The sequence below is a fragment of the Strongylocentrotus purpuratus genome, unplaced genomic scaffold (assembly GCF_000002235.5).
Source record: "Strongylocentrotus purpuratus isolate Spur 01 unplaced genomic scaffold, Spur_5.0 spur5_scaffold_6, whole genome shotgun sequence".
In the NCBI taxonomy this organism is placed as follows: domain Eukaryota; kingdom Metazoa; phylum Echinodermata; class Echinoidea; order Camarodonta; family Strongylocentrotidae; genus Strongylocentrotus; species Strongylocentrotus purpuratus.
In genome coordinates, this window is record NW_022145612.1 from 47,099,735 (window position 1) to 47,243,913 (window position 144,179).

Sequence of the window (144,179 nt, forward strand, 5' to 3'; positions counted from 1 at the left end):
TCAAACAAACAAACAAAAACGTAGGAAGGTTCCTAATCATTCAGAAAGGATGGTAAAAACGTGATAGACTCATATCATGAAGACACAGAAATGATGATGAATGATAAAACATGGGATAAAACAGAGGAATGAGAAGAAGAAAATTAAACCATAATTAGCAACTTACAGATATTATGAGCATCACCGTGCAATTATAATGGAACCTCATGGAAACAACCATGGTTCGATAAATGCTGAAATAACAACTATTTCCTTGTTTTTCTGTAATATTGATTTTATTTGACTAGGTTAAATCCTTTGGTAACCTTATGTCGAAAATGGTATTTGTATTAACGGATGAAGTACCATAGCTAGTGGCGGATCCAGGGGGCACACCAAAAGTACACAATAAATGTACCCTCGGGCCCCCCTTTTTTTCTGCTCATATATTTGTTTAACTTGCCCCCCCCCCCCTTCACAGAATGCAGGATCTGCCCCTATAAGAGTTATGCATTTGCCTATTTGCATACAGCTTCGGATGTATTCACCCAAATTTGTTTTGTAGGGTGATAACAGTAGCGTAGCCAGGAGGGGAATATTTCCCTCATTATAGCTCAATTGAATGTCGAAAAGAAAGGGTGGAATTAGGAAGATAGAAAAGGGGAGAGGGGCATCGTGAAAAGAAGAATCTATACGTACACCCGCCGCCCCCCCCCCACCCCCACCCCCACTCGAGCGCCTTGTTCCCTTGCATTTTAATTGATCAAGTTAAACCGGTGTTCCCGCCCCCAGACACCAGTTGCCCCCACTACGCCACTGGCACTAGGTGATTAAGTAAACGTGATGCGGGGGAGGGGTGTTAGGAGTCTGTATGGTTCACATGGTAGCAAACAAAATTCCGTACTTTCTGTCAATGTCTACCGGCTTCAATAACTATCATCACGTGCTGCATGAGAGATAGGTTAAAAGATCATCCCTCGTAGAATGTTTATGTCAAGATGTGGGAGTTTGTTTCCTACCACAAAGGGGGCAGTTGTACACCCCCAGCTCTGTACAATGTGTTTATAAAGCCAATCGCTGGGTCATTATATCATCATACCGACCCCTACACAAACCAGGTAAATTCCGGAGAGGAAGCAACACTCAAAACCTCCAACTAACTCGATAACAAACCGGATAAAAACCTCGAATTACTTCTTTCCCACCCGATTTCGTATAACACCGATGGTGTATTACTTTATCTGCTCACGCCTACAGATATTCTGTCGCAGCCATCACACGTCAACCACTGACTTTTATTAAAGTCGCCATTAAACCGCTGCCTTACACGTGCCTGTAGCATGTAGGATTAGCACAACATAATGGAAGAAGAACACATGTTTGATTAGGAGTGTTATTGCGCAACTTTATGGTTTAAGCTCCTACCAAACCTTAGATATTTAGCTAGCAATTGCTTATACAGTTCATTCGTGTTGGATGATACGTTGATGCGTTGATAACTGTTTCGATATTCATCTGTCGTGACCTTGTGGAGTTTGGAATATACTCTTTGGAGGTAGATCGGGGATCCTCACGTCGGAGAGGTTGCCTTGGAAACAAGATGCGGGGATTCACAAGAGGTGTCCCGTGCTGGTGTCTGATGATGATGGTATGTCTCTACGCGGCTAGGACATGTTCTGCAGGAGGGATAGGATGGAGGGCTGCCGCAGACACGCCAATGAGGCATGACTCGTCCGTGGTAAGAGATAATCGATGTGGGCCCCATCATTTATTTATAAAGGGTTGCGATTGATCCGAATTGATCGCAAGCCCTCTAATTCAATCGCAAATTATCCATCTCCCATCTCTTAAGTACAAATTGGGATTTATTTCGAAAGTGTTCAAGTTGCAATCACTTCGAAAAAAAGCAATTCTTTGTAAAAACGGGCTTGTGACATTGAGCTTATAGAAAAGCTCTAAAGTTGATTTACTAGCCGAGTTAACTATGCTGTGATCTACGCTAATTGTAAACTTAGGATCAATCGGTTAAGAGCTGTATCGCTTAAATCTGTTTAATTACGCACATTTATTATACTGCTGTACTCATATAAAAAGAAAAAAAGATTAAGTAGAAGCTAAGCAAAGAGCCTATATTACAACGACGTCAATACATGGTGCACAGCCTTTTCAATTGTATATGTTATACTAATGGATAATAGATTTTTATTTTTGTTTTTAATTACTAAATAATCCTTTTACCTTGGGTTATCTTTCATGTTACTGTTCTAGTGCTCAATCAAAAGTGAAATTAAATTCTCTCTAATTATCTGTCACGGTCACTTCCTTTCTAAACTCTTCTCTCGTCGCTTTCTCTCACTTTTCCGGTGATAATTTCTCTCTGTCAAATAATTTCAAGGGCCGACTGATAAATGTAGAGAATCGTGTCAATGCACTTTAGTTTGAATCGTCCTAGTTTTCAAAATAACTCGCAACAACAAATGGTACCCCACGTCACGTCTGAAGCATGTAAACACATGTTCATCACGACCCTTGAGGACCCTTCAAATATTCCGATGTTCCTTACCAGAATGCATTATATATGATGACTGGAATGAGAGTTGACAATGTTAGAAAATGTTCTAAAAAATCGAACGTCTAGAATGATCATAACATTCTTCGTTTTCATCTTGCTTTAGTAGACTTCTTTGAATTGTCGAAGGATCAAAAGAGCGACCACATCACTTCAATTTCCAAAGGACATGATTCAATATTTTGTTAGATCAAGAATACAATTAGGAGAGTCACGCTTGTTAAGATAGCATGGGGTATACAAAATGTGTTTGGTTGAATATTATTTTATTACATACACTGATTATGTGCTCTATAGCTGTAGTGTATATACTTTCGTTATGTCAGAATTTTACCATCGTTTTGACAAGTGTACGCTTACATGACTGTACAGACAGAATAGCTCTCTATTCCTGATTGTTAACCCGTATTAAGGTCGGATATGGTGGTTTCGTTAATTGATTTTCAAGTGTACCGGTATCAATGAATGGACGGAAACAACTCCCTATCCTCATTCAGAAGGGCAATTTGTGCTCGACAATATGTGTCAAAGGCTTAAATAGTATTACTCATTAACAATATACCATTACCCCATGTTAATGGTATTCCGATAGGTTTTATTTATAATACTTGGTTACACCAGATTTCACTCATTTCAAGGATTGTTTTATGTCATTTGTTATGCCTAGAAATATTTTATGTAATTTATATATTTGTTGATGTTTTTTTCTTCTTCTTTTATGCATATATATTTGTTATCATCTAAAAAGCTAGATGTCTCAGATATTGGTACGTTTTTGTTATTTCAATTTGTTATCTTATTCACTCAGCATTCATTCATGCATCATGAATAGGCCCGGCCAATGATGTAAGAATACTGCTTGCATATAATTGTGGATACAAATCTCAGTCACAGATTAGTGTTGCAGTCAACGTAATTCTTCCACATTATTGACTACATCCAAGTGATGGGAGTTTAAAGTGGGACAAAAAATGTTACTTGAATGTTAGAGAAAAAAAATCTTCATCTCACAACAAAATATTGCGCAAATATTACGCAAGTGGCACATGGACCAGGAGCAAGAGATGTGTATGTTTTTTCTTGTACTATATGCATTTCTTTGACAATATTTTGTTGTGAGATGGAAAAAATGGACCCTATACCACATGGTAGGACAGTTTGATTGATTCGCTAAGACACCGTGGGATGTGCCATCAAGTAAATGGTGTACCCAGTGTGTGCGTGCAGGGGTATATCGTTGGGTGATGTTTACTCAGTATGAATGATGATATTCATCTCAGGTGAGGCTATTCTTGAAAACGGCTCCCACCTGTTAATGTCATTACCAAGCAGCTTGAGTGAAAGACTTCTCTGAAAAAAGGTCGTGGAATTCAGAGGATTGGTGACATTTGAACTTGGGGAGAAGAAAAAAAAAGGATGGAACTCAATTTTGTCAAACGATACTCGACGTCGTATCCAGAATAATAAACAGTGGGTGGAGTCCTCCCTATGGGAGTGCGTGTATGTGCAGCCCCCGCGCGATGAACATTATAAACTGTATTATGTCCATTGCAGTTATGTATTTAATTTTCACCTGCTGGAGCTTCAAAGGAGGAGGGGCGTCCACCGGCTTCAGACTCTGTTAGATACGCTCCCAGATATTTAACTAGTATTTGGTATCATCAATTGAACATCTTTCTTTCTTGAATTACTTGATGGATGTATGACCACAATTATATCACTGTTTTAAAGCTTATCTGCCGTAGTTTACAGGAGGGATTAGACCGCTCTGCAAGGTCACTGGACAGGTGGTTATCTCATCAACTCAGCTCTCAGTTAACATAAGAAAAAAAGGATCACGGGGGACCAATGGTCACCGATTAGGCATTGTTTGTTATATAGAGGGCGCAAGTAGCTACTAGTAGTGCAGTGGGCCTTTAAAACTGCGGCAGGAGTATCAATTTTGAGAGACATGGAAAATTACAAATGTTCACTATTATTATTATTTTCAGACACATTTCTTGGTAATATGGGAGGGCTGAAGAGTAGACGATCGAGTGCATGGGTTGGGGGCATCAAAGTGTCACAAGTTTGCAACCCGGTTTATGGAACCACAATCATAATTATGGTCAAAGCTTTTGCCGTCTACCTTGGACGAATAATAATATTACCTCATTTCGTCGCTTTCTTATTTACTTCTGTTTAAAATCATATATCGGTAAAAAGTCCTTTCATAATTTTACGAGTAGGTTCATGACTGTTTTTTTCAATACTGTATTAATTTTTTTTCTTATCTTAGGAGAATTTCCTGAGTCGTTTCCGCAGACAAACTGTAAGTAAAATTTTGTTTTAAAGTATAAGCTTAAATGAGTTTATCGTTGAAAGGGGAAGTAAACGGTCCCATTGTATAGAAGCCTTGAGCATCCAGTTCACGTTAATTTAAATAGTTTCGTACAGCTTTATGATCAAAGCAGTTTTAAGCAATTATTTAAAGGAAAATTACTATTTAACACGTCATATGTCTAAACATAGGAAAGTTGGAATATCCATCCACGTTTTTGGGACGTGACCTAAGATAAGCGATCCATGCAAACTTGATCAAACATTATTTAGTATAAAATGAAATCTTGAGGTATATTTTCCAAAGTCATGTAGGTGGATTTATAAGATAAACCGACAAAAAGTACAGATATAAAAGAGGTTTATTTCTCTCGCCCCACCTATCAATATTATTTTCACTGGAAGAATTTATACCAAATGTATAGTTAAAGTAAATTCAAACTCTTTTTATTTGAAATATAAAACTTTAAAAATTTACCTCTGTGTATTCATTATTATTGGAGTGTTATGATTACACTTTATTGCCGAATTAGATGTTATTGCTTGAAACGAGAAGATTACATATTTCATTTCTTTTTGATACGGAATTTCCCCATAAATTTGAATATTTGTCAGAACATTATTATTTGAAAGTTCTAATAATCTTAAGATGGGTTTTTATTACAAGTTACGTACATTATTACTTGTAATATTTCTGATTTACCATAACAAATACTCATGAAAATGTATTCCATCTGAAGAATTCATCTGATGCTCTAAAATGCAATTCCTTTCCAGTCTCCCGTACGTCCTAAAGTGACGATGTTCCATGTGGAGACCAGGATCGCTGTTCGGTTTGCTAGCACCACAGTTAGGACCAACATAAGGAATGTGGCAACAACAGCCCAAGTCATGTCATTCGATCTGCTCCTCCCGTTCAAAGCATATATCTCAGACTTTGATATGTAAGTGGTTCTTGGGCGTGGGCCAGTGTCGTAGATATAGGGGCAGTGCCCCCCCCCCCACACCCTCATAAAATATGACGGCAAAATAGAAGGGAATTTAGAAAAAGAAAATGAGAGGAAATGCATCGTGAACAAACAAAGATGTTACAACTCCTCCACGCCCCTACATAATGGCACATGATGACCTTGTCTTGTATTTCATGCCCCTTGTAAGACTGCTGTCGCCCCCGACACTATTCACCCTCTCTCTTTCTTTCGCTCTCTCTCTCTCTCTTTCTCTCTCTCTCTCTCTCTCTCTCTCATTTCATTTTTAAATCACGTCATAGCTCACATGCATTATGTACTTTAGTTTCATATGGAAGCCTTATTGGCATTATTTGTGATACCGAATAACAAAGATAATTCAACGAAAATATGAATGATAACCATATATGGATACTATGCAAAATGTATAGGTGGCGATTATCTAGTATGCGCCCTATTTGAAGAAATTGATCGAAAGACTTGGTAATCTTACTTCAAATCAGATTCCCAATGTGAACAGTTGAAAGAGTACCTTATTTTATGTTTGTTTCTACTTTCAGTGTTGTTGACGGCGTTACATACACCGGCCAAGCTGTGGATAGGTGCATCCTCGAGGAGAATTTGAGATCATCCGGAGTCGCCATAGCAACTATCGATAAATACCAATATACCGCTGGGTAAGGCATTCTTTGATAAAGCAATCAAAAAGTTAAGTATCGTGCATACAACTTTTGTTAAGCTCGTCAAAAGTTATTATTATTAATTTGCTTGTTGATATACATGTATTTCCATGTTTCCCAAACAATTTGTTAAAATACCCGATACTGTGACCAAACGTTTAATGGTCTGACAATTATAGACTTAAAATCGTAGACACTATTTTTCAAGGCCGAGGGGTAGCGGCAATTGCTATTAAATAATTTTGGTATAACAATGAGTGTACAGTATGCGTCACCCATTCAATTATAAAGATAGATTGACTCCTTGTTTGGGTTTTTAATTCATCACATTTACAAATATGAATTTAATATAATTCATTTATTATTGTTAGTCTCAATGGAAGCATGCCTGTATTGCCCACTTGACTACACAGTGTGTCAACGTGAAATAATTTTTTGTTTGTATTTCAAATGGCAAGTCCAAGCTGTTTTGTCCATTTTTGTTCACCTAACAAATTTAAGATTTCACTATTATAATTTCTGATCATTGTTCAGTGAAACCTGACGATAAAGACCACCCAATGGAGAAAAGAAAAAGTGGTCTTTATAGGCAGGTAGTCTTTATGTACAGGTTTGTTTTGTAACATGTTTCAATGAAAAACAATTTACAAGGGGAAAAAAAATTGTGTTCTTTGTAGACAGATGGTCTTTCTATACAGGTGGTCACTAAAGCAGGTTTTACTGTATATTGAAAGCCCTGCTTTAGCTCATATAGAACAAACAATGATAGTGATAATACATATTCGGCGTCAATTTATGTTTAGATGTACACAAAACTTGACATTTTTGATAATGTATGAGACTCCAAATAACCAAATACATTTGCTCATTAATCATTCTATATTTTCCTTTTGAAATCAGGGGCCAGTATACACGGAATGTCTTCACGGTGAAAGTGACTGTCCCTAAGAAGAAGTCTGTCAAGATGACCGTCGTCTATCAGGAGCTTCTTGAAAGACAGTCTGGTTGGTACACACAAAGGATTAGCCTGAGACCTACTCAGGTGAGGGGTACATTCTTACTCAAAACATTTCTTTCGTAACATACCGATTAGTACATACAGGTAGATTTTTTTTAAAAATCCATCCACTGGCCGCAAACTGCTTTATGTCAGCCTATAATAGAGGCATTATTGGAGTTGAAAACACTATTGAATGAATTGAGAGAAAGAAAGTCCACCACGACAGTTTTTGAGTTATCAAGAAAAAACTATATCTCTACAAGTTTAAGAGACAATGTTCTCATCTTCATGAAACAAATTACTTATTTACATGTATTAATGACTCTGTTGAGATACAAACATTCTTTATATATATATATATATATATATATATATATATATATATATATATTTTGCGCGATGACCGATTTAAGTTCACCCATTTTTCTCTTATAATTATGATGCTCAATGACAACGACCGTCATTGTGGTGAGACAAATATATGGATGGATTTCAAACAGTACTTTAATTAATGGGCTATGAAATTTCGGACTTTCTCGTCCTTTAGAATGTTCGGAATATGAGAATCTTTGCCTCAGTGACGGAACCACAAGGTATCATTCAATCAGAGGCTGGTATCGATACAAGAACTCATGCGGCTTCACTGACGTCACTGGCGGTCGATAGTATCAGCTCTGCATCTGCTTCGAGTAAGAAAATAGAAGACATTTTAAAAAAACGTATATAGAGAAGTCATAAAGAATATAGGATCACAATTACATTAGAAATAAACATACTACCACGGATCAACTCCGATAATTGTTCATGTTTATATTCCTATTAAGATAGAAATATAATTTACGATAATAGAATCTACTTGTATCTATAGTTACGTCACATTTATTTAGAATTTATTTATTCTATTTATGATGATGATGGTGTATGGTAAGGCTAGATGTGCAATTTTGTATTTCGTTTTTACAATGTCTCATTTTCAGCCGTAAGAAGTTCAAGCGGAAGGGTGTACAATTTGATGAACTACACCCAGACAAATGCATTGGGTTCCGCGTCGTCATCGTCTTCATCAAGCTCCTCGTCATCTAGTTCCTCGTCATCGGGATCCTCGTCAGGATCGTCATCGGGATCATCATCAATTCACCGTGGGCTTATGATGACCTACGAGCCTACTGAAGGTGAACAGAACCAGACCAGGAATTATTACAACAAGGAAGGTATCTATGGCGACTTTATCATCCGGTACCAGGTAGCACCGCGAGGAGGCGTCGGATGGGTGCAGGTATGTGAGCACTTCAGTTTAGTTACAGCCTACAGCTAAAAAAGGGATATTCCCATCATTATGAATATGACGGACAAAGAAAGATGCTATTATGTAAAAATGTATAGAACAGGTGCCGCATGCATATTCACCTGTTCTACACATTTTTACAAAATAGCTATGAAGGGATGTTCCTTTGTCAACCACAGCAATTGTTGAGGGTAGAATGAGGAGCTGTATATTTTGTCCTCTTTCTCTGTCCGTCATGTTCATAGTGCATGCACCTCAGATGCGCATCCAAACTGCAAAGGAAATCAGGAATGTGTTTTTTGTGATGGAATCATCTCAAATAGTAATCTCCTGGCCCAAAATGAAATAAAGATATCAAAACGACTTCATCTTGTAACTCACATTCCCAGAGAAAGATATATATCTCATCTGGAGGTAAACGTGGGACGAGAAACACTATATAGTCTATATTGAATTATTAAAGAACAGCGCACACTCCTTTGTAGTTTTATTTTATGGAGACTTCATAACTCTTGTTCAGTGGTAGTCTATGCTCAAAACTTTAACTAAAAGTTGTCATTTGTATGATATTTTCTATTTGTTTACCGTTCGAAGTCGGATGGATCAAACTTCATCCATAGTTTCGCACCCCGTTCGTTGGCGCCAGTGAACAAGAGGGTGGTGTTCGTTCTGGACTTCAGCGCCTCCATGTACCCGAGAAAACTCCGACAGACCAAGGCGGCTATGGACGCCATCTTGGATCAGATGAGCGAGAACGACCAGTTCAACATCATGCCTTTCTCCGATGATATCTACTGGTGGAAGGAGAATGCAATGATCCCCGCTTCTCCGGATTCGATCACCGAAGCGAAGAATTATATCAAACGTTTTAATTACAAAAGAGGTATGATACATTATATTTATTGAAAGTTTTAAACAATCGCCTTGAATATTTGTAATAAGGATTGTACATATAAGATTATAGAAGATGAGCAATTAGTGGGACCCAAGAATGTTTTAAGAGGGATATTGTCATTGAAGATTAATGCTTTACCAAAGGGTACGAGCGCATCTAGCTTGTTTTCAAAAACCGGGATCTGTTGGTTACGAGACCGATGCGACGTTACACCACTGAGCCACCACGTCGCTGGTGGTGATTGAAATAAATATATGGTAATTTGTATTTTTGTTGGCAGGGACAAATCTTAATGATGCCATGCTGGAGGGATTTGGCCTCCTGGAGGCAACAGGATCAATGGACTCGAGCAGTGAGAACCCCATGGTGTGCATCCTCTTCTTGCTCACCGATGGCAAACCTTCAACGGGTACCACCGACATCAACGTCATCGAACGCAACGTTCGGGCAGCCAACAGGAAAAGGTGCTCCCTGGTCACACTCGGCTTCGGCAAGCTGGTCGATTTTAATTTCTTGGGTCGACTGGCATTGCAGAATCGAGGGATCGCTCGAAAGATTTATGAGACTTCGTCAGCTACAGTTCAACTGCAAGGTTTGATAACCTTCTTTTTTCTGCGTAAACGGAATCGGTCATCAAAGTACTTTTAGGCCTTCTCTATAGTTGAGGCGACATCACCTAATAATAAATACAATTATTATTTTAAATAAGGGGGAAGTAGCAATGATCAAAACTTTGAGGGAATTTTGAAATATGTAAAGATATTTTTGTGAAAGAATGTGCTCATTGATTGTGAATTTGTGATTGATGATTGCAATAGTCACTGACGTCGGCTAATCGGTCAAGATTCGGTCAACAGTGACTCGGGAATCACATTCACAATAGGCGATTCGTAAATCTAAGATTCATCTATCTCTAGCTATTACATTCTATTTATCAAATAGGTGTGTACAACGAGGTCGCCACCCCACTCCTCTTCGACATCGTAGTCGAATACCTCAACAATGCCGTGATCGGAACGTCCTTGTCAGCAACCAACTTCTCCAACTATTACAACGGCTCTGAGCTGGTCATCTCCGGTCTCTTCACCAACGAAGACCTACAAACACTGCCCATTAGGATCACGGCTGTCGGTTCCGATGGTCCTGTCATTATTGAGGAAGACGTCAATTTAAGGGTACGCTTAAACATGTAGAGTCAGTCAAACTTTACAAATCAAGAAGAAAAAAAAATGTAATAGCTATTGTGTAATCTAAACCGAACTGAAGGCACAATCGCAAATATTTTCCTAAAAACTGAATTTAAGGCAACTTCAATAGATTTATGCCATGTATGCGTCGCCTATTGAAATGTGCGAACAAGATTTTCTGTTACATAATCTGAACATACTTTATATAGCCTATGGGCAGGACAACAGAATGTTGAAATCGTCATTTAATTGATTTCATTAAAGTCTTTGCGATTGTATTTTGAGCAGATAAAATGTAATTTAATGAGGTATGCAAAAAGTGTTTTGGAACCATCTCACCATTGTGGAATGAGTTTGCTTAATAATATTCAAGTACTATTAAAAAACGTCGAGAATCAAAATCCCAGGGCTCTCACTACAGCCCTTTAGTCGTCTTTTAGAAACATTGTCCCTTTTCAAAGCATATGCATGGATTCAATCACAAAATCATGCTCACACCTTTTTATTTGTTTGTTTTGATTCATGCTTTATCGAATATTCTATTGGCTTGTTTGTTTTGTTTTCTGATCGCAATTTGTGATCAAAATGTGCTAATAGAGTAAAAGGAATATTTCAGTTTTTAGTGCAAGTATTTTGAAAGGTGTCATAAACTGATTAAGATGCTTGTGAAGGTGCCATAAACTCGCTTCGCAATGAGTTTTCGATAGAGAAAAAGAAACCTGTAGCCCGATCTGCACCATGGTCGTTGAGGGCGTCACTTTGAGGTCCAAGGGTGATCATCTGCCGGTATGTCATTTCATTTCAATACCTTCATGCCTCTTGCACACGAAGCTTCATTCTGCTGATGTAGGAAGGTGTCAGCGACTTGTGAGATCTTCGACATGCCATGTGAGGGTGACACCTTACAAAAACGATTGCGTTGCATTATAGGTGTGTGGACTAAATGGCTTTACAGGTTTGACTGGCGCAGGTGATGACACTATCGAAATAACGCCTCGTGCTCACCGGCCGGGCTTTGCATTCAGAATTTACCCATCACATCTGTTTTCATCCGTGGCTATGATCATCAAGATTTCGATTAATTTGCACAAACAAGAGAGAATTTGATTATGTCAAGCAAGGCTCCTTGCGAATACCATGTTCACCACGTTCACGAAGCCATTAATTAAAAATGAATAGCACATTACTTTTGCCGATTATTGTGTTTAAGAATCAACTACATTCATCGAATCATATTCGTGTGCGTCACAAATACATCAAATAGTTCTCATGTTCCTTTTCTGCACCATCAAGGTTCTTAATCCCTCGCTCTTTCATCTTTTTGCTTTAAGACATTTTAAGAATAGTTGCTAAATAGTGATGCTAATGTATATTTTTAAGTATAAACTTACTTGATGTAGCACCAAAACAAACCTCAGTCGCTATTACTTAATATTCATTTCTACCCTTTTGCCCTATAATATCTTTACAGGACCGCCAATTGCTCCGCGGTGACAATATTCCCGTGGACTTTGCGGAACGCACGTACGCATTTCTCATATTGCGCGAGCTTTTCGACAAGTTCACGTTGGCGAATGACGCCCAAGAGCGGGGAGATATCATAGCCAAGACACAGGAGATATCACAGCGGTATAACCTGCAAACTCCGATCATGTCCATGGTACTCACCCGCTCAAAGGCTCCCGCTAGCACTGCAAGGGGCGATGGCACCATCATTCTCAGCGGCGGGAACACGATCACAGAGAGTCATCCGGAGGGGTTTATGTGGGACATCTTAGGACCGTCCTACGGCAACATTGGTCAGGCAAATAGCGCTTTTGGAATAGGTGGAGCAGCATGTCCTGTGGTGACAACAACGTCGATGCCAACAACTCCTTCTCCTACCACAACCACACCACCTCCAACAACCACGACACCACCGACAACTACAACACCACCGACGACTACGCCGATACCTACCACCACAACCCAACCGACGACCACTCCAGTCCCCACTACAACTACTATGCCGACTACCACTACGCCTATGCCAACTACCACAACGCCTATGCCAACTACCACAACGCCTATGCCAACTACCACAACGCCTATGCCAACTACAACAACACCTATACCAACTACCACAACGCCAATTCCAACTACCACAACACCTGTCCCCACTACCACCACACAACCTACAACTACACCTATGCCTACCACTACTACACCTATGCCTACCACTACCACACCCATGCCTACAACTACCACACCCATACCTACTACTACTACACCCATACCTACTACTACTACACCTTTGCCAACTACTACGGAAGCACCTACCACAACAACAATGCCAACCACAACAACTGTTCAAACTACTACACCAAGCGAGACAACGACCCCTAGGCAACGTAGACCGGTAAGGGAGCTTTACATTTTCACAGTAGCAATTAGAAGTAAACTCTTTGACATCAAGTTAAGCTTATTTCTTTTCACACAGTTAAAACAAATTCCTTACTTTGTGCACAAGATTGCAAGAAATTGGTCAAACATGATTTGTTGGTAATTTTGAAATACGTGAGCTTGGCTTATAAATTTGAGCTTTATTGGGTCTGTGTTTAACAGAACTGAACTAACCATATACTAGGTTACACAAGATTGTACATACATTGAGCATAGTAAGGGAATGTGCCTCGAGTGAAGACAAAGTTATAGTGGTGATGTGACGCAACAGAAGAAGATGTTTATTCATTTTTAATCAAAGACGCTTCCACAGTAGCATTACCTTAATACCAACTTCATGACTTGAGGGTGTTGGCAGGACTTGGTCAGAAATATACTTTCCTGCTTTCATGAGCTATCCTGTCAAGATTTAGTCCTTCCTTTTAATTAGACGTTGGCTACCCATAAAAAGGTCATTACTGTCATTGATAACACATATGTCTTACGGCCTTCTTGACATAAAGGAGAAACAAAAATGAGATAAACTTAGATAAATTACTTTTTGATGCACTTCTAACCATATTTAGAAAGGACCTGTATCGCTGACTCGATACTACGTCGAATCAGATACGACTGAACGCTACGCCCGTACCTCGGTGACGGCTTCGTACATCCACGATGACCCCGAACATCAGGCCGTCGAGTTCAGTCAGCAGTTACCCAGTAACGCTTTCATATCAAACTTTTACGTGTAAGTCTTTCTTGTCTCTCCCTTTGCGAATTTTTACCCATCTTTGCCACCCGTCACACGAACGTGGCTTTTGAACTTTCCCTTGGGGTAGATCCCCCCCCCCCGCACCCCGTTTCATCGGCCCTGTTTCGACATCTTTCGTTTATAATGTGTGCATCCTAAATCTCTCCCACTGTCTTCATAACATGGCAAATTTCTCTTCTTACTCCTGTCTCTTTCTTTTTGTCTGTAAATCTTAATTTTTCTAATTTAAATTCATTTATATGATCTTATCAATCCTCTTTCCATGTCTCTATCTTTCTCCATTTCTATTCGTCTCCCTCTCCTCACCTATAATCGTAGACATAACTCTACTATTTTGTGTCTCTCTGCAATTTGCATTTTCACCATAAGCTTTGTATCTTTGACGAAACGAGTTGGGCGTCAGAAAAAAATATTTCATGCTTTTTATTTCTGCATAGAGTTTTTTTCCTTCATGTTCCATCGCATCTAAAAATCAATTTAGTTAAGAATTTCTTTTCACTTTTGCTTTTCCACTTTTCAGGGATGTGGGTGGTCGTAGATACCGAGGTGTCGTGCAGAACATCCAGGAGGATGAATGGCAAGAAGTGTTTGCCAGCAACGGTGATAGAGGTCAGGTCATCGCACTGCTGGCGCGGCGGTAAGACAAACAAATTTCTTTCAACTCGTCATGTCGTCTGGTGTCCATACGCGGATGAGTCTGTATTCCCTCTCAATGAAAACGATTGTTTCCCTTGGATGTTACGAATACACTCGAAATTTACAAAAGTACAAAAATTAACATTAAAGGTTGTCAGAAAAATTTAGAAATCTGGGGACAAATTTCTTTTATTTTATCCAATTAGAATTTATGTGATACTTTTCTTTGCCTGTTGGGAAATTAACGGCGAACCTCGAAAATATGTTATCGGATACCTTTATCATTTTTAAATTGTCTAGTGACGCACCTGGTTCAATTCCTCTCCTTTTGAGCATTAGGCCTCATTCCCCTCTTATCCTCAGTTAAGAAAGAAGGTGTTTGTTTTTTGACACAATCTGGTTCGTTTATTTTATTTTATATCCATCCTTTATTCCAAATTTGATCAAATGATGCATTAAAGACCTCCTCTCACATTAAATGTGATTTGCCACATATTTGATATCATTCTATTATGCGCCAAGGTCAAAACCGAACCGATAAAGGCATAACCAAACAAACACATTCCCTAAATGTCGAAGCATGTCGGTTATCGGTAGGTTTGGCGGTGTGAATGGGAGTATTAATTCAATTCTCATTCCTTTCCTTTGACTACAGAGATCCTGCCAAAGATGCGTTTGTCATGTCTGTCCCTGATGTACCACGTGACACTCCCGTCATCTTTGTCCTCATCTACGACCAACTCGTGAATAAGGTCAGAGGTCAATATCAGCAACGAATCAATGTTAATCCTCGGCAGGTCGTTGACAATCTGGGTGTCGACGTCCAAGTGACGGAGCCGCAGAGGATCAAGGACATCTCCGTCGCCTTCCAAGGCAAACCAGTTCCGTCATTAAGCGATGTCGATCTGTCGAGGGATTTAGTCCGAGAAAGCAACTCCCGTTATAAGTTCCGATATATGCCGACGCCGGACGAGCAAAGTGACTTCTCGGAAAAAGGCATTGACGGGGACGTCGTTCTGACGTACAACTTGATGGACGCACCAACGGGCAGTCATACACAGGTGAACTCTTCATTTAAAACGTATACGTCTTGATTTGTTTCGTCGAGGTATAATATTTTTCGTGATTTTGATGATCAATATGCAAATTATTTAACGCAGTGTAATGTACGATTCTATTAAGTTGAATAATCTGTCATATATAGATGTTCAGAGCTTTTATCACATTTCGACAAGTCTTGAGCCGAAATTTTCCTCGAGCTAAGTCCACACAGCTCTAGGAGAGCTCGGATTGTCCGCAAACCCTGTAGGACATCGTACCGACTTGTGATCATTAAACAAATATCATGGCATATAGGCAAGTTGTTTCGATTTGTTACGGGCTATCCGAAGTTACTTACAGAGCTTTATGTCCCGTCTTATAAAGAGTTGCGATTCATCCATATCAATCGCAAGTCCTCCCATCAATCACAAGCTTGCAATCACCTATATCTTATGTACATATTTGGGATTGATATTAATTGCAAATAAGTTGCGATTAATATCACCTCTTTATAAGACGGGGCCCTGGTGTAGACCGAAGACAGATCGTTGTCCCGTGTTGTCCAGTCGATTTGCTATTCCGAATGTTTTAGAGTATTCTGCAAGTTGTACCAAACTAGTTCGGAGTCCGGCACTGGGGCCGACTTATGTCCAGCCTGCAAATTTTGAGATGTACTAAATATATTTATTCTTTGAACATCCCTACAGGTGCAAAATGATTACTTTGTCCACTTTTTCTCACCGATCGGACTGGACGTCATCAGCAAACAGATCGTCTTCGTCATCGACGTCAGCGCTTCGATGTACGGCACCAAGCTGAGTCAGACCAAAGAAGCCCTGAAGACCATGTTAGACAACCTCAATCCGACTGACTACTTCAATATAATTACCTTCTCTGATGGTGTCCAGTATTGGCGCGAGAACAACCGTCTTGCTCCGGCTCAGAGGCGGTATATGGATGACGCCATGGCATACGTCGACAGTCTACGGGACGATTCAGGTAAAATGATATTGAATTCAAGTGAAGTCAATTGTGATGATGAATCCTCTTTAAGAAGAATAGACGATATTGTATGTTGAGACTCTGTGTTAGAGTACAGACGTTAACTTCTTCCTGGCTTTCCTGATCCTACACAGACGATATTAAATGATTTATATTTATAGACGATATTGTATGTTGAGACTCTGTGTTAGAGTACAGACGTTAACTTCTTCCTGGCTTTCCTGATCCTACACAGACGATATTAAATGATTTATTTGGAAAACATTAAATAACTGTATTTCAAATAAAAATGAATTTCGCAAACTTTTGTCATGAAGTAAAAGGAAACTCACACTGCTACCTGTGTCATCAAAATGAAAGATCGAACATAATCCTAATGTATGATTTTACACGATTAACAGAAACCAATCTTAATGAGGCCATTGTGAAGGCAGGTGAGCTACTGGACAGTGAAGCGCGTTACAATCGTCCTGGTGATAGCGTCTATAGCATGATGATTCTCCTGACCGATGGAAGACCTTCTGTTGGAACCACAGATCAGCAGGAGATCCTGGACAACGCACGCGAGGTCATCGCCGGCAAGCATTCCCTCAACATCCTCGGTTTCGGCCGCCTGGTCGATTTCGATCTCCTGGTCAAGCTGGCGTACGAAAACAACGGCACCGCGAAGATGATTTACGAAGGCACCACTGCTGCGGAACAACTCCGTGAGTTCTACTTCGAGCTCTACCGTCCTCTCCTCTTTGACGTCACAATGGACTACCCTGGTGGAGTAGCAGACGGGCGTACAGTGACGAAACGCTCGTTTCCTGTCTATTATGACGGCTCCGAAATGGTCGTGGCGGGAAAACTGAGTGAAGATCCACCATCGGAGATTTTGAGAGGAACGATCGATCTCACGTCAGACCAAGGACCGACCAAACAGTATCTCTCCATAGATACAACGGTAAGACTTTTATATCTGCAGTAAGATTAACTAGACGGTCGTAACTTGTTTAGGTCATTCAATAAAGTATATAAATGTGACTATTCACACCTATAAGAAGTTGACATTTAATACGTTTAAATGGTAGGAAAGCATCCCAACCCTAACCCCCATTTATATAAATTATCGGGAAATTTAATCGGTATGAGTTACATCATTGGGTATTAGTCCTATGAGACATCCCAAAGGCATTATTTGTGACCATTAAGAGGTTTAAAGTCAAACACTTACGGTAGGGATAAGACACGTATGGGAAATGATGTTTGAACCATAGACATCGAAACTAACACAGGTAAATTCCGTTCGAACATACCTTAGAACTAATCCCTAAGGAAGTAGTAAATTCAGAAAGACCCCACATTCTAGAATTGCTCTGTGCCATATTATCATTATATTACACCCAAACAGCAAACTTCGCCTGAGCTCAGTCAATCCCGAGCAGTTCCAGACGTCGTCCGCCGAATATGGGCCATGAAGACCCTACAGAACCTGATCAAGGACTTCGGAAGGAGTACCGACCCCAATGAAAGATACACCATAGCTGAACGTATCATCACCCTCTCCAAAGAAGAGAACTTTGTGACCCCTCTGACACCAATGACCATCGTAGATTCAGGAACAGGCGATTCTATAGATGGGACCGAAGGCTGGCTGCCATTGCCGGCTTACAGCAGGGCAAATACAGAGCGAAATTTGCTCGAGGAAGCAATCGGTAGGTGACATTGAATTTTGGTTTTGATGGGTTGATGGTCCCGTGTCATTTACAATCAATCTTAATAAAGCAATTGTAGAAATATCGTTTCTCACCCCGAATTAATAACCTAGGTTGGATCCGCCGATACACAGAATCTTTCCATTAGATGGCGATTTGGTATGTTTACAAGTACATTAATAGATATTTTGTAATGATTTTTTTTAAGGGAGGGGGGGGGGGGGGGGACAAATCTGTATATGTATTTCGTACAATATGGATACAAAAGTAATACCCGAAAACACAACATGTTACCTTGAGAACACATATTACTAATTTGATACCGCTTTCCAATGGATATCCCAAACAAAATTAAAGTTTATCATTTTGTACATTGGCAATAAATGTCTTGATAATCCCAAATAATCCATAATTCATATCTCAAATGTATCATTTTTTAAGCATTGTAGACTTTTCATTGTTGGTTTGGACTTCATGTGGTCATTTATTTCTATATGTATCCAAATATGAATGGATTTCAGGAAAGGATGCTACCGATGTGGCCCCGAAGATTCACGATGCTCCTTTGGCAGTAGAGAGTGACGTAAGTATTCATCATTTCATCATGTAGATGGGTCGGGGTTTAGTGGATACGTCACCGGAATATTGATCACATTGTCGGCGATTCGAGTCCCGCCGCGGCACTAATGTCCTTTGACAAGGCAGTTATCTAGATTTGCCACTCTCCACCTGGGTGATGTAGCGGGGTACCCGGTATAGGAAGGAATTCCTCGAATGCCAAATGTCAAAATCAATCCCCCTTCTTCAATACTTATAACAAATGATAATGACTTTAATTGCAATATTATATCATCGACATGATTTTCTCTGTCCAGTACTCCCGTAGAGTCTGCTTGACGTACTTACGGATATTGAGAGAGTTTAAGTGAACGAGAGAGTGGAGAAGAAAATGCATAGATATGAAAAAGAAGAATTGTTTAGGTTGAAACAATTTGTTCGAAGTCATGCTATTACCATTAAAGACCTGGCTCACGTCAACTAAATAAACCCCTCACCATTCATTCACTTACATTACTCATATCTTCAAAGGACGGCATCATCATTGGACGTTTCGATGTCGATTCCGTCATCGTTCTCCGGTACGCGACCACCACAATCGAGAGCGAGATGTTTAACGAAGCCTCAACACCAGGACAAGCCGTCTTCAAACAGAGGGTACCGTCTAATGCTTTCATCACCGGGCTTGCGCTGTAAGTAAACCATTCTTTGTTCCTCGTTTATTTTGTCGTAATGTATCTAATTATGGTGTTATGATCAGACGCGAATATGATAAGTAGACGTATTGTGTTCATTCATCGTTTTGAATTTAAATTATGTTCCATCGAAAGTGTGCTTTCGTGGTTGAGGACACTCCCTTTAAAGTGGCCGATTAACGAAGCATAGTGGTACTATTGTAGATTATTGTAGATTATTATTGTACATACTACAGTAGGCTGAATTTTCTACGTCTTTTGAAAACACAGAAAATATGTAGTAGAGCGCACAATCGACGGATTGATCCTTAACATAAAGACTCACAGGATGTCGTCAAACTTGTAATAGGGACTTTTAGATTCGCACGATGACAATGTGGATTGCTACGGTCGACGTCCTTTTAATGTACTGCCTTGAATGGACGTCACACGTACTATCAGTCCACGCAAATCTAAAAGTCCCTACTGTCCCTATTCTTGTTCCCTATTGCGTACGATGTTATGAACGTTACTCAATTTCACTTTTCTCGCAGGCGTCTCAATGGTCGGACGTACACCAGTGACGTAACTGATCCACAGGACACCGCCGGCCTCGGTTTAGGAATCTTAGAGATTGGACCGAGTGGAGGAATACTTTCACCTCTGTAAGACCAAGTCATCTTTCTTGATGATAGTATCAAAACAAATTATTCAGTACAACAAGGATCTTGTATCGTCAAGAAGTAGTTAAGAAGTTTGTGAATGATTTGTAAATGTTTTTGGAGTTGATCAATTGTCTACTCAATATGCATTCAATTATTTTTTCTAACAATGCAGCTACAAAAAGAAAAATTGCTAGAAATGTGACCTGACAAGTTACTTGAAATCTTTATCGTTTTGTCACAGTATATCAAATTCAAAATAATGATACAATTTTAAAAACTGCTATTGTTCAAGCATACTTTTCGATAGATCATCATAAATCGATTTGTCAACGAACGATATGAACGTGCATAATACTCGAATTATTCCTCTGTAAAATCTGAATTTTAAATAAATTTATTTTTGTGTGATTTTGCAGCGACCTAGAAAACAACCTTTTGGTGGTATCAGTGCCAGTTGATCCCAGCAATTCCGTTACATTTACTCTAACCTATGAAGAGATGCTAGACAAACGACTGGGCGCCATCGAGCAAAAGATCGGAGTCTTCCCCGGAGAGGTCAGTGTTAGCTCACATTCTTTCCTTCTTCTTCTTCTTTGTCCCATTTACAGCTCGGAATGTATGGATTGTCAACTTAAAAGGAACACGAGACGTTAACGTTGCATTCCCTCCGTTTTATCCTTATCTTGGAATCATGAGAAAAATGTAGACTTTCATTTCAAACCCTGATAAAATTGTATACATTAAAAAGAGGTACGATACGTTATATGGTGACCTGACATGTTCTTCGACAACTTTATTGCTCCAGGCTCCAGCCGAAGTTATATATAGGGTTAGGATCGCAATTGGGAATAGGGTTAAAATCGTGGTTAAAATAAGGGTCGTACATATCGGTTAGTACAGGAGATTGACCGCGGAGCAACTATCGCCGGATCATGTTTCTTAAAACCCTAGATATCCCCGAATATATGTTTTCATAACCATTTGATGTATGTTATAAAATTAAATGACATCTAACATCAAAATGGTTATGTCAGATGATTCTGGTCGCATCTATTCTTGTACGATTTTCAACCATGTTATCGTCAACAACATGCTTATTACAGGTCGTCGACTCTATGACGCTCCGTACAACGATCATCGAACCTCGAGGATTCGACCACAGCAAAGCCTTCTTCCTCGATCAGTCCAACCCGACGATGCCAATATCCCTGGACAACTTCGTCAGACAACCCAAGGATGAAAGGTGGGAGATGATTTACGCGCCAGGACCACGTGAGCAGACTGCAGCCAATCCAAACGGTTTCATGGGCGACTACACCGTCCAGTATGATACCAACAACCCAGAAGATGGTAGCGATATTCAGGTAATCATTGTTTGGGGGGAAATGTGAGGTCTCGTTAATATAAAATTTTCGAATTGTGCTGTAGGTTCATGATTATAAATGGATAGACCAGTTAGCTCAGTGGGTAGCGCGTCTTCCTGTTAAACCTTAGCTTGTAGGTTTGAGTCCAGCCTGGCTCGTCCCTCGGATAGGAAGTTGGTAACCCTGGTGAAGTGGTACACCTGCACTCCCTGATCAGTTAAACAAGTAGACGAGACCAGGGCCCCGTCTTACCAACATTTACGATTGAACCAAATCAATCGCAAGTCATCCAATAAATCGCAAGTGTGCAGTCTCCTATCTCTTATGTACACAGTTATATACGATTGATATCGATCTCAAATAATTTTCGATTGATATCAACTCTTTGTAAGACGGGGCCCTGGAATTTAATTATCCTGTTCTTCCCCTGCACAGTTTATGCCGAAATAATTATAATCATAGCATTTCAATATCTCAAGTGATCAATTTGTAATCTGTACAGAAATACAAATATTCACATCAAAGTATATCGCTGTTATATATTTAGATATTAGACAACCACTTCGTCCAGTTCTTCTCGCCATCCGGCCTCCCTGTTCTTCGGAAGAACGTCATCTTCATCATCGACGTCAGTGGTTCGATGGCAGGAGTTAAGCTGCGCCAGGTGAAGGACGCCCTCACCACGATCCTCAATGACATGCCTGAGACTGACAAGTTCAACATCATTCCCTTCTCGGATGACGTTAATTTCTTGGACAGGAACAAAATGCTTTTCTCGACGAGCTCAAATGTCAGAAGGGCCAAGCGCTTTGTCAAATCATTGCAAGAAAGAGACAGTAAGTTCTAAAATATTTTTGAATGTTTAGAATAATACAGGATAGCCTGCTGTCGAATTCGATTCTGATGAAGTAGTTTGTCAAAAAGAGCGTTTAAAGTTGGAGAGGGTCGTGTTATCCTATTCTTATGTTCCTGATCCCTTTTCTTTTTCTTGTCTCCTTAACTTTTCTTTCATGCCTTTTGAATGGGAAGGTGACATGTGACCCTGTTACCCCTTTCCCACTTGTATAGCTACACCATGCAGTGTCTGGTCACAATCTGACCATTTACTATAAATCCTTTAGGTCGCTCTTTCCAATGGAGATTTGTAAATCAAGATCATGGCATGAGTACGGAACACAAAGTTCTAGGAAATAACAACGCTCCTTGAAGGGATATATCCATGAGTGTTTCTATCCAAACATGTTGACCTTTCCTTGCTTCTTCTGCTTCCTCCTCGATTCACATAGACACCAATCTACACAAGGCGATTATCGCCGGGGTCAGGATGCTCCGAGACGAGAGCGACCAGAATGTCCGACCGGATGAAAACGTCGTGTCCATGCTCATCGTCCTATCCGATGGAAACCCAAACCACGGCGAGATCGACAAGGAAATCATTGAGCGGAACGTGGAGGAGGCCATTCGCGGGGATTTCTCGCTCTTCAATCTGGGATTCGGCGAGGATCTCGATTTCCCGTTCCTGGAACGCATGGCATACCAGGTTTGTAATTGTCGAACTCCAATTCAACACTAAGGAACTTAATTCGGATTTAATAAAAAGGAGTTTGGTAGTCCCTAATATCTTAAAGAAATTCATACCTTTGTTTGTTTGTTTACTTGTTTGTTATTGTTTATTTGGGCGTTATTATTGGACTTGCAGAATCACGGCGTAGCCAGGCAGATACCCGAACGCGCTGATGCAGGAAAGCTCCTAGAGAACTTCTACTTCGAGGTGGCAACGCCGCTTCTGCGTGACGTAGAGTTCCAGTACTCACGAGGAATAGAATACAACTCTCTGAGTGATAGGACATTCTCCAACTACTTCAATGGCTCCGAGCTGGTGATTGTAGGAAAACTGTTGGACAATTACCGATACAGTACACTGACTTCATACACGTATGCGAGAACATCGTCTGATGACATCACCTACAGGAGTCGAGGAAATACGCGGGTAAATATAATTATGTGATGCAATAATTTGATAGTGTTTCTGGCTTTATTTATATCATATTATTGTTTCTTTCACTTTCAAAATGATTGACTTTACATCTATCAAAATACAAATTTCACACAATTTTTTTTTTTTTTTAAATTAGTGCTTGCGAAATTGAAAAGATATTAGTTGTATGGTGTACAGTGACTCATGTTGAAGTCAAGTATCATTTAAGTTTATCTTAACATGGTCCTCTCTTAACGACATATCGTATTAAATTCAAAAGTTTGCTATTGACGCGTTTAAGAATGACCCTGATATACATTTATATTTAGTATCTTAAATAGTATCTGCAATCGCCATGTTATTATATATTACAGACTATTTTTGATAAAATTTTATCAGGTTTATTCTTTTACAGGAAAGATTGCTTGAGTAACAAACAAAATCTCTTTCTAAATAAAACAGGACCATAAGAGTGGGTTATAAAAATGATTAGATCAGTGTTTTTTTTTCCTTTACAAAAATGTGATAGCATGACGTATTGTTTTCACTATCTCGTAGGTGCCTGACAGAGCCTTGCTCGATGAAGATGTTCCGGTAGGCCTCATTGAGAGGATTTGGGCTAATCACATCATCCAGTCTCTTCAACAGAGACAGAAACTGAATGAAATAAGACCAGAATTCACCACGACAGATGATGGTGAAATAAGAGATATGTCCATTCAGTATAGGTAAGAGATCCCAAATACCTCGGGAAAAAGAAATTGTATGTATTATTTTTTTAATTTCTATATTTCGTATTCTAGACCCTTTTTTAATTTTATAGTATCAACAACAAAAATCAAACACAGGATTCTCTGTCATACGTAGTCCTGGTCATGTGTACTCGATCCCATCTATGATCAGACCTAAAATGCTCCGACAATTCTGCATCTAGACATTTTACAAACTGCAATATTTTAGATATTACGTTATTATTTTTTTTCTCTATACGTTGCCCTCCATAGGGATTTTATTGATTTTCATTTGCAACAAATTAACTAACATGATATTCAAGGTAACTAATATTTATAATATAAATAAAATTGAATACACAAGATACAAAATATTTGTTGAACTGTCGAGTTAACAGAAAACATATATAGTCCAATAATGTATTTCTGATATTCATGGGGGAAAAAGGAAAAACAATACAAAAGACACATATTATGTTATGTGTTGATTCCAAGTTCTTATTTGAATGAGAAAAAAAGAATTGGTCGTCACAATTATTCCCATAGATATCATTATTGTCGAAGTCATAATCTTTATTACAATACCATCATCATCTTCATCGTCGTCGTCATCATAATCATCATTACCATCATCATCAGCAGCGTTGTCTTTTTCAATATTCATCGTCATCATAATCAAGTCGAGAAGTTAAAATAAAATTCGCGGATATTGCATTACGGTATATTCCCCTTCCTAAAATTAAAAATGGAATACAACGAAAATAGTGAAAATCGTGTTTGTTATTATTATTTCTTACTTTCAGGTTCTTTAATCCATACACGGCGTTATTAGTGAGAGGGCAGGCGGTCTCTACCAACGATGCCTATCCATTTGCGATGAGGATCATCGCTTCACCTCTCCCCCGACCGGTCCGCGAGGCCCTCAATCAGGCGTTCGTAGTGGAAACACCATCGGGCACGTCGAGCCCAGATACGGAAGGTCAGTAGGCAAAATAGAACGGAACAAAGACTTCTTGTTGTAGGTCTCAGGCATGTCATTGAGGATCGTGGTAATGACGTTCTTCACCTGGCGCAGGCCACTTTTGATGGAGAAAGTTTGGCCAAACATGCTGTCAAGCTGGGCAAACATTAATTAATTAATTTACTATTTTGTTAATGGGGTTGTCGCATCCCAATAGCACCCTCCGACGACGACCCTATATGGTGTAGCTTCATTCACGACACTCGCAGCTGTGCTTTCGGAAGCAAAATAGCTTTGTGAAGCGTTGATGTTTATTGATATGAAGATTGATTAATTCCAGAAGAGTGTTGATGTACATTATAAATTCTAGAAGCCCTTTAGTACATAATCATAACGATCTTGTTTTTTCTTCTTTAAGGCCCGTTGTTGAATACCATCCACATACCAGAGCTGGCTCTTAAGGTATGCCTCGAGGAAGACCCTTGGAGGAACGATGAACTCACTCTCTTGGAAGACACTGTTAATGGTAAACGATAATTTCTCTTTAGGAAATTAGTTTCTATGTGAAAATGGAAAGTACTTCAGGCAATTCTCTTTTTGTAACAATTTTGACAAACTGATTGATGTTCTTTTCTTCGTACTTGCTTCAGACATAAAAGCGTGTCCAAAGTTTTTAACCAATACTAAAAACGAATGTATATTTATACAAGTGTCACTCACATGCCTCGAACCTGTTAATCTTATATCATTTGTCCTGGATGACCTTTGATGACTAGGTGTCTTTGTCGTTGGAAGAATTGGCGGCGACGAGGTCGATTTCGACGGTATCATCTCCGACCGGACCTTCATGGAGGACATCGTAGTGACGTTGGGCTCGCGATCGAACGCCGAGCACGAACTCCGCTTCACGTCCCGAGGGGTGAACGTGGATACCAACCCCCAGATTAGATGGTCGGGGGATCTGGCGTCCTCCATCGAGTTCGGCATCCACCGAGTTGAAGTGAGCGGGAAGTTGGCCGTGGTGACCCTGAATAGAGGGACTTCCTTCGAGATCACCGGAAGCAGACTAGATGCCAACCTGGAAGGGAATCGACCTCTCGGGCTATCGTTCGACTTGTTGAACCCAGTAGGTTTATCTCCGGAAGTCAACGGCGTCATAGGTAAGGAATCCAGTTTCGCCTTAATTCGTTACAATGGGTATAGACAGTGGTGTCTTCAGCTGGCTCAGCCCCCCCCCCCCTACCCCCGTTTAAAGGGTCAATTATGTAATGATCAATACTACATGCAGTTTGTATAATATGGTAACATTCTTATCTAGGTTTCGCGATACGTAACTCTCCAGTTTACCTTACATAAGGAAATTACAAAAATTATGTGATAGATATCTCATCTTTTGTTCAAACTACTGGAACTAAAGTCTAAGTATATTCCATCTTGGGTACAGAAGATTCCGCTGTTTATTGATCTTGTTTGCAGATGAAATATGAATTTACAGCCTTGCATGTCAGATTCAGATCGTATGCCTTGGTCTTGCACAAATGTTTTACATTTCATCTTTCCAACTATTCATCTTCAATATTTATATCGGCTTTATCCGCAGGTCAATATCAAAACGCTCGTGTAATCATTGAGGAACCTACGATTGGCCAACAGCAGGGAACGTCTACCACTTGTGATGTACAGGGTATTATGAGTCAGGCGGTCAGAGTCAGGCTGGTTTGGCGCCATAATTATACCCCAGAATCGGACGAAATTTGTGGACCCTGAACATTATTTTGTTTTTTAAAGAATTAAAATAATTTATCATTGGTAGATTTAACATGTACATATTATTTTATAAATACATGTTTATGGATCGACTTTTGAACTTGCGAATTACACATATGCCTAAATAACCACCTCGTACATAAAGATGCCATCGTTTTATGCAAGGTTTTTGTTACCTCAATAATTCCTTCTACAACCTACCTAACATGTCATGTTGAAACAGTTTGATGTCTTAATGGAGGTTTCAAGATATCGGTGTGGCCAGTATTAATAGTCATGAATGAAGAACTGTAACTACAAAAGAGTTGTATTGCTTATGTGTATGAAAGATTTTTTTTAAATTTTTGTATAGCGACATGCGTATAATTTGATTTTCTCCGTATACATGTGTGTGGGTCATGATGTAATATTTGAATTCAAATACTGAGTTTTTGAAGACGATGCTTATTAATTATTCTACCTTTTAAAACATATTTTACAAATACGTGTGATGCTTTCCATACTTACCAAAGCATGGCAGAGACAATTTATTTTCTGCCAAAGGTATAGGTATTAAAATATTATCATAATTATAAAAGAGTAGCTTATTGTCCTCATTTTCTTTAATGTTTCTTATTTCTTTCTCTCAATGCAAATCTCGGTCTTTATTCTGTCGCCCATCACTAATTTGTCTCTCCCTCTCTTTCATTCCCTCATTCTCTCATCCTTATTCTCCATGTTCTCTCTCTCTCTGTCTCTCTCTCTATATATATATATATATATATCTATCTCTTTCTGTATCTTTTCTTCCTCAATCGTTTTCTCTCACTTTCTTTCCATATTTCTTCTGTAACTGCTTTCTCTCTCATATTCTCTCCCTTGTACAGTTTCATTTAACACATCAAAAACATCTTGATTACAAATAAAAGCTAAACAATATCCAACTTGTTCGTTTTACAAACATTGTATTTTTCACAAATAAAATCAATAAAGAAATAAAGCATTAAAATATCGCAATCCTGGTGTGGGTTATAAGTACTTTGTGTCCAAGTAAAGCAATACACGAGTGTTAAATATTCGAATAATAATAATATTAATACATGAGATTTATATAGCGCCATTATCCATTTTAATTAATTTGCTCAAGGCGCTTCAATATATTCTAGACAATAATTATGATACATATACATGTTGTACACGTTAAATTGTATAATAATTTACGATTACTTCAATAATATTAGAATACATATTCAAAAACTCTAGTCTACAATAAATAATCCTCTCTATTTGATATCAAAGTAAGCCACGATAAACGAGAAAATTCGTCATAAACGTCTTGCTGCCTAATATAAGATATTGCTCAAAGCAAAGACAATAATTCAAAATCAACCTGGGTTTTTTTCAAGTCACATCAAAAGCTCACATTCTAATTTAGCATTCCTAATTGAATTTAAGATTTTGGAATCCTCAACATTTTTATGCATGGGATCCATTGGTGATTACAATAGAAATAGATATGGTGAATCGCCGAATTAAAACGAGTCTGCAGTCTCTTCCTTCGTCGATGATAAAGTTGCAACACCAAGCTCTGCATGTATCGATCCTGATATCCTAAGGCTCCGCCATCGTCATTTTCACTGTTATTAGAAGCAAAGAAAGAGAGAAAACTATTGAATGAGAAGGTCTTTTAGACATATTTGATATTACAGAGCCCTGTCTTATAAAGAGTTGCAATTGATCCATATTCAATCTCAGTCCCCTTTCTGTCATTTACATAGTTGATATCAATTATCAATAAGTTGCGATTAATCGTAACTGTTTATAAGACGGGGCCCAGATTGTTTTTTCAAAGTGTCGATGAAAAACTAAGTCATTATACACTTTGTGAGCAATAATTATTGATATTAAATTTTCATTTTCAACTGTCATTATCTGAAGTTTGGCCTACAGTATGTGCTGTTATTCTAAAAAAAGAAATGGAATTACGTTTTCTAATACAGCGTTGTGATAAAAATAGAGAAAATATCTGACATGGGTATCCTGACAGGTCTCCCAAGGAAAAAAAGAGTGAAAGTTTATCTTATCCTGGGAGGTGTAAAGAGAGTCAGAGGCGTAGCCTGGCTCCAGCCATTGAGGGAGCACTTGTTTATTTGGAGGGGTACTTGTCGTTGAATGAAATGCGAAATTGTATGGGGTGTGGAAAAGGCGCAATCATTTTTTAAACATGGCCTTTCCTCTCCTTTTTTTCTCTTCTCTCCTCCCATTTTCTCTTTATTTCCATTCCCTGCTTTACCATTCAATGGGGGAGGGGCGCTAATCCTCATGCTCCCTGTTGCTACGCCATTGAAGAGAGCCATGCCTTACATTTTTCAATGATGAAGTCTACTGACCTGTACCGCCTTGTTTGGCATAAGGGGCAGCTTTGAGTTCACCACACCCAGCGCCTTCAACTCCGTCTCCGCCGCAATCGCCACCTCCATCGCCATCACCACCATCACCACCACCACTACCATCACCTCCATCACCATCGCCTCCATCACCACCATCTCCATCGCCACCGTCACCACCGTCACCGCCATCACCACCACCGTCACCGCCAGCACCACCACCGTCACCACCATCCCCACCGCAATCACCACCACCACCACCATTGCAATCACCACCATCACACCCACAATCTTCCTCTGAACTGCTACTAGAGTCGTCGTCGCTGTCTGAACTCGAACTTCCGCATTCATTCGAGTCACTGCCGCAGCTGTCACTGTCACTATCACTATCACTATCGCTGTCACTATCACTGTCACTGTCACAATCACCGCTACCACTACCACAATCTCCGCTGTCGCTGTCACTACTCCCACTCCCACTCCCACTACTGCTACTACTGCTGTCACCCCCACATCCCCCTCCTCCACATCCCACACCTGTTGCTGCATAGTCGTAACCCAAACCCCAACCCCAGTCCCAACCCCCAGCATCACCACCACCATCGCCATCACCACCATCACCGCCATCACCATCACCACCATCGCCACCATCACCATCACCGCCATCACCACCATCACCGCCATCACCGCCATCACCACCACTACCATCACCACCGTCTCCACCACCATCACCATCTCCATCACCAGCGCATGCACCAACGCCTTTTACTTCCACGGCGGCATCGCAGAAATCGGAGTATGTCTGGCCATCAGAACCACAAACGGGCCCGCTCAGTCCTCTCGGACAACCAGCTGTGGTATTATAAAGAGGGGGGGGGGATCGAATGTGGTTATAATTATGCAGTGGCGTAGCTACGTTGGGCACGGGTCACTTTATTAGTATTTTCATCTTAACGATAGATAGATAGATAGTTTATTGGTTTCCACAATATCTCATTTTACAAAGAGTGTATCAACATATTGAAAATGATTATAATATTCATTTACATGGTCATACAATACCGGTACACACTATTCAGAATATTGTCATTGAGTATATCCAGCACAGATAATTCGTATATTTAGCACCCCCCCCCCCCCCCCGTTAAAGACCAATGAAGGGGAAAACTAAAAAAAGACTTGCCTTGAGCCTACTTAAACGCGTTGATTTCAAGATATATGAACCCCACCCCTGTCTTGGGATTAACTCCCACAGTCTATCAATACAATTCATTCCCGTGACATCCCTGTACCCACCCCACCCCTCCCCCCCCCCCCCCCCCCAGTTCCGACATTCCATCGATGAAGCAAGCAAAAGCATTGAAATTATCCATCATAGAATATTGCAACGTAGTTTTTTTGGTTCTCTACATGACATCATAGGGTTTTCAAAACTGTAAGAGAGTAATTGATTTAAAAAAACACACATGAATTTTAAGTAATTGCATTGCTGAATGCTTAATACGAGGAACAACTGACAAAGGTAAATGAACAACTGAGACAGGGGGTAATGGAGCAAATTGTCAATCTGAACTAAAAAATAGATATTAAAAAAATGTATATTTATGAAATGATGACACTTCCGAATACTCACCGGGAGCAGAGCTGATGCATAATGCTAGTGCAAGAATTGCGGCCAATGTTAGCCACATCTTATTCATCGTGATCTGTACAAAAATAGATGGTACAGAGTCACTTTATTGCCATTAATGATAGTTACCTTGACATCAATTAAAGACCTAATAACTCTTTTTGGGGTGGTAAATGCAGATGTGGTAATTTTATCAAGCTTTGCGATTAAATTGTTTACTTATCTTCCATGTAATTACATTAATGAAGTGACATATGTAAAATGTATTACATGTATCATATGTTAAGTCAGTGATGACAACACTTTATTTGATGCCAGCGGTATAATGAGTATATGTCCGACAGATATTATTTCCACAACGTATTATTTGATGCATTTACTACATATAAATGGAGTATCTCTCAAATGAACAGCTTGAACAAGATATACGCTAAACAATGAGGAAAGCATAGTATACTTACATCGTGGAGACTAAACAATTTGTAGTACCGTAGATCCTTCTTTTCTGTCAATGTATCTTTGATTTTATATTCTCTTCATTCACTCTCTCTCGAACTTCTCTTTCTCCTTGGGGCTTGAGCGATGGTTGGATTGTGATTTGTATTCTGCTGTATTCCAGTATTTATACTTTTTTGGTTAGGTATCAGTTGTCAAGGAAATCTTAGTACCACACCCCCTAGATATATTTTATGTTGGAGCAATTAGAGAATCGTCATTCTAAATATATTTCTTTCATTAAAGTTGTTTTATCTTCTCTTATAGGGTTACCCATGGGCCATGGTTTGAGCAGAATTAAAACGGTATCAGCAAACACACTGCAACGATCTGAGAAATATCCAAAGGATTTGCCCTCATTATGAATATGTTTATCTTTTGTTATATTGTTACCAGTTTTCATTTTGAAAATCTTACACGGAGTATTAGGAAACAAAGAATTGGTAGATTATAGTCCGAAGAAAGAATTGAATAATCCCAAGACGATAAAGAAATCCTCTAGACATTTTACACTATTATTGCAATCAGTTGCTTGACCATAACTTAAGGTTTGGCATCTAGAGCATTAATTAATTCCCGATTAGCGTATGTCCGTTTAAGTGATAAAACTCTTGCCGTTAAGCTGCATATTTTCATGACACGAGTTGGATTATAGAGTAATCCGCTATCAGGCGGGGGCGTTAAATGCGTTAATCCAGAATTGTCGAGTGGATTTTAAGGTTTGCGTGAGGAAGATTGTTGTAACTTGATATAATTCGATATAAACGTTCTGTACAGACATTCTGTACAAAGTGTTCGAACTTACTTTGCGACGAGCTAGTTTCTCTTTTGAATAAATGTTAATCTTATTCCTTCATGATTCCCTTTGTTTTCTAAACGAATGGGGAATTTCCATTCCAATTTGCATTGTACGTGTAGCTTATAATTTTATACCGTATTGTAGTTTGAGTATATAAAGTGACCTTTTTAAAATCGTGGTACAAGCGGATTTTGCGTCATTTGATTTCTATTTCTTTCTTATAATAATAATAATAATGATAATAATCAATATTATCATTATTATTAAGATTAAGAAAAAAATAAAGAAGAAGAAGAAGAAAAGGAAGAAGAAAAAGAAGAAGAAAAAGAAGAAGAAGAAGAACGAGAAGTAGGAGAAGAAGGAGAAGAAGGAGGAGAAGGAGATGAAGGAAAAGGAGAATAAAGAGAAGGAGAAGAAGAAGAAGAAGGATAAAATGAAAATAATAATCTTTATCCTGATAACAGAGATTGTGACTTAAGAGTACAAGCATATGCTTGGTTCAAAATAATGCAATTACCAGCCATGCATACTACTTTATTCGCACATACATTTTATTCATAATGGAGTATAAATGAATTTTTAAATCGAAAACAAAATTATGATATCCGATGGAAAAAATCCAGTATTTCTTAAATCAAAGAATGTTGTGTCATCTTATACACGTGCAGGAGTCAATCAGCTGTTGATTATGTCGACCGTTGAAAAGCTTTAATCCACATGATTCCGGGTAGGATGCGCGTTCATCAACGGCAGCTGGGTCGTGTGTCAGTGCGGATGCTCATAGACTCAATTTTTGTAGTGAAAATAATGTCATTTTCGTATAATCAAATATAATCAAATTTAATGCCCGAGTCTGTGTTAAGTACCTTGAAACAAATTTTTTGATTCACCTGTTACGAATTATTGTATTTTTATAGTCAGAATGCGAATTGCATACATAACGTGTTATTAGGTAATACAAGCCAGAATGTTTGTCCTGCCCTGCATCAATTAATGTATGAAATTCACCCTTTTGTGCTTGTTTTTTTCATTTCCAGGCCTAAAAGAGTTATTTTATCACTAAAAAATAAATAAGCCATCAAGGGCTTGAAATTGATATGAATTCACTAAACTTAAAACTAATCAGACTTCTGTAAAGTAGAAAATGGTACTGACATCATGAACATTTAATCAATGATAGCCCGACATGACAATGACAAATCTATGCAAGAGGAATTACCTCCATGAGGATGCTTCAAAGAAATGAATCAAAATTGTCATCTAAAGAGGAACTTCCAAACATTTGAATAAATGTTCATCATTAAAGTTTTTTAACGTGGCAATGTTCCTATTTCCTGCTATAACAATTTTGTTTCTAAAACTGTAAACAATGAAGAAAACACAATACGACTCTCCGTCTCTTCCCTCTCTCTTAATTCATCTTCCCTCTCCTTCTTTATTTCTTCTCTTTCTCTTTCTCGATTTGTACCCTCTCTATTATCTTCTCTGGAGAGCTTTGTTCTCTATCGCCTCTCTCTCTTTCTTGATTCTTCTATCCATCCCCCTCTCTCTCTGACATTATGATGAAGCCCAGATCTTTCTGTCTTCACTTATGCTTCCCATAAGACCCGGAATAAATGAAAATATCATTTTCAAAATGTAACTGAACAGGAATAGCAAATGACTCGTATTTAAATATCTATATATACAATTTATTTCACTATACAATATATCTTTGCAATTAATTATAATCTTAGTATTGAAAAGAAAAAGTCTTCAATTGATTAGAATTGTCAACAATTCAAGGTGAAAGAAGCGAATATAACACACAGATTATTTATCATACACTAATATACACTTTAAAAAAAAATTGATTGACTTATTTAGAAAGAAGTTCTGAACATACATCAAAATAAGTGAAAATCACCTAAAGTTGTGACAAATGATTCATATATCCAGCATAGATATATGAAAATTCATGCCCACTCTTGATTCCCAATCTTGAAAACTGTACTCTTTTACTGATCATCAGCTGTATGGTTAAGATGGTTGCAGGATAGGAAAATAAAAAAGATATATTTTCTACCTCTGAAAACAATTTAAGTGCCTTTAACAAAAAGAATGCCTCAATTAAAGAGGGTATTTGAATTACATGATCACACATAACATGCAAACTTGAGGCAACACTAAAACAAATTATAAAATGGCATATTTTGTAAGCATTTAGGTAAACAAGATTCATTCATACACTTTTTCTGATGTAAAAAAATCTGTGTCCGTTAGCATACATGGTCTTAAGGTGGATCTACCCCCTGATTATTGCTTACGTACTAGACCTAATTAATTTTCATTCAATATTATTCTAGAACTTGGTCTAAGCTTGTACACTGGACCTAGACTTCACCAAATTGTCAGTCCTGCCACAAATGTAGGCTTATGCATGAAATCATCTATTGTTCATAATCTTGTTCATAGTAAAAGCTCATATGTCACATCTCGATCAAACCTTATCCAAAATATCTTTGCAAAATATATCAAGCTCTTATATGAGAAGTGATCTTGGTCTAGGCCCTTGTACTAGAAATATCTATGGTCTACAATGACCTCGAAGCTGATGAACAATTTTGGTAGGCCCTCAAAAAAAAATTATGACAGATTTCTTTGATTTTAGATGATGAATAGGAAGATACCAGCACTACAATGCTGCTGTGGATCTTTTTCCTCCCCAAGTGAAATATTAAACATATGTGAGAAAGTAAATTCTTACAATGGCAGCCTGCACTACTCGTGTAAGTACTGTGTGTACTACAGTCTACACACACACATGCTGTCTCCAAGAGAAGTGCCTAGATTGATGTGCAGGGAGCCATTGGGGTGGAAGGATCCTACAGTTCACAGGAAATCATGGACAGTGAGAATACCAAACGATCTCGTACATATATTTTGTTATACAAGGAGAACAACATGAGACTATATTTAACATGTTTCTTTCAAATTTTTCTTTTTGCTACCAAAAATGTACATGAGCCTTAGAAGACAAGTTACCCTTGCCCCAAATCTACCCGATAGTTATAAGTTGTTACACGCTCCCTTGTTCTTAGTCCAAATGCTTGGACCTATTCTTCTTCAGAATCTCCTTGAAAGATAAAGCTTGTCTCAAACGTGGGATAATCTCAAACAAAATTTAGTCTTGGTCCAACGCTAAGCCCTTATACTGGACCTAGCCTTGTCTAGAATGTCCTTGAAAATCAAAGCTCGTATATGAGACCTGGTCTTGGTCCAGATCTTAAGCCCTTATACTGGACCTAGCCTTGTCTAGAATGTCCTTGAAAATCAAAGCTCCCATATGAGACCCAGTCTTGTTCCAGATCTTAAGCCCTTATACTGGACCTAGCCTTGTCTAGAATTTCCTTGAAAATCAAAGCTCCCATATGAGACCCAGTCTTGGTCCAGATCTTAAGCCTTTATACTGGACCTAGCCTTGTCTAGAATGTCCTTAGAAAATAAAAGCTCCCATATGAGACCCAGTCTTGGTCCAGATCTTAAGCCCTTATACTGGACCTAGCCTTGTCCAGAATGTCCTTGAAAATAAAAGCTCCCATATGAGACCTGGTCTTAGACCAGATATTAAGCCCTTATACTGGCCCTAGCCTTGTCTAGAATGTCCTTGCGCATCCTAGGGTAGTCCGGATGAACAGCCAGCACCTTGTGACAGATGTCAATGGCATCCACAAAGCGCTTGGCTTTCATGTAGTTGAATGCCAGCTTGTAACCTGGAAATGACAAACAGACAATATAGAAATATCAAACAGACAATACAGAAAATGACAAATAGACAATATAGAGAATGACAAACAGACAATATAGAAAATGACAAACAGACAATATAGAAAATGAAATACAGTGGGCATTGGAACAATCTTAGACATTGGAAGGGATGTAGCTATCCTTTTTTGTCTTCTTACTCCGGGTACTACTCTGAAAATAACCATATCTGGCTTTAAATTATGCACATTGCACAAGGTAACAATAGATGGGTATAACACATAGATACCGGTCTTTTGGAATGAGCAGGCTATAATTTAGTTGAAATCCTCATAAAAGGAGGTTCCTTTGGAATCGAACTCCATAAAGCAATAGAAATATCCTGTCTTCTCTTTCTGTATTTCATTGTTTTGACAATCTACTTATACAGAGGTTATTGAATGGTCCCACTGCCTTTGTAAAGCAATTTGCCTGTCATACACAGGTTTAATTGTACAGGTCATGAATTTAACTGACCACACAGAAAGGAAATAAGAGATTGGTGACCCTCGCAACAGTGGCATGTAATATTTGAAGTAAAGAGAATCTAGCATCATATGTACCTACCTATATTAGGGTTATTCTGGTTTCCAAACTTCCAAGCTTTCTCATAGCTGTTCGCTGCATCTTGGTAGGACTGCTCTTTCTCCATGATGAAACCAAGATACTCATAAGCCTTGCAGCAAGACTACATTGCATAAAAATGAGTGGAAGGATTTAGCAACATAACAATAGTAGGCATACATATCACAAATAATGATAATAAAAATGTGTATGAAGTAGTTTGAACTTACACTTTTGTTGTGGAAAGTGATTATTCAAAGATTTAAACAACATTCAAATAAAGATTGTGATTTTTAAACAATAAACTCATTATATGTGTTTATGACACTTCAGTTCATAGGTTTGTGTGAGTTTACGGTATGACTCACTCTATAATTCAATTCCTAACAAGAGGAAATGACGTGCATTCTAAACCATTTCCGCAGATAAATCAAATAAAATAGTAAACTAAAATTATCATAAGTAACCCTTCCAAGAACAAATAAGGAATTGAAAAGAGAGGCATAAGCTCAAAGACAAAGACCAGTTATGGTCATGCGGTTGCATTGTGAAAGAAACGTTGTGGAAACGATCAGAAAAGGTTGATCATCTAGCATCTAGCATCTGCAAGGTTCTGGAATCATCAAAATGATAAGAAATTTGGCCCAGTAAGATGTATATGGGACTACGCACAAGTGCGCAACACGTGCGTTTATCTCTCACAGGCCAATAGATAAACTAATTTAACAAATATATCAATTAGTAGGCCGTTTCCTGCAAATTTTTTATCATCATGTATTAGTCAAAACATATTCTTTCAAATGATTGGTAATAAGAGCTTCCATTTCATTTTTTGAAATTGGGGCGTTTCCAATACTGGTCTTTACCTTTAACGAAGGGGGGAAAGAATGTATTATAATAATAACAAGTGAATTGAAGAATGATGTTTCCATAAATTACCATGTTGTGTTTGAGGCATTTCTTGAGCAGTTCATTAGCCATGTCAAACTTGCCAGAGTTGATGTAGACATCACCGAGTAGAAGCCAGCTCTTCTCAAACTCCTCGGAATCCTGTTAAAGGTGAGGAACATAGACGGTACATAAATATCCAAACCACAAACTTTATGATTCTGAGTTTAAAAGCATCTACCTCTAATGCATATTACATATTAGAAGGAAAAAAATCAGTGGAAATCTTACATAGCCAGCGGGAGCAGTTCAGCCTTTTTTTTTATAAACATACCAATATCAACGTTTCCGTAAAAGATCGAAACCGGTGGCAGCCTCTTATGTAAAAAAGGCTCTGATTTTTAGTCGGCCCTCCTTCCCTTTCAATTTCATGTTTTTTTAATGTATTGTATTGAGCAAATAGATCGATATGTATATTAATATGTGAATATGTAAAAATGTACCATCATTTTAAATACGAAAAATTGAAAGAAGAAAAATAAATAAATTGAATCGAAAACCATGCCAAAACATGATGAAACCTCCACATATTGGTTTGTATCAACCAAGTTACAGTTCTCAAGCTATTTCCTTTATCTAGATATAATTTGTAGACCCATATATTGAATATTTGAACTCTTAATAGTCATACATCTCATGTGGGTCAGAGTAGTGTAATATTTCATGAGGCATTCACTATTTTTCAACATATCTTCCAGAAGTTATGATCAGTAAATATATCAATATTGGCCTAGACATCCATTTCGTTGATGTCGCTTTTTGAAACTTCTCATCTTAACCATTTGACTACTGAATTCAATGCTTCAAATATGCTTAAAGGTAAAGACCAGTATTGGAAACTCCCCAATTTCAAAAAATGAAATGGAAGCTCTTATTACCAATCATGTGAAAGAATATGTTTTTACTAATACATGATGATAACAAATTTGCCGGGAAACCGCCTACTAATTGATATATTTGGTAAATTAGTTTATCTATTGGTGTGTGAGAGATAAACGCACGTGTCGGGCACATGTGCGTAGTCCCATATACATCTTTCTGTGTACAGTTCTTGTAACTTTACGAAGACTGGGCCAAATTTCTTATCATTTTGATGATTCCAGAACCTTGCAGTACACACCAATACTATATGCTAGATGATCAACCTTTTCTGATCGATTCCACAACGTTTCTTTCACAATGCATGACGATCTGGTCTTTATCTTTAATACAGGGAACACCCAGTTCCAGTAGTTACAGGGTTAATATGATAGTGACATGACTAATGCACTCACCACAGGGTTCCATTCCATCTTGGCGATACGCTTGAGTTGGTTTCTAGCTCTCGGTGTTTGCTTGAGCATCATGTAAGCAGTAGCTACACCTAGTAGAGCTGGAACATTCTCCCTCTACAAAAATGAAAAAGAGATCAAATGATATAGATCATCCAAAAGTTGTTATCAAAACAGTTTGATTTAAAGGCAGGGTGCCAACATCGCTACCACTGCTGGAATGCATTTCTGATTGCGCCATCTTTTGGTGAAGGCGTACATAGAGCGATTCACGTTCCTGTACCCAAGTACCATCACGTCATGCAGTTGGTGATGCATTGTGGGACATGACTGTCGACACATCGGGACTTTGTGAGCAGCAGATGGCAGTATACATAAATCTGAAGTAGTGTCAGAAGAATATCCTGCCTTTAAGAAGAAACTGAGCAATTTAACTACCTTATGGTATGCACAAATTCATCATGATCGATAAATAAAACGATATCTTTACTCCTAAACAGCTGTGAAATAATTTGGCTATGAACATAGTCATATGCAGAGGAGAAGTGTACATGGTATAAGGCCACTAATGCAGAGATTGCACGAGTCACACAAATGTGGAAATACTGTAAAATACTATTATTTTATAAAAATGTTCAACCTACTACATGTGTTTATAATTCATTGTGTAGAGATTCAACAAGAATGTAGTATAAAGGAGAAGGGGGGGGGGGGGGGAGTCAAATGACAGATTTAAAATACAAAAACTGGAGAAACATATCATCTTAAAACATGGCATATGACAGAAAAACAAAGTAGCTACACATTGACTACATTTTCTTCAACTGGGTCAATATGCAGTCAACTAGAAAAATCGCATTAAACTTGGGTCACTTGTGCCTACCTCGGAATTGGAGACCAGCTCCATGAATGCTGACAGAGCCTTCTCGATATTAGCCTTAGACTTGGTTGCCATGAGAACGTAGATCTCCTGGATGAGATGAGTATCACTTCCTTCACTTGGTTTCAATTCCTGTATTTCATAAAGAGAAGGATTTACTTTACATTCTATATTTTATAAGCTACTATCCTAAAGACCCTATCCGATGAAAATACAACTTTATATCAATGGTAAACTGAATGAACGTAGAATACCAATATAAAGGAATAAAATATATTTTCCCTTTCAGTATTGCACAAAATCTAATTAAAACCTCATTTTCTACACCCTTTCACATTACAGGTCAACAGGGGTCATATATGCCACATTTAGGGTAACAACATAACACATAGACCCGGTCGGCTCACCTATATAGCCGAGGCAATAAGCCATGCTTAATTTATGCAAAGACAATGTGAATATGCCTACTCCATCTAAGATGGTGTCATCAAGTTGATAGTTGGTTTTTACGTGGACAACCCCTGCTACCTTGTTTGGCGTTCAACAATAAGGGATAGAGCAATGTCGATCTGGCGCTGCTCAGTGGCTGCCGGGCTCACGATCAATTGAGCAAAAAGACTTTCCATTTTCGGTTTAACTTAATAAAAGTTGGAGTGGACTTTAAAAGATTATTATTATTATTATTATTATTATTTTCAAAGCTTTAAATTTTTTAAGTTTTCTGAGAATTGTTACTCCTCTGACAGACACTAAAATAGCATATAACATATTGATATTATTCTAATCTATGGCTTGTAAGCTTTCGATCGATATATAATTCATCTATTTCATTTTTCAATTCCGACAGGGTTTTTTAAAGGTTCATGTCATGGACTTGCTAATCAGATTTCTTGAAAAAGTTTTGAAAGCTTTAAGAAGTAAAACATAAAACTTACAGAAAGAGATATGAAAGAATTGTAAAGAAAGATAAACACAGACTTTTGTATATCTGGGCCCCGTCTTACAAAGAGTAATGTTTGATCCAAATCAATCACAGGTCCTCCAATCAATCGCAAGTTTGCAATCTCCTATCTCTTATGTACATTGATAACAACTCTTAGTAAGACGAGGCCCTGACCTACTTACCTTGATAAGTTTTTCTGCCGTCTTTGCTGCTACTTGTTCAGAGTCTGCTTTCTCGTTTATAGATCTGAAGAGAGCAGAAGAATGAAATAAAACGATCATAATTTATATATATTGTTCCCTTTATAAAACAAGAACAAATTTCAATAGAGGTAGCACAAGTGAGCCTGTATATTTCATGCACAAGAACAGAATAATATTTTGTATTGTATATTCCATAGATCACACATCTGGCAAGATATATCTAGCAGTGTCCTTTTCTCCAAGAACATATTACAGAAAATTGAGTCACAGTAGCTCCATGTACATGTGCATAATGGGAATATGTAATGTGCAATATGTACACTGAGGGGGTGCTGTGCAATGCCATAAGAGAAACAGACTTAATCAAGGACATCTTTTAAAAAAATCAAAACAATAATTTTTTGGAAAAATCTTTTCCTAGGGTATACTCACGCTTGATCAAGGTCTCCGCTCTCAAAAGTTTCTCCTCCGATGGTTTCATTGTCAGGATTGATACAGATCTCTATCATGTTAGAGATGGCCTTCTGTCCCCAGTCACTGTCTTTCCGCGCCATGTTGAAGTGCTTCAGGGCCAGGTTCGGATTACCAATGTACCTGGACAGGTCAAATGAAACATAAGAATTTGAAGTAATCTTGGCATCATCGCGTTGCGAATTTATCCGTGCCAGCGAAATAAAACATATAAATTTGAAGCTAGCACATTACAAATTTACATATTATGGTCAAGATAATATAAAAAAGGGTATGGTAAATATCTTAAGCAGAATAAGTTATATTATGGAAGTGATTTCTTCATTGATCACCACCATGTACATGATCAAGAACCTGGACTTTGTCTTATAAAGAGTTGGGATTGATCTGAATCGATCACTACTAAACTAAGATTTGACATCAATTGCAACATCTACCATACGAAATAGGACACCATACATTCACAAGTGATGGGATGACTTCCAATTGATTCCTCCCCCAAAAAACACTTTTAAAGACCAAGAACTCTAATGGCTATAATGGCCCTTACCCAGCAAAATGAAGGTCACGGTGACAGATTTTGATATCAGATACCCCCCCCCCCCCCAACCCCAGATTTTTTTGTTTAAAGACGAGCTTTTGGATATTGCCAAGAAGGAAATGGTGGTGCTTCACCTCTTAATCAAATATTTGTCAAATCAAAAATTGGGGGTCATCATGGATTTTGGAAACTCATTTCCTAACAGGCCACAGGCAGTGTCCAGCCCTCTCTAGTATTAGGGACATTTAGATTTGCACGAAGAGAACGTGGACTGCTACATGTGACATCCTTCTAAGGCAATGTGAGGTCCTTTTAAGGCACTGCCGGGCACTGCCAGTACCTTAAAAGGATGTCACACATTGCCGTCCATGGTCTTGTTGCGCAAATCTAAAAGCCCTTAATGTTAACGGCTATGACCTTACCATTCTTGGAGTCCCTTGCAGTAGTTGAAGCCAGGGTCCAGGGGAGCTCGAGGTGAGGCTTTCTGCGCTTGGTCCAAGAAGTGGGATACTTCCTCTAGTCTGCCTGCTCTTCTCATCAAATCAACCAGTCTGGCCAAGGCTTCATAGTGGTCTGAAGGAAGGAGAGGATAAAAAAATCCCGGGAGTTGAATTTTTGGAATCCTACAGTGCAATTCATCAGCTGTCTTAGAATCTTACTTCACCGTATATCTCTATGTATAAGACGCACTTTTTTTCCGCCGTAATAATTCGAAAGTCGGGGTTGCATCTTATAGACAAGTACAGGATATTTTGAGTCCCCAAAATGCTACTTTTTAGTGGATTTCGTCCATCTCTGTGTCTCAACATAAATAACATAATGCGACTAAAGAATACCATCTACTATTTGAAGTTAACCTACGTTCCTAATTTGAAGGGAAGAGAGTTTTTTTTTTTTTTTTTTGTCTTTAAATATAGGGGTGCGTCATATACACAGTTGCGTCTGATACACAGATATTTACAGTAATAAACATATGTTCGTTTAATGCATGAGGAGTACCCCAAGGCTAAAACTTTGGTCCACTTTTTTTTTTTTTTGGGGGGGGGGGGTCAAAGATAATGATAGCAGGGTACCTTTTTTTATGTTGCTGTTATGTTTACTACTTCTTTAGTCAACTATGGCAGAAGAAACAAAAGCAAAATCCCTTGTGGAAACCTAGATTACATATTGTTTTCCTTTGTATTTTGTTATTATTGATGGCAGAACACGTTCATATACGGCCCTCACAGTAATAAACGCTTTAAGAGATAAAAGTAAACTGATGTTTCAATGATCACAGAATATCGAGAGTTCAACCGCTTACTGATATCAATAATACTTGCAATATTATGATGCAAAGGCCTCAGAGGCAATGTGTCCACTACAAGTTACCAATCCTAGCTTCTTACAATCTTGTTACTACAGTAATAGCCCGGTTTACTAACATATTCATATTCTATGCATATTGTGCAAAGAAAGGTTGTGTTGACAATCTGTAAGCTTGCCTGAGGCCTGTCCAACATAGCAACATATATTGTATGCCGACTGGATTTCAAGTATTGTAGTTCACTCATTAGTAACAGGTTAATGGCAAACATCGTCACTAGAGACCAAGGAAAGAAACATTTATAAATCTGAATATGCTAGTAATCCAGTCTATTGTGAGGGGATTTATGAGTCAGATTCTTACCAGGGGATCTCTCCAATAACTGCTGGAAATGGAACATGGCTTGGTCATACTCTCCTTTCCTGAACATCAGATCCGCCATCATCTGAACAAAAAATAATTAGCATTTTATCAATAGTCTCATAACATTTAAAACATTCTTGCTGCTAAAACTATAGACTTAAATTTAAGTATCATGCACTTTTTAACCACATGTGTTTGGCTTCTACAGCCAAGACTGCTCCTTAAACAAAGATAAATACAGGTACAATAATTTCTTGAACAGAAATTATTATTTTTGTATCTCTCTGAGCTTAGCAAGTAAAGAAGTTTTTTGGAAATATGAAGGCATAATTTTCACTCTGACATTGTTAAAAGTAACATGTAAATTTCTGATCATCTTTAATATTTTTTGAAACTCGCGAAGCAAATTATAATATTAACTTTGCATTTATCACTATCATCCCCATCATGACCTTCATCCCTATTCTACCAAAAATATCATTGACATCCCTTCAGAAGACAGAATCAATAGTCATAGCCATTGCCAATAAATCCATCTGCAATCTCAACAAATAAGCACTGATCACAATCTTATCCCCCCCCCCCCCAACAAAAATAAGAATATCAAAATAAAGCACATCCACTTACCACAAGAGCCGAGTCATTATCATTGTCTATCTGAAGCAGCTGGACCAGCTGATGTTGGCACGAGTCCAACTCCGACTTTGCCAGGTAAAGTCTGGCTAGTTCTAGCATCACCTTGGTGTCTTGACTGGAGTACACCAAGGCTTCCTTGTAAAACTTGATGGCCTTGTCAAAGGCTCGCTGAGTGCTACACTGCTCTGCCATTTGGGAACAGATGCTGAATACAGATTCAAAGAGATATTAAGAGAATCATGACTACAACATAGGCATAAATCTGAATGGTAAAGTTTTACAAGTTCTAGCATAACCTTGGTGTCCTGACTGGAGAACACTTATGAAAGAATTTATAAAGTTTTGAAAATGATCATGATTTTGATTTTCTTTCTACTTGTAAATGCCCATGGGGGTTTATATGACAGTCTTCATTTCTGAATTACAATGAAATGTCAATCCAATGATCAATATTTGAAAGATATGTTGCAATAGAACACAATATGTTTGGTATTGACTAACTGAATTCATGTTTATTTAGTACCATGTCTGAAGTGCTTATCCTTACCTTGTGGCCAATGTCTTCTGAGCTGTCACAGCATCAGGTTGTTCAACTTGTACTCTCTTGAGAACCCTACAGAAAAAACAAAATAGGAATATGTAACAGACAACAATATGGATATGTAATAGCAGAATGAAAAGACAGCTGTTACATCAATATTGTCTTTGGCCTTGTCCTAAATGCTATTACAAGCATGGAGAGCAGAGCTCTGTTAAAATTCTGTCATTATTATCAAACCCCTAAAATCTTCGTCCTCTAACATGCCTCGTAATCAACTGGAAAAATATAATAATTTATTTCTTATATTAGAACTTGAGATCGGTATCAGACTTAGGTAAGATCAAGATCAATTTGTACTAGTCACAACTCTTTACAAGATGGGGCTAATTTTGCAGATAAAAAGAGTGACTGTTATTGGAAATGGGAAACTGTCAGAGGAGGATGGTCCAAGAGAAAGTTGTCCAAGAACCATACTCATCATCATCTTCATCACCATCATCATCATTATCATCCTTATCCTCATTATCATCCTAATCATCATCTTTATCATCATCATCATCATCATCATCACTATTCTCAACCTCATCATCATCATCATCATCGCCATCATCATCATCATCATCATCATCATCATCATCATCATTAAAATCATCATCATCATCATCATCACAATCATCCTCCTCCTCATCATCATCATCCTCATCATCATCATCATCATCATCTCCTCATCCTCCTCATCATCATCATCATCATCATTATCATCATCATTATCATCATCATCATTATCATCATGCTATAGCATGCTTTACCTTGCTTGCATGTCCCTTGCCTTGGTGAGAGCTAGCATGGAATCCTCTAACTTGTTTCCTTTCCTATGAACCTTAGCCAGTAAGACTAGTAGCTTAGCATCATCCATCAACACCGTCAGCTCATTTGCTGCTCAAAGATGAAGAAAATAATAATAATAATACTAGTGGGTTCTTGTATAGCGCTTATGTCAGTCAGATTTGACCCTCCTGGCGCTCCCGATTATTATCCTGGCTTTAGCACGGCTGCCATACGGCGCTCTTGCATTTCAAGGAATAAATTCCTACCAGGTACCCATTTACTTCACCTTGGTGGAGTGTGGCAAATGTAGATCAATGTCTGGCCAAAGGACATTAGTGTGGCAGCGGGACTCGAACCGCGGACCTTGTGATCGACAGTCCGGCGACGTATCCACTCGACTACAACACCTCTACAATAGAACATATTTATATCTGGCATCACTGGTACTTTGGAGGGGGGGGGGGGGGGGGGGGGAGGAAGGAGTAAACTTAATCACTATAACCAATGGCCCTCTCCTCCCAGTATTACTTTCAGTAGCTGTTAACACCAAAGTCAACATGTTTGAACTCATGCTATGGATATTCGACAGGAAAAAAGAAATATGCAACTTAAAACACCCTTGCTAAATGATAAGTCATATATTCAAGATATCAAAATGAAGCATCATACCAAAAAGTATTCTTAATATGGTAGTCTTATTTTGCCTTTAACTGACAATGCTTTTTTTTTCTCCAAATTTTAGACAGTAAGGGTTAATGTTGTGATTAAGTTTCGGGTGAGGATAAGATGTAGTATTTTGTCCATGGTTGCATCACAGGAACAAATTTGATAAGGAGGCAAAATTGTCACCGCAGCATGTGTTGCAGATCCGTCTTGTTATGACTTACATTGTTCATGTTCTAGAGCGATCCTAAGTGTCTTCTCAGCCTTCTCATAATGTCTCAGCTTGAGCAACAGCTCACCCAGGTCATGCCTCAAGAAGGATTGACCTCCTGTCTTTAGGGCTGCCTCGTAGTAATTGATTGCCTAATAAAAAGAATAGAACAGATAAATCTTCACTGTCAGTCTGGTGTGTCAATACCTGCTCCATGTGCTGGTAAACAGATTATTCATTTGTGAATCAGATATAATAATAAAATAATAATAACAACATTTATAATGTGCACATATCCACCCCAAGAGATGCTCAAGGCGCCTAATAAGGTAAGTACATTGAACGAAAATAATTTAACATAATTAAATATAATTCAACAACGTTAATATGAATCCACATAACACTTTGCAACTGTCTTAGCAGACTAGAAATATGAGAGGGCAACTTTTCCAATGTGACAATCATAAATATTCATATTATGCGTTGTGGCCACTTGATCAAAAGCTTCTTAGAGACTGTTCTGTTGACAGATATTTAAGCAAAGTCATTGTTTTATCGAACATGATAATTAGCCACAAAATGTTGGATGGATGAAGTTATAACAAATTTATAATTGGGTCTAACCCTTAAGCTGTGTATCACCAGGTTAATTTCTATGGCATACACAAACCTAACCATCCTATAGATGAACACCAAAATAAATAAGAATCAAACAAAAAAGTTACTTCCAGTATTTAATTTATAATTTGCTTTCATGTCTATGATACTGGATGAACTACAATCTTCAAAAATCATTCAGTATTGGACAAAACCCTCAAAAACCTTACTCAAAATTGAAAGCCTAGGAGGCTAAGAAATTCAAACATGTATTCTTACCCTTCCATACTGATGTGTCTTGACCATTGCTTGACCGATCTTGCTGGCCAGAGCACTGTCTCTAGGGTTCTTCTTGAGTGCTTTCTCATAGATTTCAATGGCCTTCTCAGGCTCCTGGATGCACATGTATGCATCACCCAGCAACAGGGCTGTCTGAGAGCTGGGATACTTCTCTGCCAACTCTCTGCCAATTAATCATAAATTTCCACTAAATTAGATCAAAGTTATCAAAAGTTATCAAACATATATCCTAGTACATAGATAACTATATCTATGTAATTATCTTGGCTAGTATCAAGAACAAAGAATCGAAACAATATCAATTTTATATATGGAAAAGACTGAATCAGAGTTATAAGACTTAAAAGAGTTATAAGTTTTTAGAGGAAGAAACTTAAACTAAAAGTAAAATCACTTCTAGAATGGATTAAAACTCATTCTATTCCTAGTCATGTAGGGGGCAAGAAAATGAATATGAAATAGCAGATCTATCAATATATTTCAACAATGAAACATGTTACTTGTGATTCACATATACACCTCCAAGATGCCAATTTGGAAGATGAAGCAGTATAAAGTTATGTCCTAGACTGTGATAGGAAATTAGGAATTAATTGTGATGAATGTGCATTGCAGGTAGATAGGTTTGAAACTGTTCGAAGGCTTGATATTAACTTGGGATTTACCTGTAGCAGCTTGCATAGAGTTTCTTGTCCTTTCGATGGTGCAGATAAATCTCGGCCATCTTCTCTCTGGCTTTCACAAAATAACTGGAAACAAAAATAAAGAGACAGAGGGTTGCTTTATCTTCTAATTCTTGACCAGTGTTTGCTATCTATCTTCCCCAAATATAGTGCAATCCTTTTATCTCATGCTTTTTGCGTTAACATACATGTATATTAACAATCTGACATATCAGAATTCAAATCTTAATTTCAATGCTAATTCTTTTCTTACATCACAAACTGCCCCATGTATCACAAAAGCATTTGTAGAGGATCATATTTGAAGCTCTTTGCACAGTAAGTTCAGACATGCTGACACACATTCTTACACAGGTAATAAATAATGAAGGAAAAAATTCAAAAGTACATAGACATGAAATAAATATCAAATCCACTTGCGACTTTGCTTCACTATTGTACAATTTAACTTTTATACTCTGATGGTGTGATTGTGTCATGTCCTTGTTGGAATGTTGTATGTAGGTCTTTAAGAGCTGATACCTACACTTAGCATATTGAATCATAGTAATCAGTTTTGTCTGGATCAAGGCACTGATGCACAAGTATTCATAGCTCATACGGTGTTCTTCTTCAAGTGAGTAAAAAGAGTGAATGACAACACACCTTTGTTCTGGTGAGATGTTCCTTAGCATGGACAGAGCCTGTTCTACATCTCCTCTAGCAAGGGAGAGGTCAGCATTGGCAATGGTCACCCGTATCTCTTCCGATGTCCTGCTGAACTCATTGATGGCATCCTGCATCACTTTGGCTGCTTCATGCTGTAATTCAGAATGGTAAGGAAACCAAAAGGTCAAACGCAATCAGAGATGCCAACTTCTTGACACAAGAAAACAGACTGAGTATCCTAAAAAAAAATCAGATTTTGGAGAGAAAAATCAGATTTTCACGGAAACTTGACACTACCACTGGCCAGACGGCCCCGGGCCAGTAAAATTTCAGAAAATGTTTGCTCTTTCATAAAAATTTAATGAGAAAATTGCAAAGCAAACTTTTTGTTGGGGTTGCGGGGGTTTACTTGTACATATTTCTATGCGATTCCGCTGTTTTTATGGGTTTTTAAATATTTTTAAAAAAAAATATTAAAAAAAAATATTTTTATATTTTTATATTTTTTAAAATAAATAAATGAAAAATCGTATTTTAAGATTTTAGGATCGTATTTCACTCTTATTATCGTACTAAATACGATTTAATCTTACTGGTTGGCATCTCTGCGCAATGCATGTAGGTCTGGTAGATGTTTCACTAGACTATGATTCAAATGGTTTGAATTCTACTGTCCTCAGCCCTGACATCAATCTACACATGCTATGTCAACCAACGTGTAGTACAGATTTACCCTTACATTGCAGCTTGGCTAAATCTTGGGTAATGAGATATTTTTAAGGAGCTTTGAATGTCTGTTGATACGGATATGTGCCAATTATGAACCTATCTATTGTAATTTTCAAATAATATGAGAATATTTCATCTTATTATATTTTCATTTACATCCGTAAATTTTATGCAAAACTAAAGCTTAGTCAGATTCTTGGCAAATCAAGTGTTGTCTCAAATCTATTTCAATATCTTGGTATGATATTTACACATTATAAACAAACAAATAAATTCCAGTGATCATTGTTCAGTCATTATTTATGGATATGATTTGTTGACCATTTGTATATTATTTGTGGATGTATACGATCGAACTTGTCAATTTTTTGTTTATAAATAAGGAAAACTGTGGAAGGGGGGAAAAAAAATCCATGGATTTTACCTCTGCACCAGTCTGCCGGTATGCATCTGCCAGCTCCAAGAAGACAGAGACCCTGTCTGTCATTGATATAGGTCCACCCTTCACTCTCCTTGAAGCAGATACAGCTGTTCATAAAGATACACAATGACATGACTTTTACATGACAATGGGTTCTACTGTAATATCATACACCATAAAATCTAGATGATTCACTAATTCCACATCTTTGTTCATACCTCTGTCATGTCAAAGTAGGTAAATAATTTAAAGGCAAGAACTTTGATATATTCCATCACCAGCTGACCTGTCGGATAACGAGCCAATATCATAGGCCTTTATGAATAAACTGAAATGCTCAAATCTCTTGTCTGCTATATCTCGAGGGCTTAATCAGTGCAGCATGCCCATTTTATCATCACAAATTGATTTCCCCCTTTAGTTTTGGTAAGTACCATAAATATCAAACAGTGCCTTTTTTGTTTCATTGACTTGTTTCTTTTTGTTTTTGGCAGCTATCATACATTCTCGAATAGTGCTCTCACAAGTCTCTGCTGGCTTTGGTCAACTAATGGGACAAACTGTGGACAGACACAGTTAATTTTTATGACACATACAATGTTATAGAGAACATATACTCTGAACAATGTGGTAGTGTGGGTTTTAGTCTGCAGCAGTTAAAGAGATAAGGATTAATTTAATGGTGATCAGCTTACCTCTCTTTTTGATCCCAGGTAGAGCCATGGCAGCCTGGAGAGTCTTACAACACTCCTCCATCTCTCCCATCTTCTTCTGGGTACGAGCCTTGATCAGGTGATACAGAGGCATCTCACGCACCTACAAGATAGAACAAAATAGTCAAATATGTTAAGATTAGTTCAAGCTTCATTTTAGTGATTGTAAGCAATGTGAATTGTAAGCACAATGATATGGCGTATGGATCTCAAACGTACTAAAAAAAGAATGAATTATTATTGCTGTTGTTGTTGATGTTGCAATTGTAGTTGATGTTATTATTATGATTATCATTACTTGACTGCGGTATTACATTGTAGTGCATATATTATAACCACATTGTTTACTAATAAACATTAATCATAACCTAAATATTCTGTAAACATTGAAATGATCAGAGAACATGAACATATCTCAGATCTAATTTTCAATCTAGGCTTACCTCAAAGTTGTAGCTGAGACCCATTTCCAAGGACTGAGATGACTTCTGGTAGTTTCCAAGATGAAGGTATATCTAAAATTACAAAAAAACAAAACAAGAATGGTTAAAGTCATACAATTCTTACGGGATCTATACAACTGCACCGGCATTGGCACTTATATAAGCTTCTATAAAAAGACAGGATAAGGCATTATGGCTAATTTTTATAAAAGGTTTGTAAAATTACCATTGCCGTGAAATAATAGAGCACTGAATTTGCATCTCCAGTTCTCTGCCCTTTAAAGTAACATTTTGAATAAAAATTCAATATATCTGATGAATTGCTCACATCTCATTGGCACTTGAAAGTTTTAAAATGTCCTCATTGAAAAATGACTATCAAGTCTATTTCATGGAAGGAAATTTATATTTAAAAAAATATTTAAAAAAAATATTGAGCCCTCCAACATACATCTATATCTCATTTACTAGCAGATCAACTGACTCTGGTAAAGCACTTGTAACAAATAAGACACAGTACTTTGGATTGTACATTCAAACCTGTCTATAGCGACCACCCAAGGTATACATACAAAATGGTCTTTCAAGCTCCTTTAGTACATGTTTCAATGAGAAACCATTTTCAAGGGAAACAAAAATGTGGTCTTTGTAGACAGGTGGTCACTAAAGAAGGTTTGACTATACGTTTCCCATTATTCTGTGACATCTCTCATCTTTACCTGTGCCATGAGCAAGTGCGCATCAGCATATTCTGGGTTGTGGTCCAAACAGTGCTGCAGGCTAGTCTGGGCCTGCTCCACTTGGCCCAACAAGAACTTGACCCTGGCCTGGAGGTAGAACCCCTCCAGTAGACCAGGTACTGCCTTACAGATCGGATCTAGGACCGCGTTGCATCTCGCCAGGGCTGGGTCTGCAGGTTGACCGGCTCCTTGAGGCTGAAGGGAATAGAGAGAAAGGTGAGGAAAATGGAAAGAGGGTAATAAAAGAAATAAAAATGTACAGTACATATACTCTCCAACAATAGTAAGCAAATAATTACCATTGGTTAAGGTGATGGGCGAAACTATCTTTCATCACATGATTTACTTTTGTCCAATCGTAGACCGAGATTCTTAGTATGTAATTTCTGATATTTCTTTTAAACTGAATAACAAGAAACCCTCCCATCAATCCAAAGGTTAACTATCACAGAAAAAACTAAAAACGTACCTCTTCAATAAGTAAATTGTAATTCTAATATTTTTGTTTGTTATTATAATTACTCTTTTATACATGTATTATCTTGTGTTTACTATGTCATTATTTCTGTAAAGCGCTTCGAGCAATTCGTTGGATGTTGCGCTATATAAAAGACAATTGTATGTATGTATGTATGTATGATCATCCTGACTCTTCCCATAGCTGCATATGACCAGAGTGTTGCTGATATTATACAGGTTAACTGAAGGACCAATCAACTGTGTCCCACCTTGACTTGTTAGTATATGCTCTCACCTCAGTAGGAGCAAAGAGCAGGTTCTCTTTGACAATGTCCACCAAGAAAACTGGATTCATCTGATCAATACACGATGATTGATTGTATCACAAGTGCTCATCATCATATGATGATGACTGTGTTAAAATGTTATCACTATGAAAACGATCCCCATCATGAATATTGTTATCAACTCTCCCATTCTGAACAAACCTGGGGAGTGTTTCACAAAGACTAAGATTGACTTTAAGTTGGACTTAACTATGGCAGGCCGTTCATGCCACTGTTTGCTCTCACCATTATGATCTTTAGGTATTTTAGGTATTTAGGTATCAAAAATTGTAAATTTTGTAGATTTGTGACCATGATTTGTACATCCCTTGAGAGACCAATGGTGAGAGCAAACAGTGGCATGAACGGCCTTGTCATATTATCATATTAAGTCAAACTTAAAGTCGATCTTAGTCTTTATGAAACACCCCCTAGATCTCTTCTTATCGAATTTCTCACCTCAGTAGGAGCAAAGAGGAGATATTCTTTGACCATGTCCACCAAGAAATCTGGATTCATGAGAGTGAAGTAGTCGGCTCCAAGGGGCAGACCCTTGAGGGATTGGAAGTGGACAGTGCTGGCTTCATTGAGGAGGTTGACCGTCTCGTCTGCAGGCTTGTTACGCTTCCTGGACAGCATGGCTCGCAGGAATAGGATGTCCTGTGAAATAAATAATACATTCTCTTGTCATTGTTAATATCAAGGGATAAAATATGTTGATTTCTTACAATATCATTTGTAGCACAAACATTGCAGGGAATATAATGCATATAGAATATATATATGTATATAACATCTAATAAGGGACCAAAAGAGATTACAAATACATTGAAAATGACTACGCATAAAATGGAGCAAATGTGATTGAGGTAAGTTAAGATATGAACAAATTAAAATTACAAATATACAATCATTTACATGAATATTCAAAAGAACTTAATAGGTACATGTGGCTTTGATTAAAGTCTTGAATACATAATTAACAAAATTAACTAAGCTGAGATGCCACTTCTAACAGGCACTGCTATGAATGTATTATGATTTGATAGATTTTAATCTACTTGGCTTACCGATGATTTGCCAATGGTCTCTTGAATCTCTCCCAGAAAGTCTAGCTGTTGTTCTGCATCATCTAACTGACCATCTTCCAACTGGAACCGGATAATACCTGGAAAGAAACAAAAAGTCAAACTTCCTTTTTATTATAATGTATGCCATTTTCCATATCAGGAAATTATGAAACTACTGTTAGTGAGAATTTGTTTCCTCAAAAAGAGTGGAGCCTTGTTTCATATAATGATCAACTGCATCAGCATGTGATCAAGTGATAATTTCTCAACAGCCCATCAATATTAATCTCATCATAATGTTAACGCGTAATTATCCACCATCGGAAACTTTGAAAGAGTCCATACGCCCTCACTCATGTGTATTATTGTATAAAGGAGTCATATTAATTTTAAACGAATAGCAGATTTATATCCCAATTTGTAAAAGAGAAAATTCCTTTGGAGGAGTAATTGCTTAGTGGATAAAGTACAACTCTTGTAAATAGACTGTCCAAGTTTTGACCTGTACATCAGGGTCCCTCAGATAGGACTGCACACCACAACCACCTGGAGGTTAGCTTCATGCATTCAATAGCTTTCTTGGCACTCATTTTAAAACAAACAGACAAATTTAAAAAAAAATAAACAAACAAACCTGTGAGTGCAACAACACTTGTCTCGTCCAGCTTCATGGCCATACGGTATGCCTTGACTGCATCCCTGTTCTTGCCCTGCATCATCTGCTGATAACCACTCTCGTTGTGGAAGTCTGAGTTGTTACCGTCCAGACCGATGGCCCTCTCCACCATGGTCAGGGTCTGAAGAAGGATCTGCTGATTGCGAGAGCACTGCATGGCAACAAGAAACAAAGAACAGGATATCTTTGGGTTTAAGTTGGGTGGATTTATGGTCATTGTTGCTTTTAAAAATGTCAAGATACATAGAGAACTATCTTAATTTTCAATTTCATGATCAAAGCTGTGTTTTTCGCCTTCTTTGTCAGGAATATACAGTCTATCACAAACATATATCAGGGTTACAGTGCATCATCTGTTGGAATTTCACATCTGTACTTAGTATCTTACACAAAGTTAAGAATGTAGTTCTTTACTTCAAAAGAAAATAATGCATCCTAAACCACTAGAAACCACAATTTGATATCTTATAAATATTTAAAGATTATCAATGATATCATTAAAACTACTTCATTACACTGGGAAAGGTACACTTACCACTCGACTGAATGTCTTGGAGAGATGGCAGTAGATGTGTGCATTCTTGGGTTCAAATCGGTCAATGAGTTGAATCAGCTCTCCAATCCTTGCTGCAGCCTGTGAGGAGAACATGAAATATGAACAGAATAGTCAACTTTCAGAACATTTCACAAAATATAACATAATTACGTCAAAATTTGTTATAGATGCTTGGTCCATTATATTTTGCAATTTCAAACAACAATTCCATTGAATTGATCAATAAAAGCCCAAATCTCTGAGAGATTGTTGTATTTGCATAGGTTATTTTATAGAACTTTTACACCAAGTTTAAATAAATTAACATAGTTGTGTCACACCATTTCAAAACTCTCTCACCCCCTCCTCCTTCTCTCTCTCTCTTTCTCTCTCAAACACATTCTCATCATCGATGATAACCATTGATTAAGTAATCACAGAACTATAACGTTACATTACAGATGTGATATATTACCTCTTCATAATTTCCCTCTCTGCAGAGTATTTGAAGGATAATCAGTCGAAGTGCTTCTATGCAATTAGGTTCTTGGACTAGAGCTCTGAACAGGAGAAAAAAAATCAACAGCAAAAAAGATTGGACAAAATTATACAAATAACTTGAATCAACATGAATACTTGACATGAAATAGATTTCAAATATTTCTTAAACATCTTCAATGCTGCAAAAACAATGAAAGACCCTATCCAATGAAAATACAACTTGATATAAATGGAAATCTAAATGAATGTAGAATACAAATATAAAAGATATTTACACTTTGATTATTGCACAAAAGTAAATTAAAACCTCATTTTCGGCACCCCTCCAAATTAAGGATCAATAGGGGTCAAATTTGCAAAGTCATTGTGAATATGCATACACCACATAAGATAATGTCATCAAGTCGATAGCATGTTTTTAGGTCGAACATTTTCAAAGCTCTAGATTTTGAGTTTTCAGAGAGCTGATACTACTCTGACAGACACTAAAATAGCATATAATTGATATTATGGTAATATATGGCTTATCAACTTTCTTTTGATATATAATTCATCCATTTCATTTTTCAGTTCGGATATGGTCTTTAAGAATCAAGTGAAATAGAAGGAAGTGGAAGATGGGGAGAGCTTTTCAAATATATTTAGGGTACCTTTGTGCAGACTCGACGGTCTGTTCCCAGTCCTGTAGCGCAAGCTGCAATCTCATCTTCTCCATGAGCGCCGGCATGAATCCTGGATAGGAGACTACAGCCTGGTTGATGAGGTCCAACGCTCCGGTGTAGTTGTGTCTCATGCTCATGTAACGGGACTTGCCAATGAGAGCATCGATAGCCTTGGGGGTGGCACTGTTAGGGAGAGAAAGAGAGAGAGAGAGAGAGAGAGGGAGAGAGAGGGAGAAGTGAATATGGTGTATTGAACTAGTTTTAACCCATGATTTGACAAGTTGACTAATACTGTTCTTTAGAAAATTATAACCACATATTTTCGCTAAAATGGAGAAAAATGCAAAAATGCAACAATAACTTGTGTTGGATAAGGAAGACTTTTTAAATTCAGACTCCCTCAGAAAGTACTTGAGTTTCCTTGTTCTTTTCTTCTTTTTTCTGTTCTTGAGATGGTTTTCTTTTTAGCATTATTTCTGCAATTGTTAGAAGCAGTACCTGAACATGATAACAGACTTTCAATGTATAAGAATATTTAATCACATGAATTCAGCATTATCAATATCAAAGAGCTTGATGGAGCAGTTTAAAACTGTAATGCTCTATAAGAATACCAAAATAAAAATAAATCACTTTTTTTTATAGTAACACTCTTAGATATCATCTATGGGTATATAGAGACAAGAAATACACACCTGAGCACTTCCTCAAAGAATTTTCCAGCCTTCTTGAGATAGTTGTCCCTGCCCGAGGTGAGATCAATCCAACCTCTAAGCGTTGAACCCTGGTAGATAGGAGAGAAAATATCGACAAATCCATCATGATTTAATGCCCCACTGCACTACTTACAGCTACTTGCGCCCTCTATATAACAAACAATGCCTAATTGGTGACCATTGGTCCCCCATGATCCTCTTTTTCTTATGTTAAGTGAGAGCTGATTTGATGAGATAACCACCTATCAGTGACCTTGCAGGGTGGTCTAATCCCTCCTGTAAACTAGTACAGATGGGCTATGAATGCATCATCGATTTCAATCAATTGCATGGTTTATCTGAATCTATGCAAATTTTGTTGCATTACTTTCATAAAAAGACAAGGATTGTATGAAAGCTCAATGAGGTAATCTTTTTTCTTCTCATGACAGAGAGGTATCACTTGCTCTTGATATTTTACCTGTACGTTTGTATAAGTTATGAATATTGTATGTTACCAAGGATATTATATAAAGCTATTCACAAATAAGCAAGATAGATACTCAAAATTTGCCTCAAGTGACTAATGCAATGTACACCTATTTGTTGTCCTGGAGACAAGTATGCCACATAAATATTCATAATTGTGTCTGCAAAACCTGGAAGGAGATGCTAAAAGAAGATGTGAGAGAATCCGGCCCCGCCAAGGCGGATGAGGTAGACCGGAAAGCTTGGAGAATAGCCATAAGGGAAATGAAACGACCAACCACACACCGTGAGAAAAACAGATGCTGAATGATGAGATGTTTTCTGTTTGAAGCCACGAGGGCACTACATCATATACTTTTAACACACAATTAATGCCCTTTTGGCTCCAAACAGATAATATAATACTCTTTACAAATGAGCAAGTATATTTACCTCAAGTGATGATCCTCCAGCCATCTTGATTGACCTATCCACATACTCCCTGGCTTTGTCATGACGACCGGTATGCCACAGAAACAGAGCGGCAAAATACACAGCCTGAAAGCAAGAAAAAAAGGTACAATATATCAAATGGAAAACTTCTCAGGGATTTGAGGAGTGCCAATGTGGCATCATAATATGACTAAATAAACAACAAATAATGACATATGATACAGTTAGCTTCAGTTACTAGTTTCAAATGTAAGACACAAAACAGGAACATGTACTATACTTTGTATGCTACTTGGAAAGCAAACTATAAGATATTGCATTTCTTTCAAGACTGAACCTAACCGAATACTATAGTTTTTATGTTAAAATCATTTGGGTAAATCTAATTTTCAAAAGGTAAACATAAATTACCTTGTCAGATGCTTTCTTTCTGTCTTCTTTCATCTTGGCATCTAGCTCCTGAACTGCCTCCCTATCTGCAATCAAGAACAGTTGACATATTTAGGGTGACATAATATTGGATAAAAGAGGTCAAGTATAAAAAGGATAATCATCAAGCTAGTATAAGAAGAGTTCGTACTTCCATGACGGGTCAGAACATACACATCATACACACCAGGAATGGGAGACATGACTAGCTATAATTCTATGCCTGGAAGGAGGATACTCAGGCTACAAACTTTCATATGTAGGAAACTATGCGCAAATTTTTGCAGATGGTTCAGATCCAAAATGTTTCAAGCTGTTAAACAATACAAAATATTAATCATAAGACATATTTTGTTTACTATTCATGAAATTAAATTGTAAAAATAGGAAACTAAGTGCCATTTTTCTGATGGTTTAGATATAAAAAGTTTCATGTTGTTAATAAATATATTAATCATAGGACATTCTTTTTTACAGTACACTGTAGTATAAATGCCGACTTGTGTCTAATACCCCAGTCACATCAAGACTATCAAATAGACTAATCAGAAGAATATAGTACAATGAATGGTCAGAAATCAATCGGTTTGAAATCTGCTTGGCAGTATTACTGAAGACTTATGGAATATGTAAAGTACACCAGAAATTAGCAAAACAACATGATTTTTTTCTTCATGAATAAGATTACAGCACATATCCCTTTATTAAAGACATCATTATCTTAAACACTGCAGCACTATTAATAGACCATAACTTACCGACATTCTTGGACTTCTTGTGAGCATACATGAGAGCCATGGTGGTGCACAAGGTGACTTCTGGCTTGTCACGGATGGATTCCAACTCTCTCATACCTTCACTCAGCCGATCTGGCATGATTGAATACACACAAGCAATCAGTCATTTGTTTTTCTGATATGTGATGAATGCAAAAGGGGTTCCCATGAATTGAATTTTAAAAAACAACTAAAGATATATTTTGCAAAAGAACCTGCAGTTGATAGATGCTATCGTATTAAAATAATTGTTTCCTTGTTTGAATTCTACACACGATTGTTTTTTTTTTAACCAGTTGAATACTAATCAACCCGGGACAAACTTGGACAGGGGTCTATGGAATATGTGAGTATTACAAAATCAAATCATATTCAACAAATTTGATTTCAGTTAAACAGGGGCTTTGTTTTTTGTTTTTATTCTTATTTTTCAGAATAGTCTTGAAAGCTTGATATCATATCCAACAATCATATCATTCTTTGGATTTGAATACAGGTCAAATTTATTTGGCATTTTTTCAAACTGATTGTATGTTTATGGTTTTCAGCATGATATTGTACACTAGAAAATATTTCTAAAGAAAAAATGCAATTTTGATTGCAGTTTTCAATAAAGAGCAAAATGTAGGAGTTGTTTTCACTCTTGCAATAAAACTTACCTTCCAGTATGAGGCCATAGCCCTTGAAAAACATAAGAACAGGGTCGCTGCCATACTTCTTGATTGCCTCTAGTGCCACTCGCTGCACATGGCGATATAACTTCTCTTGGCAGTAGAAGTTGAGTGCAGCCTGAAAGCAAAACACAATCATAAATATCATTAGAAATAAGTATTTAGACAAATTATATCTAAAAGAAAAGGCAAGAATATACAATTGACAAGACAATTGACTCAATTCCCTTTTTTCTTCATTTGAAGTTTGATCTGTCCATCATTATTTCATGAATTCCTCCTTTACTTATGTGATATTGATAGCATTGATCTTTAAATGCTGAAGAAACCTGTAAAACCTATGTCCTATGAAGTGTCAGTGATGAAGTATTAGATACAAAAATATTATGAAGTAAATCGTGTTCCAGTGTTTTGCACTTACCAAAGTAGTGACATCAGAATCTGCCATCCCTTCTTCCTCTTCTTCTTTAGGTTTACTTCAATTTTGTTCAAGTCCAGATACAGTAGTCTGGAAACAGAAGATATTCAATTTATGTCATTGATTATTGGACCATTGAGCCATCAGTGCCTAAATCATAGGAGGAACTGTTTAAATACTCGCACAACTTGTATAATATATGCACAATGCACTAATCAATCGTGACCACTATGAGAGACACCACACCACAATATCCTGGTTTATTTGCTGAAAAGGCTTTTGACGAGTACCAGCATAGACGTAGACGTAGACCTACATCTGCTATAGATCTAATATCTGTCTTCTTGACCAATTTCAAAGTGTGTCGCAGGAGTAGAAACAAGAATCCTTCAGCCTGCACAAGTCATGGTGTTTAACTTTAATGTAGGTGTAAATTACGGAGTAAAACTAAAAGGTAGCAATTGCACCTATGAATAGTCAATACACACAATGCACACAAATGTACACAATGAATACGATGTGGATGATACTAATAGGCAAGGTCGACAGTAGATCTAAACCAGGGCTGTCAACTTTGGGAAACTGCTTGGAGGGAGATAGCGCCGAATAAGCCAGCCAGCGAATAAGCGGGGGGAGCACTAATTTTTTTGGGGGGCGGAAGGTTTTTTCATAAACCAGGAGATTCTACATCGTTGGCGGGAGAGCGGGAGGAAGGCGTGGTGGCAGGAGTCTCCTGCTACAAGCTTTTGGGGCGGCGGCGGGAGAATGAGCGTGATGGCGTGAGACTACCTCCAATTGCGGGAGGGTTGACAGCCCTGTCTAAACTTACCATTTGAATATCTAAATAATTCTTTCCAACATCGGTAGGCAAATTCATGCAAAAAAATATATTCAAAAAATTGACTTGAAAACACATCACACAATTAGTCTGAACCGAGTCAGGAGCAAATTTGAAGAAATTATATTTTTAAATGTTGTAAAACCAAAGATATAAGAAGAAAACTGACCAAGTATCTGTACTAAAAATCGTACATGTAAAATTGGTCGTAGACATTCGACAGCTGAATATGACGCGCACGGTTGCATTATGTGCGTTCTCAAATCCAAAATCGTACCTCACACACACAATCTCGCCATACCGCGAATGGTCCATCTTGGGGAGCTAGCCGGCTGAGAGTTTGCAGCGATACCAACGCAGCTTCGGAGCTCCGCAGCGCGCCATTTTAGCGGGACTCGGAAAGGTTTGCGATGGGAAGGCAGCGGCCTAGCTTTTTGCCCAAACAACGCTAGATCGGCTGCTGGCAAAATGAAAATAACTACGATCGAGAACATCGTCGGTTTCTTAACTTTTCAGTGAGATAATTCTGAATTCTAATTGAGACTATATAATAAATTAAATCGACAAAGAAACCTCGGTAGAACTCTTATAACTATACAAAAGCTTGTTTATTTCTTCATTTGACATTTTGTTTTCGACCATTTTTTCGTGCGCGAGTCAATGTAAACTATGTATTACCAAACTTTCAACACGCAAGGAACGGGGAACACTCGCGGACCTCGTAACAAATTCGTTGCAAAAAAAAATTTCAAGGGTGATTTTGAAGCAGTGAAGAACATTGGCGCTGCGATGCGCAGAAATATACTTGAAAGAAACTTAAAAAATAATACCTGAATTTTCAGAAAATCGTATTTGTATTAGTGTACCTAGATGTGACTTGTTTATAAATCAGATTTTATGAAGATTTGTCGGGAAAAAATGTCAATTTTTTCCCTTTGGTGGTCATTTCTAGGCTAATATTTTAAAAGTTGCATCAGTAATGGGCCCGATGTTTCTCTTATCGTACTCGCATGTTATTTCTACATAGATTAAACATAGGATGGTTAAGGGTAAGACCAGATAACATTATAAAAAAGATATATCCTTCCACCCTCCCATATCCAAGTTTTGGGCTGATTATTGCCAACCCACCGCAGCAAGGCCATTCAGATTTTCGTACGCGCGCAAAGCGCCCTCTAGTGCCCCATGAATGTGCCTAACATCGGTAAGTTGAAAAACTTGTATTTTACTGCTATTTAGGTGTCATCAATAGTCACTAAAGTGAAATCAGTTGACTTTTGTACAGCGGTATTTGAAATGTTGAGGATCAATAGCACAGCTTTTAATACACAGCCAGGATAATAGTAGTAATGCAGCTAGGCATAGACCCTATGTGTGATCCAGCGTAGCCCCAGGAGCTCCGGGGATCAAGATGCCCCAATTCAGCCATACCTGCCCGGTGCCGATCGAGTCCAATTTCGTTACCGTGCAACACACATGCAAACGTATTTCATAGATCTTTTTCGTAATAATAGCATCAATGATATAAACTTTAATAAAACTTACATAATGACAAAAATGTTGAAAATGATTGAATGACATGAATAAAGTAAATCGCCCGTTCTTAAACATTAGAATAATAGAAGATATTTTTACCTTTCAAGGTCGAAGATCGTCCGTCTCGAGTCAAAGTTACAGGAATTTTACGTAACCTTTGACCTTTCAACCATGTAAACTGATTTTTAAAATGTTGAATATATATTTATGATATATATTGCATGTAATTTGTCTCTAAAATAATTTTCAGTTAATTTTTGATATATTTTAAATCAGTAAATGTAACCATTTAAATTTAGAATAGATATATTTTCTCTTTATTCAAAAAGAAACCTGAATGAATAACAAATTTTTGGGGTTCGTCTCTGTTGTGAAGGTAAACTTCCCATTAGTAACGACATTAAACAGGTAATTCTTTGATTTTTTAAGGGTAAATTTACTAAAGATAGTGAATAATTTCTTGATCATAATTGTGCCTATTAGTCTAAGCCTTGTATATGATTAAGCATTATAAATTTGTTCAATAATTTGTTTAAAGAACGAAGCTGCTAGCGCTAGCTGCATACCCTGTCCATCAGCCGTAATCGCCCCCGGCCGTTCGGGCGGAATGAGCTACTAGTTGTTGGTGATGCTGCTCTAGCCCTGCCACTTTACCGCACGCCAGCTCCAGGGCCAGGGCCAACCACCATGCACAGCCTAGCCCACTACACGAGTACACCTAGATTATTAAAGGGCTAGGTGATGATATAAAATACGTGATTGATATGCACCTTGCCCTAATAATTGGCACCCATATTAACCATAGATTTCTAGATCTATCTAGGTCTACCCCTGTGAGTTGTCATTTATTGTGTGATGAGTGATGTAATTCACTAATTGTAAACGCTGTCGAGATCCGACTCTGATTTGATGCTGACTTTGTCTTTAGACAGTTTAGTACAACTTGAATGATTATTTGCGATTAGTGTAAAAATGGGTGTGTTTAGACTTAGGCAGTTAGGTCTAGGGCGTTACCGATCAATTCAGTAACCTTCCAACATTTGACAATATACACTTTAATAATCACGATTGTCGTAAAGTCTGCATCAATTGGCAACACAAAATCAGCCCTTTCCATACACCGGATCGTTACTTGCATTTCTGGTCATGATTCAGCGACACTCAAAGCGCGCTCCTTTTTACACTAAACCCTTTGCTATTGTGGTACCATGTTAATTGTATTTTGTTCAATTAGATTCCAAATGACATCAAATTGATCAAAATACAAAGTCTACTGATTAAAAAAATGCCTTTATATTCTTGATGTTTACATGATCTTATCATTTTAAAGGATATGTGGTAAATACATCTCTAGGAGTCCTACAGAAAGCATCATGGATGAAGGAGATGCAACTCTCCGGCATCAGTTCCAAGTTCTACAGGAACAGCAGCAGAAGAAGCTGATGCGAATGAAACAGAGGCAAGAAGGCAAGACAGCCAAGAAGGATGGTTCCGGCTCCAAGTCAGAAGAGGTCCAAGGTGGTGATAGTCAGATGAATGGATTTGGAGTACAGGATGATCTAGGCCTAAAGGTGTGTATGGAGTTAAAGGCTTTCTGGATTTTTTAAAGTTTTATGAAAATGTATTTATTTATTTGTTATTATTTTTGTTGTGGTAGGTTACTGCATGTGTATGGCAGAAAAACACTGAAATTATTTAAGAACCAACACCTAGCTTGATGCTATGATTTTCATCTTACAGACTGGAAATTGAATTGGTACTGGTAACAGGTGGACACCATTATAGTGAATTTATAAATCATGTAAAAAAAAAAATTAAAAAAATTTAAAATTTTGCTGGATTTTTTTAATGTTATATTTCATGTCAACATTAATTCTGAAATGTGTACTTCAATAATGTTTCAGGATGAAACATTTGAATTTGTGACAATGAGATGATAAATTCAGACACATTTTAAATACAGACAGGTTTTTTGTAATACTTTTTGTTTTTATATTTACAGCTGAGTGACCCAGTCACAAAGAATGCAATGTACCAGGAACATATAAATGAGGAGTTATCTGATAACATTAGGGTAAGTATAAAATGATACTCTGTGTACTTGTTCAAATTTTGTGATAGATTGTTTACTTTATGTAAATTTAAGAAGAAACAAATATTGTGTTGTGGGAAACTTTTCACTTTCTTTTATCAAATGGGTTCAATTGTGGGATATATTTGGCCTAGTCTTCAATCGATTATGAAATTGGGTTTATATATTAAACTATTTAAAGGGGACATGTAATGACTTATTTATGTAAAAATCTATGATTGAGTAAACCATATTCACTTTACAAGCTGCTTTACTGTAGGTAGATGTAAAAGTAAATCATTCTAGTATTATGCATGTTAAATATTTTTTTTTTTTTTTTTGACCAACAGGAGTTGAAAGATGAGACTGGACGGCTGTATAAACTTCTCAGTGAAAGGGACTATGAAATTAGGAAACTAAAAAAACAGAGAGAGCAGGACAGACTCGCTCTAGGAGGTATAGCATCATTTGATTTTTCTCAACCTATTCTTCATTTTCTCCTCCTCCTGCTTCTCCTCTCTATCTTCCACCTCCTCCTCTCCCTCCTCCTCCTCTCCCTCTTCCTCCTCCTCCTCCTCCTCTCCCTCCTCCTCCTCTCCCTCTTCCTCCTCCTCTCCCTCCTCTCCCTCCCTACTCCTCCTCCTTCTCCTTCTCCTCCTCCTCCTCCTCTTCCTCCTCCTCTTCCTCCTCCTCCTCTTCTTCCTTCTCCTCTTCCTCCTCCTCCTTTTCTTCTACTTCGCCTTCTTCTTCTCCCTCCTCATTCTTTTCTTCTACTTCTTCTTCTTCTTCTTCTCCTCCTCCTCCTCCTCCTCCTCCTCCTTCTTCATCCTCCTCCTTTTCTTCCTTCTTCTTCTCTCCCCTTGTTAGACCATATATATATTAGTCTAAAATGTTATGTCATTCAATTTCCTTTTATTGAATTGTTCACTATATATGCCAAATCAAACTCTTTTTTTTTTACATTCTTTAGGAGGTGGGGTTGCCAATGAGAATGCTGCAACAAGGATTGTGGAGCTCTCCAAGAAATCTAGGGAGCTGACAGCTGAACTGGAGAGTGAGAAGTCCAAGAATAGACAACTCACCCGCAAAGTCAGAGATTTAGAGGTAGAGGTCAGTGTGTTATTAAACCTCTGCGTACTAAAATGTATCTCGTAGTAGAAAGAATACCACTTTAGCTATGACTTATCTGCTTAAATAGCTTGAAGTATCGTGAAACCAATCGATTTGACAGAAGTGTCATTGTGTTAAAAGTAGATTGTTGATTCATAAATTCACTCCAAATAACGCATTTCATACCTCTTTGTTCTTCCTCTTACCACCATACTATTTTGCCTTCTCAGATTTTAAGAGAATAGAATTCTTGTTTTTGTTGAATTTCTCTTCAATAACTGTGTTCCAATTTTTTTTTTAACTCAATTTATTTTGTTTTCTTTAAATTGTTTAGTTCATTTTTTCTTCTCATTTTAGATCAGTCGTGGTGCAGGCACAAGCAGACCGAGACCCCCAAGTCCTACAGAAGAGCAGGTAATATGAATTTTTAATCATGCAGTCTCTCTTTCTAATAGTAGATTGTAAAACAGTGTATCAATTGTATACAGTGCACCCTTTTAGGATTTCAAATCATCCAAAGAAGAAAATAGTTACACATGGTAATTGTAGAACCAACTCCAAATTTTGATGTTTGAGAAATGCTATGAATATGATTTTGAAGACACGCTTTCCAAAAGCTGTTTCAGAAACTTGTACACAGCATATACACTTGACCCCAGGCATTCCACATTGACAAGTCTGAATGAGGAAAAATTAAAGAAATGCTTACCGTAATTAACGGTGTATTAACCGCACCTTTTTGCCGCCGAAAAAAAATTCAAAGTCGGGGGTGCGGTTTATACACAGTATAAAGTTTCGATTTATGCCCCTCCACCTGGCGCTATGCCTGGCAATGTCTCCCAGCTCAGTAATCGGTGTGTTGACTCTCCATTTTGAAACTAGAACAACACTCAAATTTGTTTGTCATCTTGGTTTGAAAGTAATCTTTCTGATAGATTTCTATATGTAGTTGATAATAATAATTCCTCCAATTTTTCTTCTATTACACGGCGTACCACAAGGTTCTATCCTAGGTCCTCTACTGTTTTTTAAGTCGGCAAAAAAAAAAGTCAGCAATTCTTCTTTTTTTTTTTTTTTTAGGGCGAAAAAGAGGGGTGCGGTTAATACACGAGGGCGGTTTATACAACGTTAATTACGGTATTTAAAGGCATAAGGGCTTAACACATCCTATTACAATTTCTAGAGAAACTTCCATCATTTTCTTAATGGTATTATTGTATTGTCACAGGCTGCTGCAGTACAGGCCGAGCTGAAGGCAGGCCAAGATAAACTTAGCCAGGCCAATGCTAAGATGGGTGAATGGCGTACTCAGATAGCCAGCCTAAAACAGGAGCTCAAAGTATGCCACAGGGTCCTGAGCAGTGAGATAGGAGACAATGTCAACATCCAATCTCTGCTCAACCAGCCCAGCGGATGGAAGGGAAGGGCTCAGCAGATACTCTTGCTTCAAACAAAGGTAAGCATAGCAAGGCATGGAAGGTGAAGCTGATTGTAATACAGCTTTGCTCCTGTGCAATGAAACAATCCATTTTCAAATTCTACCTTGTGTTCTGGATATGGCTTATTGTGCTACTGGACTTGTCACGCTACTCAGGTGTATTTCATTATTTGCATCAAGTGTTCGTCTTTTCCCGAAGGACAGTTTGTATTATGTGTTAAAAGCTTTTGCAAAACATTTTACCATAATTCTTGTGATTGGCTTCTAGGTGGAGAGGCTAAAATCTCAAGCTAACCAGGTGCAGGGTATGAGACCAGGTACAGAAATGAGCCTCGAGGATCAGTTCATGACCATGGATATCACAGGGGACGCTCTCTCTGCACCGGTACAGAGGACCAGCAAACCTTCCATCGATGAGAAGCAAAGAAACAGGGTCAGGCAACTGGAGAAAGAAAAGAGAGAAGCTAAAGAAGTAAGAACCTTAAAATTCTAGTTGAGTAACTGAGTAAGGTCATGGAAGAAGTCATCATATATCCAGGATGAATGCAATGAAATCAAAATAAAGGGGAGAACATGTCATTATTCTTCAGGGAGAATGCATATTGAATGTATGAATTTGGAGTATTATAATTGTACATCCGTAGACCTAGTCCCTCCTATCCCATATGGAACATTGTGCAGCAACAAATTTCTCCATCTTCTGCAATCTTCTACAAGAAATTTGGCATCTTCCCAGATTGGGGACAGAGGAATGGTGCTGGCAGGGTTAAAGCATTACTGATGAATATGGATGACATAACGATGACTAGAAAAGTGGAGTTGGTGATACAATAAATGACAAAAGTAATAAATATAGGAACAAGGAATTATTAGCTTACGATGATTAGTTTACCTTAATAATGTTCAATGAGTATTTCCTTTAAATCAACGTAATTATATGACATACCATGTGGCTGATATTAGATACTTAGATATTAAATGCTTGTTACTTACTCATAGATTTTTATTAAAGGGTTACAGTTAATATGTTTCATAGGTATTCTACTTTGATTATAATAACTCAAATGACTTCTATGCTTTTGATTATGTGTATTTACTTAAGTCATCAATGACAGCTAGAAGTAGCCTGTCGGTTGATGGGGAAACCTTGTGGTTGTTCTTTTTGTAGTTGATGTTGTAACAATTGTTTGTTTTCCTTGCAGAGAGTGAGTAATGAGCTGAAAGCCCTAGAACAAGACCATGCCCGGTTGAAGAACAAGATGGATGCCTGCAAGGCTCGTAACAGGGTTCTCTCAGAAGAAATAAAGGGGCTCAAGCAACAGGTCGCTAGATGCATGGATAAAGGCAAACATGATGATGAACTTATTGAGGCCCTACTGGTAAGTTTATCATAGCTGTAGATTCTTTTGCTTTCATCTCATATAGATGAATGACCATATCCATTAAAGGACAAGAAATCTTAATCGCAAAATAGCAAATCCTGTAGATGAACAACTATTAAAGTCATCTGATGCAATTTTTAACATCTTTGCTTTTGTAAGCATTTTATCTCATCTTATCTTTTAATTTTATTATTGTATGCCATTCCAGCAGATATATATATATATTAGAATTAGTGGTGTGAATAAATGATCCGACTTTTGTTTTAAATAAATGTCATTCGTCACCACGAAATCCAGTTACTAGAATTTCCTCTTTTAAAGGAGATATTAAATCAAGTTCCAATTAATCTATTTGTGACCTGACAAGGTGAGAAAACAAAGGTGTAAAATAAAATGATCATCAGATAAATCACGTTACAGTAAAAATACTTATTATTAAATGGAATGAAAGAAATAATAAACATGGTATCCATGATCCCATTTTTGGATTTATAGAAACAACAGAGCCAGCTGAAGCAGTCGTTGGATGAGTTAAATAACAAGGACCAGCAGAGCGTTGAGCAGCGGGTACGTGACAACCACAGCCTACACCAGCATGCACAGAGGGAAGCCAATGCCATGGAACAGCTCCGCATCATCGTCATGGAGAAGGAGAAGAAGGTCAAGGCTTTGGAGGAGGAGATTATTGAGATGAGAAGACAGGTAAGTGCATTATTAAAGTATTGAAGAAGATGGATGGCCATTTTGAGGGTTAAGGTCTGATATCGTAGTGATGATAATCTTTTAAAAAGAAGTGTCTTTCTAGTAAGCCGTACAATCTGCTGTGTTGGATTTAGCCACCAAATAGTAAGAACTTCCCTAGTGAAGCTACAATAATCAGAATGATTCAGGATAATGTCTTACATTTGTTTGACAAGTATTTTTGTAGACGCTGGTTTTATCTGTAGTCCAGTATGTGCTTGTCTGTGGTTGGTACTTTTTATGATAAGTTTATATAAAAACATTGCTAGTACAGTTCTGAGGGTTCTTATTCCCTGGATGTATAAGTAGCAAGAAGAGCACTTGACAAGTTCAGTTTTTCTCTAGACAATTAGGCTATCCCACATTAGCTGTTACCATGGCAAAATCCATTCACACTCTTCTTTTACAATCCATCATTTTTAATATTTCTATAGAAGCAGCAAATGAATGGTCTTGATAGACCCCCATCTCATCAGGGTTTCAGCCTTGAAAACAGACCTCCGTCTAGCCAGGGGTTTGTCCTCAACCCAGCGGCCACGCCCATCAACAGACCCCCCTCATCCAGCGGTAGGAGGACCCGTGTCCTCAGCAACACTTCACCAGTGCCTCCTCCTTCAAGGTGAGGAATATCCTCAAGACTTTATTGTAATATAAAAAAAGGCTTTTTGGTAGATGAAAAATCCCTGTTGAATTGTTGATACCGAATGGCCATCAAGTTATTAGTGCTCCCTGTCAAAGAGGATTCGTTTAATAGGAAAGATTTATGATGACTTCTTGTGTGTTACTCTATAAACCCACTCCAAAACATTGACACCTGTATCTCTCAAAGGTGAAAAGAAGAGCAGTCTTTGTAGGCAGGTAGGCTTTATATACATGTTTCTTTAGTATATGTTTTAATGAGAAAAAAACAAATCTTCAATAGAAACAGAAATATATCTTTATAAATAGGTGGTCTTTCTTTTCAGGTGGCACTGAACTAGGTTTGACTGCACATCTTTTACCTTTATGTTTGAGAGTTTATATGGTTGTGTTGTCTTTGAAATAATGCACCGTCGTTTGGAAATCCTATCTGTTTGTATGAGTGGTTCTCATAGGGAAGCAGTTACTGTTTGAAAGTGTACATCTTGTGTTGAACCGAAATCAGAATGAAGTCAGTCTGGCATTGTAATATATCTGCTGTGGATGGTTTGTTATTGCAGACAAGGAGCACGCACATTGTCCCAGCTGAGCAATCGTAGCGGATCAAGGCAGAGTACTGGAGACACAGATCTACCTCCCAGAGGGTCTCCTTTACGCTCCATCCGCCCTGCAAGCACGGGGTAAGCCCCTGCCTCCCAACCTCTCTCATTTCCATCATGCCAATGTCTGTTCAAAATAGCCTTGTGTAAATATTTGAAGATAATTAGAGCAAAAGGAATTTCTGTTGTAATTTTATAACAGTGCTTTGTATTTTTCTTAGTACTTTTTCCTCTATTCATTATAAAGAGAAAGGAAAACAAATGTTAATATTTTTATGTACAAATACAATATCAAGATTGGCTTCAATATACACCTGCTTGAAGAGCCAAAAAAGTGAATTGATTTCTATGCAATGTAGGGTGTCCCTATTTGCCATTTAGAGAAGTAACCATGGCCCCTGGTTATCAGTATTTACCTGAGCTTATGCTTTTGACTGCTTTTCATCAAATAGATGGTTCACCATGTACTTTGTGGGAGCAGGTCCAGGATCATGAGGGGGGGGGGGGGGGGCAATTCTGAAAAAAATTCTAAATTAAGGAGTCACTGTTTTGTCATGTACTTAAGGGGGGGCAATTCTGAAAAAATTACTCAATTAAGGAGGCACTGTTTTGTCATGTACTTGAGGGGGCAATTAATAAGGGGGCATGTACTGGTTGTACCCCCTTCCCCCAAAGACTATCAATATTTTGAACCTAATTTGAAACATACCCATGATGATGAACCATTGATAAAAAAAGGACTGTAATTACTGTAAATTTATAATGAATTAAGAGATCAAATTGTAATTTCCGGTACATTTCACGGTACATCTCACAGGAGTGTAGCATCATCATATTCTCATGAAGCGATAGACTCTCTGAAGCTACAGTGCCAGGAGCTTCAGTCACTCAGCCAAGCAGCAGATGTAGAGAGGGAAAAACTTCTCGAACTGGTCGCTGTTCTACAGAAAAGGTCAGGAAATAATGTTAGAAGTATTGCAAACATGATATAAATATGTATGTTAGTCTTTTGTCAAACAGTAGAAAACAAAGACAGAGATTCACTTCAGGGAGTAGTAGTTGTAGGTGCCACATTGTTTTGTTTTGGTAATGTGTGTTTATCTTTGGGGAGAACGATGGATGTCCTTTCTCTGATGTATCTCAGCTCTCTTTGCAGAATAATGCACTTCATATAAATTGAAATTGAATTTCATGTGCTTGTTTTGCATGTCGACTTATTTCCTTGACTCACAAACTAAATGTTGAATGATTTTGTTTTTCTTTGTTTATATGTTTTAGTTTAAATTATCCATTATACAGTCAAACCTGCTTTAGTGACCACCTGTCTACAAAGACCATATTTTTTGTTTCCCTTGAAAATGGTTTCTCATTGAAACATGTACTAAAGGAACCTGTACTTAAAGACCACCTCCCTATAAAGACCACCTCCCTATAAAGACCACTTTTCTTGTCTCCTCTCCCCTGGGAGGTCTTTATAGACAGGATTCACTGTAGTAATCATAGTATCAATTAACAAACTTTTAAGATTGAGTTAATTTACGCATATATATGCATACGTTTGTGTCCTATATTCTTCAGATTCGAAGAGACCTCCACAAAAGCAGCCGACTCCCAGAACAGCCTCCATGAGCTCAAACAGAAGAATGTTTGGCTAGAAAAACAACTTGGTAGAGCCAAAATGGAGAGTGGAAAAGGTATTGAAATGCGATTTAATTCAATTTCTTTTCACATGAATGCTTGTTGTATATGTCATTGAATCTTTTTTGTCATTAACTCTCACTCTTCACGATCATCATAAATGGTTATTTGATAACGAACTTTCAGAATGATATATTCTCTATCTCCTTCTTCGTGATTTTTAAAGAGAATGTATTTGCATGGAGCTGTTAATTGCTAATTTGACTCTTTTTTGTAATTTATTGTTTGGATGAACATATTGCTCATAAATTAGAAATTTTACCCTGCCGTGTAGGCATTGCCTGATACATATTACGGATGTAATAAGACATTACTGCAGAAATCAATGACATATTTAGCAAATCGCCCTATTTAGACTCCTCTTGTGGACTCTTGCTAGTTTTTTTTCAAGTAGTGTTTCTGTTTGCATCTGTGGTTAATGTTTTTAACTATAATGTATTTCAACTGATCTTGTTATGCAGGTGGAAAATCATCTTCAGCACTCATCTCTAATAAGTCTTCAACAGGATTGCTAGGGGTTGAGGAGTTACTCAGGGATGGCATCCCGATTTCACAAGACTCTGTGGATTCATTGCAGCAGAGGTGAGTTATCTTTCACATATGAAGTGGGTCAAGTCATTATGATGATATTGAACTGGTCATCTTTGGATAGGTACAATATAATAATGAGTGTATGGCAGAATAAATTTGATTTTGGAAGATAAATTGTTCTTATATCAACACTATTTTTGTATGAGTTGAATTGAATTGTATTGAAAGAAAAGAATGTTTCTCTTATACATGTAGTTGTTGTATTTTCTTACTCTGACTACTGACTACACTATCTCCTATAAGTCTCCCCTCTCTCTCTCTCTCTCTCTCTCTCTCCCACTCTCTCTCTCTCTCTCTCTCTCTGTTACATGTTTGTTTATTGATGTTTGCCTCATCTCACTTTCTTTTTTTCTCTATCTATCTCTATTTCTATTTCTTTACTTTTCTTTCATCAATCTATAACTCTGTTTATATCCCCTAAGCCCTCTTGTCATTCCTCTACATATTACTCTCTGTCTGTATATAACGAGTTTAATTCCAAAAGGAGCTAAATCCACTTTTTGATAAAAAATTGAGTTATTGATATCTAATATTGTTTACTACGTTTTTCAACTAAAGTATTTACCTAAATTTTGGGAGCAATTATGAAAAAAATGCACCTTCTAATATCACTTTTCTATAGACCCCTGTACAAAATCTGGTAAACAATTTTTTTTTCTCTCAATTAAAAAAAACAGATTAAGCTCCTTTTGGAATTAAACTCTTCATACATTTTTTTGCTGACAATCTCTTCTCCTGTCTCCCTGCTTCTCCACAGACTCGCGATCCAAGTGGATGAGAATGACGCCCTGAAGACCGCTCTCCACAGCACCCTCAAGGCCAAAGAAGAAGACCTGAAGCTCTACCATCAGATGATGGATCAGACCAAGAAGGTCTTTCTACAGGGACTCAGACAGTTTAGACAGCAGAGCAGTGCTGGTAGCAGTAGTACCCAACAACAATCGAGCTAGCAAGATCAAATTTGAGTTTGTTCGATTCTGCAGTGATTGAAGAGAAAAAACAATTTGTGCAATTTATTAAGTGGTGTAGATTTTATATGATCATATAGCCTGTGCTTCTGGTTTATCTTTCCCTGATGTTCTTAAGTTTTCTATTCATATTGCTTTCTTTGTCATCTTTGTTCTTCTCTAATGGTCTTCTTCTTCTTTTCCATGTATCTGTGTACCCATCTGTCACTCAAACCTGCCCTTTATCTTTTCTTCTCCTCTCTCTTTTCCTTTCTATGACAATTCTCTTCTTTCATTCTCTGCAATTCTCTATCCTTGTATCATATGTTCTTCCTTGGTTATTTTTATGCCTCCGCCACCGAAGGTGGTGCCGGAGGCATCATGTTTTCGGGTTGTCCGTCCGTACGTCCGTCCCGTTTGACCGTTATCACAATATCTCAAGAACCATTTAAGATTTAAACTTAAGACTCGGGAATAGTATTTATCACCATAGGAAGACGATCTGATTAGATTTTGGAGCACGTATGTCAAAGGTCAAGGGTCACAGAGGTCAACTTATGAAATTCCATACATTGAGATTGTTATCATGATATCTCAAGAACCACTGGAGATTTAAACTTCAAACTTAGTGATAGTGTGTATCACTATAGGAAAACAATCTGATTACATTTTGGAGCACGTAGGTCAAAGGTCAAGGGTCATAGAGGTCAACTTATGAAATTCCATACATTGAGATTGTTATCATGATATCTCAAGAACCACTGGAGATGTAAAAACTTCAAACTTAAGGATAGTATGTATCACCATAGGAAGACGATCTGATTAGATTTTGGAGCACGTAGGTCAAAGGTCAAGGGTCACAGAGGTCAACTTATGAAATTCCATACATTGAGATTGTTATCATAATATCTCAAGAACCACGGGAGATTTAAACTTCAAACTTAATGATACTGTGTATCACCATAGGAAGACAATCTGATTAGATTTTGGAGCACGTAGGTCAAAGGTCAAGGGTCACAGAGGTCAACTTATGAAATTCCATACATTGAGATCGTTATCGCGATATCTCAAGAACCACTGGAGAATTTTCACTTCAAACTTAATGATAGTATGTATCACCATATCATAATATCTCAAGAACCACTGGAGATTTAAACTTCAAACTTAATGATAGTGTGTATCACCATAGGAAGACAATCTGATTAGATTTTGGAGCACGTAGGTCAAAGGTCAAGGGTCACAGAGGTCAACTTATGAAATTCCATACATTGAGATTGTTATCATGATATCTCAAGAACCACTGGAGATTTAAACTCCAAACTTGTTTAAATTGCTCTATGGCGGAGGCATCATTTTCGACTGTGCGCAGTCAAAATTCCATCTAGTTTTTTTTACAAATTAGATATATTTTACTTACCAAACAAATATAATCAATAATGCCAACCAGGGGAAACTGAGTAAGTAGTTACTGTATAAATGTGGCCTTTATAGACAGGTTCTACAAAGAGAAGATATTGCCAGTGGTCACTATTGACAGGTGACTTTTCTAGACAGGTTCTACGAGAAGAAGATATTGCAATTGGTCAGGTTCTACAAGGAAAATATATTGTAAGTAGTCACTATTGACACGTGGCCTTTATAAACAGCTTCTACAAGGAGCTTCTACAGCCTTGTGTCACTCTAATGTACATTGGATAGGCATGGAGATATACTGTATGTTGTAGATCACAAACTGAAAGTATATTAGAGCACATTGAAGGTAGATGCTATAGTTTATTGTTTACTGACATATATTGCTATAAAAGTGTGCCTAAGATTCTTGGCAATTGCAATTTTGATGTATAGTTGAAATAATCATGTTTCATACTTGTGTACTATGATTATGACCAGTTTGCCACATGCATTGATAGGTAAATGATTTGGTGTCCTATAGATGAAATGTTTCAAATGTATTCTAATTTCATAAATTTCCTTGTCAGAATTTTACAGCACTAATGCTAAAATTTCAGTTCAGTTTAGATTACACATTAAGTATCACACTGCTCTTTTCATGTAGAATTTCAAGGTTGGAATTTACGGCACTTCATATCCATTCAATTAGATTTTTTTCAAATTAAGGTCATGGTCAATCTAAAGATTATAAAAACATAATTATTCAGTCCTAGATGAAATATCCCATCCACAAAATACTAAAAGAATTTCACGCCAGATTATAATTGGTTTTAGCTCTAACTTTTTGAAAAGTTCAAACTATACATGCAAGGGCCATAGAAGTCTGAAATTCTTTATTGTGGTTTTATTGATATTCAATTTTCACACCAGGTTTTCTTTTCACACTTTCCTTACAATATAAACACAATAAAATGTGAAGGATGAAAATGGATAGCCGCCTTGGAAGAGGTCATGCATGGATAGATTGAAAATAACTTTAACGCTTTTCTTTTCTTTTCCTGAGGTGTCCCCTAACGTTTTGTTGTGAGAAAATCTGCAGGTACCAGTGATTGAAAATCAAAAGGGTGTAGTGTTTTCATAATTTATGGGAATGTGGATCAGTTATTTTGGAAATACGGGGCCATGTTTTGGTGCTACCGAAATTGTTTGCTTGTAGTCTAGTTACGTTGGGTGGCGAAGGTGACACTCAAGGATATGGTCAATATTATGATGCAGGTTTATTTATACTCAACACTTTTACCAAAATAATAGAAGAGGAATGTCTTGCAAACATGAATGCGCTTGGAAGAGAAACAAAAGTTGCAGTTACAAATTTCATAACATGAAGCCTGTTTTGAAAAACATCTGATATGTTGCACAGTTGCTGAATTCAATGCCCTCCTCCGTCTGTTTCGACTCTTTCTTCATTTCTTTCTTTCAATCAAGTGTGACAGAAGTTTTATTTTATAAGATATTTCAAAATGGATATACTGTATATCTGTACCTTTTGTTATGTTTGATGAAAACGTCCTTCTGGCATTAACTCGTATAATGCCCTTCTGGCTCTGGTCAGCTGAAGAGGGGTGAAGTTCATATTGAGGCCTGTATAGAAGTCGGCTCAAACAATAACTTTTGTACGCATGCAGATACAACCTAATAAAAATGTCCGCCCACAAGTCGCTTTCACATTTAAGAGATTGTATTTAAACCTTCATTTTTTATTTTGTTTACAGAATAGTATGTGAAGATGATATTTTGAATATATTATACCAGAATGAAACCCCAAATATTCAGAGCATACATTTTGGGGTGATTGGTCTCCTTAAATAAAGAAATTAGAAAGAATTATATAAAGAATGTAATTAGTCTCTCAAATGTAGGCCTTAATATAATGTCAGTTTCTTGACTGTGTATCTATAATCTACATGTTAGTGTTGTAATTGTATTTCCCTAGGTGTGTAGGTATGTATGCAATCACACAGATTGCTTGACTAATTCATGCAGTGTATTTGTCTTAGGTTATATGATTTGAAGTCGTGAAATCCCTTCAACCTCGATCTGCTTCGAGACTATCAACTTTGTGCTTTTTTTTTTCCCGCTCTTAATGTGATGGTATGGTTTTATGATGTTGAACACCGTGTTCTTAACACAATTTTATGTCAGATATTTTGTCAGTGTACATATTGTAATATAATGTTACATATTGATGATGATGTTTTTTGTAGATATACCTGGTGAATATATGCCTTCAGATATCACAGAAAAAATTTTGTTGGCCTTTTGTTGATTATTATTATGGGATATCTGATTAATAAGAGTGGATAAGTGTGCTGATTATAGTGAATGACACTAGAGGCTAAGTGTGTCGTGGGGAAAAATAAAATGTGACGTGGGGAAAAATAAAATGTGAAGTGGGCAAAATTTAGTCAGGGCCTGGAAAGAAAAGGTTGAGGCTAATTTGATGCATGAAACCACCTCAAAAAAATCTGCCTGGTTTTTGTTTTTCATAAGGCCTAAAAAAAAGGATTTTGTATTGCCCTTTAAGTTTAGGTGCAAAAACATTTGGCTGATATTTCTCAGTTTTGAATGCTTTAATACATATTTTTTTATTAATTAAACTTTTTTTCCTAAAAAATCGGTTTAAAAAAAACCAAAAACTCAGTGTAGATTTCAAGATTTTTGGGCCGGTCGCAAAGGGCAATACTGCACATCTTTTTTTTTTAACGCCTTATCACGAGATATCTCATTGATGAGGGTGGGTATAAGTGTGCTGATGATGAAAGGGGAAGCGTAACGTGGGCAAAACTTTGTCAGGGCCAGACAAAAAAGGTCAGGATTGTCATATTTCTTTCTTTTTTAAACCACCTCCAAAACGTCTGCCTGGCCTTTTTGTTTTTCAAAAACATGAGATATCTCATTAATGATGGTGGGTATAAGTGTGCTGATGATGAAAGCTGAACGACACTGAAGTAAAGCTTGACAAAAGGTCAAGACTTGTCACCTGTGATGCACTAAACCACCACAAACAAATCTGCCAGGGCAACTTGAAATTACTCAGAGTAATGCACTATCCCATTTCTGTATCCTAAAATGCACAGATTATGCGAATTCGCTTGAGGTTTTTTTGTGAACGACTACATTTTTCTTTCAAAAACCCATTTGCCATTTATTTACATGTGAAATGGAATTTTTTATATGCTGCATCTTTTGCATGTGAAATGTGAAATGTGAAATGGATTTTTTTTATTTGCTGCATCTTTTGCAGGCTGAAAAAATGAAAAGGTTAAATTCCACTGGTATTTGAAAGATAATACTAATTTTAGTTCTTCCCTCAAAATGAAAAGGCTTGAAAATGTCTTTTTGTGGGAAAATAACAACCTTTAGTTGTCAAATCTACTTTAGATTGCAATCCTTGTAGTAAAAAGTCTGATTTTCAGACCCTTGTTCAGAATGGTGTACATTTTGTGCTGCGCAGAGATTCAATCAGTTTAATTTTGGCCATTACAAGAAGTGGGTTATTGATGTAAACAAATGCTCATGTACCTTTTAAGGCTCATTTTATGTATTTTATTACCAAAGAAAAAATTCAGTCAGTCAGTCACTCAACAGTATCTGACAGTGAAGTCTAGCAAGTAAACGAGTTCCATTGCATAATTTGAATACTAGGACACTGCTAACGTTTAAATTTCACAGATAGGACATACATGAAATATTCATAATTCCTGCAAAGTTCCACAGAATTGGATGTTGGCTGCAAATTGAACAAAGTACCGGTACCTTTAAAAGGCAGTTTACTGTGAAATATGTGAGCAAGGCTGGAGGAAATGACTGAAATGAATAGGAGAGAAAAGATGTATGTTTATGAGATACTGATAAGAAATTGTTCAAATTATCCAATGCTAGACGAGTCCAAAGTATCACAGACAGTAATATAATAGAAAACAAACTTTGACTAACATTTTCTGGAAAAAAAGTAATTCTAGTTAATTATTTATACAGTTGCCAAACAGATGTAGAAAAAAAATATGGACAGAAAAAGAAAATTAAAAGCCACTTCAACACACATTTTGCCATGGAAAGGGCTGATTTTTGTTCAGGGGGGGGGGCCTAGCAAAGGACACTTTTAAATTGTAATATATTTATGTCACATAGATTTTCTGTGCTTGTCGTGGTACAAACAGTGCATACCGGTACTGTAATAAAAATCAGACATACAAAGATGAATGAAGTGAAGTCAGTTGTAAGGTAAAGCCTTTCTTTATTGCAGAATATTTATCTTTCCATTCAAGGCAGTATATTCAGACTTTATACAATGTATATATACATGTCCTATGTTTGTGAGATTTCATACAGCAATATCATACTGAACATAACTGATTTGACAATACAAACATATATACTGATTTCCATCAAAGCCTCTTGTATCAGAAAGAGCAAAAGAAAAAAAAATAAAATAGTGTTCTTTGCTATAACTATACAGCATAATGCGTGGCCTTAGAGTGCATGAGTGCGAGAAGTCAACACAATTATCTCGTAGTATTTTTGTTGAACCAATGACAGAAAAACATTTTAGCAATATGAATCTCCGTTTTTAAAAAACCATGACAAAAGAAATTATACAAGGTATTAATAGCCTCATGATCAATTGGAAAGTTGATTTTAAGACAAAAATAATATACTAAATAAAAGAGAATAAAAAAGGGACCTGTAACATTAGCATTAAAATGACATACACAATGTACATGTAAGGGATATTGAGACAAATGTCCAGTTGCATTTTTACACATGTAGTAAATAAAATGAACCTCTGGATATCAAATATAACATATCATATATCTCAGTATCACATTGACTTCATGACGACAATATTTTGTCATTTGTGACTCATGTAATAAAAAATAAAACAAGGGAAACGCTCTCGGCGGTCTCGCCTGCATAACGCAATTCAATATGATAAACCAGAACGTCAATGACGTAGCGCTCATCCCCATCTCGCAACAACAAATATCGTAAATTTTATGTGGTACACTTTTGAACTGGTCAAAAAATAAAAATTTGATGCCCTAGAAGGGACATAATTTCATTTCATTTGCATAAAGTACCATAAATAATCAATGGAACAAAGTCTCACAATTCTGTGTAGAAGTTTAGTGTTCCAAATTTAGCTCTACCAGATAAGGCAAACCAAATCAAAATCGGTCAAGAAATGAGGGAAAAGAAGCAATTTTTGTTATTTTTGGAATAAATTGCATAAATTACCATAATTAATTAATGGAGAACAATTTCAAAATTCTGTGTAGAAGTTTAGTGAACCAAAGTTAGCTCTACGATATAAAGCAAACCAAATCAAAATCAGTAGAGAAATGAAGAAGAAGCCTTTTTTGTGGTTTTGAATAAATTTGCATAAATTAGCATAGATAATGAATTTCACGATTCTGTGTAGAAATTTTAAATCCCCCTCCTAGCCCTATCATATGAAACAATCAGAATCAAAATCGGTTGAAAAATAACGAAGAAGAAGCATTTTGAAAATCTTGATGTTGATGCCACAACAAAGTCTAAGTTTGTTGACCTTAAATGACCTTTGACCTAACCTTAGTGACCTGAAATTCTACTCACATGATTGGGGAGACTTGATAACCCTATAGTCCAAGTTTCTTTGACTAAGAACTTATACTTTCAAAATTATATCAAAAATTCAAAAACTTAACCTTAGGTTGTTTTCGATGATGATGCTACAACATAGTCCAAGTCCGTTGACCTGAAATGACCTTTGACCTTGACTTTGTGATCTGAAATTCTACTCACATGATTGGGGATACTTGATTACCCTATAGTCAAAGTTTCATTGACTAAGAACTTATACTTTAAAAATTATATCAAAAATTCAAAAACTTAACCTTAGGTTAAGTTTTTGATGTTGATGCCGTTGTCGCCGCCGCCGCCGCCGTCGCCGTCACCGGAAAAGCGGCGCCTATGTCTTGCTTTTTGCTACGCAGGCGAGACAAAAAGAATACAGAGAATAATAAAATAGGAGGAAAAAATAAAGAAATTGTGATCATTTAGCACAAAAAAAAGTATACACTTAGTCAAACAAACGGTTTAGTGATAAGAATGTGCTTCAAGATTTAAATGGCCTATCAGAACTTTATGAATGGTATTTCCAAACTCTATCTTGAGCCTCGAGGTGTTGTAATGTGTCGAAATGAAAACTACCACTTTATTCAGAAGAATCAGACGGTGTATTACTAATCCGCCCAAATATAATTTTCTTTATGAGTAACATGGTGTAAATTAAGGAGAAAATCATCCCAATGTCACGAGATATTCTTTGGTTTTAAGTGATTTTAAATGGATTGAAATTAAATGGACTGAAATGTTCAATTCATCATCACACACCATATGAATTCTTCACACATTTTGGCACACATGTTCACGAATGATCACACACACTAGTCCTGGTGAAATTCATTAAAACTGAATGCTTTTTTTTCTCATTGTAAATTCTGAATTATATAAATGAGATTGGGCAATTGGACATATAATAATAATAATAATAATAATAATAATACTCAGTTTTTATATATATGGAAATAGAAAAAAATCAAGAAGTGAGTACAGAAGAAATTAAATGATAATTACATAATAGTATTGCAAATATAGGGGGTGTATTACTTCTTACATACCAATGTCTTTTCCTCTGCATTTTACAAGCTTGGTACATTCATTTACAATATCAAAAAATCCATTATAAGAAATTTATTTACATACCTGCCAACCTTTGAAGACTAAAAATAGTAATCATTTTTTACGGGGACTGCGACGGAGCGGAGCGACAGAACGAAGGAGCGAAGCGACCAAGCAGGGGTTGGGTTTTGGAGAGGGCTGTCCCCCCTCCCACGGTAGGGAGCCTTTGGTATTTTCAACATGTAGGAATGCCCTTTTCCTTCACTTTTAAACTCATTTTTCAACACTTATGCAACCCCCTCCCCCACAAAAAACAAACCAAAACAAGGACTAAAAGCTCAAATTCCCCTGATGAAATAGAACCCGGAGGAGAAAAATAAAGGGCTGTGCATAAGCGTGTAATGAGGTACTCGAGTACACTCCCAGGCTTACATGCAAATACTCAAATACATTTTTTTATTTTACACCACCATACTACGGTAGAAGTAGAAGTATGATATACCAGGCCCGTCATCGAAAACTCACACGATTTTACTTTGAGTTGCAGTTGAACGCGCTGATCTAATAAAAATAATAATAGTAAACAATGCTGATTTTAAACCAAAGAGGACAGAATAATTTTTCTCCGAGTCCAAACACAAATCTGGACATTTGGTCACAGTTTCTGAGTGTTGAGTTGACAGTGATTGAGCTGTGAAACATTTTTACCCATGGTACCATGTCGGTGCTCTCTCCCGGGCACGGTTAAGCGTCGGCCTGGACAGTGCCAGGTGAACGGGCACAAAAAAAAAAAATTAAAAAAATAAGTAAATAAAAAAAAAATCGTTATTTTGTGATACAAAATCGTAAGGCGTAATTTAAAACAAAAAATCATAATAATTACACCAAAATCGTAGTAGTTGGCAGGTATGTATTTATACATGCAGATTAAGCCAATATAACTCCTTACAAGGATTTTTAATCAGTACCTTTACCTTGTGGTATTAAATGGTACAACTACAATTATTGACAAGAAACAAGTTACACGCCAAATTTAAATGTGTGACGTAAGAATTTTCAAAGAACAAAATAACACTATTTTTTAGTAACAAACTTGGTAAAATACATTCAGAAAAAGCGAAAATACATGTACTATCCTTAAGTGTATATACATATCGATTATACATGTGTATTTAGTCTGCTGCAGCTATTTTTTGTTACCATCACCTAATAGCCATTAGGTCACAAGTAATGTGCATGTGCATTGGATTCTGTATACTTAGACCACTCAAGTACAAAGTGGTCTTTATAGACAGGTGGTATCTCTGGCTACAGCAGGTTAGACTGTACATGTATATATATATTAACATAGCACATGAAACCAGATAATTGTTGTTATAACCCCATCAAACAACTGTTATAGTTTGTCTGTTTTGAGCCCGAAGGGCATCAACTCATACACTTTAACAAAGAGTCAACAACCTTCTGGCTCTTAACATACATTATCAAAGCTTTGGTATCAATCCTATCATCTGTATAGATAAATAAATCTGTCATAAAAAGTAAATATCTATAGTGACAGAAAACGTCCAAAATATTTGAAATATTTCTGTGAGAGGGCCATCCCTAAAATGCAAACTAGAATAATTCAAGAATTTTAGTTTAAATCCACAATATGTCCGAGATTTGAGCCATTCAAGAACCAAAGAAATCACAAATTTCAAATGACTAACTTTTGACTTTTGTACTTTCATCCATAATTAGAAATGTATATCTCACTATGAATACTGTGTAGAAAGCATATGAATCCACCCCAGTAAACTGGCAAAACTACTCTAAACACTTGATACAAATAGACTGATTCTTGGTTATTTGTCTTACAATAAAAAAAGAAATTTATAACACTGATAAAGGTGATAAAAGGTTTGTGAAAAAGTTACAACACCACCCCAATAAACTACCATTTGTTTAGACACAACATCAACACTTGCGAAAACCATTCTGTCAAAAAAAGATTTGTTTCTATCAATAGCACTTGCCTTTGTAATGGTCTCAATGTCCACTTCCCAATCTAAGCATAGTCAATTTATAATAATAATAATAATATTGGATTTTTATATAGCGCACTTATCGACCTTGCAAGGTCCTCAAGGCGCTAAGAAATGCTGCTTGAGTTGACATGTCAAGAAATGAAACAAACTAGTTCCTATTGAGATGTATAGGAAGACCAATTGAATGGAACAACATAATAGGTACTCTCGTGATCGGTGAACAAACAGTCATCATAGAACACTCTTTGATTTCAGAACAGTTCATGACACATTGGACAATGAGCTATACAAATATCTCAACAACAAGAAAGAGAGAACATATCACATATTCGATCATTAGCTGAACTGTTTTTCTGCAGTTGTTATAATAGGTAACTTTTCTTGGCACTTTGGATCCTAGAAGCAGACAAATCTCTAAATGTATTAAGTAATTAAGCAATATAAGCATTTCCATTTAAAGTCAACAGAAACGCGCACACACACACACACGATTGCAAAATGTTCAATGCGGTTTCGGGTTGGCACATACGGCACAGTAATAAATTCAGAATAAAAAAATAATAATAGCCTAAATGCTACTACAATAATAGCTAGGCTCATGATTGACATTGTCTCAATCAAGTTTGAGGTTTTCGTCCATTTCATTTGAGGTATCTGGGCAAGATGTTGTTAAATACTTGGTGAATTCACATTCTACTCAAAGGTTTTATTTCTATCCATGATATATAAGCTTAATAGAATAAACCTGCTTCATCAATTAGGTACAGGTTTATTGACAACTGGTGCAATGCAACAGGTACCTGGTACCTTCTATTCAAAGGCTCGGAACAAACACAGATTTATTGCAAACTGGTGATATGCCAGCTCGTCTACCTCCATTTAACTGGCTATAACCAGTTTATCATTTAACTGGCTATAACCAGTTTATCTATTAACGTATCAATCTATCACTGTTTGCCTGAACCTGTTTATTCTATATACCCAAGTTGTATTATGGAAAATAGATAACAGCAGATCAGAATGTTTATTAAATATGATTGGGAGGAACTTAAACGAGCTGGCATTGGGCCAAAAGGCAATAAACATATACATTGAATTCCAATGAGTTATGAAGTTACAATACTCACTTATCGGTTACTCCATCACCTTGAAACAATTATAGTTTTGATTTCAAGACCACAATATTTTATTGACATACCACTGCCTTTGACCCCTTTAATATTTCATTTAAAATGCTCAACATACATGTACTCATGCCATTTTCTATGTATGATTGGCCTTTATAAACGTATGTTCATTTGACCGACAATGCAAAAGTCTAATCTTTTCCACGCCATGTACAAGCAGCTTCCCTCATTATTCTTTACCCCCAAAACCCTCACCAAACAGGAGTATAACAATAATGCTTTAAGAACTATGCTTTAAAGAAGCAAGCATTCAAATACTTCAACAATAGGTTTACTATTATGAGGCAAAGATTATGGTATCAACAATTTACACAATATTGCACAAGTAAAGTTCTCAGTTTCTCTTCCAATATCAATACAGAAGTTAAACTTGGCACCATGTAATCATTGTACACTATTTCTCCATGAGCAGGAATTGATCTCTGTAGCTCTATGGGCCTAGACAAATAACATGGTTTACATGTATGTCTCTATATTCAAGGATCCCATTTTAGCAAGAGTTGCTATTGATTCACAACTCCTTTGGAAAGCAATTCATATACATCTGTTCCTATCCAAAAGTAAGAGATTGAGACCAGACAGGATGGTACAATGCCAATTTACAAGCATGCCTTTTTAATGAGGCTATATACGTGGATCAATCAATTTTATTACTTGTTCCCTGATTTAAAGATAAACTTGAGTTCTGGTAAATGTAGAAAATAAATTCTCACAGAATCCAGCGAAACTCACACTGATTGTTCAAGATTACAAATAATTAGCATGTGCCAAACAAGTTTGGTAGAAAATGTATGCTGGCTGAGTTATGAGCATAGAAAGATAAGGAAATCCATGTAAATAGACTCGATACCATGTGCTGTGCAAATGGGAATTGTGGTTTTTATCAAAGATGATCCCCAGTATTAAAGTTTTTGTGCATTTTTTAAATTTTTTTCACCCAGTCACTGGTTCAAACAACCAATCTACTGCAGGATAAACAATCCAGAATAAATCATAGCCATTTTTTCTCAAGATACGATTCCAATAACAGAGCTCGAGATTAGCTTTAATTTTGTGGCAAGCTGCTTATCACAGTAGCATTTAAAACAACAACCAGGTGCAGAAAAATATAGAAAATTCATCACTGTACAATCCAATATGTGTGCAAATAAACATTGCTTTGGGTGGATGTATTTGGGTAATTTGCCAAAGCTACTGACAATACCAATTCTATATGCGTATCGCCTGCTTATTATATTATAAGGTGTTGTCCTATTCGTGACCCTACTGCAATTCACAAAGTTCATGACATTCATGTGAGCAAAACCTTTTCAAAAGTAATATTCAGCTTATATTTATACAGAAGTATGGGTTCAAAGTCTGCCACCTATCTTTCTTTTTCTTTTCTTAGAACTCAATGGAAATTTCTGTAGCTTCCACAGGCCTGAATGCAGATATTTGTTAATACCTTTATATCATCAGTGTTGGATGAGTATGGCACCCACTCCAACCCTTTACACTAAAAGATAGAGAGAGAAAACACAGTGCAAACGGTACAACACATTTGAATAGCCATGACTACTGAATTTCTCAAAGAATCGATCTTTCTTTGGTATTAAGCAAGTGCCTCTATGAGGAGTTCTTCGTAGAGCGCGATAATGAGCATGGTGCCGACCCCAAACAGGGCCCCAAGGACTTGAAGCAAGAGATGGCAGGACTTATTGTCGGTGGTGACGTTCATGCTTTCTACCATCTCAGGGAACTGGATAGAGAGAAAGAGAGAAGAAAAAAAAAAGATTAAGCATCTAAATTGGTCTTCATTCACAAATGATGCCATAAAATAAAAATAAAAACGGCACAACAAAATGAATACTACTTTTGCATGTAATTAAATGGCAGGTGAGAATGAAAAACAATAGGAACTATGCACTGCAGAGGTTCAGAAGTACATGTATTCTCAATTGCTAGTGTGCTATGAGGTACATATTAATGTGAAGGGCACTATATTTACCCTTTTTTGTTTTTGCCAGAAAATGTTCTTTTTTTTTATGACAGTGAACCACAGCAGGTGTAAAAGAATCCTTTGAAGGTTACCTCTTGGTTTCAAGTAATATTGAAGAAACAAATGTTAATTTCTTAAAGCATTTAAAATGTTCATGTCATGGTTGGAACTACAAATTACTATCCATCAAACAAGTTGATGAAAACAGTAAAAACTCAGTAATAATCAAATAAATATGACGTCATTGAAAACGATAACATTATATTCAGAATTTCAAAATTTACATTGATTAATCGGAGAACGAGTGATACCATTTGGGTGGACTTTCCCTTAAAATCTGGTACACGTACATGTATTATGTCCTTTCCAGGATATGAAACCATTGTTTGGAGATAGACAGATATATGTCAAGGTCAGCTTCTCTTCTCATTTGATTTGTATACTGTTCATTCCTTTTCATTGCAGTTGATTGGTAACAGTGTCGTGTCTCCAAATCAGACTTTAATTACTTACAGTGAGCTGAACACACTAGGCAACTTGGGCTTTATTTTTAGTTCTTTGATGAACATATAATCCCAGCTTTTTTTCATTTGACAAAAAAAAAATTGCATTTGTTCTCGGTATCTATTTGTAATAATGAAATGAAATGAATGGATAAAACTAAGTCAACAAGGTAACTTAGGATTTATTTTTAGTTCTCTAATGAATATAAACTCAGCTACTTTTCTTTTGAAACAAAAATTATGTTTGTCCTTGGTATCCATTTTTAATAATGAAATGAAAGGATAAATCTAAATGTGAGTAGAATTACCAATTTACACATTCAAATGTAGAATGAACATGGCTTACCAAATCTGTAAGTGCTATGTAAAGGAACGCTCCTGCAGCTAATGCAAAGACCCATAGACTAACGGAGCTGAGGTGTCCTATACTGAGGCCTATAGCCATGCCCATGTAGGCCAAGATGGACGAGACTGCTTGGAATGCCAACGCTTGCTTGATGCTCATGCCGCCTCGTAGCATCACAGCAAAGTCACCTGGATGTGGATGGATATAGCAGGAGAGGTGGGTGAATGGTTGAATGGGTTATTATGGAGAGAGGGGGAGAAAGAGAAGAAGGGAGAGAGAGAGAGAGAGAGAGAGGGACAGAGAGAAAGAGAGAGAGAGGGACAGAGAGAGATAGAGAGAGAAACAGAGACAGACAGACAGACAGAGACAGACAGACAGAGACAGACAGCAGAGACAGAAAGACGGAGACAGAGATAGAAACAGATACATAGACATAGAGACGGACAGACAGACAGGGTTATAATAGGTCAGAGTTAAAAAAATAAAATAGACGGTCGGCAGGAAGAGAGGGAGAGAGACACATACAGACACAGAGAGAAAGACAGAAAATCCAAAGGTAAAAGTTTAAAAGTAGATAAATGGGTGACATATAATACAATGGTTAAAAATGGCCTAATAGAAATACATAGGAAAGCCATTAAGTTCTTCCACAGGCAGACTATAATGGACTTGGGATGAGACAATATAACAGCAAAAAGTATGAAATGAAATTTTGCAAGTGTAAACTAAAGTAAAACAGAAGGAGAAAATATGACCCATATATCTGTCAATGAGAATGATGCCTGATTAAGTGCTTTGTTGAATTCCATTATGAAGGCTGAACTTTGAGCGGAGGAAGAATTCTTACCAAGTTCATGGGGTATTTCATGGCACATGACCGCAATAGCTGTACTCAGACCGCCTGCCAAGCTGTCCGCAAAGGCCGCCCCAACGATGAGCCCATCCGTGAAGTTGTGCACCCCATCACCCATCACAACCATCCAAGCAATCGCAGAGATGCCCATCTTCCCTCCAGGGGCGTGGCTGTGTCCATGGTGACTGTGTCCATGGTGATGGTGATGGCCATCACTATTACTGTGTGGGCGGTAGGCGCGTTCATGGTCCTGCAGACCATCGTTGGGATCCTGAGAAGACGAAATCCCATCGGATTCACGCACCTTCTTTGGAGTAGAAACACTAAAGAGGCTTGGATCCTTGCATATACTTGTCGACACGCCTCCATAGCTTGTCTCCTGGTCCTTTTTCATGCTCAGATCGAGACTAGATTGGCTTTTCTTCTCTTCCCTCTCTTCATCTATTTTCTCTTTGTCCGTGAGCTCTGTGTGTGGTATAACTGATGATTTGTGCTTGAAACTGAAGACACCAGAGTAACGCTCATTAACCACTTTAGCTGAGGGGGGGGGGGGGGGGGGACAAAGCAGAGTGTAAGAAGAAGGAAGAAATAGTAATTCTCTGGTAATTTTTTTTCTTCATCGAAAGTATTCATTTATCAGAATAGATACAATCATTATGTTCCCTAAAGTCATTCATTTCACAACACGCCTTTAAACAGCAATGATAAGTAATAATCATCCAACCACATAACTTGTATCCTCAATTACCCTAATAATTGACTGGTAGCTTACTTGAGCAAACACCCCTGGTTTCAACAGAAAATGTAATTCACATCCAATCAAAGGTTACAATAAAATACCAGAAATACAATCGCTATTATGTTCAATGGCACACAATCTGTTGTGATTGAGCAAACTGATATCAAAGAGTTATGAACCCGTTAATGAATGCATCACTTCTTTTATTAAAGATTGAAGTCCTCAAATATGAGTTAAATCAGCATGAAAGTACTGTATAAAGGGTTATTTTATAGTTTGAGGAAACTTCCAGAATATGAATGTGCTAGTTGTTATGCATTAATCGCTTCCTTCCATACTTTTCAACTATAAACTTTCCCCAAAAGGTAATACATATTTTCTGTTGTGACAAGTTCATGAGCCATGTCATTAAATGTACAACATTCTAGTCATTGTCCTCAGTGGAGAAAATACACGGGGGCTCAGGGCGAAATGCCCAAAAGAGCCCCCGAAAATCATAAAAGAGCCCCCTTAAATTTGCATAGAGTTCAATGCAAAAAATTGTTTAGAATGTTATTTTCATGCAGGCAAGGTTGAAAAGTAGCCCCCGAAAAATGAATATTAATTTTTTCCCTGATTGTCCTTCTCAATCACCCCAAAGACTTACCTTCATCTGTCCCTCCCTGATGCATCATGGGAATGAGTTCATGAGCCGTGTCGCTATGGTTACATAACTTTTCCCCTATCTCTTGACTTCCCAGCGCATTTTGGTTTTCCTCTTCAGAGAGAGATTGCTTTGATTCCTACAAACAAAATATATATTATAAACATTAAAAAAAGGAAAAATGTTATCATACGAACAGAGATTTTTACCCAAAGAAACAATAAATAAGAACATATGATCACCCAGGGCCAAATTCAATACAGGGTTGCAATCAAAATGTAATCAATTTCAGAGTTATATTTGATTTGATTTGATTTGATTTATTGGTTTCTGCATCTTTTTTTTTCTTTTTTCATCATACATTTTCATGAACATAATATGGTTTGATACAATATTTTAAGTGTATATAATTTTATACAGATAATGAACGAATTTAAACAAATATATTGAATGCATAATTAACATACATTAGATGCAGGAGGGCTACAGAAATAAGCAAAGTAGCTTGACGTGCCTTAACTTAGATACAACAACAATAACAAATACAAATAGAAAAGACTGACTTGCAGAGAAGAAAAGGAAAGGGGAGAGAAGGAGCGTTGGTAATAACACAATAAATCTCGTACATCTGCTGATTGAATGCAGGTTCATTCATAAAATGGCTAAGCGATGCTAGGTCATGGACGAGTACACATCATTATTGAATATATAGTCACTGTACACACGAACATGAATACAGTGTCATGTATTTGGAATTGGAATTGAAATTAAACACAAGGCGAGTTGCCACCGACTTGAATCAACTGTGGCACGGTGTATATAAAACAGGCCAAGGTCAGTGTTAGAAAGTAGATAATAAATACCAGACATCAAAGGGCAAGCCAAACCAGTATCTGTCTTTCATGAGCACAACAAGGTAATATGGAACAGATTACATGACATGGAAACTCTTGTTTACTCATACATGTCTAAGTACACTCATTCCCTCATTCAACATTAGGGTGCTTTCATGCAGGTGTACACAAATACAACATACCGTAAATCTCCGTGTATGAGGCGCACTTTTTTGCGCCGAAAAAATTTGAAATTCGGGGGTACGTCTTATACACAGGTACAGAATTTTTTTTTTTTTTTTTTTTTTTGGATTTATGGCGCTATGCCTGGCAATGTCTCCTATGTTTTCTATGTTTTCTATAACAAATGGTGTACCACAAGGTTCTATCCTAGGTACTCCATTATTAGAAAGATAGAGGATGCTATTCATATCATGCATGACTATTGATGTTTGGCATAGAACACAGTGCTTCTGCCAGGTGATGTGATGAGGCTGGTGTGGGACACTTGGTATCATGAAGCCTTAGACTGTTGTTACTATTATTTGTGACAAGTTCACAACTTCTACTGCACCTCGATGTAAAATGAAGGTCCTTCCCCGCGTGGGTTTTCGGCAACAAAACAACAACAACAACAAAACAAAAAACGATTTTTTTTTTTTTTTTTTTTTTTTTTTTTTTTTTTTTTTTTTTTTTTTTTTTTTTTTTTTTTTTTTTACCCCCAAAATAGGGGTGCGCCTTACACACAGAGATTTACGGTAGCAATTTTTCACAAGAGATGACACAGGCACTAGCTTACATTGGGGGCATTGAAGCATCACGTTGCACATTCACTCTACAATTTCTATTTCTATTCTATTTCTATATAAATAATGTGAACTAATTCCACATTGTCCTATTGTTTCTGTGCCACTCTTTAAATAGTCTTCAACACTTGATGCCAAAATTCCTACTGTGTGACCCTATACTCAAACACAAGAATGTTCTCAAATAAATGTTTGAAACTTATGTTATTGTATGTATGTGTGTGCAAATTGAAAGATTATAACATTCGCAAGACATTTACAAAAAACCCACCTACATAACTATATACTTATTAAAAACATTCTTGACTTACAAAAAAAATCTGAACTTAATCAAATATTCTCAAATATATCATCGGAACCTAATCAAAGTGAGTGCAACTTGCATGAATATATAAATCACAAGGGAAAAACCTCTCACCTGTATATTCGTTACAAGTTATTCACACATAAACTTATCAAAACAATAAACAGTTAAAAAAAGTACATGAAAGCTATTTTAAACCATATATTGATCATCCTGAAATCAATAACTTTTTAAAGAAATTCTACACCATTAAAGGTAATACAAAGTTAAAGAGAAATTTTGAAAATTGGGTGGATAGTGATTCTTTACCATTTTGATTTTTTTGGATGCCCCTGTGGATGTATTATAAGCACAAGAAAATTTAACCCCTAAAACACTTCTGCTCTTGAGAAAAATTGAATATAAAAATTTACCGGTGCTCCCGGTAAATTTTGATCAATTTCAAATAGCTCCTACAGCCGTACAAGAATAGCTAGTTAGCTACGACCAATTGCTTCTGTTTGCAATTAACAAATTAGTCATGGTAGATTAGCGTGACACCTAGCATTAGGAGGTTGGCTGTTGACACTGTGGTTGATGGTTTGAAGGCCAGAAAAAATATGGGGAATGGAAAAATTCATACAAACAACATTAAAGGTAATACAAAGTTTTGGGAATTTTTGAAAATTGGATGGTGGTGATTCTTTTCAATTTTGATATATTTGGATGCGCCTGTGGATGTAATATAAGCACTAGAAAATTTAGCCCCTAAAACACTTCTGCTTTCGAGAAAAATTGAATATAAAAATTTACCGGTGCTCCCGGTAAATGCTGATAAATTTCAAATAGCGCCGTACGGCCGTACAATTGTAGCTGCGACCATAAAAATTTAAGAATATGTAGTTGTGATATATAATTTCTATTATTATTCCAAATTTCTCATTTATGTATCTTTTACATTCAATTTGACATGTTTTCTTATTGTTGCAATTCGTATTGTATTTTACATGCACTGTAAAAATATGTACAATTTAGCCTGTGACTGAGTCATGTTTAAATAAATCTTTATTAAATTGAATTGAATTAGAATAAAACTTAATTGTGGATTAAGTGTCAGATTACCTAGAAACAACAAGAAAATTTTCACCACATCCGTGAACAGCTGTACGACACTTGTGACAAATGCCCCCCCCCCCCCCCCCCCCCCCGTCAGTTTCTTACATTGAATTCTCAACTTCCACCTTGGACCCAATACGCTCCCTAACTTCAATACTAAACCTAAACCTAATTCTAAACCTACATATTTATTTGATCATTTCCAGATAATCATACATGCCAACATTTGAAAATCAGAAATCTTTACAATACAAATTATGCTATTTAAAAAAAAAAGAGGAACAATCCTAACTCTCCTATTCAATACTACAGACAAATTTGTACAGGAAGAGGAACACTTGCATTAAAATGATAATTATCTTCTCCCAAAAAGAGGAATGTTCCTCTTTAATCTGAACAGTTGGCATGTATGGATAATGTGTCGCCAGAGCAAATGCCGGGTACATCATCCCATAACCCTGACTAACAATTACAATATCAATCATCTCTAAACTCTTCCAGGAATCTTCAATAAGGATGAGGTTTTTATCATTATCATTATTTCTTTGTTGCAACCAGAACTTATGGTCGGATTTCAAATGAAAATAAAAATACAAAAAAATACCTAACAATAGTAAAAGTACCTTGAATAACATCAAAGTAGCTGTAGAGTCTGAGTGATACATAAATATATATAAATAACAATGTGGTCACTACAATCAAATTATTATATATTATATAATAAATTAATGTGCTCATGAGTAATTAGGGTAGCTACATTTATAAATTGAGCAGTTTATAATGAAATTGATCATAATAATAATCATAATAATAATAATAATAAATTTATATAGCACAGCTTTTATACAAAATATATTCGGCTGCGCTGGATAATGGATACAAAAAAATTTAAACAGTCACCAATCTTACTCAGAATCAAGTTATGAGTGATGGTACAGCTAGTGTATCATCTTTCAACAGATGATATGCAATATTTACTACCCATTGTTTCTTTTCTCTGTACTTTGTATTATTATCTGAGGACATTGGAGCCCAGCCTTTGAAAGGCCAATGGCCTCTGCTGGCTCCTCCATATTCTTTGTATTATTTATATTTATATATTTGCTTTTATGTATAATGTATTGTTAAATGTATTTTTATACGAGAAATGGAAATAAAATGAACTTTGAACTTTGAATACCTGCAGCTTCTAAAACACACAAGAATTTTAATTATCTTTCATGGTTGTATGTTTAGCCCTCCATCCTGTATCTGTTTTGTGTTATTAAGTAAACAATATTGATTGACAGCAAATTGAATCATAACAGCAGTGCCAATTTTTCAATAAAGCTATACCGTACATCTGGGAAATATTTCCCTTTCTAAAGATGGGTTCATGTTCCAAAATATACAATACCAAAGCAGAAACAAAGCGCATTCGTACATGGCATGTTAAAATGTTTTCATCAGTATTGGTCCTATGGAAATGTTGGACAAATGAAGCTATAGAGTGGTGAAGTGTGACGTCATCAAAAATCTATTTTTAGAATTTCTCAATTTTTTCTTCATATTCCGAAAGAACATCAAAAATAATGTGCTAATGTCGAAATCCAATTAAATATGTTAAGTATTGGCTGAGATATGACCATCTTATTGAATATATGTCCTATGGGAACTCAGTGTTATATGCTCTGGCTCCTAACCATTAGGAGCCAGAGCATATAACACTGAGTTCCTATGGGGAGTATATTTATTCAGATGGTCATATCTCAGCCAATACTTAAAGGGACTTTGTAACATTGTTCAGATGAGAGATAGTGGTGCTAAGGTAGTGACTTCAATGCTAGATGTACAATTAAAGATAATCTGAAAGTTTGAGTGAATACGGATCATTATTCATGGTACAAATTGGGAAAAATGATCTGATCGATTCCTTAATTCTCCCAACTATATTATTCTACTTCTATTCTGCTACTTGTCAAAGCCTGTTCAGCATCAAGACAAGGACAATTTAATTACATTTTAGGTGAATGTAAATCTTCACAAAGCAATAAAATGGCTCTACATTCCATTCCAGACAGTTAAGTGTTGACAGATTTTTATAGCGTGTTTTATGTATTTTTCTCATGGAAAAACGGTTGGGAAAATTCAAAAATGGTTGGGAGAATTTACTGTTAATCACTGTTAGAGGGTGCCTCACATCGACGCCTTCAAAGAAAACCATAGATATCTTTGTGGTTTGAGAATTTGTTCAGGATTTTTTGCATGTCAGAGGGTTAGTATAGTAGAAGGAATATAGTAAGTAACATTTTATACAAAAATTAAGCAATTTTTTTATTAACCTTCAACAATGTTACCGAGTCACTTTAACATATTTAATTGGTTTTCGACATTAGGACATTATTTTTGATGTTCTTTCGGAATATGAAGAAAAAATTGAGAAATTCTAAAAATAGATTTTTATGACGTCACAGCTTCGGTACTCTATAGTTCTTGTTTGTTTGTTTTTACCCTACTGTTAACAAAGCATCTTATAAGTAAGCAACCAGGGGACTGAAGGCTTCCTCTCCAAGGGACCTGATAAAGCACATGGACTTGGTTTCGAACCTGGGATTTCCCGGTTACGAGACCACTGCATGCTCTAACACTAAACCATCATGCCTCCTGCCTATCTGTAGCACTCAAGAGTTGTCTACAAACCACAATAAATAATCACTGCCCCCCCCCCCTATTTCAAACTAAATCATGCCAGAGAAAGAAAATAAATATTGATCATTCATTTCTTTAATACCAGCATATGACAACTATAGTTGCAATTCAGATTTGATAAGCAAAGTCTACCATTTTATTGCTATGACTAATTTGTGTCTACAATTTGATCTCTAGGTAAGTGAATATTGCAGCACTTGGACGGAGGGGAGAGGGATGCAGGTGCAAGGGGAACGGTTTCCTTCGAGCAAGATCGAGCAAAGATTGTTTCTTTTCATGATGCTCTCATCGAAACATTTCTCTGAATTCTGATTTTTTTTTTAAAGGTAATTTACTGATGGTTCGTTTTCATAAAAGGATAAGGGAGAGAGATTTAGGCGCAGGCTTTCTTCTTTATATTGAGCAAGGATTGTTTATATTCAGGACACTATCACTGAAATAAACATTGTTGAAAAGGTAACTTACTAATATAGCAACATATGTCACAGAGCAATCATGCATCACACTTACCATGTTATTCAGAAAATTTCTATTCAGTATTTTAAACTACCGGTAGGTCAAAGTATATCACAATTATGAATTGTTGACCGTTTCCCATCAAATCCGAACTTTTAACAAAAACTGCACTACTTTTACGAACAAATAAAGCATTCTTTGAGAAAAGAATAGACCCCCCCCCCCCAACCCCCCAACCCCCCCCCCAAAAAAAAAAAAAAAAAAAAAAATTGAAGAAAATAATAATCCAAAGTTAACAATTTATTTAAACGGGAATTGGCAAATTTGTTTTTAAATTGAAACAATAATTAGGCAGGCTCATTGCAGCATTTTGTCCAAATGGAACAATGTTTCAAACCCAATGAAATGATGAAAAAGGCATTTAAGTCATAATTAAACTATAAATTTCATTTCGGACACTCGTTGAAACAATAAGTAGCACAGGAGAGGTTAAATGGTGTAGAGTTTAGCTATGTCCATCAGAACATTACTAACATGCCCACAAAAGCATGCATGCATTCAACATCCAAAAACAATGTAACACTGCTTAATATACACTGTGCAGGAAAATGGCATTAGGATTATGAAAGCAGCAACTGTAGGAGATGAAATTACATTTATGTGCAAAAAGTATCACAATGACAACTATAGCTCAAGTACAAGATATTAAAAGACAAACATGACACATGCAGTGATAATAACTACAAAAGAAAGTGCAAAATGTTTTAGTAATTAATATCATAACACAATCAAGGAAGATGTGCTGATTTCATTAGAACAATCTAAAATCATGCATGGTGAATTTGTTAGGAGTTAAAAACTACGGGATTAAATCCATTTCAAACATGAAACAAGAACACATGCAAACTAATTCACTGTCCATGCTTATGTGGATATTTTTTTTCAAGCAACAGTATCATAGCGCAATAAGAGAAAGTATGCTGGTTTCATTAGAGCAGAATAAAATTTGTGGTCAGAAGGTTAGTTTTAAAAAGTTAATAACAAGTACTTAAATTAATTCAAACATGAAATGCGGAAAATTGAAAACTGGAGAACAGTTCATGCCATTAGTGTGCACACCAAAGATTTTAGAGGGAAGTGGGTGGTTAGAAAGCTACATGTATACAAAACATCAAGTGGCACGCAGCAAGTCACAGAAAAGGTGATCTAGACACAACATGGTGCAACACTCAAGAGCCAATGGTGCATCTTCAAGTGGGCGTGGCCTGATAACTTGCCTCATCGCTGTGGTTACTATGGCAACTAAGCTCCTGCTGACTTGGCGGCTCCTCAACAAGTGTTATCTTAAGTTAGCATTTTTAAGTGGGAGGAAAAACACCAGGTAATAAACAAATTGTAAGAGAAATATTACGGTAATTCAAAGACTGGGTATCCTTGAGTGAAATAGCATAGAATCTAATATGTGCAAGGGCACAAAAGTGTTACATATGAGGTGAATTTTAAAAGTCAATTATAGACTGTGGCAACATTATTTTTGTAATCTGCAAACCTTATGCAACATATAGCTAAAAAATCAGACCTTAGCAAATTGCCGTTAACAATCAGTAGCTAAATATCACATCATCAGAAATGTTACGTACATAACTCGGTGTCCACTGTCCACTTCATGCTGATATTTCCCTTATAATTTTACTTTTTCTGACAAAGTACATTAGATGTTAAAACATTCTGTAAACAAAACTTAAAACCATTGCCATATCAACTTTTTTCAATTTAGTTATTAGAATATGGCCAAAACAAATGTGGACACCAAGTTATGTACAGTACATCTTATTCTCTACATGCTTTCTCTTTGCCTCATTGTCAGATAAGGTTTTGCATTAGTCTGATAACGACTTCAATTGAAGGAATGATGTGTTTCCTGAATGAAACATAATTTGCAATGTGTAAATAGTTTGTAAACTACTATTACAAGACTGAAATGTAAGATTTTTGTACTTAATCGTACATAACTGTGGACACCAAAAGTAAGTAGTTTTACATTCAAATAATAACTTCTTGTTCCTTAAATTCAATAATTGTTTGTTTAAATGAAAATGCAGAAGGGTGCAATTCATGCTGTATGGAATAAATAAATTTATTTATGATAATTATTTCAAATTTTTGATTGGTCGTAACGTACATAACTCTGTGTCTTTTCATAATGGTGTCTTAGTTATGTACATGACATGAAAAAGTTCAAACTGCAATATTTTGTAATATTCTTCTCACCAAATCAGATGTGTGTATGTCTTATACATTTTTTACTACCTTACCATGACAAATAACTAAATATAGGTGGTCTTATTGGAAAAACAAAACATGGAATACGTACAAAACTGTCACGTACATAACTCGGTGTCCACATTCATTGTTGATTAAATAACACATACAAGTTAAAATGCGGAATCCAATGTTATCAGTGCTCTTCATTCACCTATATACACCATTACATTGTCATTTTGAAAGTATACAATATGTTTTTGTATAGATTCTGGTGCACTGGTATGTACATAACTGCAGGACACCAAACATTTTCCATTTACAGACATCTAAATATTTTTAAAACCATGACCCAGAATGAGATGATCTGATTGGAAATCAAAGATAAACTGAAACTAAACTTTATAACATTGCAAGCTTGTAAATAAATCAATTATTTATACACCATTCTTCAGTTAGTAAGGTTTGAAATTTGCAGGACACCAAAGTTATGTACATATCACAAAAATTGTATCACATGTAAATAGAATAAGAAAGTAAAATACTAGGAATTAACTCAACAGAAATGTTAATTATTACATAGCTTCTACATCAAGATGAAAATAAATCATAAGTTTTGCATCCAATTAGTAAAAATCTGGTAACCAATTAGTGCATGTTTTGAATGTAACATTAAAAGTGCTGAAAATAGGCCTTTTTTCATCATAAAATTGCTCTAAAATCTTTAATTTGAACTCAATGAAGCTGAAACCTTGTTTTGAGCTTCCCCAAATGATACTTTGTAATATAAAAATGCTAATTTGTTTCTGGGTCTCATGGTTTTGGATAATTGAACAATTTTCCAGTGTTCAATCTAAGTGTACCCTTGATCTGAGCCTTGCACACATACACAATGTGGAAGTTAGTATCTTGTTACTTTTGTACCCAAAGAACCGAATTAATTTGAACAGTTCCTATGAATATATTATGAATTTCAGTTTCAAATTACCTCTGATTTCATAGCTTAGAGGCAACATGAAACATGTTAAAAAAACAATGCCTCCAGCCCTTCCTACCGTGGGTGGAGGCATAAAAAGTGAATATCATGATATCTACTTTGACATACCGGTAGCTGAAATGTACACAAAAATGTATAAGGCATTTATTGTGAAGCTGGATTAATATCATCACTTGTAAAAATATATTCAGAGGTTCAAATGAACCAAGGGATTATATAATGTAAGTGACAATTGCTTTATATTTGATTTCAAAATCAGATTGATAAAGCAACAAAATGTTGACAACTTGATATGGAAGTTCAGGTAACTGCTTAATCAATACAAAGAGAGTATTTCACATCATATTTAGCAATATATTGATACTACCACTAAATTACATGTACATATCTAAGTAAAATTAGTCACGTAGCCTTAATTTTTTTGTTTTTTTTAGATTGCAGGAAATACAAGATAAATCCCCTGTCAAGTGACAATTGAAATAAATTATGGGTTACAGACACAGCCAACAAAAGCATATGCCATACATTGGGGGGGGGGGGGGGGTATCAAAATTCAACTAAATCATTGTGTTAAATTTTGATTTTTAATAGTGACCATGTGGTGTTAATGCAGGGCTTAACACTAGTTTCAGGAGCCGAGTAACAAGAAAACCACAAAATGTCACAAAGTCTAAAACATGTCACAGACTCCTGAAATCTAACTCCAGACACCAAGCAAAGAATGTAATGTCAAGTCCACTCTATTCATAATGCACATAAGAATAAGACATTTTATGACAAAAACATGATCAAACTCTATTGAGTTTTACAAAATTCCTAATGACCTAAGTCCTCCGTCAATATACATTTTACACAACTGAAGGGCAAAAAGTAATAGAAAGGAAATTTGTTTGACCGCATACATGTACTGTATATTTTTAATAAAGCAAAAAGAATTGTGGAATATATTTTTTTTAAATAGTCCACTGTCAAATTTAATTTTCTATCTTGTTTCCATGCATACAGACTTTGGACTTTCTTTGCCACTGCTATTTAAAAGCTCAATGACAAGACATTGAAAAGTTCACTTCCCGCTTTGCAGAGAATAAGATCCTTGACATACTGTAGAATCCATATCTTGTCGTGTAGAGAAAAATAAACCAGCGTGTGACCTGACCCCATAAACCACGTTATTAACCATGAACAAACAAATGATATGAACAACATGTACACAAAAAAAACATAGAATAGGAAACCACAATTTGGGAAACCATATTAAAACACTCAACTATCATTCTATGTCAACATAGACTTCATGTTCAAACTCAATTACATGACACTGCCAATGAACTCAAGTCTTCTTTATTGTCATTTGTTGGCTCCTTCCACAATTGTAATGAGTATCATTATGTTCCTATTGTATCTTTCTTGTTTCATTCCTCTTTGAATTTCATACTGTCATTCTAATCATAATATTATTGTCATTGTTGACAGCAGTTTGTTACGTATCTTTTACTTGATGTTTCTATTGGTACTTCAATATACATTCATTGTTCACAGGGGGAGAAGAAAAAATAATCGATAATGAAAAATATAAATTAGGATCATAATGTTCCTATTGCATCTTACTTGATTCATTTCTATTTCTCTTTGTATTCATACTGTCATTATAACCACAATCATATTGTGATTGTTGACTAGGCCTATTGTTGACACCAGAACAAGTGTCCACGTTTGTGTCACATATCTTTTAATGAATGCTTAATGCTTTCATATGTACTTTAATATACTTTCATTGTTGTGGAATACAAATTTGAATGTCACAAATGAAATTGGGTATCAAAGCGTTAGTATTGTTATCTAAATCAATTAATTCTATTTTTCTTTGTATTTTCACTGTCATTCTGATCATCACTGTTCTGTCATTTTTGACAGCAGCAAGCAATTCCTACTAATGTAGATGTATATTCATTGTTGTAAAAATTAAATAGATTTGAATATAATAAATCATGATGCTCCTATTGTATCCTACTCAGTTCATCTTCCTATTTCTATATTGTCATTCTAATTGTATCTGAAATATTTCATTTCATCATTCCTAAACAAAATCATCCAAAACAAAAAATAGAGACATAACTATAGAAAAGACAACCAATGATGAGAATGAACTTGATGCTTTTTCTACATACTATAATGTACATTCACTTATCCCTTACATTTATAATCAAGTCTTCAAGAATGAATGACAGCTGAATGAGGGTTATATCTTTGTTTGCTTCTGATATGTAACAATAAACAATTTTTATGGTAATTAATGACCCAAGTTCCTTAACCCTTCAAGTAAAATCACTTCTGAATTACGTGAGCTTTCTTTTTAATGAGAAGAGAAGCGCTAGATCATGTTTCATTTACACCCCCATAAATCAAGTCACATAATTTGGGTAAATGTTGTTAATCATCTTTTTGGGAAAAGATCAAGGTGCATGTTTTCTTGTTAATGATAAGAGAAGTGCTAGATAGCATATCATAATGTTTTGTTTAAACCCCCGTAGGTCACTTTACATAATTTAGTAGATGTTGTAAATCATTTCTTCTTTTTTTTGCAACCGAACATACACCAGGGGTGGCTACTTTGAAAATAGGTGCACAACATTCATATAATTTTTGGTAGGTGTTGTAAATCATTTTTTTTCTTTTTTTCGCAACCAAAACTTTAAAAATAGGTGCACAACAGAGCAGCTTTTTTTCTGAGATAAAGTACAGAACAAAGGAAGCTGTTAATCTCCATCATACAGAAAATTCTGTCCCAAGGAGGAGCGGATGGCTCCTCTCCTTGGGACAGAATTTTCTGTATATATATATATATATATATATATATATATATATATATATACTTTATAATTCAAATAGAATTTCAAAATGATTAACTTATGATGCACTTTAGTCACTTTTGGGAAACTGGAAGAACTATAAAAAAAAAAAAAAGAGGTTGAACAAGCTAGAAAACTGGAAATATGCTTGAGACAGTTTTTTTTTCTTCTTCATTGAATCGTGCAGAGTGCAAACCCTTTTATTTCTTCCATTCTATAATCCCTTTCAAACAACTAAAAAGATGAATTCCTGGGGGGAAAAGTAGTATAAACAAATATTTAACTTCTTGTTCCTATTCAAACTCGATTTCTAGAACACGATGTGAACTATCATATTAGGCGATTGAATGATGGGGGCTTGATGGGGGCGTTATAAATGCACACGAGATGTGACGAAAATTTTGAACTGCATTTCTCTTGTGCTCACAGTTCAGATAATAGTTATGTAACATACAGGTCTACAGTCCACACGTATGCAAGCCTCATATAATCACCCGAAGTGGGTTTTAAAATGCATTACTGAATTACTGTGTCAAAATTATGAAAAGAAAATATGGTTTTGTTTGCTTTTGACAAAGATCTATGGACTGAAGTATTGGACAAAAGTAAATAGATAAATGCCGTATGGCAGTTAAAGTAACAAAATCAATATTTGTTTAGCAAGACAAGGTGTTGATACCGCATGGAGGTAGAGTAAAAAGGTCATATGACATAGGTTTACGCATGGCTCAATGTATCTTAAATGATCTATACTCAGTAGATAGTTGCTAGTTGCATGTACCGAAATGCAGTCAAACCCACTTTAGGGACCATCAGTATAGAAAAACCATTTTTAATATCCATTAAATATGCTTTCTCATTGAAATCTGTACTAGAGGAACCTGCCTATAAAGACCACTTTTCATGTTTCCCTAGAGCAGTTCTTATAAACAGGTTTCACTGAATAGATGTTTGATGTAATATTTACGTCTATTTGAACTTCAGGGGGGTGTTTCACAAAGATCCTAAGTTGAACTTATCTCTAAGTTGGACTTAAAAAATATGGAAAGCCGTTAGCATCTTTGAAAATGTTTTGTAAAGTTTTTTTAAGCGGTATAAAATGTTGATTCAAATCAATCATAATTTTCTATTGTCAAGGAGATTTCATGTTCTTGATCTGGAATTTATAAAAAGTCTAAAATACTTGAATTTTCGCTTTGAACATATTTTATTTTAAGGCTACAAATGGCTATCCATAATATTTAAGTCCAACTTAGAGTTAAGTTCGACTTTGGATCTTTGTGAAACACCCCCCAGGTAACATATTGTTTGTTGAGAGCCAGAAGGGCTCATACCAGCCCTTCTGACTCTCTAAAGGATAACAAGAAGATAAAGAGGTGATAGATAGATTCCAAAAATGTCTCAAAACTCTCCTCTTTGACCATGACCAATAACTTCTTTGATAATTTTCACGTAAAGCGCTGTGAAACAACAGTTAGTTTGTAAGAGCGCTATAGAAATGACTTTACAGTATTGTATAGTAGAGTATTTTGGATAAATGGTCAAAGTATGTAATACTCACAAGCCTTTTCTTGGGCCTCTTTTGGCACATGCGCATGGTCTGCTCGAAGATGAAGAAGCTGAAGATACCCAGGAGTACCACGCACCCTCGCCACACCACCACATGCTTGCTGGTCTCTGGCTCTGGATCCAGGGTTTCATGGGGGTGTGCTGTATGCATGGTCGATGGGTCCTCCTCGTGCCCATGTATCCCAAAGGCCTGAATGCAACAAAAAAATGAATGAATCACTGTTAAGGTTTGTTCACATATGCAGCAGCAAACTGCTGTGCTTTGATTATCATAGGTTTTTTTAAGCGTACTCGTACCTCGATCATAACACACATACACAAGTATGCGTGGGAACTTTGTTGCATGCAACTACTTTTTTTCAAGCGCACTTGCCAGTCTTTAAGAAACACACAGAAAAATTCAAGTTTATCGGGGCACACGTAAGTGAGTCTTAATTCTTCTTATGAACCTCCTCTTGGTATACTGTACCTACCTTCACTCAAAAGGTGAGTATTTAATTAATTGCCTTCCGGTATTTCTTTTCAGACTGACAGGCCAACATACATGTAAATAGTAGGTCGACAAATTGCAAGCACTGATCCAAGAACAGTGCAGAAATATCAGTGAATAGAAGAGAAAGATTTAATTACTCATTAATAAAAAAACTTGTTAATATCTACTTCCATTTAATTGCCAAAATAATACAATTTACCTGCATTTTTTCCCCTGTGATTCCGCCATTTTCAAAGGTTTCTGAATGTATACTGTACAATTAATATTTTCAATAATTTAAAGAAGGTAGTTGAATTGTGCATATCTATCTTTGAAAATTAAACTACTTTAAAAGTTGTAAAATTTAAAAGCATAAAAATTATAGTTTAGCAGGTTTAATAAGAAAATTTTCTCTTCAAGTAACTTTTTGCACTTGGGAAGCACAATAAAGAAAGTTTGCCATGATTAGCTACAAACTATTCTTAGACAAAATATTCCAATCAATATATTGTATTTCCTTGTTTTGCAGTCAACTATTCTGTAGATGGTATTTACGTCATAGCCCTAAATTATGCAATAGAACCTTTAACTTTATCTCTCATAACTAAAATTGTATCAATGAAATTAGTCAGGTTTATGGGTACTGCAGGTATAACGTAGGAATAATAAATCATTCAAAAAGGTTATTGTGATGGCAAACAAGCGTGACGTGAGCAAATGAATTAATAATCGTTTCCTTGCAAATTACCAATAAACTTGTTCATGGTAATAATGCTGAAATGCAATTAGTATTCCTCGACACAGGCCATCAATGGTAGAAACATAATGGGCTCTCACTTTCGTGACTAAGACAACTACATGTACCTGCTTTCCTACTGGTCTTTCCGGTGAAGGTTTTATAATGGGTATTGTCTAACTTACATGAGGTAGAAGATGGAGGACAGAGTCACCACTAAGCGTGCCCACTGCCATGGCAACCAGAAAGGAAAGCAGCCGACCGTACGCAAGAGGGAAGCGCTGAATACATGGCACCATCATGATACAGGTTATTGAGGCAACGCTGATCATGGTCACTGCTCCGATGGCGTAGCCCCATACTGTCAAAGATATGGAGGGAGGGGAGAGCAAAGAGTTAATCTTTTTGTTCATTTATGTAATTGCCACTTTCAGATCGAGTCAAGATCAGTCATTCAATGATAATGCCTTACATGGAGAAGCTGGTTAATGAATCTCTATACATGCTAGCTGTAGGTTATAAAAACAGTTGGAAAATATAAGAAAATGCTGGTGTGTAAATATACAGGGCATATACATGAATAATGTCAATAATGACCATACCGTCTACACACCTCCAGGAGAAATTGAAGATGTATTTTCAGTTTAACCTACTACTGGCTATAGTATTAATTTCAAGCCTTGGGCTACAGTGTACATCCAAAATTTGCTTTAAAATACAAGATTATTCTTTTTTTAAGGTTAATTTCATTAAAGTACCTGCCCCAAGACTAGAATGTATCACAAAGGCCAAAATAAACTTTAAAAAATCTTTAAGAAATTGTCTGTAGAAACTTTAGAACAGTTACAAGGTAATTAAGCCCTGCAGCAAAAGGAAAATACTTTTGAGTTCTACAAAACTACTTACACTGTTACTATCATGCAGACAGAAGGGCATTACAGGTAAAGACCAGTATTGGAAACGCCCCAATTTCAAAAAATGAAATGGAAGCTCTCATTACCAATCATGTGAAAGAATATGTTTTGACTAATACATGATGATAAAAAATTTGCCGGGAAACCGCCTACTAATTCATATATTTGGTAAATTTGTTTCTCTCATGGTCTGTGAGAGATATAGGGTTGTCCCATATACATCTTTCTGTGTATAGTGCTTGTAACTTTACGAAGAATGGGCCAAATTTCTTATCATTTTGATGATTCCAGAACCTTGCAAATGCTAGATGCTAGATGATCAACCTTTTATGATCGACTCCACAACGTTTCTTTCACAATGCAATCGCATGTCCATAACTGGTCTTTATCTTTAACTCATGAAATACTTTAACACAGATTTAACACCCTTCAGGCTCTAAACAGACAATATGTGGTGTAAATACAGAATCCACAACATATGACCAGTGCAACTTATCACAAAGTCTTCCAAAATGGAATCGTGGAGTGTGTGTGTACCGGGATTAACACTTCTCCAGAGCAAACTAAGATTCTAAAGCCATATTCACTTGTGATGTTGTAAACCACAGTGTGTTTCTTTCAATATAATGACGTAAGTTTTCAAATTCGCTTCACATTTTTATATCTTATAACGCAGAGCTCATGTATGAACAGTTGTCATTCATTAAAGCCTTAAAGCCTATCTACACTAGTTTGGCCAGGGTGGATTAGACCTCCCTGCATGGTCACAGGCAGGCGGTTAATTCATCAAATCAGCTCTCAATTAACATAAGAAAAATGGGACCGTGGGGGACCAACGGTCACCGCTTAGGCATTGTTTGCTATATAGAGGGCTAGTAGCTACACAAACAGATAGTGCAGTCCCGCCTTAATGCTGAACTTTGTGATGTAAAGGTATGATACAAATACAGCTATTGTAAAAACACAAAATGTGTTTTGTTTTAACAATCTTCGTCCTTCATTTCCTTGACAGGAAAGACTTCTATTTTGTACATTCAAATTGAATAACATAACAAGCAAAAAATGAAAGAATGTGGGGGAAATTCACCTTGAGATCCTGCTAATTAAAATGAGAATTGCACAGTCCACTTGTGGGCGGCTGTCTATCCCATGCAAGGCCAATTCAGATAATTAAAGTGAATTTTTGTTAATCAAGTCACAGTATTGTTCATTAATCAAACATATTCGGAAGCGAACAAGGTCTATAGGTAATCAATATTCATGCACTTTTTGCTCTGATGGCATATTTTTTTCATTTTTATGAGTTTACAAATAGTTATACAGGAAGAGAAGGCTAGTTAATTGGGTCATGTACATTTGGAAGAGGTCACTAGAATTCTTTTTTTCTTTCATTAATCTAAGTATTAAAATTTGATGCACATGCAAGGAGAATTGGCAATGAAAAGGGCTTCGGAGCACGAACAAAGGAGACAGCATAGACAGAAAATAGAAAAATATGGAAAAAAAATGGGAAAGATCAAGTGAATCAGTCTTTTTTAAAGAAACTGAATCTGCAAGCAATGATATTTTGTGATGTCTGATGTGTTATATATGACAAACTCTGAAGTTCTAGACTGTCCTTAGGTGGAGTGGATCATGTTAGCCCTGCTCTTGATGAAACCTTGTTGCACTATGCCCGACACTCTCCAACCACCACTATGCACATTTTTAAAGTAATTTATCTTCATACATGTACGTCAGATTCAGTACAACCCAGTTTCTATGAGAGCAGAAGCGCTAGAGCAGAAAAGCCATGTATTGTTCATATATATTAGGGTTTAGCCCCTTTTACTCATTGGTTCTGCCTGAGTAATGATGGGACTTTGGGAATGCTGAACAAAACATTGTTCGTGTGCTCATTGACCTGAATTATTATATAATCCATCAAATCATCTTTGAATTTGGAGGCCCCTCATTATTAAGGCTGCGACAATTCCATGAATACAATTCCATGAGTACTTGAGTATCCGCCTGTAAGCCTGGGCATGTACTCGAGTACCGAGTGCATTGGGTGTTCTTATGATTTTTAAGCAGTCTCCATGTTCCGTTGTACACATCACATGAAAACATTATAAAGCCGCTTTCATTTGTAGTGGTCACCACCCTAAAAATAGCTATAACAAAAACAATATGACATGAGTGTAATGCACTTCACATTTATCTATCTCATACACATAGAGGAAAAGAGAAAAAAAAAAAATCTCACACACATAGACAAGCGGAAATAGCCCTTTTGTTATGTGTCAGCTTCTGTTTTACTACCACTTTCCAGGGACTTATATGTACAAGTAAAATGGTTATATTTTGCGCCAAAGCTTTTTTTAAAAGGCAATTTACTTACGTTGCCCTGGATGTATCTTGGACGGTTCTTGAAAAGGGGTTTCTGAAGGCTCGTCTGTGTGGTTGTGCCCATCATCTGGTAGATGGACGTCATACACGATGCAGGCATGACTGTCCAACTGCTGGAGTAAAATGGGGCATAGCTGGAGGAACTGTAATGGTACGATGCCTTCAGATGGGACAACCTTAAAAGTGTCAAGGATTTCATCAGAGGACAGGCACTGGAAAAGAAAGAAAAAAATCAGAGGAAATTATTCAGAAAGATCATTCATTTCATTTACTCTTCCTATTCATGACTCCTGCACATACCAGTATTCATGTTCATTCTTTGGTATTAAATATTAATAAGAATAAGATGAAATAATAGAAATGACTCATACACAGGCTTTTATCATGAACCATACAATGAATATTTTACCGGGATGCTTCTTGTATGAAGCAGTAAACTTGAAAGCAAAGCTCCCGGTAAAGACATCCACCCCTATTACCCCCACTTCCATCAACCCCCTCCCCCTACCTCCCAATAAAAAGCATGAAAACTCATATTTCAGTAACGGACTTTCCTAAATGAGGATGCAACATGTAAAAAGAAACATAGTTCAAGACTCAAGAGTAAATACTACATAATTCAGACACCCTTGATAAATGGGGCCCTAAATTTTTACTTCTGACCCCCTAAATCCAAAATGTTAACAGGGGGCTCATGCATACAGTCCCTATAAATTTTAGTCTGAACTTCCTCTAAAGTAGGTTAGTGTGAAACCATTACAAAGGAAAGAGCCATGATGTAATGATACATTCAAAATTACAAACACAATAGACCAGTTTCCAATATATTCAAATTGTATGCATACGTTTTAAACAAAAGTTGTTCTTGACAGTGTGCCAGTGGCTAATTGTCTGACATAGCAACAAATAATGTATGCAAAATGATTCCAAGTACTATACATGTAGTTCATTTATTAATAAAAGGTTAGTGGAATACCTTCTCACTAGGTCCCCAGGAAAGAAACATCCATAAATTTGAAACCGTTAGAAAACCGGTGTACCAATATGTATTTCAAAATATTATTTAGCCTACTAAAAGCACTCTTAGACCACTTCCCATGATACCGGTAATTAATTTAAGCTTCAGTGAGCTGCATTTATACAGGTGTACCACTTTTTACTAATCATTCTAATATTATTTTAAACACCTGTTACGGGCCTCAAACAAATTAAAAATCCCACTCCAGAAGTATAGCCTCCATATTTACACGTACAACGTTATTGTAGATAATTGAAATTACAGGCTTCAGGGGCACACAGGTGTATTTTTTTAATCAATTATATTGCATTATTACAGATAATTCTTTGATGGAAGCAACTAATCAGATGACTCAACAAAATTACGCATCAGCATCATCAGCATTGCAATTAAGTACATTATAATTAGTCAGTAGATTTATAAATTTTTTATATAAGCCAAAGATATTTTTTCTCATATTTTTCACATCTATTTTGAGCTTTAAACAGCTACCAGTATACCTACGTCAGCTCCTGTCTAATACTTTCATTAATCTGGCAGCCACAATATATCATTTAAAGACAAATTGAAATGCAGTATGGTGACCATTACAACCACACTATCCAGTGCATTGCAGCAGGTATTGCTTTCATCATTCCCTCTATCGACATTTTCTATGAACTGCATACAAAACAAAAAAAGTGTGTCACAACACAAGGTAAACAAGTAGAACCATACCCACTGTTCCATAATTTATTCTGCATATTTGTCTCTGGATGGGGCTCATATTCAGGGACCACCTGTTTTGGATTACCTCCATACAGTGTCTGTCCTATGACCTTGACTACCCACAGACAAAGATTTACCTCAACTCTTTTCGATTGTTGTTCTAATCGTTTTCAATCAATTGTTTCAATTTCTTGACAACTGCTACACATATTTGACAAATCACTTATCAAAATTGTGTGAGGCTTTCTTTCCCCTTCTTTTTTTGCCGTGTAGCATTTCTGATTATGTTTTTTTTAAGGGGTATCAAAGGCATTTTCATAGATCAGTTTATGTCAGCAATTGTACAGTATGTTTGTCATACATTAACATGTACATGAACATGTACACACTATGAACATTAGTGACAAAGAAAGCGGACAAAATATACAGTTCCTCAGGTAGACAAAGGAACATCCCTTCACTGCTATTATGTAAAAATGTGTAGAACAGGTGTCACATGCATTCACCTTTTTACATAATAGCAGTGAAGGGATGTTCCTTTGTCTACCTGAGGAACTGTATATTTTGTCCGCTTTCTTTGTCTGTCATGTTCATAGTGAGATCAGTTTATGTCAGCAATTGTACAGTATGTTTGTCATACATTGACATGTACATGTACATGGATGGATACACCTACAATGAATAAAGAAAATGCTAGGCCTCTATTTATTTATGTTAAGTTCTGACTGCTCTTTTCGATAAATTCAAAAGCCATATATATGAGCTCTACATTTCACATGATTCTGCTCTACTTGAATATGGTCTTTCCATTTTCCAGGAACTTGTATATCATACATAAATTTGGAGTCTCTAAATCAATTTGCATAATATTGTACAATGTCGGGAGAAAAAAATATATACAGTGTATGTATAGCAACTGTACATTTCTCTCAACTCTCTTCTAGATTTTCTTTGTGCTTTTCCCTTTAAAAAGACCAAGATTTGTTTTAACACATAAAAACAAATATTTGAACAGTTATTTAAACAAGTTGAACAATATACAGATCCATGTACTACACGTTTCATATCGATTCTTTGAAATACAAGGACTGAACATTTATGTTTCAATGCCTCAAGTGGGAACTGTATGTTGGCCTACATATCAACTATGTCTGTGTCCCTCTTGGAATCTTTGAGAGATCATTTCATGTTCTCTGTGAAACATCAAACAGGCAACATTGTGTAACAGGGGTGTGTTATTTCCAAACCTAAGAGAAATTTTTAGACATGTCTGTGTAAGATATTTGCACAGAAGTCGTATACATAGTCATTTGAAATATTTCTATTTTAATGGTTTACTTTTCTTCATATTCCCTGGGTTCAGTAAAATAAATCTTGTTGACAATGCTAAAAATGGATAAATGTGAAGTTATTTCAATCTACAATGTATTCCTACCTTGGATGTGTGTTCTAGCGAAGTATTGTGATGATCGACATGTTCATTGTTATGAGTTTTCCTCTTCGCTCTTGCACCAGCGGTGGAATTCACGTCAGAACCAGGCTGTGAAACATTTCCTTCTTGATTTGAGGGCTTCTTCAGGCCATCTCTGACAGCACCAAGGCCCATATTCTCCAGGAGTTGTCTAAAGCCATTGTACTCTAACTTGCCATCCTCTCCATACTTTTCAAAGAGTTCTGACATGCAATCTCCGGCCCAGGAGTTGGATACAGTGCTGTTCAGGTCATTGCAAAGAGCTTGTTGGATGGTGTCGGCATCGGCGAGTCCTTGCCCAAGCTGTGCTTCAGCATGCCATACATGTATACAGCACAACATAAAGATATAGAGCATCGGCATAACGAGGATAACTGTATGGGCCGGTTTACCTCTATCTAAAGATGCCATTCTGTAAAAGACAATATGAGGTACATGTAAGATAGTAAAGCTCATGAAAATCCCACAAGTTGCATCTAAATGTAACATTTCTCAAAAATATAGAAACATGATACCATTTGGGTACACTGTGAGGAAGAACCTTTTTTTTTCCTTTATCAATTTCCTTGAACTTAAATAACTTTAATATTAAAAAATACTGAAAAAAAGATAAATTTGTAATCCCTTCAAAATTCAGCGCAAAAAAACGCAATCAAGATTTCAATAAAATGATATACAAATGAGAGAACCAGGCCCATTACACTAGTTTTAAAGGGAAAATTCAATCTGTAAAATTTAATGTCTGTAATACCTTTGCAGGTGTATTTCCTCTATCAACTATGCTCTATTTGTTTTGTACTAAAGATTTCATAGATTTCATAAATGTCCATTTTCTCCACAAAATGAATTCTCAAAGCTACTGGAAATATGTACATGCAGGTCATCCATTTGAACTTCATGTCTAAATAAATTCACAAATCCACCATATTAAACAGATAGAGTGTAGATTACAAAAAAAATGGAGAGCTGCTAAAAGCTTCCAAGGCTTTCTTATCAAACATTTTAGATTTTATTTCACATTATAATTCAAAAGTTGATGGGAAAAGAGATTTGTGGAAGGTGACAAACTAAAATCAAATCCAGGTTTTCCATTTAGAAGCGTTCATCATTTCTTTCTCCTTTTTGTTAAATAAAACAACAAATGACTTCTATAATTATATCTAAAACTATGGCTATTAGCTACCGTATTTGCCGGCGATAAGGCCGCACCCCCAACTTTGACATTTTGTAGGGAAAAAAAAGGGGGGAAAAAAAATGGACCAAAGAAAATAATTGTAATTTTCCCGTAGAACTCTATTTTTCCTACAAACTAATACCAAAATTATAAATTATTTTATAAATTTACAGGAAGTTTACCTAAAAAGTGATCGTAATTTAGCGAATCTTTATTGATTTTTAAGCTTGTACTGTATTGCAGGCAGATTAGCACATTTATGGGACACTAGAGGGCGCTTCGCATGCATACAGAAACCTGAATGGCCATCTTTAGCTTGCATGCAGTGAGTCGGCACTAATATAATCCTGCCATATCCAAGCTGTGGCCATGGATATCGCGCAGGGTGGAAGAATGCATCTTTTTTATAATGTTATCCGGTCTTACCCCTATCGTACCGTCAAATGGAGAAAATAAACAAGCTTTTGTATTGTTATTAGAGATCTACCGAGGTTAGTTTGTCGCTTTAATAAATTATATAGTCTCAATTATAATTCAGAATTATCTTACTGAAAAGTTGAGAACACCGACGATGTTCTCGATCGTAGTTACGTTTATTTTGCCAGCAGCCGATCTAGCTTTGTGTTGGCAAAAAACGTTTTGAGTCCCGGTAAAATTGCGCACTGTGAATCTCTGAAGGTGCGTTGGTTTTGTTGGCAACTCCCAGCCCCCTAGCTCCCCTTTGTATGAAGTTGCCCACAAATAATGGACGTGCTGTTTTGACTTGCGATTTTTACTCTTTCGGCGTAAAGGCCGCACCCCGACTTTTTGATATTTTCTCTTCCAAAAATACTGCGGCCTTTACGCCGGCAAATACGTTAAGCAGGATACTGTGAGTGTGACACGAGTGACATGCTTTTCCCCTCCAGTGATCATGCGGTTTGGAACAGTTCTGATTAAAAATATTTAAAAATTGCACACGAGTCTCCTTTGGTGCAGTTTACAAGACTAGCAGATTACTAGATCATTCTTAGTATTGAACACTTTTCATGGTGCTAGTGACTATTTCCATTTTGACCCATAACTCCGGCGTGGAGATACCCAACTAAAACATACAAAAAAATGATGTTAGATCTAATCTTCATTGATTGTTTAAATAAAGGTCTTCACGCCAGAGTGATGCCTCAAAAATGGATACAAAAGTACACAAGCGCCCATTTTATTCTAATTTGAACTTTTCCTTTTCACCCAAAGCAAAGGTCTAGAGTCTAGATCTAGAGTCTAGGGTGTCTGATCGCGCACCCGATGTTGTGTGCTAAAATTCTTCCCATAGAGATTACACGCATCCCTATGCAGCCTACGTGCATTGCGCGACCATGCAAAAAAAGTCAATTTTTTTTTTTCAAATCGAGATTCAAACCTTTATCAGTTGTGATCCTGAAGGTGATAATCAATGAATGAGGTGTCATATGAAAGAGCAGGTGAATTCCAATATTTCCAAAGGGGCGTAGCCCCCGAAATTCTAAAAATATCTTGGTCAAAACAGCAATTTAAACATTGTGTCCTGGCTAACTCTCAGGTTTGTCACTTTTGAGATATGACGCCCCGATCGATAAGTAGTCCCAGTCCTAAGGAACAATTCTATGTGATTATATTTTCGCTAGCCCCCAGGGATCACAACTGATAACAGTTTAAAAATACCCTTCTCGCTATTTGGTGGATCAGCTAATTAGGAGGCGTGCGCTCCGCTCAGTCCAAACCATGGTTACATCGCGTAACATCTCCGCGCACGAACGAAACCCCAAATTATAGTGACTGAAATTATGGTTGGCAATTCCCTCGATAAACCCGGAAGTGAATACACGTTATAGTCAATGGCAATATCGCGGAGACAACGTGCGTTGTCTCCGCGATATTGCCATTGACTATAACGTGCATTCACTTCCGGGTTTATTGTGCGACGAACGCCAACCATACTAGTCAATCGCACATGTCGCGGAGACAGCGTAGCTCAAGCTGCAAGTCGCGGATTGGCTTAGCAGCATGCGTACGATATGCATACGCTTGCATATCGCGCGATACAGCTGTTTGGCTAAATTTAGCAAAACAACATCACTCTGCGTGGACGTCTTTTTCGTCGATTTTGACCAAAATGATATGAATATACCAGCGTGTTGGAGGGGCTGTAACTTTTGATAGAAACATCGGTGAGACTTGAAATTTGAAATGTATTATTCTGATAACATTTTTTATTCAAATATCAAACAAAAATGGTGAAAAACGATCCCAAATTGAAAATTGAAAAATCGTTCAGACACCCTACTACTAGAGACTCTAGAGCAAAACTCTCTGACATGTCTAAAATTCTCGGCTTTTTAAACAATAAAAGCCTTTGATTCATTAAATTGGCAATGTTCTAATTTAAATTACAATAAACTAAATTAGGCACTAACTTGTTAGACCTCTACATAATCTTTAGACTTTACAAGTTTAATGATGGTTTTTTACTTTGCAATTGCACTGTTTGCAGATTAAAAATAACGAAACCCAAACAAAAATAAATACAAGCCTAACTGTGTGTATAATTGCATAAATCAAGGTTAGTAAGTAAACTAGTATTGTGATCAAAGAAGATAATATTTTGAACAGGAGGATGACGGCAACTCGGCGAAATTGAGGAGGATACTTAAGTTCAGCTCAGGTAGGTCCGCATGCAGCATGCCGCGCTAGCGCCAGTGGCCCCCCGCACACGGTGTAACGTCATTCACACATCCGCACAAACAAACCGGCCCCTTTCATTGCGATAAAAGCACTGCAATTCAATGCAATGGCCAAAGCGCTGTAAAATCGGGCGCATACGCATGATCGTCGACGTATCGCTAGATCTATGGAACAAAGCGAAGCAATATTTTAGATATTTTTCAATGTTACTTACTAAATTACGGTCCTAAACGTCTACTGGCCACCTCCAAAGTAGTGGAGCTTGAGTCCCACGTGCACTGATGTTTTGAAAGTTTACAAACTGCAAAACTTTATCCTAAATTTTCGCACGGATCCAAAATATTGCTCGTGTCGTGTGCACCGTTCAGAAAGAAAGATGGCGGGCCGTGTGCAGTTGCTCGAGGTTCTTGTCACGTGACATTCGCTTTGCTAGCTAGTTATGCATATGCATGAGGAGGACAATGCCGTGCAGGATGACCACACTGACTGAATGCATTACATTCGCTTTCAATGGAAAATGTTACTATTCTTTGTATTTTAGGACTGTTTTTTGTTGTTGGTAATATCATGCGACATAACAAAAACATTACAATAATACTGATAATCAGCTTTAAGTGATCAATGGCCAAATGATAATAATAATGATGATAATAATAATGATGATAATAAAATGATAATAATAATAGTAATAATAATATTTATAATAATATTCAAGTTCAATGTAGCATGAATGCAAAGAGTGAAATGAAATTGCAACATAAACAACATTATAATTTAAAAAAATAACGAAATTATAATATTATATTACAAGCAGCTAGCTAGCGCTTTCTAACATTATAATAGTTATAAAACTTGACAGAAAGATCCATGAGAAAAGCTTATTTATGTTGTATAATTGTGTACGTCACATTCTTAAAGATAAAGACCAGTTATGGCCATGCGATTGCATTGCATGTGAAAGAAACGTTGTGGAATCGATCAGAAAAGGTTGATCATCTAGCATATAAGTATTGGTGTGTACTGCAAGGTTCTGGAATCATCCAAATGATAAGAAACATATAGCTCCGTTCAGTAGTCTCATTTCACAACGCCCCCTATCGTCAGAGTCAGCAGCCATACATGTTAGCCTATGTACCAACAAAAATCGTTAAAAATGCATTTTTTGTTTAAACGAAAAGCACATCCACCCCGACTTACGTTATCACTAGCTCTTTCATTGGAACCTCATCGTAATTCCCCCACCGTAATTGATCAAAATAGGTTGCAAGTTCGTCATTGCTCGTACGTATACCCATTTTGCCGAGTTTAGCAAAAACATGAATATTCATGAACGGTCAGACAATATACAGCCTTTTGGTACGTAACGTATAGTGAATGGGAATGGGCGATGATCTGTCCAGGAGGTAGAGGTCAGTGGTTTGTGCTGGCAATGTTCACGCGAGCGAAAATGAGTCAATCGGGGCAGTATGTTTGGCCCAGTCTTCGTAAAGTTACAAGCACTGTACACAGAAAGATGTATATGGGACTATACGTACACGTGCGGGACACGTAAATTAGTTTATCTATCTCTCACAGACAAATAGATAAACTAATTTACCAAATATATCAATTAGTGTAGGCGGTTTCCCGGCAAATTTTTTATCATCATGACTTGTATTAGTCAAAACATATTCTTTCACATGATTGGTAATAAGAGCTTCCATTATTTTCATTTTTTTTTTAAATTGGGGCGTTTCCAATGCTGGTCTTAATAGAGAGACGAAAGAGAAAGAGGTAAGGGAGAGCAGGGGCGGATCCAGCCGGAGGCGAGGGGGGGGGGGGGGCAATTCTTGAGAAAATATCATATTAGCGGCTTTGAGCGGGGGGGGGGGGGGGGGTTAGTGAGCAATATTTGTTTTTACTACCCCCCCCCCCCCCCTTGAGCAAAAACAAAGATGTAAAATTATGGTTACCATCTTCTTGTTTCAGTGCCACTTTTTTCTGCCAGAGGAGAAAATAAAAGAGGAAGCGAGGTTTTGAGGAAGAGCATATGGAAACGTTTGCTTGTATTTTGTCTCATAAAGGAAGTTGACCACAAACTGCCTCCCACACGGTGTTGAATGCTCAGGGGTCACAGGCCACTGGCTTCATCGGGCAGGTAGTTCCATTATGTGAATGGGTAAATTAACTGTTACAAAATGAGGGGACACATTGCATTGTACAATAGGGACACACATTGTTTTTATTGTGCAGAACATACTCTTTTATTGACTTACTTATTGCATGAAACTATAAAACCAAAATGCATTTTGTATTCTAACAGTTGGAGTACAAAGAATAATAACAGCTGAATGAAATGCATCAACACCACAAACACCTGAGGAGGAAGCATTCATAAATTTGAATACATTATAGTTGATAAACGACTCCGATGAAACTATAAAACCAAAATGAAATTTGCGTTCTGGCAATTGGAGTACAAAGAATGATAGCAGGTGAATGAAATGCTTCAACAGCAACACAAACACCTGGGAAGCTAGGAAGCATCCATAAATTTGAATAATTTAGTTGATAAACGACTCCGCATGTGGACGTTTGTTGGAGCAGAAAGCAGTGGATTCTTAACAACACGAACCCAACAGAATGTCGGAACGTAAATTAAATTTGGCGCGGTTGGAAAATGTATCTTTCTACCCTGCGACTTGAATGGTACTTTAAAACGGTAAAATGGCTCTTATTTTAAAATTACTCATTAAATAACACCCCAAATTTCAGTGATATCAGAAAATTTATGTTAAATCTTACTAATAGTTAAAAAAAAAGATGTATAAACATTGTGAAAGTGTCGCATTTTACGATAAAAGACGCCGATTTAGCGAAGATGACGTCATTAGTGCGCTTGCATCAGGGAATTCAAGGTCAAAAGGTCAATTCAGACACTGATAAGTTATTGGTCGAGCCTTTTTGTTTCCTTTATTCCGACAAAATTATACAATCAATCAAAACAAGTTTAATACCAGAAGAAAGCTAACGATTAGTATTTTCATTAACCGCTTGCCCCAAAGTCGCTTGACCACAGTGAAACGAGTGAGGGATTGCGAAAGCGGCCAAAGTGTGATTGAAACTCGCTATTTGCTCTTCTCCAACGCAAAAAGAGACGACATTGTGCTGGATAAATGTATTTTTTCCGACAAAAGTACAGAAAATTTGCATATGGTCTTTTTATATTATACTTTATGAAATGTTACCCGACGGTGACTTCCGGGCGCCCCAATGCTGGAAAGAAACGCATATTTTAGAAAACTTCACTTTTTCATGGAAAAATGCTTATTTTGCTCTATGCACGCAAGTCAGATTGAGCGGAAGATACAACGTTTCCATATAATGGGGGGGGGGCGTCGTGAGAGTTAGAGAGAGAGACAGGGAGAGGGGAGACTTGAAAAGGTGGGAGGGAGAGCTAATTCATATTAATAGGCCTATTAACCTTACTGTTGCTGCTGTAAAGAGAAGATGTGATGTATTCTGAAGGGGCGACTGTCCTATGATCATGGGCCTATGACAAAAACAGAGCTTTCAATGGGGAAATTGAAATAAATGTCATTTTGATCAGGAAACGTTTCATTTTCCTCACTTTTGAAGAAAAAAAATTAATAACTGGGTCTGATTGAGGGAAACAAAATATATCTCAGATGTATATTGCCTACACTTCGTTAAAACGATTTGAAAAGAAATGTAAAAATACTACACAATAATTTTGTATTGATGTAGGCAGAAAATGATATCATCATCATTGAAATCAGAATTTCAATATGTCGTGTACAAGCTATACTCCAAGAAAACGACTCAGTTTCTTCCTTTTTATCAATTAATCACGTATACATTTTTTAAATAAAAGTTCGGTCTTGAATCAATGCACTGTCGTTCTCATCGGTTGTCGGTCTATTAGCACAACGTTAACCTTTAACAAAAAATTATTCACGGCACCCTTTTTAAAAAATACAAAGTTTTGCGTCACCCCATTGTTGAATTCACAAGAAGATTCATGTTACATCACTCAGGCACTCGTCGAGTGCCATGCACGTAAGGGCACATATTTTGTTTCCAAATTGTGCGAGCGAGCAAGCAAAAAAAAAAAAATCTTGACATGGTAAAAATGTGTTATTTTGTTATCAACACCGTCATGCAAATGAATTACGTATGCGGTCTCCACGCTGCCGAATACATGAATAATAAAATTATATAATAAATAAATACACCGGCCATACAAGGATATTCAGGCATCTCGTTTCCTAGAATTATCCTGTTTCTAAATGTTACGAGCAAATGAAATGAATGAATATGAATGATATTTAAAGTATATATTCGGGATGCATGCAAGATGCCCGGATATGACCGTATGGGGCACCTCGCCAAATTGCTGAAAATATGACCTTGAATTTGAAACCTGCAGGTATTTAGAAATTTAAATCATCCTGTTTGGGTGTTCGGCGAGCGAGGAAAAAAATTAGCGTCTTTATTGACTTTAAAGTGTTATTTCATAATAACAAATATAATAAAGCTGTTTTTGATGTTTTGGTTTCGCAAAACTGACATTATTCCATGCAAAATTAATTATAATATAACAAAACTTCTCTGTGGAAACGCTGACGTATAGAATTTATAGAATAAAATAAACCTAATTCAACTATGCAACGATATAAGGCTGAACCAATGACTTCGGGGACTCGAGTAACTGCAATTCAGTCATTAATATTTTCAAAGACCCGGATATTGTGCATGCTTGACTTACTCGACTTAAGCCGTCCACACCATCACTGGGATGTATGATGGCTTCTGTTTCACTATGGCTTGCCACATCTTCCTGTCTTCTGTTAGCCTAGTGGCTTTAGTCAGGGAGTCAACTTGTCTGTTTTTGCAGTCCGCCTTGATGCAGTCTGTCCATCTCTTAGCTGGTCTTCCCCTTGGGTGTTTGCCATGTACATTTCCGTTGAGAAGGATGTGGGGGTATCTTTTTGAATTCATTCGGTTGATATGTCCAAAGTATCTCAGTCTTTTTGTGGCAACCCTGTCGATGATGGTTTCTTCCATATTCAGTTGTGTTCGTATGTGTGTGTTCCTTAGCCTGTCAAATCTGGTCACACCCATGATTCTCCTGAGGCATGCCATCTCAAAAGTGTGAAGTCTATTTTCATCGACCTTCTTTAATGTCCATGTTTCTGCACCATATCAGGACTTTGTACAGTTCTACCTTTGTTGAGCAGTGTATATCTTTTGATGCCCAGATTTTCTTGAGTGCTTGGAATGCTCCTATTGCCTTCCCAATGCGGTGCTTTACCTCTTCCGAGCAGGCTTATTGTTCCTCCCAGGTACGTGAACTCAATCCATCTACTTGATTTAGCTGTTCTCCTCCAACGTTTATATTCAATAGTTGAGGCTGTTTGCTTATGGCTTGTACTTCTGTTTTGGTAATGTTTATTTTCAGTCCAAAGTTTGAGCTGCTCTGATGTACTAGGTCAACTAATGTTTGGAGGTCTCTGTCATTGTCAGCTATAAGGACTATGTCATCAGCAAATCTTAGGTTGTTGATCAGCTGTCCCTGTACATTGTGCATGCATGGATGTGGATTTCCAACGCGGTGAATGTATAAATAAATTATGCATAAAAATTACCCCCAAAATGCGCCAAAATGATATTCATCAGAATGACTGCAATCATTCAAATAATTAACCAATAATTATTAATAGTTACTTGCATTATTATTATTTTATGCGCGCGCATATTTTGCAATAATAACTGTCACGTGATAAAAAGTGTATTCTTAAATTTCTCTTTAACAATCTATTATGTCCTCGTCTTTTTTTCTTCTAAATAAACTCATTGTTCTATTGATGAGATAACTTAATAAATATTTCAAAACAATTCATATTGTATCGGCAAACTCTAACAATAATAACAACCATGAATACTTATTAAAGGTATTACAAAGTTTTGGTATTGGGTCATGAATTTGGTTCAAATTAACATATTGGAAGCATATGCGTTCCTACAACATTCATTGATCGTTGTCCCGATTGAAATCGAATCTAAAGTTATGAAATTATAAATAATAAACTCTTTATGTTGTATAGCTCCCTCTCCATGTCAAGATATCAATTTAGCTATGAAACAATGTTGGAAGAAAAAATTGGAGGAAAGTTGTGCGAGATAGAGGAGAGAATCAAGGACATTTCGTCCAAATTAAATGAAGTCGGAGAGGCGCAGGTGTTTGCAAACACTGAAATAGAATCTCTAAAAGAGGAAGCCAACAAAATGAAGAAAGAGAGTAAAGATCAGGTGAAAGAACTGAAGGATGAAATAGACAGACAGGGAACGTACATTGCAAGAGAAAATCTTGTGTTTCTCGGTATCCCTGAAGAGGATGGAGACAGGGAAAATGTGAAAGAAACACTCCAGAAATTCTATGTCGGAAAGTTAAAACTACGGGAAGGAGACGTAGAATCCATCGAATACCAAAGGGTGCACAGGTGCCCAGCATCAAGTAGACCTCGCCCGATCAAGGCGAGATTCTTGAGATTCGAGGATAAAAGGTTCTAAAATTGTAATATCTAATGATTTGCCTCTACGAATAAGAAAGGAAAGAAGTGCCCAGATGCCGGCGTTAAAGGTAGCGAGACACGCGGGGAAGAAAGCATTTTTTAGCCGCGCAGACCCAACGAAGCTTTTCGTCAACGGCATATTGTTGCCCAGGGAACGCCAAGCCGTCTTCATGGAGACAGTCGGAGAGGAATTAGCAGCCCAACAAAGAAGGCAGGGGAGTAAGCAGGGGCCTAACAGGGAACCTAGACAACCGGGGGAGAATCGGGTACAGCTGGAAAAGGCGAAGAGTGGAGGAATGCAAACAAGGAGCAAATAACCAGTGAGCCTGATGGAAATGGTGAGTAATGGAAAATGTACAGAAATTCTTAAAACTCACAAAAAGTCGGATGATCTGAACACTCACTGATGAGGCTGATAAAAAGCTAAAACGACGCAGAAGTAATTAACACAGACTTGGAAAGAGCAGAGAAAAACAATATGAAAACAGGATCTTGAACTTTGGAACTCATTGACTATTGCTTCGATATATAATTATGATGATAACGAACAAAATTATAGGGAAGTTTAAAATGCCTATTTGTATAATGAATGCTTATTTGAAAAGTGCATCAGGTTTTTTTTTTCTTCTTCTTCTTCTTCTCGCCAGTATTTTGATAAACATATCAAGAAAGAAAAGAAAAGCAGTTTTAAAGATGCAGTGTCAGTAAAGGCAAGTTTTTTTTTGTTTTTTTTTTCTTTCTCTTTCTCTTCTTCTCATGACTATATGGAATATTTTCGACTTTAGGAAGAACCAGAGAATTGATTCTAATTTTTGTTTTTTTTCTCTGTGAAAAAAAAAATGGAATTTAATACTGATATCAAAATATTGATTGTGTAAATAACATTGTTATTTGTAATAGAAACAATATCTTAAACTTGTGGACTCATTGGTTCCATATTGAAGGGTAGAAGGAAAGGTTTTGATTTTAAGGAATTGCAATATAATTATTGGGTATTAAACTTTGGTTAATTGAGGAGTGTTCAATGAAGAATTTAAAGGTATTTGTTTTTTTGTAAATAGACAAGCTAGAGAAAGCCTTGGGAGAGGATAGGGAGGGCTCTCAGGTGATGACTCTGCAGTCTATTAAAGTTTGGGAAATTGATATAGTACTTTCGGTTAACGAGTTGTTGAACAGATAGGGCAGGAAACCTCCAGTACATGACTATAAAAAAATTAAAAAAATTAAAGTTTTAATTCCTATAGTATTACAATTTATACTGTTTCACTATTGGATGATTGAGGAGTTTTACTGAAGAATAATTCAAAGGTGTTTTCTTACGAAAGACAAGTTAGAGAGTCTTGGGAGAGGATAGATAAAGGCTCTCAGGTGAATGGAAAATGTACACAATTTCTTAAAACTCATATAAGTATCAACAGTCGGGTGAACTGAACACTGATAACGCTGATAAAAAGCTAAAACGACACAGAAGGAACACAAAATTGGAAAGAGCAAGGAGAAAAAGTATGAAAACAGGATCTTGAGCTTTGGGACTCAGTGACTATTGCTATCGAAATATAATTATGATAACCCCCCCTCCCCCCCCCCCCAAAAAAAAAAAAAAAATATATATATATAGGGATATTTAAAACGATTATATGGAGGAAGAATGCTAATTTTGAAAAGTGCATCGGTTTTTTTTGTTGTTTTTTTCCTTCTTTTTCGTCAGTATTTTATAAACATATCAAAATCAAAGAAAAAGAAAGAAAAAACGTTTTAAGGATGCATTGTCAGTGTAAGTAAGTTTTTTTTCTTCTCATGTCTGTATGGAATATTTATGACTTAAGTATGAACCAGAGGATTGATTCTTAATTTTCTTTTCTTTGAAAACAGAGAATTTTGGAATGTAATACTGATATCGAAATATTGATTGTGTAAATCACATTGTTATTGGTCATGGATCGAAATTTTTTCTTCTTCTTTTTCGTCAGTATTTTATAAACATATCAAAATCAAAGAAAAAGAAAGAAAAAACGTTTTAAGGATGCATTGTCAGTGTAAGTAAGTTTTTTTTTTTCTTCTCATGTCTGTATGGAATATTTATGACTTAAGTATGAACCAGAGGATTGATTCTTAATTTTCTTTTCTTTGAAAACAGAGAATTTTGGAATGTAATACTGATATCGAAATATTGATTGTGTAAATCACATTGTTATTGGTCATGGATCGAAATTTTTTCTTCTTCTTTTTCGTCAGTATTTTATAAACATATCAAAATCAAAGAAAAAGAAAGAAAAAACGTTTTAAGGATGCATTGTCAGTGTAAGTAAGTTTTTTTTTTCTTCTCATGTCTGTATGGAATATTTATGACTTAAGTATGAACCAGAGGATTGATTCTTAATTTTCTTTTCTTTGAAAACAGAGAATTTTGGAATGTAATACTGATATCGAAATATTGATTGTGTAAATCACATTGTTATTGGTCATGGATCGAAATTTTTCTTCTTCTTTTTCGTCAGTATTTTATAAACATATCAAAATCAAAGAAAAAGAAAGAAAAAACGTTTTAAGGATGCATTGTCAGTGTAAGTAAGTTTTTTTTTCTTCTCATGTCTGTATGGAATATTTATGACTTAAGTATGAACCAGAGGATTGATTCTTAATTTTCTTTTCTTTGAAAACAGAGAATTTTGGAATGTAATACTGATATCGAAATATTGATTGTGTAAATCACATTGTTATTGGTCATGGAAACAACAACTTGTGAATTCATTGGTTCCATTATAAATGTAGAAAGAGAATGTTTTGTTTTTAAAGAATTTCAATCTATAAATAGGGGATTGACAGAACTAAATTATTTGTTTTGTTTTTGTTTAAATGCAGTGAGGGATGGGTCATTGCCTTTAAAATTTGAAGGTACCACGTAACCTTGAATGCATTGAGGTCTGTCACTGGTTGCAATGGTATATTTGTCTTAGACAATACAGGTATATTAGGGATTTTTAGAATGACTGGACGAGAACACGACAAACGCCGACTGATCATGCGTATCAACGTACTTAACTGCCCATGTTGACTTCAATTAGAAATCTTTTAGAATGCACTCGACGATATACATGCATGCAGGAAGTAACACTATGAATATCACGGACAAAGAAAGAGGAAAAAATATACAGTTCCTCATTCTACCCTCAACAAAAAAACGTCCCTTCACTGCTATTATGTAAAAATGTGTAGAACAGGTGAATATGCACGTGACACCTGTTCTACACATTTTTACATAATAGCAGGGAAGGGATGTTCCTTTGTCTACCTGAGGAACTGTATATTTTATGCGCACGCGGCATACTAGTACCTTGAGCATGTAAAGGCGCTATAAATTATGTATGTACTACATTTAGGAAAATCAAGGTTGACGCATTCTCGATCGCCGACTGAGACGGCGTACCGCATGCGTAGTGCCTTAAAATGACGTCACACGTTGCATTTGAAGCTGTCGACGTGCAAATCTAAAAGTCCCTATTAATGTATTAGTCGGGGTCCTCTGTACTGGAATCCCTAATGTATTAAGCTTTGGTTAATCGACGAGTGCTTAATGAAGAATTTAAAGGTATTTTTTATGAACAGATAGGGCGGAAGCATCCAGTACAGGATTGCGTATGAGAATCCTTTGTGGTCGTGACCCCTAAGGTATTAGACAATGCATTGAGGGATGAGTGGATGTTTTTATTTATCTTTGGGGTGCTGCCCTTGTATGAATTGAAGTCTGGAACTAATTGCAGTCGTAAATGTTGAGCTCCTCCCTATTGGAATCCGTATTGTTGTATTATTATTATTATTTTTAATTGAGGAGTATTCAATGAAGAATTTAAAGGTGCTTTCTTATAACAGACACGGTAGAGAGCCTTGAAAGAGGACAGGATAGGGAGGGCTTTCGGGTGATGACCCTGAAGTCTATTGGAGTTTAGGAATTCGATTTAGTATTGTTGAACAGATAGGGCGGGAAACCTCCCTTATAATTTATACTGTTTCATTATTGGATAATTGAGGAGTTTTACTGAAGAATTCAAAGGTGTTTTCTTATGAAAGAACTGGAACTAATTGCAGTTGTAAATGTTGAGCTCCTCCCTATTGGAATCCGTATTGTTGTATTACTTTTTTTTTTTTTTTTTAATTGAGGAGTATTCTTCAATGAAGAATTTAAAGGTGCTTTCTTATAACAGACACGGTAGAGAGCCTTGAAAGAGGATAGGATATAGGGAGGGCTCTCGGGTGATGACCCTGAAGTCTATTGGAGTTTAGGAATTCGATTTAGTATTGTTGAACAGATAGGGCGGGAAACCTCCAGTACATGATTAAAAGAATACAGGTCTATTTTTAATCCCTATAGTATTATAATTTATACTGTTTCATTATTGGATAATTGAGGAGTTTTACTGAAGAATTCAAAGGTGTTTTCTTATGAAAGACAATTTAGAGAGTCTTAAGAGAGGATAGAAACGATCGATCAATAATAATAGGGATAAAGAGTTTTTGAACAGATCCAGTACATGATTGCTTATGAGGATCCTTTGTGGTCGCGACCCCTAAGGATTAGACAATGCATTGAGGGATGAGTGAATGTTTTTATCTTTGGGGGTGCTGCCCTTGGATGCATTGAAGTCTGGAACTAATTGCAGTCGTAAATGTTGAGCTCCTCCCTATCGGAATCCGTATTGTTGTATTATTTTTCAAAATTTTAATTGAGGAGTATTCTTCAATGAAGAATTCAAAGGTGCTTTCTTATAACAGACACGTTAGAGAGCCTTGAAAGAGGATAGGGTAGGGAGGGCTCTCGGGTGATGACCCTGAAGTCTATAGGAGTTTAGGAATTCGATTAGTTATATAGGGTTAATGAGTTTTTGTGTTTTTGTCTCTCTTTTTTTTTGGCAGATAAGGCGGGAGGCCTCCGGATGCGCTTTCGCGGTACATGATTGCGTGATTGCGGATGTGCATTCTGGGGCTTCGGTGTCGTTTTGACTCCTGTGTTAAGACAATAAGGGATGAGTGGTTGCTTTTGTCTTTGTGGGCGCCACCCTCGATTGCATTGAAGTCTGGTACTAATCGCAATCACTTTTAAATAATATAATGAAAAGAAAGCCGTTTAGAGGCTTTGCTATGCCGTAGCAAAGGCTGGTTAATTGTTTTGAAAAAAAATGCCAGGCAACTCAATCACTTTTAAATAATATAATGAAAAGAAAGCCGTTTAGAGGCTTTGCTATGCCGTGGCGAAGGCTGATAGTGTCACTATTTCAGTACTCTTTTGATATTGAATATGGCGCTCCTCTCAGGTCAATTTTGTGTGGGTGAAACTCGGGCTTAGGATTACCTTGGAATTGGGTGCTCCTAACTCAATAGGATTTATATTGGGTTCAGCATATATGTTTCGGGACAAGCATCTGACGAAAGCACATAGTGGTTATGTCGGTCGGATGCACCGCTTCTGTAGTGTATGTGGGTGGTATGCGTGCGGGCTTAGCAGTGGTAGCTAGGTCTGGCAGGCTAAGTTTGCCGAAGTATGCGGTTGCTATTGTTATTGCTGTTGCTATTGTTATTTTTTTCTCTCTCTTTTTCTTTTGGTAATGGAGGAGAGAGAGATTTTGATAAATATTAATTTTGAAATTTAAATTTGATGAAACTTAGTTGGAGTTTGAAGTGTTTGGAAATGGGGGGAAATGGATTGTGGAATACTTATTGAATTTTTGTATGGATTTTTGTTTGTTTTTTGTTTTGTTTTTGTTTGTTGAAATTTAATGAAACATAATCCCCCCCCCCCCCCATTTCTTCGAATATTCGAGCGCCAATATATGAGAAAATGTTTATGAATGCGTTTAATTTACATGTGTTATATAGTAAGGAGGGGGAGAGGGGACGGGACCTCAAAGAGACCTCACAGAGGAGGAATGTTTAGTGTATACATCTTGCAATTTCGTTTAATTAAGTTATTATGTGTGTTGTGTGAGCTGTGTGTGAGTGTTATTGCCTACGTAGTTGGGGATCTCGACCAGTATGCGGATTTTGTTAGTAATTATATTTTATTGAGCTTGCTTCTGCCATCCTGTGTATTAGAACCTTATAAATAGGGAGGAAAGAATACATGAATATATATTCATATATAGTTATGGAAGGTAAAGATATTTTTATTAAATGTAATTTTCTTTCTTTAAACGTCAAAGGAATTCGAGAAAAGTCAAAGAGGGCAAAAATTTGTACGTTGTGTAAAGATAAAGGTGCTGATATTGTTTTTTTTTACAAGAAACATATAGTACAATTGAAGTGGAGGAGACTTGGAAATTGCTATGGAATGGGAGTTCATATTTTAGTCATGGGACAAACCATACTAGGGGTGCTTATTTTAATAGATAATAAATTAGATATTCAGATGTTAAATGTTATTTCAGATAATAATGTTAGATATGTTATAATGGAATGTATTATTCAGGGGATGAAACTGATAATGGCTAATGTTTATTTGCCAGTAAGAGGAAGGGAATCAGAAAGGATTGATTTTTTGGTCAATTTTGAAAAAATAGTAAAAGAAATTAATAAAGAAAATAATGCAATAATTATTGGTGGAGATTTTGATATTATTTTAAATAAAGATTTGGATTATTTTGGAAGTAGTTAACACCTGTTCAGTCTCGATTTCTTATTTTATTTGAACAATTTTTAGATAGATTTGAGTTGCTGGATGTTTGGAGGGTAAGGAATGGATTGAAGAAACAGTTTACGTATAGGCAAGTAAATTCATGTATACAAAGTAGATTAGATTATTGGTTTGCTTCTAAGCAGATAGAACATGTAGTATTAAAATGTGATATAATACCTTCTACGGCTCCGGATCATTCAGCCATTCAATTGCAATTTTACGATAAGTTAATGTATTCATTTAAGTTTCAGGGATCCTATTGGAAATTAAATAATAGTTTATGTCAAGATAATGAATATAATAATTGTATTAAAGAGGAAATTATTAAATTAAAAGAAGAATTTCGAATAGAGATAGAAGATAAAAGAGTTTTATGGGATTTTTTGAAAATTAAAATTAGGAATGTTAGTAGAAAATATTCAAAAGAAAAGGCGAAACAACGAAAACAAAGAATTGAAAATTTGGAAGAAGATATTTTGAAGCTGGAAAATGAATTGCTGAATGGAATAGACCAGGAAAAAGTTGATGACTTAGAACGAAACAAAAAAGACTTACAGGATTGTTATAATTATATAAATGAAGGTATTAAAATTCGTTCTAGAGCATCACACTATGAATGCGGAGAAAGAGACACTGGGTATTTTACCCAATTAATGAAGTCTAATAAAAAGAAAACATTGATAAATAAACTTTATATTGATGAAGATAATAGCTTTGATCAAAAAAATATTATCAAGAAATATATACATTTTATAGTAAGCTTTATGCTCAATCGGAAGAGGAAATTGATTTTGTGGATGATTTTTTCAGATTCGTGTGCATTATGTGAAGGTAAAATAATAAATGGAGAATGTATTGCAGCCATGAAAGAAATGGCATCTAATAAATCCCTGGGGAATGATGGATTAAGTGTTGAATTTTATATACTGTTTTGGCCATTGATAGGAAATTTAGTTGTAGATTCTGTAAATTTAGCTTTTGGAAAGAAGGAACTTTCCTCATCACAAAAGCAGGCGGTCATAAAGTAGGAAAAGATCCCTTATTTATAAAAAAAATTATAGACCATTATCTTTATTGAATGTAGACTACAAAATTTTGACTAATTTAAAAGTGCTTTCTAGAAGGATTAAAAAAGTTTTAAATGATTAAATTTCTGTCGACCTGTCGACCAGGTGGGATATCTAAAGGATCGAAACATAGGTGAAGCAATTAGAATGATAGATGATATAATTCATCATACATCAGTCAATGAAATACCTGGATATATGATGATAATTGATTTTGAAAAGGCTTTCGATTCAGTTTCACATACTTTTTTGCAGAAGGTTTTGTTTACATTTGGTTTTGGACCATCATTTTGTAGATGGGTGGAGACTATGTATAATAATGCTCAAAGTTGTGTCTTTAATGGGGGCTCATCTACTGGGTACTTTGATATTAAGAGAGGTGTTAGACAGGGGGACCCCCTGTCCCCATATTTGTTTATACTTTGTATTGAAATTTTAGCTCGTTCAATATATAAAGACCCTGAAATTCAAGGATTTACTTTTAATAACGTACATGTAAAACAAGTTCTTTATGCAGATGATATGACTCTCTTTATTCGGGACTCAAACTCATTTAAAAAGGTGGGGAAACTGTTTGAAAATTTTGCTAGAAATTCTGGATTAAAAATTAATAAAGAAAAAACTTTTATATTATTGTTAAGCCCTTCTCAAAATGAAAATATTGCTCTTCCATTTGGTAAAGTAGTACAAATGGTCAAGATTTTGGGTATATATTTTTCTTTAGATGTTGAAGTTCAGGAAAGGACAAATTATAAGGAAATTTTGAGTAAAATAAAAAAAGTTGTTGTCTTGGTGGAAACAAAGAGATTTAACTTTAATGGGGAAAATTCAATTGATAAAAACGTTTATTTTGTCAAAATTGATTTATGTATCGGCGCTGACACCAGTACCAAATTGGGTATTTAAAGATTTGGATAAACTGGTTTTTGAATTTTTGTGGAAAGGAAAAGATAAGATAAAGCGAAATGTAATGTACTTGGATTATTGTAGAGGTGGACTAAGATTAACGGACTTTCATTTATTTATTTTAGTGCAGAGGATTATGTGGGTAAAAAGACTTTTAACGGGGGATGCAAACATGGGATGGAAACAATATTTTAATTATTTAACTAAAGATGCTGGAGGAATTTTGATATTTTATAATAATGCAACCGTAGGTATATATCTGAATTAGTATTACCAGCATTTTATAGAGACATGCTGGATGTTTGGATGGCTGCGAGAATATTTTTGTTAAAGGAAAGTGTTTCTAGGAGGAATGAGATTATCTATAATAATAGATTTGTTTTTATCGATGGTCATGTTCCTTTCGATGAGGGATTATTTAACAAAAATGTTTATAAGTTGCATCATTATTGTTGATAAGGAAGGTAATATAAAATCTAATGAGGAATTTCAAAGAAAAGGTTTAAATAGTTTAGAAATTAGTAAAATACAACGTATTTTTCTTGGCATCCCGTCTTCATGGAAACAATTTTTAAATAAAAATACTCACTCAAATATAGACAGGGAATTAGATATGGATATTATTATGTTTGAAAAGGTATATAATATGTTAGATCAAATAACCTCAAAAATTATATACGCTTTTTTATTAAATAAGGGAGTAGAAAAATCATATGCAGAACGACGTTTAGAACAGACTTATAATATTCATGGAAAAGATATACAATTAATATTTTTAAGACTTAGAAAGTGCACATTGAATAGTAAGCTTAGAGAATTTCAATTTAAAATGCTTTATAATATTATATATACTAAATTACATTTATATAAATTTAAAATGGTTAATAGTAATTTATGTTATTTTTGTGGTAAATATGAGGAAACTTACGAGCATTTATTTTGTCTTTGTGAGAAAGTAAAACCAATTTGGGAAGAGTGTGGGAATTTATTTAATTTAGTAGAAATTACAAATATAAATTGGAAAGGTATCCATGTAGGGATAGTTGAGTTTAACATAGGGAAGGAACAGTTATTAAATCATATCATAATTTTGATAAAATATATGATATTTATAGATAGTAAAAATAGACAAAAAACTTATTTGGAGATTAAGAAAAGATTATTGGAAAATGGAAAGGAGAAGAAATTAGCTGGGGACCGAGGTACACTCACATATCATTTTAGAAAGTGGGACAATTTAGAATAACTTCGCGCAGAATAAATAAAATAAGGAAGGCGAATAGAAGCAATGAAATGGACATGGCTGATATAATGGTCGAGATTCCCACAAAATGTAGGCATGTTTTAAGTGGGTGTTTGTGTGGGTGTCTGCACGTGTGTGTATGTGTGTATGTAAGTATTTTTTTATTTTATTTTTTCTTCTTCCCTTAATGTCTTTTTATGTTCATGCCTTCTTCATGCATGCATGTTTCATGCTTTATTTGATGTAAATAGTAAAAGTTCATTTGTATTATTTAGATGTGAATGTGAAATCATATTCTATATAATAATATTAACATGCAGATTATTTTATGTATTGATTTTGTTATTGTTTGTGAAAAGCAATGGAGAAAATAAAATATCATTGAAAAAAAAAAATGTTTCTTGACTAAAATCGACCGATTAGCTATTCCCGTTTGGAAATTATATATCACAACTACATATTCTGAGATTTTCATGGTCGCAGCTACCATTATACGGCCGTATAGGCGCTATTTGAAATTTATCAAAATTTACCGGGAGCACCGGTAAATTTTTATATTCAATTTTTCTCGAAAAGAGAAGTGTTTTAGGGGTTAATTTTTTTAGTGCTTATAATATATCCACAGGGGCATCCAAATATATCATAATTGTAAAGATTCACTATCCACTCAATTTTCAAAATTTCCCAAAACTTTGTATTACCTTTCGAAGCGTATTACACAATGAAATAAGTTGCAATCAACAATAATATACAAAGAACAATTCAAAACCCTAATTAAATCATAACATCTAGTCTGAATGAAGAAAACAAAAAATGATAATGGAAGCCTTTCCCACCATAGGCAATAGAGGGTTCATGCACGGAAGAGACTCGTGAAAATAGAAAACGTATGGCTGCATGGGCTGGCTACCGGACAAAATAATTTCCATTATTAAAATTGGTGTATCTAATGATTATTTTGGTGCAAAGGGCAAACAAAAAATTGCCCCCCCCCCACCGCCTTTAAATTTCAGCGCAAAAAATTAACACTATAAAATATGCAACTAGATTTCCTCGCCTTTTCACAACGTGATACTAGCAGGCGCGGATCCACGGGGGTGCCGGGGCGGCGGGCCTGCCAAATAAATAAATAAATTAAACAAATTATTTTAATAAAAAATATATTTTAAAAATTCACTCTGAAAACAAACAAAAATTGTATTCCTTCTCCCCCCCCCCCCCCCCACCCCGCTTTTTTTGAACGGCTGTATGATTCGCGGCTAACAAAAAATTCTCATGAATTGGAGAAGGAAAAAAAGTGCACTTACTTCAAATTTCAAACGTATATTTTTACAGTTTAGTTTAAAATTTTAGCAAATGCGTGAGGCAAGAGAGCAAAGTATTTTTGCTGTTATCAGTGTTCATTATTTTGTGAGACCGTTTGGGGAAGGAAAAAAGGTGTTCTTTCTTTTACCTGTTTCTGTGCTTATTTTCATGATTATCATCACGATCATTTTTTTTTTAGAGCAAAACATATATCCATAATAGCTTTGAGACATGTCTCTTTTATAAGTTTGTTTGGCAATCGCATTACGAAAAATAAAATTTTAAAAAATCTAAAATGAAAACCAATTATGCCTATATTTTCACAATATTGTTAAAAACTATCATAATCTGTTTATAATCAAGCAGACGTACTGTTTAGACGTTTTACCAAACAACCAGTTTTAGCAAATGCGTGTGGCAAGAGAGCAAATTTTGTTTGCTGTTATAAGTGTTCATTATTTTGTGAAACCGTTTCTGTGCTTATTTTCATGATTATCATCACGATCATTTTTTTTTATTTGTTAAGAGCAAAACATATATCTATAATTGCTTTGAGACATGGCTCTTTTATAAGTCATGAGTTGTTTGGCAATTGCATTACGAAAAAGAAAATGTAAACATTACACAAAATTTTTAAAAATCTAAAACGAAAACCTATTTATGCCTATTTTTTAAAAATTAGTTAAAAATCGACACAACCTTTTTATAATCAGACATAACGTTTATACGTTTTACCAAACAACCCGAAAAAGGAATTCAAGATAAACTAACAAAAGCTAAAATGCAAAATCGCTATCATAAAATGAAACCTCGTATAAGAATATGGCAACACCTGAGGGCGTTTTGAACTATCTGAAAGAGTTGAGATCAAGTTGTACTTGGAAAGCACACCCGGTATGCACTATAGTGTGGATATGGGGTGAGATAAGCTGTGTCTTGGATGACTATATAATTGAGATTTTAGACGTTTTTTGTCATCATTATCAAATTCATGAGCTGAAGAGCAACTGCTTTATTAATATTAGAGGGTGAAGTGCCCCCATGTTCCACCCGGCCCCCACCCCCAATCAGCAATTAATCTACCTCTATTCGCATTTCATCCACCCTGGGTGAGATCCGTCATCAGTTTTAGCAAAATATGCGTGAGGCAATAGAGCAAAGTATTTTTGCTATTATCAGTGTTCATTATTTTGTGAGACCGTTTCTGTTAGAGGAAAACATATATTTCTCTTTTATAAGTTTCGCAGTTTGGCAATCGCAAATAAAATGTAAACATTATACAAAATTTAAAAAAATCTAAAATGAAAACCAATTATGCCTATATTTTTACAATATTGTTAAAAACTATCATAACCTATTTATAATCAAGCAGGCGTACTGTTTAGACGTTTTACCAAACAACCCGAAAAATGAAATCAAGATAAACTAACAAAAGCTAAAATGCAAAATCGCTATCATAAAATGAAACCTCGTATAGGAATATGGCAACACCTGAGGGCGTTTTGAACTATCTGAAAGAGTCGAGATCAAGTAACAATGTACTAAGCAGTATTATAGTGTGGATATAGGGTGAGATAAGTTGTGTTTTAGAAGACTCTATAATTGAGATTTTAGACGTTTTTTGTCATCAAGGGTAACTGTTTTATTATGGTGGAGGGTGCAGTCACCGCAGTGCCCCGTGTTCGCCCCCCCCCCCCTCCATCAGCAATTAATTAATCTACCTAGCTCTATTCGCATTTTATCCACTCTATGGGTGAGGGTGAGGCCCGTCACCAGTGTTCCCTCGATGACTGTACCCTCGCTACGCCACAGAAGACAATTTTAGTCTTAGCTTTTAGAGTTTTATTAAAATTATTAAAGAAAGAGAGATCATAGATAAAAGAATTTTAAAAATCTGTGTTAGTTTTTATGCCTAGATCGCTCTGCTAATGCTCGCTCTCGCGCGTGCGCTTAATTCCGCGTGTGACATGCGCGTGCGTCAACAGCTGATATCTGCAAAGCGCGACCGGCGCGGCTGACCAACGAAATTAAGTGACTAAATTGACAGATTTGTTGAGCGGACAATGTCCAGACTTAATGGATATTCATACTGAAGTACTTTTGAATTTACCTCGGTGATATTGATTTCAGCAATCACTTCATTACTGTTTCATCTAGCCACGAGCTCTACCTCAGCTCCGCCACATTGAACAGACGTACAGCCGACAGGAAAGCGTTTATACGTGTGGCCATTAATAACGGTAAATGGCGTGTGCTCATGGGGGAATCTCCCGCACCAGCATCCTGACCATTGGCCCCTGCTGCTAGATACAGTGCTAGCTTAGTCGAAAAGACTGAAGATGCCATTATGCATTACGCCAAAGCAATGGCATAGGATAGACATTTACACATTTATGGAACGAATTGATCATTGGTAATATAAGCAGCGTCAGTTACTTGTTAGGTAAGTAAAGTTTAAGCTTCAGTTATGTTAACGATGTAAGTGTGTACAGTGTAGTAGACCGAAAGCTTCAGTCTCTATACCGTCGGTTGTTACACTGAGACTACGTCAGGCTCCACTAGACCTCCGGTTATAGAGACAGAACGACTGCCTATGCCAGCCTGTGTTGAACTTATTCCGCTAGATTTTAGCCGCTAGGCCCCTCCCACAAACTTGCCACGGCCGTATTGTTATGCCCCCAAAATCCCCCAAAATGTCATTTTACCTCGTCCATATCCAATTTTAAATTAGGCCTAGGCTATAATACATCGGTTCCACTTACTAATTTGATGTAAATAATCCGTTTAATGGTCCCTTTTAAGGAAATTATGGGTCAAAATCGACATCCATGTTGAAAATCTTGCAAGCCGTGTTAAACTCTCGTTGCCGTCAATCTCATCCCTTCTAGTCTACGCCGAAGGCAAAATGATTATGAAGGAAAAAACTGTGATAACGCCATTACGAACGTGTAGATGGCGCACAGTTTTTCCTTCATTATCATTTTGCCTTCGGCGTAGACTAGAAGGGATGAGATTGACGGCAGCGAGAGTTTAACGGACGGCTTGCAAGATTTTCAACATGGATGTCGATTTTGACCCATAATTTCCTTAAAAGGGACCATTAAACGGATTATTTACATCAAATTAGTAAGTGGAACCGATGTATTATAGCCTAGGCCTAATTTAAAATTGGATATGGACGAGGTAAAATGACATTTTGGGGGATTTTGGGGGCATAACAATACGGCCGTGGCAAGTTTGTGGGAGGGGCCTAGCGGCTAAAATCTAGCGGAATAAGTTCAACACAGGCTGGCATAGGCAGTCGTTCAGTCTCTATAACCGGAGGTCTAGTGGAGCCAGACGTAGTCTCAGTGGAACAACCGACGATTATAGAGACTGAAGCTTTCGGTCTAACAGTGTAGATGATAGATCTAGCCTAGACCTATGTGTAAAGTTAGAGGTCTAGACCTTCTTCTTAAAAAGGTGAAATTCAAAGAAAATCACAAATACTAATAGGGTCTAGATCTATGTCAACTAATGTATCACTAGAATCTGGTAAGCTAACAGATGGCCATCATACAAGTTTTAGGTCAACTACATATCGGGTGATTTATAAAAATACAAATAGGTCTAGATCTAGACTACAACCACCTCCATAACAGCTGGGATATACATGAAGAGATTCGCCGGAAAAATAACAATGTTTTAATGACGTCGCTATATCTATGGACCAATACTGCCCAAGCAGACGACATCCAATAAAGAATGAACATAATTGCAAAGCTAAAATTTGTCAAATAATAATGAGTTTAGTGTATATAAATGTATTAAATGACATGTCAAACCATTCAAAAGGGGATATGACCTGATTCTGATAACTAAAATCTTTTGCTTGTAAATATACAGGATAGGGATTAGGGGTTAATCAACAATCAAAGAAACCAGACTTTCAAATTGCTAACCCCCCGGAATGATATTAAGGACGGCATTTGTTCCCTCTTAAAACGCCGAACATACCGCGACAGATTCCTTTATTTTTGTATCGCTGCATTTGTCATCAAAATAAAACCATGCGCGGGGTTTAGAGTGAGGCAATAGATTATACATTTAGCCTGACGGTAGTGAAGTAAGAGAAAGAACTCAAGAGAAGATGAAAACACAGGCACGGGACATCGTCATAGGACATCGTCTGCTTGTGCAAATCATGTCCATACTGTGATCTCACACATCTCAGCAGCGTTTGGAGAGCTCTTCAGGTGTTATGCCGGGGCTGTATTTAAGTGTTTTGTAATTTATAATAATTCAAATGTTTCCAAGCATTGAATTTTGATAACCTTGTCGAATCAAAGTTTCAGCTTTGCAATAATGAAAATAAAGTTAGTTTTTAATATCAATGAATATCTACTTTAAATTAAAAAAAAAAAACTTGTACTCAGTGTCTCAGTCTACCAACCTCCGGTTGGAATTGGAAGTTACCCCAACAATATACAACACAGTGACTGTAAAGTAGGATATTCTTGGTTACTTTTGTGTGGAATTACATACATCATGTACATGTACAGTGTACCAACAAGATTAAAGATACTGTATCAATCAATATACATGTACAGTACATTAAAAGCACAGGACGAGTCCCAAACATTGGTATTACTATTATCTTCACCTGAATTTATCTTTATAATCCATCCAATTTTGTGTTGTTGTTGCTTACCCTGAGAACTACTGTACATGTACTTAGTTCTTAGACTCAGACTCAGACTTATACTGCAAATAAAGTACATTAAAAGCACAGGACGAGTCCCAAACATTGGTATTACTATTATCTTCACCTGAATTTATCTTTATAATCCATCCAATTTTGTGTTGTTGTTGCTTACCCTGAGAACTACTATACATGTACTTAGTTCTTAGACTTAGACTCAGACTTAGACTGCAAATAATGTAAGCACTTAAGTCAGTTTCTTACAGCATGTTTAACTGGTAAGGTTAAAGGTGCTACAATGTATGTGGAGAGAGTTATTGCTGCTCCTGCTGTTGTGCTGGTTGTTCTTGTTACTATTACTAATGCTGTACCATTACCACTACCATTACCACTACCACTACAGCTACCATTACCACTACCACTACTATTACCACTACCACTACTATTACCACTACCACTACTATTACTACTACCACTACCATTACCACTACTACTAGTACTACTATTACCAAGTAACATTACCACTACCTTTACCATTACCACTACCAGTACCTACATACCTACATGTATTGCATACCTAATTTACCATCATCATAATCATAATCATTTTCTGTATTCACTTGGAAAAAATCTTTTTTTCATTCAGAATGCAGGGCATGGTAATAAGGCTTATACATGTAGTGAAGATTTATTAAGCATCTCAGTCACGTGTGCCGAACTGACAGTGATTTTTTAAGCATCTTGTATTTGAGACAATAGAGTGCGTTATCTTTAGTTGTCATGGCAGAATACGATAGTTCCCAATTCTTCAATTGACTTTCCCAATTGACTTTAATGTTACAACCTTTTAATGTGATTTGTGTTTGTGGTTCGTGAACCAGCTACAGGGGTACAACAGCAAATCGTATAATATTTTTTTCCAGAGAAATCATTCCAATGAACAAAATATGTCAAATTTAAGTTCATGCAAACTTTTTGCAAGTCGCATTTTTGGAATTTTCTTAATACAAATTTAGCCTATAAATACAAAATATTTAGATTTAAACCCGAATTAAACACTTAAATATTTTAAGCTGACGCGAAGAATTATGCCTATGGCACAAAGTTTTGTTTACGTCAGGGCCTGGCTGGCTCTCCCAAGAGGCCAGGGGTGGTATTTCGAAAACTGTAATATTGTTCTATCCTCACCTGATCCTAACCATTACAAAAGTATTGATATTTTGTACAACTTTTTTGTCACTAGTACTTTCCTCTCATGGTCCTTACCCTACACATGGTTAAAATTAGTACCATGCACTGCATACTGATTTTCGAATTAGCAGCTGCTAAGGATTGACTGTTTTGGATATTTAAAAAGAATGATATTTAGGAACATTACCAACCTAACTCCTGAAAGATTTCATTTAAGTGAGTTAAATTTGGAAGTTAAACATGTAACTGTAGTTAAAAATTATATGCAGATTAGCCTCCTTATAAGATTCATAAATCACACATTTGTATTTACTATTTTTTTGTCATTCATTACATTTGTGAATATATTTTGCAAGGACCAGAAAGCAAACCTGTGCTTGTAGCCTTGAACTACATTTTACAATTCAAGAAAAACCTGGAAAATGTTAAACTATAGTACAGTCTATATAGCATGTAGAGTGTGATCCCAAATGCAAACACGTTTGAATTGCTGCTGCTGATCGGTTGGCAAACCTCTAGGCTATTTCATTGTGTTTCATTCATTCCTATTCTTTATGCTTTTGCAGGTCCTTCTACTAAAGTTTCTTTGAGTTGAGTTGAGTTTGGGACAACCTTCTACCCTGGCTTCTGTGTGACTCATGGATCATAATGGACCGTGCCAGAGTGCGAACCAGTCATTTTGTCATGGGACACGCCTCAAAGTAAAGTAAGTTCTTTCCATATCATTCGGGCTTGTCAACAGTCAGGAGGATCATTCGACCGAAAATATTCTCAACTTTTTTTCTGCAAATACAGTATTAAGTATTTATGAATGATGAAGAGTATTGATCAATGTGACTATCGGATCAATCTTCAAGCGATATCAAGGAGAGAAACTTTAATTCAGACGAGAAATGGCTCACACTTGTCGAAATGCAGTGAATGTGTGAATGTTGGTGCCTCCAAAATTGTGAAGTTTGTATTATGGCAGTATCCTCAAATGATTTATTTGGACCGTCATCTGTAGGTGTTGTGTGTGACCTGTGTACTTTCAGGATGCAGTCGTATGCCGACTTATTTCTTTTAACGAGAGACATTCGGCCTGTCAATACGGAAGGTGTCTCATTGATTGGAGAGTCCTATTCGAAGTGCAGAGATACTTTGATAGCCAGGACGAAGGGCCTGGCTATAGCAGCAAGGGAAGTGAGGGCACAGCTTGTGATGGGACGCCTCAAGGAAGCTGCCAATGCAATGAAGCAGCTGACGGATCTTGTTGTTCACATCACCGAATGTTCCAGTCATGCTGCGTACCTTGCTGCAATCAACGATCCAGGATCAAGACAGGCAGTCCCGGGAATCATTGATCGCTACAAGATCTCCTTCGCAAAGCTCAATATAGAACATTCTTGCATGACTCTTCAACACACACCGCTTGTTGAACTCTCCCCCTCTGATATCGTGGACCTCTCAGCTAACATTGTCAGGGACCTTGGGGTGTTGACCAGTGCTAGCTTACTTGCCAGTGAAGCCAGTGATGAAGTCTTTCACAAAGAGCAGTTTAAGCTGTCCATGAAGAGTGTGACGGCATGTACGAGCTCACTGCTGGCAAGCATCAAGCGCTACAAAGTGACTCTCGATGAGCGAAGCCGAACACGCTGCATCACCTTCTGCAAACCTCTTGTGCAATCTTGTCAGGCATTTGTTGATTATGCCAGTGAACCCGAACACTTAGGAAACCAAGCAGACATCTCAGAGAATGGAAAGCAGGTACAGACGGCAATATTAGGTGGAGGTATGAGTGTTGCCAGTTCATGCATACAGTTGTGTCACTTTACACGAGCTGCAGCCTTTGATTATAATAATCCAGATTTGATTCAGAGACTGACTGTCTGTTGTACTGCAGTTATGGATGGTGCCACCCTACTTGCTCAAGCCCTCCGAGACAGGTCATCCCCACGAACAATACCCCCATCCGCTTCTTGCCCTCATTTGAATCATGCCGAGTAGGCTTAAATGTTTCATCATGGGTGATAGATAATGCCATCCAAGACATTGAAATTATAAATTAGCTTAATGACTTGCCATGAATGTGCTAATCTGTAGAAACAAAAAGAGCTTAACTTATTACTATGCAAAATCAAAAAGTTTGTGAAATCCACCATTGATCAAAATCTTTTTTTTTGTGCTTCTAAATGTACATTGAGTACACTTCCAATACTTCCAGTAGAAGGAGTGAATATGTCCTTTAAAGATATATTTATTTGTTCAGTAAATACACTTTTATTAGGAAAATCAATGGTGTTACTGAAGGAAATGTTAATCATTGCGTTAGGTGGAACAGTATTATTATAATGATTTTTATTCAAATTATACATGACACAAAGGCAATATTGTGTTTGCTTGTAAGACATTATTTACATAGTCCTCAATGTATTACTTGCAGACCTCAACAAAAGGAATTCTATTTTATGGATTGTCGTGAGTTATTTTGTTGATGGTAAATTCACTGATTTAAAAGTTGTGTACATGGAGCTTAAGAGGGCTTCTTCCATGATCAATGTGCTTTCCAGACATAGCAACACTGCCTAAACAAGTAAACATACAAATCTTTGTGTACAAGTAGACACATTCATGTACAAAATTGTTATACAGACTTTGAAATAGTCAATTAGATGGAAACTAAGTAAATGTACAGTGTAGATGTACTTTCTTACAGCCTACTTACTGTTACTGTTTGTTGGAGTAAATCCTAAGACTATATATAAATTTGAATGCATTAACTGCTGTTTGTGTTCGTGTGCATGTACCGGTATAGCCTTGTAATGAAGATTTGTTTTTAGAGATCTAATCACCTCAAAATTGTTTTGAATATCATTTAAAGAAATGAAAATCACCCCCTTATTACAAGATATTCAAATTGTATATGCCTGTACAGTATGTACATGTACAGGTACATCAGCAATTTATGAGTAATATAATTTCCTGCGCGTTAAAAGCTCAACCATTTTAAAGAATGTTACTAACCAAAGTGATCAGAGAATCAGGCATACATCAGTGTTCTCACTTGTACAATATGTGTGTAACTTTAAACAAAATTAGCTATCAAAGATCTTGAAAGACTGCTTTTCAGCCCCAGGAAGATACTATACTTGTCTTGATGAAAATTTACTTTCCATATATTTAAAATTTTTACAAAGAAAGAATGATGCCTATAAAATTATTTGTGCATATAAAATCCCACCAATCATACTTGATTTGATACAAAGTAAACGTTTCTAATGTTAAAATACTTGGACTTTTGCATGTTTGAAATGTTCATGATTTTTACAAGTGGTTCAGATTTGTGAAAGTTTAATGCTTTGAAATCACATTTGATACAGCACTCTAATTTTTTCAATCCACAACAGTTTCTTGCCAAGAAAATGGCCATCCTGAACATTTCATGTCGCAAAAATGTATGGTGTGACTGTGTACCGTATCACATTGGCATGTTCTGTAACATTTAATTTGCCTACATGTACATGTACGTGTACAATGTACATGTATGACAAGACGATAATATAGGCAAGATACAGTGTACACATGGACAGTACTTGCAATGTTTCTTCTCTCATGTGAAGCAGTAAACTTGTTTTTTTTTGTAATTAATGAATGAAACAATCTTACTTTTCCCTTAATTTTTGAGTGCAAGATACATTTGTACACAGTGTACCTGTTGGAATCAGTACTATATTCTTGCCCTCTTTGCCTTTCATGCTTTTACATGGCTTGACAGGCAGGATCATTCTAAGTTAGGCTCATCAACTTTACAACTCAGATTAGAGCTTTATTATGATCCCTTACTAGGAAATTGATCGAAAGCCGTACCTTCTCAAACCTATTTTCATTCGTGACATGAAAATGGGTTTTCTTTGCAAATTTTACAGCAACTTATCTGATACTTTTCAAACTCAGACTATTTGGTCCTAAAATATATAACGCTTATGAGGAAGAAAACTATATTCTGAATAGTATCCTGAAATGTGGGCAATGGATGTACAAATGTAAAAAATATTCAATTTTAAGTTTACATTTATTGTTTACTGGATAAACCATTTGCAGATTTTTCAATGTGTTATTATATTGATTATAAATTTAGGGATATCAATTTAGTTTCGAGCTACTGATCGAAATTATTGTGTGCTTTTATTGTGTGAACATAATAATTTTTGATATCTTATTTTTTTATGGTGGGTTATATTCTCCTTTCCATAACAGGTTACTTGTTCTAGAGAGACAAAACTGCATACTTACATGTATGTCTTTGATTAATTGTGGTGTGCCATACAACACGTTAACACAATTTCTATTTTCTTTAGAAACTAAGTATACATGCTAGTTGCATGCAACCAATGTAATTATAATCTAAATGTACAAATGGGCCTGATCTTCTCAAATACGGCATGAGGCAAAAATTTCTGATTTTCATCACATTTTTGTTTGAACTGTCTGTGATACTTTATGTCCATCAAAAATTATATCACAGTATGCAAAATTAATGTCATTATGCATTATTTATCCTGTTTCCATATTGGCTTGCATTAGATCTAGCCAAAATGTGTACAGGCCTACAGTATGTAGAATTAGAATCAATATTTTATCTCATAAATTATGATATACTGGTACATAAGGATTAAGTTTGTTTAATTTGTTGATTTGTAAGTTGACTCGGACAGTAATTTTGAAGAGCTTTCAGTGTAAACAAAGATGAGAAAAAATATACAATGTACAGTTGACTTGAAACTTGGAAGCTGCTTTTATTATACACAGGTGATTTAACTTAAAAGTGCTGTGCAATTCTTTTGTTTAAGTTTTACATTATTTGTGTACATGTGTATACTATGTGTAGATTGGACAATATATTTACCTTCAGGACTCATCGTCATAAAGCAATGATTGAGAATTCTAAGGAGCATATCAATCTTTCATGGATTTGTACACATTTTGCTTTCAGGAAAATCTTGAAGGTTAGATATGATTTTCATTTCCTGATGAACATTAATAATGATGTTGACCCGAGTTAAATATATGTACTGGGTATTCTGTACTCTTGTATGTATGGTGGCTACACTGTAAATGATATGTTTGA

The 144,179-nt window shown here is 36.4% G+C and overlaps 7 protein-coding genes across 8 annotated transcripts in view; 3 read left to right on the plus strand and 4 right to left on the minus strand.

Annotated features, from left to right (window-relative positions):
- The first annotated feature begins 993 nt into the window (after nucleotides 1-993).
- LOC582064 lies at nucleotides 994-28,148 on the plus strand. Its single transcript, XM_011681002.2, has 30 exons — nucleotides 994-1,717; nucleotides 4,827-4,859; nucleotides 5,645-5,811; nucleotides 6,396-6,512; nucleotides 7,416-7,557; nucleotides 8,063-8,204; nucleotides 8,493-8,791; nucleotides 9,395-9,683; nucleotides 9,976-10,287; nucleotides 10,638-10,870; nucleotides 12,354-13,280; nucleotides 13,891-14,054; nucleotides 14,599-14,715; nucleotides 15,370-15,775; nucleotides 16,463-16,754; nucleotides 17,159-17,703; nucleotides 18,151-18,454; nucleotides 18,976-19,037; nucleotides 19,544-19,704; nucleotides 20,241-20,351; nucleotides 20,768-20,906; nucleotides 21,455-21,715; nucleotides 22,263-22,551; nucleotides 23,002-23,255; nucleotides 23,415-23,705; nucleotides 24,252-24,421; nucleotides 25,228-25,403; nucleotides 25,804-25,911; nucleotides 26,162-26,545; nucleotides 26,986-28,148. Exons 1-30 carry the CDS (start codon nucleotides 1,580-1,582, stop codon nucleotides 27,150-27,152), a joined length of 7,200 nt encoding a protein of 2,399 aa, XP_011679304.2. The 5' UTR covers nucleotides 994-1,579; the 3' UTR covers nucleotides 27,153-28,148.
- A 594-nt stretch (nucleotides 28,149-28,742) lies between these two features.
- Nucleotides 28,743-31,218, minus strand: LOC115929912 (clumping factor B-like). Its single transcript, XM_031000038.1, has 3 exons — nucleotides 31,152-31,218; nucleotides 29,657-30,061; nucleotides 28,743-28,768 (listed from the first exon to the last, which is right to left on the minus strand). The coding sequence occupies exons 1-3, from the start codon at nucleotides 31,216-31,218 to the stop codon at nucleotides 28,743-28,745; spliced, it is 498 nt and encodes a 165-aa protein (XP_030855898.1).
- Nucleotides 31,219-34,111: 2,893 nt separating this feature from the next.
- Nucleotides 34,112-62,560, minus strand: LOC588665 (tetratricopeptide repeat protein 21B). Its single transcript, XM_030972125.1, has 33 exons — nucleotides 62,481-62,560; nucleotides 60,011-60,097; nucleotides 59,578-59,707; nucleotides 58,901-59,011; nucleotides 58,125-58,189; nucleotides 57,714-57,818; nucleotides 56,793-56,881; nucleotides 56,086-56,280; nucleotides 55,410-55,494; nucleotides 54,935-55,033; nucleotides 54,358-54,550; nucleotides 53,724-53,821; nucleotides 53,113-53,313; nucleotides 51,848-52,063; nucleotides 51,129-51,200; nucleotides 50,668-50,788; nucleotides 49,976-50,079; nucleotides 48,820-48,974; nucleotides 48,157-48,240; nucleotides 47,471-47,654; nucleotides 46,608-46,746; nucleotides 45,702-45,828; nucleotides 44,899-44,964; nucleotides 44,343-44,556; nucleotides 43,716-43,797; nucleotides 42,469-42,619; nucleotides 41,467-41,628; nucleotides 41,014-41,077; nucleotides 39,892-40,020; nucleotides 39,012-39,125; nucleotides 37,729-37,839; nucleotides 36,793-36,913; nucleotides 34,112-36,194 (listed from the first exon to the last, which is right to left on the minus strand). The coding sequence occupies exons 2-33, from the start codon at nucleotides 60,035-60,037 to the stop codon at nucleotides 36,049-36,051; spliced, it is 3,960 nt and encodes a 1,319-aa protein (XP_030827985.1). The 5' UTR covers nucleotides 60,038-60,097; nucleotides 62,481-62,560; the 3' UTR covers nucleotides 34,112-36,048.
- A 170-nt stretch (nucleotides 62,561-62,730) lies between these two features.
- Nucleotides 62,731-74,021, plus strand: LOC594533 (coiled-coil domain-containing protein 13). Its single transcript, XM_793969.5, has 16 exons — nucleotides 62,731-62,789; nucleotides 63,712-63,952; nucleotides 64,384-64,455; nucleotides 64,803-64,908; nucleotides 65,423-65,562; nucleotides 65,920-65,976; nucleotides 66,791-67,018; nucleotides 67,269-67,472; nucleotides 68,203-68,379; nucleotides 68,878-69,084; nucleotides 69,558-69,742; nucleotides 70,323-70,442; nucleotides 71,179-71,313; nucleotides 71,940-72,055; nucleotides 72,521-72,641; nucleotides 73,408-74,021. The coding sequence occupies exons 2-16, from the start codon at nucleotides 63,755-63,757 to the stop codon at nucleotides 73,598-73,600; spliced, it is 2,259 nt and encodes a 752-aa protein (XP_799062.4). The 5' UTR covers nucleotides 62,731-62,789; nucleotides 63,712-63,754; the 3' UTR covers nucleotides 73,601-74,021.
- A 7,474-nt stretch (nucleotides 74,022-81,495) lies between these two features.
- On the minus strand, nucleotides 81,496-115,802 carry LOC753062 (zinc transporter ZIP10-like). 2 transcript variants are annotated; one of them, XM_030999887.1, is made up of 10 exons: nucleotides 115,652-115,802; nucleotides 111,528-111,975; nucleotides 108,359-108,578; nucleotides 105,250-105,425; nucleotides 103,849-104,046; nucleotides 97,457-97,522; nucleotides 90,001-90,136; nucleotides 88,610-89,152; nucleotides 87,763-87,950; nucleotides 81,496-86,673 (listed from the first exon to the last, which is right to left on the minus strand). In XM_030999887.1, exons 2-10 carry the CDS (start codon nucleotides 111,972-111,974, stop codon nucleotides 86,527-86,529), a joined length of 2,121 nt encoding a protein of 706 aa, XP_030855747.1. In that variant the 5' UTR covers nucleotide 111,975; nucleotides 115,652-115,802; the 3' UTR covers nucleotides 81,496-86,526. The 2 variants fall into 2 exon arrangements, with proteins under 2 accessions (XP_030855747.1, XP_030855748.1); XM_030999888.1 differs by lacking the exon at nucleotides 97,457-97,522.
- Nucleotides 115,803-120,210: 4,408 nt separating this feature from the next.
- LOC100891613 lies at nucleotides 120,211-120,582 on the minus strand. The gene has a single exon (XM_003726524.1). It carries the CDS (start codon nucleotides 120,580-120,582, stop codon nucleotides 120,211-120,213), a length of 372 nt encoding a protein of 123 aa, XP_003726572.1.
- A 14,584-nt stretch (nucleotides 120,583-135,166) lies between these two features.
- The window catches only part of LOC589638 (talin rod domain-containing protein 1), a 9,947-nt gene continuing 934 nt past the window's right edge, over nucleotides 135,167-144,179 (plus strand). The window contains exons 1-2 of the mRNA XM_789274.5: nucleotides 135,167-135,643; nucleotides 139,639-144,179. The exon at nucleotides 139,639-144,179 is cut by the window's right edge and continues 934 nt beyond it. Coding sequence (XP_794367.2) covers nucleotides 139,994-141,058 — 1,065 coding nt within the window. The 5' untranslated portion in view covers nucleotides 135,167-135,643; nucleotides 139,639-139,993 and the 3' untranslated portion in view covers nucleotides 141,059-144,179. The remainder of the gene's footprint in view (nucleotides 135,644-139,638) is intronic.

Excerpts from the sequence above, each read along its gene's own strand:
- LOC582064 (XM_011681002.2), top strand. The coding sequence starts at position 1,580 with ATGCGGGGATTCACAAGAGGTGTCCCGTGCTGGTGTCTGATGATGATG. Across the intron at positions 1,718-4,826 it reads TGAGGCATGACTCGTCCGTG|GAGAATTTCCTGAGTCGTTT; the intron begins GTAAGAGATAAT and ends TTCTTATCTTAG. Across the intron at positions 19,038-19,543 it reads CTTTGGCAGTAGAGAGTGAC|GACGGCATCATCATTGGACG; the intron begins GTAAGTATTCAT and ends ATATCTTCAAAG.
- LOC753062 (XM_030999887.1), bottom strand. The coding sequence starts at position 111,974 with ATGGCATCTTTAGATAGAGGTAAACCGGCCCATACAGTTATCCTCGTT. Across the intron at positions 108,579-111,527 it reads CGCTAGAACACACATCCAAG|TGCCTGTCCTCTGATGAAAT; the intron begins GTAGGAATACAT and ends TTTCTTTTCCAG. Across the intron at positions 105,426-108,358 it reads CAAGATACATCCAGGGCAAC|TATGGGGCTACGCCATCGGA; the intron begins GTAAGTAAATTG and ends TATCTTTGACAG.
- LOC594533 (XM_793969.5), top strand. The coding sequence starts at position 63,755 with ATGGATGAAGGAGATGCAACTCTCCGGCATCAGTTCCAAGTTCTACAG. Across the intron at positions 68,380-68,877 it reads AACTTATTGAGGCCCTACTG|AAACAACAGAGCCAGCTGAA; the intron begins GTAAGTTTATCA and ends TTGGATTTATAG. Across the intron at positions 71,314-71,939 it reads GTCGCTGTTCTACAGAAAAG|ATTCGAAGAGACCTCCACAA; the intron begins GTCAGGAAATAA and ends TATATTCTTCAG.
- LOC100891613 (XM_003726524.1), bottom strand. The coding sequence starts at position 120,582 with ATGGCATGCCTCAGGAGAATCATGGGTGTGACCAGATTTGACAGGCTA.
- LOC588665 (XM_030972125.1), bottom strand. The coding sequence starts at position 60,037 with ATGGCAGATTCTGATGTCACTACTTTG. Across the intron at positions 45,829-46,607 it reads CGCTCTAGAACATGAACAAT|CAAATGAGCTGACGGTGTTG; the intron begins GTAAGTCATAAC and ends ATCTTTGAGCAG. Across the intron at positions 36,195-36,792 it reads CCAGAATAACCCTAATATAG|GTTACAAGCTGGCATTCAAC; the intron begins GTAGGTACATAT and ends TGTCATTTCCAG.
- LOC115929912 (XM_031000038.1), bottom strand. The coding sequence starts at position 31,218 with ATGAATAAGATGTGGCTAACATTGGCCGCAATTCTTGCACTAGCATTA. Across the intron at positions 30,062-31,151 it reads ATGCATCAGCTCTGCTCCCG|CAACAGGTGTGGGATGTGGA; the intron begins GTGAGTATTCGG and ends ACGACTATGCAG. Across the intron at positions 28,769-29,656 it reads TGGTGGTGATGGAGGCGATG|TGAAAATGACGATGGCGGAG; the intron begins GTGATGGAGGTG and ends TTCTAATAACAG.